The 127788-nt window shown below is 33.4% G+C and overlaps 3 protein-coding genes and 2 long non-coding RNA genes across 6 annotated transcripts; all 5 read right to left on the bottom strand.

The window, feature by feature from the left end:
• Positions 1-20022: 20022 nt before the first annotated feature.
• On the bottom strand, positions 20023-44862 carry LOC143921867 (arylphorin-like). 2 transcript variants are annotated; one of them, XM_077445187.1, is made up of 6 exons: positions 44740-44862; positions 44100-44201; positions 38120-38190; positions 37258-37395; positions 21642-21772; positions 20023-21569 (listed from the first exon to the last, which is right to left on the bottom strand). In XM_077445187.1, the coding sequence occupies exons 4-6, from the start codon at positions 37289-37291 to the stop codon at positions 21048-21050; spliced, it is 687 nt and encodes a 228-aa protein (XP_077301313.1). In that variant the 5' UTR covers positions 37292-37395; positions 38120-38190; positions 44100-44201; positions 44740-44862; the 3' UTR covers positions 20023-21047. The 2 variants fall into 2 exon arrangements, with proteins under 2 accessions (XP_077301313.1, XP_077301312.1); XM_077445186.1 differs by lacking the exon at positions 44100-44201.
• Positions 44863-54389: 9527 nt separating this feature from the next.
• LOC143921865 (basic juvenile hormone-suppressible protein 2-like) lies at positions 54390-56553 on the bottom strand. The gene is made up of 3 exons (XM_077445185.1): positions 56077-56553; positions 55842-55999; positions 54390-55405 (listed from the first exon to the last, which is right to left on the bottom strand). Exons 1-3 carry the CDS (start codon positions 56218-56220, stop codon positions 55237-55239), a joined length of 471 nt encoding a protein of 156 aa, XP_077301311.1. The 5' UTR covers positions 56221-56553; the 3' UTR covers positions 54390-55236.
• A 444-nt stretch (positions 56554-56997) lies between these two features.
• Positions 56998-87191, bottom strand: LOC143921866 (uncharacterized). Its single transcript, XR_013261516.1, has 4 exons — positions 87067-87191; positions 86407-86508; positions 74401-74471; positions 56998-57113 (listed from the first exon to the last, which is right to left on the bottom strand). It is a non-coding gene; the product is annotated as an uncharacterized LOC143921866 (long non-coding RNA).
• A 5886-nt stretch (positions 87192-93077) lies between these two features.
• On the bottom strand, positions 93078-106524 carry LOC143921864 (intraflagellar transport protein 122 homolog). Its single transcript, XM_077445183.1, has 20 exons — positions 106405-106524; positions 105969-106199; positions 105688-105904; positions 104256-104406; positions 102749-102903; positions 102479-102676; positions 100848-101114; positions 100237-100401; positions 99039-99277; positions 98820-98973; positions 97916-98080; positions 97578-97735; positions 97239-97513; positions 96579-96735; positions 96308-96502; positions 96110-96218; positions 94707-94863; positions 94458-94639; positions 94174-94332; positions 93078-94093 (listed from the first exon to the last, which is right to left on the bottom strand). The coding sequence occupies exons 1-20, from the start codon at positions 106464-106466 to the stop codon at positions 93956-93958; spliced, it is 3534 nt and encodes a 1177-aa protein (XP_077301309.1). The 5' UTR covers positions 106467-106524; the 3' UTR covers positions 93078-93955.
• A 14087-nt stretch (positions 106525-120611) lies between these two features.
• Positions 120612-125568, bottom strand: LOC143921863 (uncharacterized). Its single transcript, XR_013261515.1, has 4 exons — positions 125473-125568; positions 121646-123758; positions 120960-121138; positions 120612-120910 (listed from the first exon to the last, which is right to left on the bottom strand). It is a non-coding gene; the product is annotated as an uncharacterized LOC143921863 (long non-coding RNA).
• Between the last annotated feature and the right edge of the window lie 2220 nt (positions 125569-127788).

Genomic DNA, 127788 nt, shown 5'->3' with positions numbered 1-127788 from the left:
ATGCGCTGTCAAGTTGGTCTGTCGATAATAAATTATTTTTTAGCATTCAAAAATGCTGTGTTCTCAATGTGACAAGATCTTCAAATCGCTTGATTTATCCATATCGCCTAAGTGGTTTTGAATTAAAGTTTGTAGATGAATATTGTGATTTGGGGGTCTTGTTCTCGAATAATTTTCAATTTAAACGACACATAGACAATATTTGTTTGCGTGCAACAAAAATGCTGGGATTCTTACTAAGAGTTAGCAAACCTTTCCAGAGTACGTTGGTGCTTAAAATTCTTTATGAATCTTTAGTACGTAGTATTCTAGAATTTTCTTCTATGATATGGAATCCTAACCATATAACTCATTCATTGAAGATTGAGAGAATCCAAAAACGGTTTCTCAGATATCTTTATTTGAAACAGTGTGGTTATTATCCTTGGCTATATCCTAGTGCATTCCTATTAGGGGCGTTAGGTTTCAACTCATTGGAGTCTCGTCGGAATATGTTACTGGGAAGACACTTTTTTAAGCTGTTGAATGGGATAATACACAATCGTCAGGTTCTAAAGGAATTTAGGTTTAATGCACCTTGTAAATTCAGGGACTTGAGAAATCGTGATTTGTTTGTTCCTCCTGTGGCTCGCACAAATATGTTGTCAACGGCTCCTATATCTAGAGCGATATATCTGCTTAACAGGATTTCTGGTGAAATTGACCTCTTCAATATAAAATATACTAATCTGGTTGAGTGGTTGTTGAGGAATGCCAGTGGTTGATTTTGCCTATTATAAATATTAATGATTGTTATTACTTTATCTATGTTTTTTCTTTTTTTTATGATTTTAATGATGTTGTGTTAATATTGTTATTATTATAAGTTATTATTACTGTTATCATGTTATTATTACTGAATGACCGGCCACAGCGACGCGTTGGAGATCTCTGTAATGTCACCGTGGCTAATATGTTAAATAAATAAATAAAAAATAAAAAAAATATCGTCGTAATTCAAACATTGTTGTAATTCAAAACATCAACGATGATCTAATTTTAGCTCAATCTCGCTCGTTAGCTTAGTTTTGATATTTAATTTCAATTTTTTTATTTCATTTTTATTTCGATATTTTGTACGCTACTGGTTTTAAAAGTTGGCCCAAAATCTTCGTTGGTTAAATATTTCCGAAGGGGGAAACACAGTAGTGTATCGTGACGACTTATAAGAAACAATAACAAGGTTTTTTTCGCTCGTAATTATAATATTTCTCTGGTTGTAATGCGTTTTGTCGTAATTCAAAACATTGTTGTAATTCAAAACATCAACGATGATCTGATTTTAGCTCAATCTCGCTCGTTAGCTTAATTTTGATATTTAATTTCAATTTTTTTATTTCATTTTTATTTCGATATTTTGTACGCTACTGGTTTTAAAAGTTGGCCCAAAATCGTCGTTGGTTTGGTGCGTACGGACCATTAAACACACACATCGTCAAAATCAACAAAACCGTCATCTCTTTTAAAGTAATTTTTAATACACCATACATACATACAAATATAGTATATTATACTATGATAGATTTTATCATTTGTGCAGGGGTTAGTATCTACATATACCCGAAGTATATCCATTACAAGTTGGAAAATTGCTCGCTCTATATCCAATTATGGAACGTCGGCTCGCTGCACGGGGAAGCCATGCATTTTCGCGCCCCGGTCAAAAGTATCGCGTTTCATGAAATACGTACATACATATGTACATACATGCGTCCGATTTGTTTTTTCAATTTGCAGTATAATTTCATTACCCCCCCTCTCATCGGCCCTGGTCGCCGTCGGCAACACACTTGTTTCCATGAGCTCAGATGCGCATGTCAACATAGACTTTTCTCCCCTACAGGCAAGTAATCGATTTATTGGGCGGTGTCACCTGAAGGTCACGGTTAGTATAGGTATGTTACTGAGAGTTGTCAAATGCAAATGCGCTTGCGTAGTGTATGTGAATAGGTGTATAGCATGCTGTCACACTGAATCCAAAAATAAAAGTCGAGGAATACCTGTAAAAAACGCAAACAAAGAAAATGCAAACTGCGCAATAAAAAATGGCCGAATCAAATTGAAACCGATGTACAGACATACAATATTATACAGCGCCCGTTATTGTGAATTCGTCATATGATAAGCGGACTCTACACTCGCGCCGCAAAGCAATTAGTGTGGTGACAACTTTTTCACGACAAAAATACACACACTCACATTTAGGCGTGAGCGTAGACACCGCTTTACAATCTTAAAAATAATCGCAAAAACTATGGAAACAAAATGCATAACCAAAATGGCGACAATATATTTTTTTGCAATGGTAAGGATAAATACCTAAGTGTGTTGACCATCACTGGTGAGTTCCATTGTCTCCCAGGAAGCTGGCTGCAGGAGATCTCAGGTGTCAGGAAGCGGTCGGTAGTAAGATGTCACCTCGGCGAAGTGTCGCCCAGAACTGAGCGCACCTGAGCGCTCACTAAGCGCACTGAGCGCAACAGCGTTTCCCAACCTTTTTTGACTCGCGTACCACTTGGTAGTACATAATGCTAAATTGTACCACCATATAAAAATGATTGTATTTCATGAAATTTGTTTTTGCAAGTTTAATTATTATATATATATATATATGTATATATATATATATATATATATATATATATATATATATATATATATATATATATATATATATCATCATCATTTACAGCCATTCGCCATCCACTGCTGGATGAAGGCCTCTCCAACACGCTTCCACTCGTCTCTGTTTTGCGCAACACTCATCCATCTCATTCCGCACATTTTCCTAATTTCGTTCACCCATCTTCCTTGCGGTCTTCCTTTTACTCTTTTGCCTTCTCTCGGGTACCATTCAAGCACTTCTTTTGTCCACCTTTCGTCCATCCTCCTAGCTACGTGACCCGCCCATTGCCATTTCAATCTCTTCACTCTATCCACTATGTCCACTACCCTTGTCATATTTCTCACCCACGTGTTCCGCTTCCTGTCTTTCCTCGTTATGCCAAGCATACAGCGTTCCATACTTCTTTGAGTGCATTGGATTTTATTTTGCATCTTGGCGTTCAGTGTCCAAGTTTCACATCCATACGTCATCACTGGCAAAACGCATTGATCAAAGATCCTTTTCTTCAGGCAGAGTGGCATTTTTGATTTAAAAACAGCATTCATCCGTCCAAATGCACTCCACCCCAATTTCATACGTCTCTTTATCTCTTCATTTTTACTACCAGACATGTCAATTATTTGACCTAAATATAAATAATTATTTACTACTTCTACTGGTTTATCATCTAAGGGGATGCTATCAGGCATGCAATAACTATTGAACATTAGTTTAGTCTTATCTACGTTAATTTTTAATCCTACTTTTCTACTTTCCCTGTCCAGCTGTGTTAGTCTGATAAGTAGGTCAGCTGAATCACGAGCTACTAAAACTATATCGTCTGCGAACCGAAGGTGACTCAAAAAGCGACCATTGATGCTTACTCCGGCTGTATCCCAATCCAATTTCCTGAAAACTCCCTCAAGCACCGCATTGAATAACTTGGGCGAGATTGTATCTCCTTGTCTTACTCCTTTTCCTATGCTAAATCTATCTGTACCTGAAAAAATTTTAACTGAAGCTGTGGCATTCTTATATATTGTAGCTAACAGTCCCACATAGGGTTCCGGCACTCCCTGTGTTTTTAGAGCGTTAAGTACTGCATTATGACTAACTGTATCGAAGGCTTTCTCATAATCGACGAAACCTAGGCACAGTGGCCGTTGATATTCGTTGGCGCGCTCGATTAGTTCGCCAACTACTTGGAGGTGGTCCATTGTGCTGAAATTTGCCCTAAACCCTGCCTGCTCTATAGGTTGGTTCTCGTCGAGGATATTCTTCAGCCTTTCTGTAATAACCTTCGTGAAGAGCTTGTAGACCGCTGAAAGTAGACTAATGGGTCGGTAGTTCTTGATATCGCTTTTGTCGCCTTTTTTGTGTATTAAAATGATAGTTGCGTTATTCCATCCTTCTGGTATAGCTTGGTTCTGGATGCATTTGCTGAAAAGCCTAGCTAAGATATTAATTAGGGGGGGGCCGCCACATTTTAGTAAGTCGATGGGAATATTATCTTCCCCTGGGGTTTTACCATTCTTTGCAGTTTTTAGCGCGGCCTCTACTTCGCTAGGCAATACTGCAGGAACCCTTTGGCCGTGTGTCGATTCCAGAGTGGGGAATTGGCCGTTGTCGTTCTCGTATAGTTTTGCATAGAACGTGTAAACTCTGTCTATGATTTCTTCTCTATTCCTAATTATTACTCCGCTCTCTGATCTGATTGCGATCATTTGGTTTTTGCCTAAGAAAAGATCCTGTTTGCACTTTTTCAGGCTACGGTTATTCTTAATGGTATTTTCTATTAGCTTGCTGTTAAAATCCCTGACATCCCTGACTATTCTCTTCTTAATTTCCTTATTTACTAGATTGTATTCTTGCTTATTATTATCCCTATCTAAATTCCTTTTATGCTTAATTAGGTTTTTTGTTTCCGCTGAAATTTTGCTTAATTTAATCTGTTTCCTGAAACCACCTAATTTCTTACCTGTTGAGGTTAGAACCGAACTAATTACAGTGTTCAATTCCTCGATGTCTGCTTCTGGGTTTAATTTCCCGTATCGATTTCCAAGTTCGAGTTCGAATTCCTTTTTCCTAGACCTTAGTTGAGCGAAATCTGGAGAGTTACTGCATCCTTTTATTAATTTCCTACGTTCGCAATTTATATTAATGGCCATCTTGGCACGGACTAATCTGTGATCGCTGCCTATATCTACTTTACTTAAAACACTAACGTCTTTAACGGAGTGCAGGGCATTTGTTAGGATGAAATCGATCTCGTTTCTGTCTCCTTTAGGACTCTCCCAAGTCCACTTATTGTTGGTGTTTTTCCTGAAAAATGAATTAGTGATGAAGAGCCTGTTGTGTTCTGCGAATTCTATGAGGCGATCGCCTCTGTCGTTTCTTTGGCCGGTACCAAAATTGCCTACTGCTCTTTCTGTGTTTGCCTTTTGTCCTATTTTTGCGTTAAAGTCGCCCATGATTATTTTAAAGTGGTGGCGGCTATTATCGTATGCGCCCTGTAGTTTTTCGTAGAAGTCTTCTATTTCCTCGTCTGGGTGGCTAGATGTGGGGGCGTACACTTGGAAGATTTGACAAGTGTACCTGCTCGAGATTCTTAATACTACATAGCATATACGTTCCGATATGTCGTTTATTTCTATAATATTTCTTTCTATTCTCTTATTGATAAGAAACCCTACTCCTCCTATTCTACCATTTGGTAGCCCTCTCCAGTAGAGACAGTTACCACTTTTTAGGATTATTTGGTTTTCCTGTTTTCGTCTTACTTCGCTAAGTCCTACTAAATCCCATTTGATACTTTCTAGTTCATTCTCTAATGCAAGCACACTTCCTTCACTCGATAACGTTCTTACATTGTACGTGGCTAAATACAGGTTTCTATTAGCTAAGCTATCATCCATCGTCACTCTTACCTTGTTGGAGGTTTGGATATTATTTTTCTCGCATTTATCCAAGATGTGTTGAGAAAAAGGCGGTACTTGAGAGAGATTTCCATTCAAGGAGTGAGTTCTTACCGCCATAAACTCTTCTCTGTGGTCAGCTTTGACATATAGTCATCCTAGGTATCACTTGGATCACTTATGAGTTATTACATGCCATTTAACAGGGTTACTTTGTAAGTGAAAGTAGTTAGTTATGATAATAATAGATTAGCAATTGTTATACTACTTTTTTACAGATCTTTATCGTGAGACGCCTCTTTGGAGACAACGGATTTATATATGTGAGTGCGGTTTGCAATTTAATATTTTAATAATAACTTTAGTAAAGTATATAAAATTACACGAATTACTTTAATATAATTTAAATATGAAAAAGAACTGATAGACAGTTGGGAAACACCGTTTCTGTTTGCTATTAAGTAAAGTTCGTTAAAGATTTTTGGCTGGAAGCAATTATGTGGAAGATTTATTGCTTCTGTGGGACCGACTTGGCTGGCGAAGGACCCTTTTTTTGTATTCAGGTAGGGAGATGTATCTCGTTTGACACCGATTTGACACAAAAATTAGCACAAAATTTTTCGAAATAACTGATATAAAACCGCTTTTTACGACCGATTTGCTGTTTATTTTTACACTTAAATTATACTAGGATGCAATTAGTAAAATAAGTGATTAGATGGTAAAGTTAAATTTCGTGCAATAGCCGGGTTTAAGCGAGTAATAGCGGGAGGAACGCAGAAGCACGTCCTCCTCACATGACACGAAAGACCGAACTCCATATATATATATATATATATATATATATATATATCATCATCATCATTTACAGCCATTCGCCATCAACTGCTGGATGAAGGCCTCTCCAACACGCTTCCACTCGTCTCTATTTTGCGCAACACTCATCCATCTCATTCCGCACATTTTTCTAATTTCGTTCACCCATCTTCCTTGCGGTCTTCCTTTTACTCTTTTGCCTTCTCTCGGGTACCATTCAAGCACTTCTTTTGTCCACCTTTCGTCCATCCTCCTAGCTACGTGACCCACCCATTGCCATTTCAATCTCTTCACTCTATCCACTATGTCCACTACCCTTGTCATGCTTCTCACCCACGTGTTCCACTTTCTGTCTTTCCTCGTTATGCCAAGCATACAGCGTTCCATACTTCTTTGAGTGCATTGGATTTTGTTTAGCATCTTGGCGTTCAGTGTCCAGGTTTCACATCCATACGTCATCACTGGTAAAACGCATTGATCAAAGATCCTTTTCTTCAGGCAGAGTGGCATTTTTGATTTAAAAACAGCATTCATCCGTCCAAATGCACTCCATCCTAATTTCATACGTCTCTTTATCTCTTCATCTTTACTACCAGACATGTCAATTATTTGACCTAAATATAAATAATTATTTACTACTTCTACTGGTTTATCATCTAAGGGGATGCTATCAGGCATGCAATAACTATTGAACATTAGTTTAGTCTTATCTACGTTAATTTTTAATCCTACTTTTCTACTTTCCCTGTCCAGCTGTGTTAGTCTGATAAGTAGGTCAGCTGAATCACGAGCTACTAAAACTATATCGTCTGCGAACCGAAGGTGACACAAGAAGTGACCATTGATGCTTACTCCGGCTGTATCCCAATCCAAGTTCCTGAAAACTCCCTCAAGCACCGCATTGAATAACTTGGGCGAGATTGTATCTCCTTGTCTTACTCCTTTTCCTATGCTAAATCTATCTGTACCTGAAAAAATTTTAACCGAAGCTGTGGCATTCTTATATATTGCAGCTAACAGTCCCACATAGGGTTCCGGCACTCCCTGTGTTTGTAGAGCGTTAAGTACTGCATTATGACTAACTGTATCGAAGGCTTTCTCATAATCGACGAAACCTAGGCACAATGGCCGTTGATATTCGTTGGCACGCTCGATTAGTTCGCCAACTACTTGGAGGTGGTCCATTGTGCTGAAATTTGCCCTAAACCCTGCCTGCTCTATAGGTTGGTTCTCGTCGAGGATATTCTTCAGCCTTTCTGTAATAACCTTCGTGAAGAGCTTGTAGATCGCTGAAAGTAAACTAATGGGTCGGTAGTTCTTGATATCGCTTTTGTCGCCTTTTTTGTGTTATATATATATATATATATATATATATATATATATATATATATATATATATATATATATATATATATATATATATATATATATATATATATATATATATATAACACAAAAAAGGCGACAAAAGCGATATCAAGAACTACCGACCCATTAGTTTACTTTCAGCGATCTACAAGCTCTTCACGAAGGTTATTACAGAAAGGCTGAAGAATATCCTCGACGAGAACCAACCTATAGAGCAGGCAGGGTTTAGGGCAAATTTCAGCACAATGGACCACCTCCAAGTAGTTGGAGGTGGTCCATTGTGGTGGTCCAAGTAGTTGGAGGTGGTCCATATATATTATATATATATATATATATATATATATATATATATATATATATATATATATATATATATATAAATATATATATATATATATATATATATATATATATATATATATATATATATATACATATATATATATATATATATATATATATATATATATATATATATATATATATATATATATATATATATATATATATATATATATATACATATATATATATATATATATATATATATATATATATATATATATATATATATATATATATATATATATGTATATATATATATATGTAGTATTTGCATGGTAAGGATTGTGAAGACAGGATATGTAGCATATGAAGATCTGTTTTGGTAAGAAATTTTGTGGAAAAAAAGTTATTTGCGGATTCACAATTATAATATGCTCAAAGTTTTATATATTTATCTACTATTCTGTCATACTTCTATTATTGATAAATGGTTTTACTAAAAACAGAAAATTACAAAGTACATATAATATGTTTTCTATTCATTAAATCTCCTTACAAAATAAATTTAATGAAATCCTTGTACTTAGTTTTTTTTAATTTGGTTCAACTGATGCCGAACGTACCTTTAAGTCTGGAGCTGGTTTCAATCAATTTCTATATTTGTCTTATTAAAACATATGAAGAGAAAGCTCTCTCAACCAGTTCTATTAAATATTCAATTATTTTTTCACGTATATCCCGAGACATACGACTCTTGTTTTCAGTATATTATGTTAAGTTTCAAATACTTCAGTTTGATCATCTTCGATACATAAATTCCAAAAATCTAATTTTCTAATCATATGTACTTTCAATTTTATCTGCAACATTAAAGATTATTATCGAACTGTTCTCAAGTGTCAAATTCAAGTTATTTATTTATAGAAGCGTGAACGCGGTAAATTTAAAAATGCACTCCAAAATCCATGCTGGATCTCGGGAAAACTTATAAATTGCCAGATTTTCGATCATCCACTGTACATATTAAAGTCGACGTTGACTGATTAAGATAATTTTTATTAATTACTAGTTGTTTTACTCGGCTTCGCTCAATATTTGCAATATAAACAGCTTAAGCATGGCGAATCTAATAGTAAATATTCATTTGATTTTTTATTAAATTTATTTGAATCGAAAAAAATATAATGTTCAACCAATTGAATTGTCGCCATGGAAATTTTATTTTGTTTTCGAAGTTCCCAAACAAAGACACAAACTTACAAAGTCTCTTTCGAAATTATATATTAGATATAAAAAATATTTCTATTTTTATGATTGTAAATCATTCATTCCTGCATGTCCGCCATTACTGATTTTTTTTCGCGTACCACCACCCATCAACCGCGTACCACAGGTTGGGAAACGCTGCCCTGCAATATCGATTGACACGGTTGCTTGCAGCAAGTAACCGCTCACGATAGGGTTGTCACTACTGTTATGTGGTAAATATCTTACAAACCTATGTACTATGTATTTATTATATATTACTCTTTTTTCTCACGTATTATCTAATCTTAATTATTTAAACGCACGTTTAATTGATATTTTTCTCTTAATTTTGATATCTTATTATTTACGAAACTTTCAATGCCTTAATTGTCTCGAGACTGTTATTTGAATTGTCCCACTACATATTTGTAATCTCAAATATTATTATCCCTCTTTATCTGCATATCCATTCAACCATTTCTCGATACCTTCACAGGATACATATGTCAAATATCCAAAACTTAAAATATTGTTTTTGTTACACTGAGCAACAACAAAAAATTACCAGAGCGGAGACTAACCGATCTTAACTAACTTTGACCCACTGAATTCGAATATGATAATAATTTTTGTTGGTTGGTGATCATTTACGATATATGAGCGTTTAAAAAAATGCGCGATTTTTTACAGTTTTTTGGCTTTTGCGGTCTTTAACTCAAAATCTTGTATTGCTGTGCTCAAAGTGAGTATTGCAATCAATAGTCAGATGTTTTTCCTATTGATTGTGATATTTTATTGCCTTAAAATAGTTGTAATTAATTGACTAGTGAATTTTAAAAGTCAAAAATATATTTTTAATAAAAAACAAAAGCCAAAAAACTGTAAAACTCGCGCATTTTTTTAAACGCTCTTATCTCGTAAACAATCACCAGCCAACAAAAATCATTATCATATTCGAATTCAGTGGGTCAAAGTTAGTGAAGATTGGTTCGTCTCCGCTCCGGTAACTCAAAAACGTGATTTTTTGTTGCTCAGTGTTATCACATCATATCATTATTCCTCTTAATCCTTTGAATTCTGACCAACGCCGATTGGCATTTTACCAATGTAAATATTCTTGTTTATTTTTAAGTATGTAAAAAATAAACAAGAATACTGCCCACTAAGCCTTTTTTGGTAGCATCGAAAAAAAATTTATCCATATATGTACATACATACACATGCTGAATTTAAATATGAAAGCTGGAATATAGAATATATATTTTCCCCACATCACAGAACATACGTTTCAGTAAAAAAAATTTAAACAGGCTTGACCTATGACATTGACAGAACGACATGGTTCAATCCGGAATTATTGGCAACCCTATTCCAAATCTACAGCTGGATCATCTGCGCAGATGCGCATTAATACGTACGCAATCCGAACTAAGAAGAGGCTAGTAAAATATAGAAATATTTTTTATATAATTAATAAACATTATCGCAATTAAGTCTTCGACTGTCAAATGTACATACAGTCGATGATTGAAATTCGGGTAATCGATACCGTTTCCTTCTGATCCGGTATGGATTTTTGAGTGAATTTTTAAATTTACCACGTTAGCGCTCCAATAAATATGTACATAACTTGAATTTGACACTCGAGAACAGCTCGATAACGATCTTTAACCCTTTGAGTGCTGACGATCTGTTGAAAGCCAACAAAATTTCCAACTAGAATTACATATTTAGAAATCCAATAGAAAGCAGGTATAAAAATTATAGCTAATCCAAACAAACCATAGATCACCACCAAGTTCTGCTTACGGTTAAATTTTTATTACTTTAAAGCAGAGGTTCCCAAAGTGATCCGTACGCACTCTCGGGGACACGGTCGATTGGGCGCCCAGGACGATTGGGCGATCAGTGTTACTCGCCACTGCGACAATTGGACGACGAGACTGGCGGACACTGCGTCAATTGGGCCCTGCGTCAATTGGGCGCCCATCGCACTGGGCGATCATCGAGTGGCCGACGGCGACCGGGCGACCAGGGCGCGTGGGCGACCACCGACACGGCCCGCTGCTGAAGTGGTCGCCAAGCTTACGTAAACTCTGCGTTTTGCAAGGAACGACCGCGAACGGAGCGTTATAGGAATTTCCGATGCACTGACAAATATTCTACCTACATACATATGCTTTATACCGCTTTATTTTTCGTTTCAGTTTTACCAATTTTTCGTAACAACACGAATCATACTATTAATTTTTTTCGCTATATTATATTACATTTGCTGGAATTTTATATTAAACGTACTTTTATAAATACATGTGTAGCACCTTTTCACAAAAAATAATTGTAAGATGACAAATCATATGTACCTACATATTCTCCAAAATAATATAAAAGAAAAATGATCGATTGAATCTTTCGCGCAGTGCTTTTAGTTTTTTTTCAAATGGACACACTTTTTTTTCTTTTAAATGTTATATTTCAGTTTTATCAATTGGATAAATTCACACTCTATTCTCAATTTTCTCAACACTGTATTAGTTATACATAATAACAAAATATTTTCTAATAGCGATTCTCAAAGTTTTCAAGATTATATTTTTTTTCAATGATGAAATACGTTTACGAAAAAAAAGCGCATACTTAAATTCGTTCGCGGAGCTCGAATAATTTTTTTCGGCTTTTCCCATAATTAAATTATTACATCGTTTACGATTCGCAGAGGCAATTCTCGAAAAAAATAGCTTTTTAAAGTAATTTTAAACATCTCCCGTTCTATGGTTATTGTTGAAAATTACATTGAGCCACAAAAAATCACGTTTTTTAGTTACCAGAGCGGAGACTAACCAATCTTTACTAACTTTGACCCACTGAATTCGAATATGATATTGATTTTTGCTGGTTGGTGATCGTTTACGTGATATGAGCGTTTAAAAAAATGCGCGATTTTTACAGTTTTTTGGCTTTTGCGATCTTTAACTCAAAACCTAGTATTGCTGTGCTCAAAGTGAGTATTGGAATCAATAGTCAGATGTTTTTCCTATTGATTGTGATATTGCATTGCTTTAAAATACTTATAATTAATTGTCTAGCGAATTTTAAAAGTCAAAAAAATATTTTTTTTACGGATTTTTTCTCCGTGCTATTTTGCATTTATTTGGCAATTTTTTTATTTCACCTCGTTTATAAGGATTGGTTTTCTATTTCAATATTTTTTATTTTTATCTAAACGTACTAACTCGAGCGGTAATTGCAATTTAAATGCTTTCGTTTTTGTTGCTCAGTGTTATTATAGTCACATTAAAATCTATATGATAGTTTATAGTAATTAAGGCTCATTTCGTTTATCAATAATTTAATAAGGTTTATTTTTACTAATTAATATCTTTCGCTTTTGTAAATTCGAAACATACATACATATGTATAACGAATTATGTTTACATCTATAACTGTCATCCAGCGCTCATCTGTTCATCTAATGTATAATTTCTTTAATAATATTTTATGCGTATAAAATATTACAAAGACCTTACAAGAAATTATATATTTTCAAATATTTGGACCGAATGAACGAACTCATTCAAAACGTTTTTTTTTACTATGAGTTCGTTTTGATAAAAGAGTTCTCAAAACGACTTTTGACAACTGTTTCTCGAACTACTTTTTTTCTTGATTGTTTTACATGACATGTTATACATACATATGTAAGGTTTTTCAACGGGTTTTTGCGGTATCATAAATTCATGGCCCTCAAATTTGGTTTAAAATAATGCAATGACGTAAATGATTTTATACCCTTTATCCTTTTATTAAATTCAAATTATTCTGAAATGGTTTTCATCGTTTTTTCAAAACCTCTCCGATAAAATAAACGTTTTTTATTCCAAAAAAAATGGCAAAGTTTCAAAGCGATCGGAAAAGTTTTAGGAGGTTTTTCCAAAACTAACATAAACCTTGTAATTTTCAAATGTTATAATTAGCATGGAAATAATTTTTTCAATGTATGTATGTGTTGTATGAATGCATGTACATACATACATATGTACATATGTTATTTTGAAAATTTTCAATTTAATATTTATTTTCATTGTTCATCAATGAAAAGTAAATCAAAAAACTTTATTAATACTATGATTTGATGAATATGCTAAATACTGGCGATTCTAGAATTGATTTAATGTTGAGAGTTACAAATTTTACAAGTTTTTGATTTTCGTAAGATTAAAAATAAGCACCAATCACACGGTTGATCCCATATTTTTAAGATCATCGAAAGCCGATGCAATTCGCGCTATTATATAAGTATTTATATTTTTATTTTTGAACATTTAATTTGTACGAATATTTTTTACGTAAATTTGTACGAATATCGACACAAATTAAAAATCATGCGATATTTCTTCTATTTGAATTTCATCATTGAATATCAAAGAAAAATACTACTTATAGATATATATACAAAACGTGTTATTGTCTAGCATTCAGGAGTTTTTTATAACTTTCTATTGTAGGAGATATTTCGAGTCTTAAATGGTCAGTCTATTGTTCCGAAAACCGAGCGAGAATGAATCTGACCCAGGTACCTACCCTTTTTCATCCTACATCCAAAAATTATTTTAATTTGATTGATATTTCTTCTATTTGTATTTCATCATTGAATGGGAATGACATGAATAATATTATATCCTCTATTTTTGAAAAATCTTTAAATCTATCAAACACATTTCGTAACTTATTAGCATATTGATCATATTCATGTGAGCTTCTATCGTAGATATGGCAGCCATATTTTCGAATTTGCATATTTGAGCTGGGCTCGTAAAAACTGACTTTCGACATTGTATTTTTGGTGATCAATTTAATATTCTCTATTTCTTCACCTTAATTTTTTCATTATAATCATCTGCTTCCTTTTTTTACCATTCATTTGACTAAAAAAATAACTGAACTTAAATAAATTATACAGTTAACATTAAAAAAGGAAAATATATACAAAACGTGTTTAAAGTATTGTCTAACATTCGAGAGTTTTTTTTTATAACTTTCTATTGTAGGGAGATATTTTCGTATCACATTTGAGCATTGAAGTAGATACTTCAATGAATTTGAGTCTTAAATGGTCAGTTTATTGTTCTCAAAAACATACCCAACTAACACCAAACATTCGAGCGAGAATTAACCTACGTAATTATTTTTTTTCCTGTATAACTGTAATCAATTCGGCTGCGATTTGTGTTTTTTAATTATTATTTAGTCGATCAATAGAGCGACTATCATCGGTTTGTTTGTTAAAAAATGTGGATCAACCGTAATAAATGCTTATTCCTAATCTTACGAAATTCCAAAATATGTAAAATTTGTATTCAAAGACATTTATTTATTTACATTAAATTAATTTTAGAATTGCTGGTATGTAGTCAATTCTAGAAACTCATAAATCGACCCGTTTTATTCGACCTTTTTTAATTTATTCCAATATTATTTTTTCAATATCGTATTCAAATTATTATTAATATTATTAATATATCACTGATCAAGTGATTTACTTTTACAATTTCTTGCTGGAAATTTGAAATCTGAACCGCTGTATTAGATAAACAGATGAGTGCTGGATGACCGTTATACATATGTACATATGTAGATGTAAACATGATTCGTTATACACGTACATATGTACATATGTATGTATGTATGTTGCTACTTTACAAAAGCAATAGATATTAAAAACCATGTGAACTGTATAATAGGTAAGTAAATACGAAATGAGCCTTAAATAATTTTGCAATCAATCCGTCGATTTTCATTCAGTATTTTTTTTTCTTCTCGAAGCAGGTTTTACGATTACCTACCAAAACAATGAAATAAATGGTCGGTCCCAAAATTGCAAACATTTTTCAAATGGACACACTTTTTTCTCTTTTAAATGTTATATTTCAGTTTTATCAATTGGATAAATTCACACCCTATTCTCAATTTTGTACTACACTGTAATAGTTATACATAATTACAAAATATTTTCTAACAGTGATTCATTCAACATTAGATGATATTTTGGACCGATCCCTTCAGGTACCGATCCCTTCGACAAAAAAAAGGGGAAGAACATAATATTTGATATTTTTACGATACAATCGTCTTAATGCAATACAATGCCTCTTTGGCCCTTCTGCGAACAAATTCTCTCATTGCCCCGAAAATATAAAAATCGATATTCGTACAAATTTACGTAAAAAATATTCGTACAAATTAAATGTTCAAAAATAAAAATATAAATACTTATATAATAGCGCGAATTGCATCGGCTTTCGATGATCTTAAAAAATATGGGATCAACCGTGTGATTGGTGCTTATTTTTAATCTTACGAAAATCCGAAACGTGTAAAATTTGTAACTCTCAACATTAGATCAATTCTAGAATCGCCAGTATTTAGTATATTCATCAAATCATAGTATTAATAAAGTTTTTTGATTTACTTTTCATTGATGAATAATGAAAATAAATATTAAATTGAAAATTTTCAAAATAACATATGTACATATGTATGTACATTCATACAACACACACATACATACATTGAAAAAATTATTTCCATGCTAATTATAACATTTGAAAATTACAAGGTTTATCTTAGTTTTGGACAAACCTCCTAAAACTTTTCCGATCGCTTTGAAACTTTGCCATTTTTTTTGGAATAAAAAACGTTTATTTTATCGGAGAGGTTTTGAAAAAACGATGAAAACCATTTCAGAATAATTTGAATTTAATAAAAGGATAAAGGGTATAAAATCATTTACGTCATTGCATTATTTGAAACCAAATTTGAGGGCCATGAATTTATGATACCGCAAAAACCCGTTAAAAAACCTTACATATGTATGTATGTATAACATGTCATGTAAAACAATCAAGAAAAAAAGTAGTTCGAGAAACAGTTGTCAAAAGTCGTTTTGAGAACTCTTTTATCAAAATGACTTGCAGAGCATCTCTAGCCTAGCCTATGAGACGCGGTATTATTTATCTTTAGGCAATAAAACTGCCACTCATAGTAAAAAAAAAACGTTTTGAATGAGTTCGTTCATTCGGTCCAAATATTTGAAAATATATAATTTCTTGTAAGGTCTTTGTAATATTTTATACGCATAAAATATTATTAAAGAAATTATACATTAGATGAACAGATGAGCGCTGGATGACAGTTATAGATGTAAACATAATTCGTTATACATATGTATGTATGTTTCGAATTTACAAAAGCGAAAGATATTAATTAGTAAAAATATACCTTATTAAATTATTGATAAACGAAATGAGCCTTAATTACTATAAACTATCATATAGATTTTAATGTGACTATAATAACACTGAGCAACAAAAACGAAAGCATTTAAATTGCAATTACCGCTCGAGTTAGTACGTTTAGATAAAAATAAAAAATATTGAAATAGAAAACCAATCCTTATAAACGAGGTGAAATAAAAAAATTGCCAAATAAATGCAAAATAGCACGGAGAAAAAATCCGTAAAAAAAATATTTTTTTGACTTTTAAAATTCGCTAGACAATTAATTATAAGTATTTTAAAGCAATGCAATATCACAATCAATAGGAAAAACATCTGACTATTGATTCCAATACTCACTTTGAGCACAGCAATACTAGGTTTTGAGTTAAAGACCGCAAAAGCCAAAAAACTGTAAAAATCGCGCATTTTTTTAAACGCTCATATCTCGTAAACAATCACCAACCAGCAAAAATCAATATCATATTCGAATTCAGTGGGTCAAAGTTAGTAAAGATTGGTTAGTCTCCGCTCTGGTAACTAAAAAACGTGATTTTTTGTGGCTCAATGTAATTTTCAACAATAACCATAGAACGGGAGATGTTTAAAATTACTTTAAAAAGCTATTTTTTTCGAGAATTGCCTCTGCGAATCGTAAACGATGTAATAATTTAATTATGGGAAAAGCCGAAAAAAATTATTCGAGCTCCGCGAACGAATTTAAGTATGCGCTTTTTTTTCGTAAACGTATTTCATCATTGAAAAAAAATATAATCTTGAAAACTTTGAGAATCGCTATTAGAAAATATTTTGTTATTATGTATAACTAATACAGTGTTGAGAAAATTGAGAATAGAGTGTGAATTTATCCAATTGATAAAACTGAAATATAACATTTAAAAGAAAAAAAAGTGTGTCCATTTGAAAAAAAACTAAAAGCACTGCGCGAAAGATTCAATCGATCATTTTTCTTTTATATTATTTTGGAGAATATGTAGGTACATATGATTTGTCATCTTACAATTATTTTTTGTGAAAAGGTGCTACACATGTATTTATAAAAGTACGTTTAATATAAAATTCCAGCAAATGTAATATAATATAGCGAAAAAAATTAATAGTATGATTCGTGTTGTTACGAAAAATTGGTAAAACTGAAACGAAAAATAAAGCGGTATAAAGCATATGTATGTAGGTAGAATATTTGTCAGTGCATCGGAAATTCCTATAACGCTCCGTTCGCGGTCGTTCCTTGCAAAACGCAGAGTTTACGTAAGCTTGGCGACCACTTCAGCAGCGGGCCGTGTCGGTGGTCGCCCACGCGCCCTGGTCGCCCGGTCGCCGTCGGCCACTCGATGATCGCCCAGTGCGATGGGCGCCCAATTGACGCAGGGCCCAATTGACGCAGTGTCCGCCAGTCTCGTCGTCCAATTGTCGCAGTGGCGAGTAACACTGATCGCCCAATCGTCCTGGGCGCCCAATCGTCACGTACCGCACTCTCGGGGGTTCGTGAGGACTGCCAGGGGGTCCCTGACAGGAAGAAAAATAAATTACCACTTACACGAAAACCATGTGAAACGTATAAGAGGTTAGTAAAAAATGGGGGTCCCCGAGATGTAAATGGGTATCCACGGACCGGAATCAATGGAATCAAATTTAATAAAAATAATGCGGGTTTTAATACACAGTACAAGAAGAATTGATTGGATTAAGCACAAACAAAGAACTTAAGGTACAGTTTAGAGAGGGTTACCAGCATTTCTGGCTGCAGAAAGATATCCTTGTTGCTTATCCTGTATTGTGGGCTATCGCAATATTTCTCTATATAGCGTTGGTGGCCGCACATGAGAACCACTGATCTAGTCACATATCTGCACTCAGATTGACTGAAATTTGATACAAAAACATTTTTTCGGGTTTCAAAGTATTTTTGCACACTCCACTTCTCCGGAGGTTTTTCCTTAGTCTGCAAATCGTACGACTCGTTGATCAATGCAAAACTCCTTAATGGAAAATCGGTTGATGTAGTATTTTTGTAAATAAACACTCCAGAGATGATTTCACGAGTACCGAAGCAAAGCATCCAAGACAGTCAGGTCAGAACAAAATTATTGGCGATTATATCGCAAACTCCTTCATCTGGAAAACACATTTATAAACTTTGTTAAAAATGTTTTTAATGTATTATGGTTAGGGTTGCCACCTCAGACCCAAGTCTCACCCGGTGATAGTGACAAAAATAATATTTATTTATATTTATGTACATATACCTTATTCGCTCAGTAATACATTTTTGTACACAAGATATCGCCAAACATTTCACACATAGACTTTCGGCCTGTGGGCCGTTCGTTGGCTTGGTGCGTACGCACCATCAGACCCAGTCGATACCAAACTTCCGTTAGCAAAAGATTTCGGCCCCGTCCACTGTCGGTATCGATTGGTCATTGCCAGTGACAAAAAACGTAAAGGAGGTAAGTAAAAAGGGCCGCGTACTCACTTCACTACTACGCACATACTAAATCATTTTGACATTATCCATGAGTATTTTTTTTTTGTTGTTGATTCATTAGGATATCTTTGTGGAATACAATAAATTTAAGATAGATGCTATTACTATTTAACAAATGGTTGAAAAAACAAGAATTTTGACGTTGAGATGTACTCCATATCGGTACGGGAGGGTTAAAAGGGTAAATAAAAAGTTGGAATGTTTTATCTTTTTAATTAATACCAGGAAAATAAATAGGCTTCATATGCAGGTGTAGAAATCGATTTTTCATTATTTCGTCAGCAACAAAGAACATATCCGTATGGTAAAAAAAACCCGATCAATTAAGCTCTCACTTGTGCTTGCCAACTACAGAACTCAAGCTCTCTAAAAGTTAATACAAAGATGTAGATTTATATGTATATGTAATACTTTATATTGCATACAAAAATACGTACACGCGAGAAAAAACAATTTTATAAAAGTTTTTTTGATAAATCAATAAAAAATAATTTAATTAATTAAAAATTTTTATAATACAATAAATGACTATTTATGTATTATCGAGACATCTATAGAGTAAAAATATGTTTATAAGTTTTGGTTAAAACCTTTGCTAAATTGGAGTATTAAATTTCAAAACATTAAAAAAATTAAATGATTAATTTATCTAGTTAAATGTTTTGAAATGTAAAACTCTAATTTAGTAAAGATTTCAACCAAAATATAAAGTAAGTTGGTACATATACAATTTGATAAATATATTTTTCAACTACAGATGTCTCAATAATACATAAATAATTGTTAATTATATTATAAAAACCAGGGAGCTGAACCGAAACCGAACCGAAAACAAAAACCGAAACCGAACCGATATTTTTTGGCGGTTCGTTTTTTCAGTTCGGTAAAATTTATATACACTTTGGGAATGATAGAATTAATGGACAAACATACAGGAATACAAATTTAAAATATGTTTTTGAAACATTTAGAAAAATATAATATCGATATCATACAAATCTACTCTGTCAAAACAGACAATGGACCTGATTTCTTCCATTGAAAACTGTTCTCTCCCTCATCTCATCGGAATAAAATGTGTGGCACATACTTTACAATTAACAATCAAAGATTCTATTAACGATTCCGATTTAAATACAATTATATGTGATGCTCGCGACTTGGTTAAAAAGTTAAGAATCCGTTGTCTTATAATGAAATTCAACGAAAATGCAATAGACTGTATTAATAGATGGAATAATACATTTGATATGTTAAACTCTTTATTGTAATGTAAAGAATTTTATTCAAAAATAGTTTAAATCAATACGGAGTACTATTTCTTAGAATAAATGTAAATAGATCAAAATTAATGTCATCATTGATACATTACGGCCATTAAAAGAATCCACAATAAAATTGCAAACCGAGCAAATGACGTTGAGTGATTTTTACGAGATTTGGATTCCATCAAAATTGAAACTACAAAACTTGAAAATATTTATTACACCCATACTTCTGGAATAAAAAAAACTAGTAGATTATTTCTAAACTGTTGTCGCACTTTTGTTCCTAAAAGCACGGCCCAATGTAAAGTTGGTAAGCCTAGAGAATGTCAAATAAGTTTATACTTATTTGACATTCTCTAGGCTTACCATCACTTATTTGACATTCACCAGATTCTAAATATTCACCAAAGTCACGAATCCTTGGGTAACGGCATCACGGATGCGTCTTTCATAATCTTCGACTTCCTGGACGAGGTACTGGTTGTTATCGGTGTTGACGTAGTAGTTCTCTTGCCTCCTTGGGAAGGGATATCCGTTGGGGTATCTCATGTTGGGGTTGTACTGAGTCTTGACTGGGTACTTCCAGTTGAATGAAGGGATTTCTCCCAATCCGTTGGACAATCTTTCCAAGTAGTAACGACCCAAAAGTTGTTGGTGAGTGAAGTAGTACAGGTCACCGCATCTATCCTTGTTCAATCCGAATCGTTCGCCTCCTAGCTAGAATGGGTAGTCAGCATGGAAGTAGAAGTAGTACGAGTTCAATCCGATGTCGTTGGTGAAGTAAGATACTTTTCGTTCTTGATCATAGAAGTCATAACCTTGGGTGTAGTTGTCGTAGAATGTGTAGGTGTTGTCTTCGAATTGGATACCATAAAACTCGGCGAGTTTAGGATCTTGAACGTATCCTTGTTGTTTGATGTAATTGGCCTTTGCGAGGACATCGCTGCTGACGAAGTAGAAGGGGTAAATTTCATAAGCTGCTGGCAAGACGAATCCGTGGCAATCCTCACGGTGGAGAACGGCTACTGTGAAGGAATAGACAAAGACTCCGTGGTTCATGAATTCGCGGGCCCAGCAAGCGGTCTTGTAGAAGGTTTCGAAATCCTTAGCATAGTAGAAGACATTGAATAGAGCAACAGCTTCATCCCTATGTTTGTCGAAAGTCAGACAGAAGAGCTTGAACTTGGTAACGAATCCACGCTTGTAGAATTTCACGAATTCCTTAACGGCCTTAACGTTCTGAAAGTAAATTATAAAATTAATAAATATTGAAAAGTTAATATATTTGAAATATTAATTCAATTAATGTACGGTGTATTGATCGATGTGGTCTTCGATGGAATACTCCTTGGCGATTTTGACGTATTCATCGCCGAATTCTTGGTTGACATGGTTCAACAGGTCGAAGATTTTTTGTCGCTTCAAAAGAAAATCTTTGTCGGCTGAAAAAATAATAAAATTTTAATATTATAAGTTGTTATTGTTGATTATTTTTTCAATTTCATAATCAGCAGAAATAGCATGATAAGAATCCTAACCGTTGTGTTGGGGTTACTTTCGATAACCTCACTAAAACAACACCTTTTGATATCTTTCAAGTCCGAGTTTGTATGAGTTCATTTATCTCGAGCTAAAGGTTGACATTTGAAAAATTATGTTATGTCATATATGTAAATATGAGCCGTTATATTTGAAAGTTTTCTTCATTTCGAGAAATATCTCACAAAATATTAAATATAATGTTTTGCGTTTAACAATGTGTCCTGTAATACATTTATTCTGTTTTTCCGAGATTCTAGACATATCGAATTACAACTTATATAATTTATTATTACTAGAGACACGTATTTTGGGCATTTTGTTATTAATGCCTAATTGTTGCTAAAATTCGGAATAGATGCTAAAAGATGCTAAATTCGTAAAATATGCGAATAGATGCGAAAATAACAAAACAAAAGTGAAATTTGCATAAGATTTATAAAATTAATAGACAATTTATAAGGGTCTTATGTGAAGAAATTGAGGGGTTAAAACAGAGCTTGGAGTTTACCATAGACGGTGTTTTGCCTGTCAAAACCAAGCAACTGCTTTTGTCTACTACTGTAAACAAAAGAAGACAGTTGGAGCTGTGTATCCAAAAGGCTGCTCAAAACAGCGTCTAAAAACTAGACTCGCACTCAAGACTAAATGAGACAAATCTATTCCTCCAACCTTTGAGAAATAGGCCGGTTCAGAATTTTGAAATGTATGGAGGACCTGGATAAACAAAATCTTATTGGAATCCAATTCAAACAAACTTGAATACATTTTTTAAAACATAAAAGAGGTAAATTTATTTCTTGCATATTTGTATATAGTGTAAACACGGATTTTATACCTAAATTATGCACACATGTTTATGTACATATGTATGTGTTGTTATTATGTACAAATTCGAAAATAAAAAGGTTGGTAGCTATTAAAAAATCATTAAAATTAAAACATTTATTTATTTAATTATTTTTACATACAGGTGTATATGTATATACCGTATCACAAAATCTACGAACGAGTTGTCGTGTAACCGTGTATATGTATGTATATACCGTATCACAACATAAGGTCCAATGATATAAGATCCAACCACAAAGGTACCACGAAAAAAGATCCTCCCGATAGAATGTCCACCAGATAAGTGATCCAGACGATAAAAAACCCAGATGATAAAACGTCCGACCGAAAATCGTCCAACCGGTTAAAGGTCCAGCCACAAAAAGTCCGAAAACAAAATATAAAAAAGTAATAATGGTTGATAAAACGCTCCATATTTATAATAAATCGGATATCGAGTCAATTTGACTCGATATTCGATTGAATACTCGGTGAATACTCGATACTCGATTGAATATTTGGTGAGTGAATCGAATTTGGAATCAGGTGTGGTCAACCGGGTTTAAATTGTTTTTATTATTTTCCGAATATAATAATAATGTTATTCAGTTCCTCAATTGCGTCCAACATCAATTAGACCTATGTAAGTATCATCACCACTTGCGACCTAAAATGGTCCTCTCATATTTATCAAATTGTCAACTAATGTTATTCATATTCTGTATGTTATAAAGCGTGTATTCAATTTTCTGAACGTAACTATTTTATCAAAAATATATAAAACTTTCATCAGACCTGATTGTGAAGGAATTTGAATTAGTTTTTAAAAATCAGGCCAATTTTTTCCTTCGGCCGGATGAAAATTGAGGGATTGGATCAATTTTTTCAATCGAAAGATTGGGGGAAAATTGGATCAATTTTTTCCATGGACCGGTAGGTTGGTGACCACTGCATTAGGGTATTTCTTAAAATCGTTATGTAACTTTAATATAATTTTAAAAGGTTTTTATGCATATTTTTTTCCACCATGAAACAATCTTTACTCTTGAGTTTTGTGGTTTTTAATTAATAAGGAACTTATTTCTCTATTATTTTATTATGAGTATCTATGTAGCTATATATTTGTATACTTGTAGTAGCGAGAATATCTGAAATTCGAATACATATAATAAATCTTTCGATCTCAGAAACAATCGTACGACTCCAATCGAATAATTTTGAGATAACATCTGTAACATTAATTTGTATCAAGTTCAATACTTACCTACATATCTATACATATGTAAAGACTAATATATGTATAGATATGCACTTATAACTATTTATGTACATATGTATGTTAGTGGAATCCGAAGCTGAAGAATGATGCATGGAGCTTAATAATGATAATTGATGTCATCCACGAAATGTAAGTGAGAGTGATCGGCTTCGCCTGGGTTAGTATTTTTTTTTACTTTCAACACCATTTCTTGTGATATACTTACTGTGTTCGCGTAGTTCTTAATATGCTCAACATTCGCCCAAATGGACTTTTTTCTTTCATCTAATATATGTATATTATATACTGCAGGGAATGAAACTCCAACCAGCATATCGATATATGTATGTACATATGTACTATTTGAATGTGCAGTACGTCTAAATACATTACCTAGGTAGATGAAATTGGAAGTGTGTTTGTGTTTTTCTTATGTAGACGCAGGAACAGTTTGTAAAAAGGCGATACAATTACATACATTTAATATTTCATCATTTGTATGAAGGTATATTCAGGCAACGCACAGTGTGGCCGTGTGTAGATCTGCCTGGACATTCACGACTTTTTTTTTCCCGAAAAACTATTAAAATATCATCGTTATATATTGACGAGTATTGTACTTTGATGAACTATTAATAAAATTTTATTTATTCGTGTCAAAATCCGTCACACTTGATCAAACTTGTGACTCGTGTTATGCAACTATATAGATTTGTATTTGTAATAAATATACATATGTATGTACTAAAAGATAGATTTGGACTTTCAGGTTGGAGGTCACTTGGGATATAATTAAAAGCTTTATTGATAAATTTTTGATCAAGTAGTACTCAAAAAAGTAGCTTGTAATATATTTAATCAAAATTTTACCAAAAATATAATTGCTTTTTTGATTGGAATATCCACCCCTGTTTTTATTTTTAATTTTAAACAAAAATGTATTGAAGAAAATAGTAATGTAAACTTAAAGTGGGAAGGTATGAAATCAGCAATGACCCAATCTGGGAAAAAGTTTCTTGAAACAAATCAAATAATTAATAAAAAACAACCTTGGATGACGGATGAAATTATACATTTAATGGAAGAACGTAGAAAACACAAACATAATAATCCAACACAATATAAAAATATTCACCGCCAAATACAAAGGAAAATTAAAGAAATCAAAGAAAAATGGATGGAAAATAAATGTAACGAAATTGAAAAATTACAAGAAAAACACGACGAATTTAACGTACATAAAAAACTAAAAGAAGCAACAGGATCATTCAGAAAAAAAGATTTCATACTCCTTAGGAATAAAGAAAGAAATAAAGAGAAACCGGAGGGCATATTGAAGATCCAGAAACGGGACCATATATATTGAAATCCGAAGTGGAACATGCTATAAAACTAGCAAAGAGTCGGAAAGCTACTGGACCGGATCTGATTCCTGCCGAATTTCTCAAGTTATTGGACGACGATAACATAGAAAATCTAACAAAACTCTATAATAAAATATATTTATCAGGCGAAGTACCTAGCGATTGGTTACAATCCATATTTATCCCGTTGCCCAAAAAGAGTAACGCGAGGACGTGTAGCGACTTCAGAATAATTAGCCTAATGAGTCACACATTGAAGATCCTACTAAAGATAATACAGGGCAGAATTTACTCACGGTGTGAAGAGGCGATTAGCAGAGAGCAGTTTGGGTTCAGACAAGGCTTGGGTACCCGAGTGGCCCTTTTCTGTATGAAAACACTACTCCAAAGATGCAGAGAAGTCCGTAAACCTGTGTACATCTGCTTTATAGACTTTGAAAAGGCCTTTGACCGTGTCCAACACGCTCGCCTGATGGAAACTTTAAAAAATATTGGCCTGGATGACAGAGATGTCAGATTGCTACGAAATATTTATTGGAATCAGACTGCAGTAGTACGTGTCGATGATCAATTCACTGATGAGATTCCTATAGAACGGGGCGTCAGGCAAGGATGCATCCTATCACCTACTCTTTTTAACACCTACACCGAATCCATCTTCCACGATGCTCTCCAAGAGGCGGAGGGCATCAAGGTGGGCGGCGAGACGATCACCAATATAAGATATGCTGATGACACGGCACTAGTCGCTGAAAATTTAGCAGACCTGCAAAGATCTCTAGACCGTGTACATCAAGAAAGCAATCGAAGAGGTCTGCGCATAAATCTAAAGAAAACAAAATTTATGATAGTAGATAGAATGCAAACAGACACCGGGAATCTAACCTTGGATGGAGAGGTGATAGAAAGAGTAAAAAGATTCAAATACCTGGGTACCTGGCTGAATGAAGAGATGGACCCAGATGAAGATCTAAAAATCCGCATCGAGATGGCTAGAACAGCATTTGTAAAAATGAAGGCGGCCCTTACAAACAAGCATCTCAATCTTCATACGCGGTTGAGATTCGCGAAGAGCTACGTCTGGACAGTATTACTACACGGATGTGAGACGTGGACTCTGAAAACCAAGATGATCGGCCGCATTGAAGCTTTTGAGATGTGGGTCTATAGGCGTATGCTGAAGATTCCGTGGACCAAAAAGATATCAAACGAAGCTGTCCTCGGCATGATGGGGAGAGGCAGGGAACTTGTTTCTGTCATCAAGCGGAGAAAGATGGAGTACCTCGGACACATGATACGGGGTCCAAAATACGAATTTCTCCGTTTGATAACCATGGGGAAAATAGAAGGAAAAAAATGGATTGGCAGGAAAAAGTTATCTTGGCTTCGAAACATGCGCATGTGGACCGATATGAGCGCCGAAGAGCTATTCCGAGCCGCTGAAGACCGATGCGGATATATTCAAATAATCGACGAGGTGGTCGCCAACGTCCGGATGCGGACAAGGCATTAACAAGAAGAAGAATCCACCCCTGAGTTTCTACTCGATTTTAATTAGATATTTATCTATAGATCTATGCCCAGTAAATACGAATCTGGTAATAAAAAGTGTTGATTGGCTCGAGATTCGGAGATACAAACATACATATATGTATGTGTTTTTTAAATCGCGCGATTTTTCTTTATCTTGGTGTTGTTCGGTCGATTTCTCAAAATCTGTTAATTTCCTTTTCAAAATGAATATCAGAATTTATAGTCGAGTATTTTATCTTTACTTTTCAGTTTTCAAATCTCTCTAAGTAGTCGTCCATTTTAAATCAAAAGTCAAAATTACGTATTTTCACTTGGGATTTTTTCCCACTTTTAATACTATATTATATTGATAATTTTCTATTGAAACATTTTTATTAGGATAGTGTTCTGGCCAAATTATTTTTTGTTTTCGTTTAAAATGGTTAATTGGATGTGTGCTGAATTTTAAATCTGTAAATTTACGAGCAAAAAATTCGTATTAGTAGAGCACGGATTTGTGCACGGATTAGAGCACGGATTTGTGCACGGATTAGAGCACGGAGTTGTGCAAACGGCCACACATTGCGACACCAGGCTTATAAGGTAAAATAAAATCCATTATATTTTTTTGTAATTAATTTATTACCCACATATCCAAAATCTCACAGTGAAAATTCATACGCATACATGCATAGATACATTAAATATATTAAAATCTTATTATCTATTTTATTTCTACATGTTTACCATATGTGCCATGATAAGTTGCCACAAAGCGATACCTATGGCCAAACCTTATACATACATATGTAAGTACTAAGTAATTCTAAACACATAACAATATATGGGCAAAGTTGTACTTAACAAATTCTACAATACATGTATGTAGGTGAGCATATTTAACAACCAAAAAATTCGATAGCTACGAATTTACAGGAAACAGAGGATATCGATTTTTATCGGATACAAAATATTAAATGAAATGAAAATGGAAAATTGTATGTACATAAGTCTGTAAGTCATATTTCTCAATTCCGGCCGGGAATTGAACCCATGACCTCTCTATTGGTTACCAACACTATGGTTAACTTACAAACATACTCCAGACAATACAATTTATCATCAGCATTTCACATTTGTATTGAACATATAGGAAAAATATTAACAAACTGTATAGCAGTACATTGGTATTCACTGATTAAAATAAATTTACTTATGTAAAGAAGCACGAAGATTAAATTAATAAAATTAATTGGTGACATTATTTTTATGAAAATCAATGTGAGCAAAATACTAAAACAAATGCGTACAATTATATATATGTACCTACGTATGGAAAGTTACATGTATTTATTAAATTTTTGATAAATCGAATAGACAGCGAACCGCGCAAATTTTTTACAACCAAATTTTAGTGTATCTTTAAAAACTAATTCAATTATATAGGACCAAAAGGCTCAACTTCTGATATAACAGATTGGTGATATATCATGCAATATTATTATACATATGTATATGTATATCATGCAATACATGTTGGAAAATGAGAATTCTGCAATCGAGAAATGCATTCATTGATCACATTTGATGTAACCGAAACTGCAACATTCGCAAATATGGCGATATATCTACTTTTCAACTAAAAAGAAGACAGGGAGACGTGTGCACATATACTCGTTACACTTTGCCCATTTTCAAGAGGAGAACAAGACAACGTCGACTTCATAACTCTGGAAAACTCCAGTATCCAGAGCAATTGGTATGTCGTGATATCACCTGCATCGGATGTTTATAAGTCATGAAAACAGATGATGTCGAAACAACTCCCAGTATTGTTTTACACGAATGAGGACGACACGTATCCATTAAACTGAGAAGGAGAGTACGTTTCAAGTATAAAGATTGAAAATTGTCCGTTTTGTGGACGATTTATTCAATTTTGATTCATCTTGTAATGAAAAACTCGAAGAAATGTAAACAGCTAACGTTTCTCTGGCTTGTTTCAATAATGGATCACTTTGAAATATTTGGAATCTATGGAATTTCACAGATCACGATTTGATCAAGCTTGTACGCATATTTCAACAAGCGAGGAGACAGAGACACGAGTGCACGTAAACCCGTTACACTTTGCTCCATTTTTAAGGACATTGCATATCCAATCGTATCAAAAGAGAAAAAGAAAGTGACCTTTAAGGATTGGCTGATTGCCCTTGTAGTAAATATCACAACAATAGGGCTACAGAATCTACTTTTAGCAGAAGAGATTCATTGTTATGTCGATAATTGTCCGATTTGAACGTTCGACGATGACGTTTGTTTTCGTCAGATTATTTTTGTAGTTGCATACGTATAATTCAACTACAACGTTTCGATTACTTGATTGGACTTGTCTATCTATGTATCGATTTGGACTTTTCTATCATCAAAAAGTCGAAATTTAATTACATAAATGGTGTACAAATACTGTCTTAAGTGAGCTTGAAGCCCAGACAGCTTCTTCGTTATGGAGGCTATATAGAGCGAAGCTTCCATCGACTAGATTCAAATATGTATTGAATCTATTGTAAACGTAAATAATATTCATGTGATAACATTATGCATAGCCTCTTTGCATAGCCTCTTTGAAATGGAGGCACTCCTCGTCTTGGATATGTTTTTAGATAAACACACACTCCTAAGGGAATCTTCGCATAGAAAATTATCCACAACAAAACTGTGAAAAGCATTTCATGTGTAAAATCATTTACTCAAAAACCTATACTCGAGAAATATAAAAAATTGCATGCCGGGATAAAAGTACAAAAATGTGAAATTTGTCTAAAATCATCTACTCGAATTATTTTTGTAGTTGCATAAGTATAATTCAACTACAACGCTTCGTTTACTTCATTGGACTTGTCTTTCTATGTATCGATTTGGACTTATCTATCATCGAAAAGTCGAAATTTAATTACAAAAATGGTGTACAAATACTGTCCCAAGTAAGCTTGAATAAAAAATTGCATGTTAAGATAAAAGCATACAAATGTGATCGGCCAGAGGTGCCGATCTTAGTGCTTTCATGTTATGTATTTTATCAAATCACATACATACATGTACACCCCATATTATTCATTTTATTACTAGCATCAAAACGAAAGACGCACTAAATTAATAGTAAATTGCATGTCACATTATAATTAAATGAGAACGACTATAAAGTTTCTAGAGGAGAACAAGACAACGTCGACTTGATAACTCTGGACAACTCCAGTATCCAGAGCAATTGGTATGTCGTGATATCACCTGCATCAGATGTTTATAAGTCATGAAAACAGATGATGTCGAAACAACTAGCAGTATTGTTTACACGAATGAGGACGACACGTATCCATTAAACTGAGAACGAGAGTACGTTTCAAGTTTAAAGATTGAAAATTGTCCGTTTTGTGGACGATTTATTCAATTTTGATTCATCTTGTAATGAAAAACCCGAAGAAATGTAAACAGCTAACGTTTCTCTGGCTTGTTTCAATAATGGATCACTTTGAAATATTTGGAATCTATGGAATTTCACAGATCACGATTTGATCAAGCTTGTACGCATATTTCAACAAGAGAGGAGACAGAGACACGTGTGCACGTAAACCCGTTACACTTTGCTCCATTTTTAAGGACATTGCATATCCAATCGTATCAAAAGAGAAAAAGAAAGTGACCTTTAAGGATTGGCTGATTGCCCTTGTAGTAAATATCACAACAATAGGGCTACAGAATCTACTTTTAGCAGAAGAGATTCATTGTTATGTCGATAATTGTCCGATTTGAACGTTCGACGATGACGTTTGTTTTCGTCAGATTATTTTTGTAGTTGCATACGTATAATTCAACTACAACGTTTCGATTACTTGATTGGACTTGTCTATCTATGTATCGATTTGGACTTTTCTATCATCAAAAAGTCGAAATTTAATTACATAAATGGTGTACAAATACTGTCTTAAGTGAGCTTGAAGCCCAGACAGCTTCTTCGTTATGGAGGCTATATAGAGCGAAGCTTCCATCGACTAGATTCAAATATGTATTGAATCTATTGTAAACGTAAATAATATTCATGTGATAACATTATGCATAGCCTCTTTGCATAGCCTCTTTGAAATGGAGGCACTCCTCGTCTTGGATATGTTTTTAGATAAACACACACTCCTAAGGGAATCTTCGCATAGAAAATTATCCACAACAAAACTGTGAAAAGCATTTCATGTGTAAAATCATTTACTCAAAAACCTATACTCGAGAAATATAAAAAATTGCATGCCGGGATAAAAGCACATAAATGTGAAATTTGTCTAAAATCATCTACTCGAATTATTTTTGTAGTTGCATAAGTATAATTCAACTAAAACGCTTCGTTTACTTGATTGGACTTGTCTTTCTATGTATCGATTTTGACTTATCTATCATCGAAAAGTCGAAATTTAATGAGCCAGCAGCATAGCTCGGACGTTAAGCTTCTGCTCACCGTCAAGAAGGTGCCGGGTTCTATCCCTGATTGAAAATGAATTTTTCAGAGTATGCTGTTGGTCAGACCTGGATTTGTGACTCCAGGTTGATCGTTTCCTATCAGAAATTGCCAATTTTCTCTGATTTCATTGTTAACAAAATATTTAACATTGGTAGCTGGTAACTTTAATGCCAAACATCCGCTATAGAGTTGCGTAAACACTGACCAACAAGGCACAACTCTTTTTAAATACATTCAAATAACAGATACAATCAAACTTCATCCGGATACATACACACACTATCCCAAAAATAACTCACAACAATCCACACTAGATCTTGTCCTCGTCAAGAACTGCCCAAAAATATCGACACCAAATGCCCTTCAAACCCTGTCGTCTGATCATCTCCCGATAATCTTCTCAATCGACGGGAAACCCGAGGAAATCATCAAGCATAGTTGGGATTACGGGAGAGCTAACTGGCGAGAGTTCAAGTCGTACATAAATGACAAAACTATTCTAACTTCTACCACACTCACAAACAAAACAGAAATCGACAGCTCCATAATACACCTGACGGAATCAATAACTCGATCCAAAGACCGTCACATACCTAAGACACAATACATTGAACACAAACTAGAGATAACTGACTTTGTTGCAAATCAAATAAAAAGTAAAAATAAACTCCGTAAAATTTGGCAAACATCAAAAAATCCAGAATTGAAAACATTAATAAATAAGCTCACATATCAAATTAAAATTAGAATCAAAGAAATAAAAAATGAAGCTTGGTCTAAAAAATTAGAAAAATTAAGCTCAGTTGATGGCTCTCTATGGAAATTAGCTAAAGCGATTCGCAGGACAAAAAACTCGATTCCTCCATTAGATGATGCAGGAATCTCAGTGACGCGTGATTGCGACAAAGCAGAACTATTATCAAAATCCTTCCAAAAACATCACACACTCACACAACATTACAATCACATACCGACGCATAATAAAGTCAACCGGTCCATTAAAATCATCACAAAAACTCCCACTAACAGTACTAAAAATATAAAATTGGTGCATCCGTGTGAAATCCAAAATATAATACGTAATTTAAAAAATAAAAAAAGCACCTGGGCGAGATTCAATAGATAATATCATAATCAAACAACTTCCGTTTAAAGCTTTAGTCTCACTATCTCAAATATTCAACGCATGTTTACTCACCGGGTATTTTCCAGAATACTGGAAAACAGCCAACGTAATTCCCATACTTAAGCCCGATAAAAGCTCAAAAAACCCGGCCAATTATCGCCGCATTAGCTTACTTTGCACGCTTTCAAAAATTCTGGAAAAAATAGTATACACTCGTTTACTTAAAGTCGTAAATAAGAAATTAATAAATGAACAACTTGGATTTCGCACTGGACATTCCACGATCCAACAACTAACAAGACTAACTGAACACGTGACGAAGAACTTTAATATGAAGAGAAGTACCGGAATGGTATGTCTCGACATAGAAAAGGCCTTCGACACGGTTTGGCACGATTGACTCATTCATAAGCTCCTTATTAACAAAATACCAAACTACCTAATTCTCATCATCAAATCGTACTTAACTGGTAGAAAGCTAGTGGTTAGCGTAAATAATGATATATCGTCTCCAAAAATAATCACAGCTGGCGTTCCGCAGGGGAGCTTGCATGGCCCACTCTTGTTCTCCATATATATAAATGACATACCTATTCCAAAAAACTGTCACATAGCCCTATATGCAGATGATACAGCTTGCTTCACAAGTAGCAAAAAACCAGACACTATTCTTAAAAATCTTGAATTTGCAATTAAAACAATGACTGAACACTTCACTAAGTGGAAAATTCAAATTAATCAAACCAAAACAGACGCCATATTCTTTAGTGTTAGAAAGCATAAGCCAAGTTCAGATCTGAAAATCCCCTCTGGAGAAAGTCTGAAATGGCAGTCAGTAATAAAATATTTAGGAGTAACGTTTGATAAAAGAATGAGATGGGCACCTCACATTGAGGCAGCGAAATGCAAGGCGATGCGGGGTGTATCCTCAATATATCCAATATTTAATCGCCATAGTTCTTTATCAACAATAAATAAAATAAAATTGTATCGCGCGCTCATATTACCATTATTAGCCTATGCTTCACCTGTATGGAATACCGCCTCGAATACTAACCTTTCCAAGCTCCAAGTAATACAAAATAAATCCCTAAATATAATTTATAATACACCCATATATACTAACCTGAAAAAACTGCATTCCATATATAATATTCCGTTTGTAACAGACATTACTAACAAACTAACCAGTAGATTCTATGAAAGAATCACTAATAACCATACTAACACACTTGTGAAGAGTCTCGGTGATTACAACAAAATGTCTATACCCTTCAGGTATAAACACAGATTACCTAAACACAATTTGCTTTAGATCATCGACTTTAGAGAGTCTTTAACTAATATTATGTATTAGATGTATTATGAACATTTATAAGGATTGCAAATAGGTTTTTGAGCTATTTTTCCTATTATGCTGTAGATTAACATTAGAATAATATAATACTGTGATTAATAAGCAAATTAAATTAAATTGTAAAATAGAAAATGATCAGTAGATCAGTAGCTATTAAAATAGATATAAGATGTATTGTGAAAATAATTTCGTAATAATAAAAAGCATTTAAAAAAAAAAAAAAATGGTGTACAAATACTGTCCAAAGTAAGCTTGAAGCCCAGACAGCTTATATGTTATGGAGGCTATACTATAGACCGAAGCTTCCATCGACTTGATTCAAATATGTTTTGAATCAATTGGAAACATTTATAATATTTATAATAAAAGTGGAAAATATGTATCCACAAATAGACTACAAATGTATTCAGTGGAGACCAATTCTTGGACTTACTGCGCTCAGATGATTCAAAGAAGACAAAGTCATTCGGCGAACATCAATTAATTGGGAAGCAAATTTGCTGTCAAAAATATTCAAAACATTATTCCAACGCGATTCGTTTAGAGATCAATTTTAAAAATTTAATCTGATCGGCCTGAGGTGCCGATCTTAGTGCGTTCATGTTATGTATTTTATCAAATCACATACATACATGTACACCCCATATTATTCATTTTATTACTAGCATCAAAACGAAAGACGCACTAAATTAATAGTAAATTGCATATCACATTATAATTAAATGAGTACGACTAGAAAGTTTCAAGAGGAGAACAAGACAACGTCGACTTCATAACTCTGGACAACTCCAGTATCCAGAGCAATTGGTATGTCGTGATATCACCTGCATCAGATGTTTATAAGTCATGAAAACATATGATGTCGAAAGAACTCGCAGTATTGTTTTACACGAATGAGGACGACACGTATCCATTAAACTGAGAACGAGAGTACGTTTAAAGTTTAAAGATTGAAAATTGTCCGTTTTGTGGACGATTTATTCAATTTTGATTCATCTTGTAATGAAAAACTCGAAGAAATGTAAACAGCTAACGTTTCTCTGGCTTGTTTCAATAATGGATCACTTTGAAATATTAATTATGTATATTCAAGTGACTACGTTGAATACAACGAAATCAATGCAATCGCAAGTTCGGCGATATATCTATGTATGTACGTATATTTCAACAAGAGAGGAGACAGAGACACGAGTGCACGTAAACCCGTTACACTTTGCTCCATTTTTAAGGACATTGCATATCCAATCGTATCAAAAGAGAAAAAGAAAGTGACGTTTGAAACTTTCAAAGTATGTTGAGTGCCTCTGTAGTATCACAGGACACGGATAACAGAATCGTTATGTCGATAATCGCAATTTGATGTTCGATTTTAAAAACTTTAACTTGAACATACATGAATTATGTACTGATTTTAAAGACTTTAATTAATGCCATAGACAAAACTGCTCGTAACTTCATAACTCTGGACTCCCCAGTATTCAGAGTGACAACCCAAAGGACAAAATAGTTGCTGGGGAGCAACGCGACCAAAAGGTCAACTTGGTTTCGTTGAAACATGATTCCGAATCTATGGAATTTCACAGATCACGATTTGATCAAGCTTGTACGCATATTTCAACAAGAGAGGAGACAGAGACACGTGTGCACGTAAACCCGTTACACTTTGCTCCATTTTTAAGGACATTGCATATCTAATCGTATCAAAAGAGAAAAAGAAAGTGACCTTTAAGGATTAGCTGATTGCCCTTGTAGTAAATATCACAACAATAGGGCTACAGAATCTACTTTTAGCAGAAGAGATTCATTGCGATTCATGTCGATAATTGTCCGATTTGAACGTTCGACGATGACGTTTGTTTTCGTCAGATTATTTTTGTAGTTGCATACGTATAATTCAACTAAAACTCTTCGTTTACTCCTAAGAGAATATTCGCACTTAAAATCACCCTAAGGGTGCCGATCTTAGTAAACTCATATTTTATATCGTATTTTAGCACATCGCATACATAAACCCCACATTATTAATATTATTACTAGCATCAAAACGAAAGATGCATTAAATAAATAGTAAATCCCACATCACATTATAATACATTGAGAACGACTAGAATGTTTCGAGAGCAGAATATGACTACGTCAACTTTAAGTCTAGACACCTCCAATATCAAGAGCAATTATGATATCGTGACTTCACCTTAGTATGTATATTCGATGGTGATATCGATAAGTCATGATAACGCCGGATGCCGATATTACTCGCATTATTGTTTTATACGATTAAGAAAAAATACTATATACATTAACCGATTGAGAATTGAGTGTAAACCGGACATTTGATTATACATATTTTGATTAATTTAATACAATGACAGACAGTGTCTTTCAGAATTTGAAAGTTTACTCACAATTAACCACCAATGTTTAAAAATTAACGCAATCTTTTCGATGAACGAAGTGGGTCTAAATCGAGATTGTATTCTGTATCCGAAGCTGCAGCTCCAAAGACAAAGAAGAGTTTGAGAGCAACAAGATCGAATTTGTGATTGAAACTTTTTTCTATATTATACATAATAAGTATGTAGATACATATGTTCATATTTACATAGATTAAAGTAAAATATATTATGCAATTCTTACATACATTCAGGTTTTCTGTGACCTTACTATTTATGTATACACTAAACTATTGTCATTAAACTTTACATAGCATGATTTACTGATGATGAACTCGTTATTGAGAATATATGTATGGGTATAGAATATATGGATGCACAAAGGCATATTTTTCTATCCTTAATATTTTGTAGATTTACATACATACATACAGACAACGAAAATATGTATGTACACATGTAAGACAACTTGGTGACTTTCATAATTTGAAACTACGTAAGTATATACACACATGTTTTAACACATGATACTTCTTGACTGTCATCGAATATTAGTTAAAACTACGTTTTTTTACAATGTTACAGCATACACACATACATATGTACATATATTCATTCATTGTAATAATGAGTAATGGAAAGAGATCATTCGTTGGTTTCTGCAACAGAAACTGTCCATACATGTACGGTCAACACATGGTAATTGGATTATTAGTCACATTGCGGTGGTCACAAAGACAATTTTTGCCATTAAAATCGCGAATACACAATATTTGGCACTCAAGTTCTCGTTAGTATTATAGTTATCGTTAGTATGATGGACTTTTCGGCTGCCAGATGTTGCGTTTTAGATATTTTAGTGACTTTGTGACCAGTAATCACCGAACCGGTAAACACATATGTAGGTAGTGTTATGAGACATTTTAGCTAAATTTCTGGTTGACAAAATTGAATCGACTCGCACACATGTAGAAATCATCCGATAACAATGAGGCATTCGAAAAATCACGATTAAAGAAATGACGAGAAATCTTGACTACCTTTTAAATGCGCTCGTTTTGTATTATGCAACATTTGATCTGCTTTTTTAAAGATGTGAAGAGTCTTAATTCTTCTAAACACGACAAGCTGCTTTCCATATTTAAAAAAATATTTACTGTTATTGATTGACTCGGATACTGTATATAAAAAAAACAAGTATACATGTAATACATATATTTATAGTCAGTCTTAGTTTTTTTAAGGGGGTATTCTAGTTTAGAAATTTGAAAAAATCGATTTTTTTTTCTTTCATATTTTCAGAGCTTAAACCTTTAAGAATATGTTTAAGCGGATTTTTAAAATCCAAATTATTTTCGGAGATATCGCTGCTTCAGTGACGTGGCATTTAACCGGCGCGTAACCTTACCCGAAACTTTAAACGCGTTTTTCTCGAAAGTACTTTTTTCGAGACGGTTGACATGGTATCTCAAGTTTTACTTGAAATTTGGTGTGAGCCTTCTCTATACATTACTCTATCGCACGAACTAGAACCATAACAAATTTTAAATTTTACTATTTTTAAAAAATTAAAAAAAACTGGTAAAAAATGGTCTTTTCATTTCAAACAGCCACTATTTTGCGAAAAAAAATTATTTCGATTGCAGCATTTGTTTGGATTAAGAATTCATTTTGTTTTTATATCAGATAACTATGAACGTTGGAATCGTGTAAACCAGGGCGCGCCATTTTTTTGACGCGCCCTTTTGACGCGCCACTTCATCAGCCTGTAACTTTTAGAATTTAGAATTTTTTTTTATGTACTTTTCAAACATTTATAAATAAAATACCTACAATTCATCCCTCTAGACTAGAATAACCCCTTAAAGTTCATTTTAATTTTATGCTGAATGTAGAACTTACTTTATTCAACTGAGTGCAAGGTCGAGGCTCATTTGCAGGACTCGGTTGCAGCGCTCATCCACTCCAAAGTTCTAAAAAATGCAAGAAAAAAAAACATTGAGATTTGCTTTTGGAAAATATTACAAGATCCGGAAAATATTACTTGTATTGATAGTTAAACAAAGTCATATGAACCAGAGTTAGCTCAAAATCAGACGCAAACAAATTCGGCGATTAATAAATTTAAAATGATCGCTCAATAGTCAACTATTGCAGTGAAATTGGATTGTTTATCATAAGCCCACCGGTGCGCGCTCCTTCGTATTTAAGGCTAAAGCTAGAAATTAATTTTGGTTTCTTCACAGCGAATAAGAATTCAAAGTTGCCACTTTTTCCTGAAACTCCCATTCAAATCGCGACACGCTCGCAACTCATATTTGTAATTTTTGATTATCTGTACTTAAATTATAAAAAAAAGCCGAAAAAATCCGAGAATTTTATGAAATATATAGGCAAGCCAAACTGTCATACATATTATACATATAATATATTGACGAATTGAGACTAGAGCTTCTAATTTCTCGACTTTATTTGATTCTCAAGATTACAGAATATCATTTTTTCGGAATATGTAAATATATAAAAATCTCGAAATTCGAGAAACTCATTTTGTTGGAATATTTGAGTCTCAAGAATTCCCTAAAAAGTTACTTATAATCAGTGGCGGCTCGTCCATACGCACTGCGGTACTGCAGCACCCCCAAGGAAATTGAGAAAAAATTAATATTATTATATACATAAATGTATGTATATTATATGAAAATATCAATAATATTTAAGCGTGTATTAAGCTCGCCCGCACACCGATACATCCAATAATGATCATATATCGCGGTACTAATATCAGAAAGTGTGGCATCGTTTATGATTTTGTGCAGTACGGTTTTCGATGGAATTGCTCAAGTGGGCGAAGGGGGGGCGCGAGGGCAGCTAGAAGCTTGGTCCGTACTGCACTCCCAACAGTGCTATACACATTTCTTGTTGCGTTCGTGTGCGGCGTCGCGCGCTCGACACGCTCCTCACTTTTCGTCATTTCTTCTGCACCTTTTGTCTTTCTTTCTACACCTCTTACACTTTCTATCTTTCTACACTTCCTTCTATACGTCACTCTAAGTATTGTATTTAAGATGGTATAAAAATCAAGAGAAGCTGAGCTAATGTTTTCAATAACTTAAATATTCTTCCGAAAATACTGATAAAACAATAACAGATTCTACCAATTTACTGAATACAATTTTTTATTTTAGTCAGAACTTTTTCACAAGTTAATGCCGCATGTAGAAATTATTTATAACCAAATGCAATCTAGTAATGTCGATGCATTTTCAATTAAAGAAACCTTAAAAAGTTTTACTAATGTCATTATACAAATACGAGAAAAAATAGAAGCCAATAATATGTGATGCATATATTACGCACATATTATAGAAACCTAAAATATGTGCTTTGTTATTATTAAGGATATTAAAGAAAGATATACTTTTTCTAATCAATTAAAAGCTGGGAAATTATTCAATAAAGAAAATTTTCAAAAGTACTGAAAGAAAATGCCAATGAAAGATCTACTACTAACCGTTGAATCATATCCAATGTTAGATAAAGAAAAACTTCAAACTGAATTAGAAGTGTTTTACTCAAGGAAAGAAATGCATAGTATTAAAGATTTATTAATATTTTTAAAACTTATTTTTGCAATCAATTTATGCAAAGTTCGTGTGGAAATAGCAAAACTTATTCAAATTCTGCTTACAACTTTAACTACCTCTGAGCCAGAACGGTGTTTTTCATCAATAAATAGAATAAAGATATACATATGTATACGAGTATAAGAAACACAATGGTTCAGGAAAGATTGACGGCTTTGTCTATACTGTCAATTGAAAAAAAATGATTACGGACAATAAAAAAATTAACGAAAAGGTGATAGATCTTTTTTCAAGGAAAAAATACAGAAGAATCAATTTTATAATGAAATGAAATACATATAATGTTTAATTTTCATAAAATTGATGTTAATAGTAAAATCAACCGCAGCACCCCCAGATATCCTATCCACGAGCCGCCACTGCCTATAATGGACATATATAAAAATCAAAATGACAAAAAAATATATTTTAGATTATTTATTATTATCTTTTTAAATTTAATAAGCATTAAAAAAATTTCTGTAAATTAGTAAAACTTTTTAAAGAACACAAACAATCTATGGATTTGTCTTATAAGGGCTATTTTAATTTCTTTGTAATTTTCCCGTTACTTTATATACGTTTATTTCCTTTGATAATGATTGAGAGTAATCATCAATTATGTATACATATGTACTTGAAATAAATTTGGAGTTACGCTATGGATGATGGATCGTTTCAATTGTTCTTCTAGAATTTAGAAGAACATAATAACACAATGTACCGATGTATATGTAGGTCTAGAATCAAGACCTAAAAATAAAATATCTTCTATAATGCTACTATCATTCATTATCTCTATTACAGAATTTGTCCCTGGTCTCATATTCGGAAAAAGTCATTTAATTATTGCCTTATAGTCGAAACGATCTAGTTTTGAGACTTACGTAAAAGGTATTGTTGCGTGGACGTAAAGGGGGGGTGGGTTTCCAGAATCGGAGAAAGACGCAGGAAGATGGGTAGTAGCGGTTTATTCGTGCTCTCTTGGCGGCGGTCCGGGCTGGAATGAATTCCATGCCGAGAACGCCCCATATTTATACTCGCTGGACACAGTACACATACATACATATCTCAACAATCATTGGTCGATGAGTCAGACGATGCCTTTGGCCGTTGCATAGGGCTGATTCATTCGTGGAGGCCTTTTTGGCGGGAACGAGAGATCAGGTGATCCGCGGTCGTGAACCATCAGTCCACGAGCGCCACTCACCTAATCTCTACGTTACAGTATTATACATATGTACATGGATACATGCTATCGCATTCACCCCCACTCGACTCGCAATGGCCAATTACATTACGTTTCAATGCTAAGGCATTGCATTTTGGTCAAAAATACAACATTGTTCGTGCGTATAGCGGTCGGCAGAATTTGACTTTTATTTTTTATTATTTTTGAGTTCGTGGTTCGTATTTTGAAATATTTGCGTTAATAAAATTTAGGATGAGACTTACATAAATAAAAATAAACCGATCTAAGATGAGACTTCGATCGCAATCACCCCCCACTCGACCCGCGATGGCCAATTACATTTCGTTTCAGTTTCGCTTTACATCGTCAAGAACATAAGTCTCAGCTCTCGTAAGTCTGAGACTTATATATATTATATAAGACTTATATATATATTATATATATATATATATATATATATATATATATATATATATATATATATATATATATATATATATATATATATATATATATATATATATATATATATAAAAAGGTCGCAGTTTAGTACGTAGCAGTTCAAGAGAAAATATCTTTTTTTCCGTTATGCACAAGCAAAACTAACTGTATAATGTGTCTGCAGTCTGCACTCGGAACTATCCTTCCTAGTAACAGTCAAAGAGAAGTTTGATAAAAAAATATATGTAGAAAGCAAGGATAAATACTACCATACAATTTCAACGACGAACGGTCGAATGTATCGTTTTCAAAGGACTATACCACAAACGCGATATTTTTTCTATATGTTTTGAACTATCTAAAAAAAACCCCAAGTCCCACATTCACCGCTGTATGATTTCGCCCTTACTTGAAGAGTGTCAAAAATTTAAACTAGCAACGTAAAAATATCAACTAACACTATTGAATTCAAATTTAGCAGTTAGTGCATTTATACAAATAATCATTTGAAATATCATAAATTGAGGTAATATATAAAAAAATTCGGGTGTGACCAACCCATGACTTTATCTATGTATTTGATGAATATAAGAAGGTTACAAAACAAAATTCGATATTGAACTGATGACTATGATAGCGATACAAATTGAGCGCAAATGTATGGAAACTTGCACAAAACAAAAGATCTACTTCCGGTTATCAGATTTTGTTCAAATTTTTTTTATTACTAAAAATCACTATCAGTATTATACTCATTAAATATCAAGAAAATAAAAATAATTTTAAAGGTCAAAATAAAATAATGAAATATTGTTTTAAAAAAAAATACTACTTCCGGTTTACAAATTCTGACCAAAACCCTTCCAGCTCTAAGTTAGTACATAAAGGATAGAAATATAAATTTTCAGCTTAATACGTTCAGGGGTGCGGACAGAGTAGTGGGCACAACATTTTTGACTTTTCTACGAGGAAAAAAATCCCACTTCCGGTTCATTAAATTAAGTAATTTTTTTTTTATTTTAACTTAAAATCACTATTTTTATTATACACATTAAATATCAAGAAGCTTAAAACAATTTAAAAGGTCAAAATAAAATAATGAAAAAATAATGAAATATTGTTTTTAAAAAAAATACTACTTCCGATTTACGAATTCTGACCAAAACCCTACCAGCTCTAAGTTAGTACATAAAGGAAAGAAATATAAATTTTCAGCTTAATGCGATCAGGGGTGCGGACAGAGTAGTGGGCACAACATTTTTGACCTTTCTACGAGGAAAAAAATCCCACTTCCGGTTCATTAAATTAAGTAATTTTTTTTTTATTTTTACTTAAAATCACTATTTTTATTATACACATTAAATATCAAGAAGCTTCAAACAATTTAAAAGGTCAAAATAAAATAATGAAAAAATAATGAAATATTGTTTTTAAAAAAAATACTACTTCCGGTTTACAAATTCTGACCAAAACCCTATCAGCTCTTAGTTAGTACATAAAGGATAGAAATATAAATTTTCAGCTTAATACGTTCAAGGGTGTGGACAGAGTAGTGGGCACAACATTTTCAACATTTTCACAACATTTTGAAAAAAATCCCACTTCCGGTTTATACAATTTAATAATTTTTTTTCATTTTCATCAAATTGCAACAAGAATTATACTTGAATTTTTTTGTGACGAACACACATGCTTAAGGGGTCGAAAAAAATAGTGGAAGAAAAATCGAACAAGAGTAAACTGCTACTTCCGGTTGACGGATGCTAACTAAATTTTATAATTAACTTGGTATTAAACTTAAACTTCTAGATATGAAGATCTGAAAAAAACATAAAAAACTTCGATTCTCTAGAGTAAAAGTACTGCTTCCGGTTCAGATAGAAATATTTAAAAAATATGAGGTTATAAAAATTATTATTTCTATTATATTTAAAAAAAAATCAGTCCGATTGAGTTAGTGATTTGGGAGATAATTGAATTCAAAAACTTAAAAAAAGAGGACACCTATAAGGCGAGGTACCATTTCCGGTCAACTTAAAAATTTGAAAAAAATTTACGTCGTGTCGATAAGAATTTCAGTAACCGATACTAAGTTTCAGTTCGATAGGACTAACAGTGTTAAAAATATCCCCAAAATACACACCCACACAGACACACACACAGACACACACAGACACACACACACACACATTTTTTCTAGATCATGAAAACGTGATCAGTGATCGATTCTGAGTTCGAATCAGTCAAAATCTCGAGTTCGAATTTTCGCATGATCACAAAACTTCATCTATTGTTACTACGTACATAGATAAAGTAAAAAAGTACAGCTACAACTACATACAATTGCGGTTGCTTGCAATGAACAAAATTGCAAAAGAAACCCAAAATTCCCAATTTAAAACAATACAACTAAAAACATAGATAAAGTAAAAAATAGCAATTTACCAGATAACGCACCCAAAAGCCGAAACAAAATGCCACCGAATATTGTAGAACGCCCGCTATTGTGAATGCGTAATATGATACAGTCAAAAAGAAACGCAGAAATGACGTTAACAAAACGCACAACCAAAATGGCGACAGGAAAAAATATTTTTGATTTCGCAGTTGCAGTCGTAAATACCTGTATGTGTGCGGCCCCATCACTGTTGAGCTCCATTATCTTCCACAAAGATGTTCTCTCGCTGAAGGCTCGTCTGGATCTGACCTGCGCCATGGGGTGGTCCTGAAAATTTACCCAGACACTGTACCGATTAAAGCAACCCCGGCTTCCCCCGCCCCTTGTTGCCATGAGCTCAGAAGCGCATGTCAACATAGACTTTTCTCCCCTACAGGCAAGTAATCGATTTAATGGACGGTGTCACCTGAAGGTCACGGTTAGTATAGGTCTGTTATTGAGAGTTGTCGCGAACAAATGCGCTTGCGTAGTGTATGTGAATAGGTGTATAGCATGCTGTCACACTGAATCCAAAAATAAAAGTCGAGGAATACCTGTAAAAACGCAAACAAAGAAATTGCAAACTGCGCAATAAAAAATGGCCGAATCAAATTGAATATACATACAATATTATACAGCGCCCGTTATTGTGAATTCGTCATATGATAAGCGGCTCTAAGCAATCACACTGTGTGGTGACATCTTTTTCGCGCAGAGTTCCCGACAAAAATGCACACAATCTTAAAGTAATCGCAAAAACGATGGAAACAAAATGCATAACCAAAATGGCGACAATATATTTTTTTGCAATGGTAAGGATAAATACCTAAGTGTGTTGACCATCACTGGTGAGTTCCATCGTCTCCCAGGAAGTCATTTGCAGGACATCTCAGGTGTCAGGAAGCGGTCGGTAGTAACATGTCACCTCGGCGAAGTATCACCTCGAACTGAGCGCATTTACAACCTTTGAACAATACATGGCCCCCTCAGCGTTTCCCAACCTTTTTTGACTCGCGTACCACTTGGTAGTACATAATGCTTAATTGTACCACCATATAAAAATGATTGTTTTTAATGAAATTTGTTTTTGCAAGTCCAATTATTATATATATATATATATATATATATATATATATATATATATATATATATATATATATATATATATATATATATATATATATATATATATATATATATATATATATATATATATATATATATATATATATATATATATATATATATATATATATATATATATATATATATATATATATATATATATATATATATATATATATATATATATATATATGCTCAAATCACATATATATATATGCTCGAGTCACAATTATAATATGCTCAAAGTTTCATATATTTATCTACTTTTCTGTCATACTTCTATTATTGATAAATGGTTTTAATAAAAATACAAAATACGTATGTATTTTGTGTTTTTTTGCTTTGCTTTTGCATTCTCAATTAGATTTTTATTTTATTAACATATGTATGTAGGTTTTTATGTACATATATATATATATATATATATAGGCAGCAGTATTTCTCGGTAGTTGCTTTTATGTTTAGCACCGAAAGGTTACCGGGTTCGATCCCGTGCTAATATTTAATGCTGCTGGTCATACTTGGATATTTGTGACTCCAAGTCGATTGTTTCCTATCAGAGTTTGTCAATTTATTTGAGTTCCTCCATCAGATTGGCAAACATCATCCTACCCGCTGTCACAAATATCTGAATTTGATTAATGTACAATATGAAAAATTTATGTACAAGTCTAAATACATAGATGTAATAAATTAATTGCTCTTCAGCCTCTCGAAATACAGCGATTTATGTAATAAAAAATACTGCAATGTTTTTAATTTCAATGTTTAAAAATTAAAAATATAATAAATAAAAATAAAATATACGAAGTGGCAAATGATTTCGAGATTTTGACTGATTTGTATCTTTTATTGATTCCTGATTGCGTTGTAGTGGTTTTTATTTTTCTTTCTTTGCAGACTTGTGGATGGAATAACGAGTTATAGTCAGCCTGTTTTTTTTAATATTATTTTGGTTGATTTTAATCGAATTCGTACTCCTCAAACAGAATCCTTTACATTCTTTATAATCTAATTCTAAAAACCATTTTCTGGCATTTGAATATATTTTAAATTATGAATAAATTTTTGAATAGAAATATTTCAGGATAAAAATTTTACAGGTTTAATTGTTTTTTTATTTATTTTATATATTTACTTATTTTTTTTTTCAAAATAAATTTGAAATATTTCCACCGAGCAAATGTTTGAAATATAACTGTAAGCTTTTGAAAGTCCGATTAATTAATAAGAACAACAATAAACGATCGAAAACCACAATGATGTTGACTTTGACTGAAATATTGAATAACCACAAACCTCAAATAAGGATAGAAAGCCCAACTGATTTATGCGTAAGCTCCCAGCTTCTCCATTTTGGCGTATTTACACAGATGCAAAAACATACCCAGACAATACATTATTCTAATTTGAAATACACGTTTATTTACCGACACTCAATATTTTAACTACATGTGTATTTTTTTTTTTATTTACATTTTTATGTACATATAACTATTACCTTTAGCGGCATCATTGGACCAACTTGTCCATATATAAATTTATAGATTAAAATTTTTTGAAATCATATTCAAATAGTGGTGACAGTGTGTAGGAATGATTTTGCCAATTTAAATCAGACACGTTGGTAAACTGTGAAAGGAAACGATCGATTCGGAGTCACAAATGTCCAAGTCTGAAATACTTCTGAATAAATTCAATTCAATCGAGGTTAGCCCAGGGCTTGAACCCGGGAACCTCTCGGTGGTTAGCATTAACGCAACCACCGAGCTATACTTCTGGCTATAATATAAATTACTAGCTTTGCTCAAAGCCAGAAAAAAACCCTTCCAAAACCAGTCTACCATACATTTCACAATGAGAAAGTATAGCAAATTTGGTGGTCCTAAGTTAAAAATTATATATTTTTTCATAGCTGGCAAACAAATATTTTTTTTTTTACTAGTCACTAACCTCTTCTTACTTCGCTTTCGATTTTTTCGTGTGACGAAATTTGGGTTCTTATCCGATCGTTTTCAAACTTTGCCATTTTGCTCGGTTTGGTCATCAATATATGTGGAAATCAAATCCACCATTACAATGGTGAAAAATAACATCTGGCAGCCAAAAAGTCCATCATACTAACGATAACTATCATACTATCGAGAACTTGAGTGCCAAGTCTTTGTGACCACCGCAATGTGACTATTAATCCAATTACCATTATCCACATTGCCATATTTATCCACACTCTTCCGATCGTTTTTTCCCTTTTCGCCACCCTCTCGCTATGTCAGATTTTAATTGTTTAAACGCCTATAAATTTTTCTTTTTTCACTCTATATTTTATAATTTATATATGTATGTATATACAGACAGACAGAGATATACATTTGACTCCGAACCGATTAAAAGACACAACCCTCACGTGACTCCGTGTCGAGGCGGATGTGCGTGACCCCAGACCGTGACCCCGACCCGTAATCGCACACCCGTGGTCTATCTGACCCCACACTTCGCCACAATAACACCCGTTATCTTATTTTCGGCGACATGTAATTGTGTACGTGTGTACGCAAACATGTCTCGACTTGCCGCAAAAATTATGCCAAAATATCCCCCGCCCCTCGTTAATTTAACGTTGATTAAAATAACCCTATGTTGCCATCTCCACATCGCGTTGAAGAGTAATTTCTTCACCGTTGAGGGAAAGCCCTCCATGTACCGAATTTATATTAAATATGTATACATACATATATGGAAGTAGTATAAAAAGAATAGAACGAAAGTCGTGCGTTCAATATCTGGTATATTGGAAATAATTTGAAATGAGTCTACCACCTTTCTATCATATAAAATATATCGACTATTTTCAGGATATACGTATGTGTGTATTTGTAGGTGAGATTAGACAATAGCCCGTGAACGTAGCGATCTGTCGGTAAATCTGTCTGTTGTAAAGCTTCTGCTTAGCAATATTGTATTATATTCTTTTTTTTCATTTTCACCATAGCTGCTCCAGATCGACACTTGTTGATCAATTCAAACCTATCAACACGGGTTTGAATTGATGTTGACAGGTTTGGATAGATGCCGCAATTTTTTCTCTTATCCTATCGCACGTACCAATTTGATCGCTTCGTTTGATTCAATTTGATCGATTGTATGACTTGAAATCGTATATGTGTTCTTATGTTGTAATTGTTTTTTTATATACGTATATTGATTTATTTTTTTCATTTTTTATATGTCTATATGTTATTTCGTTTTTGCGTCCATAATGGTTAATATTTTGAATAATATATTTATTGAATTGGTAACTTCTAGTAATCTAAACCTTTTAATAAAAAAACTTGATGATTTCCTTAAAATTAATGGGTTTTTATAGTTATTCATTTTATCAATATATTATTTTCTGTTTTTAATTCTTCATTTATTTTCTCTTATTTTGAATTTATTTCGATTATATTTTTGTCGTTATTATTTTTGCTTTATGTAACTTTATTCCACACCACTGAACGTATGAAGCTGAAAATTAATATTTGTATTCTTCATGTACTAACTTAAAGTTGATAAAGTTTTGATTAAAATTCGTAAACCGGAAGTAGTAATTTTTCTTAAAACAATATTTCATTATTTTATTTTGACATTTTAAACTATTTCTATATTAGTGATAGTTTGTGCTTATAATATTTATAGTAATTTTAAGTAACCAAAATATTTTAAACAAAATTCAACAACCGGAAGTAGAACTGTTGTCCTGTTGTAACTTTTTCATACATTTATATCGAAAATTCTCTCATAGCCGGTATGTGTGAACGTGTATGTACTATGTTTCATTATCGAATTTTTTTTTTATACTTCTTATATTCCTCAAATACATAAATGTATGATAAAGTAATGGGTTAGTCACGTCCGAGTTTTTTTTGTATAGTAGTTTTTGTATAGGTCCATCGTCTATGTTCCTTTCCCAAGTATTCTTAACCACTTCATCACCATAAGCGCACCGGTGCGCGCTCTTTCGTATTTAAGGCTGTGACTCGAAATTAATTTTGGTTTCTTCACAGTGACATCTAAAAACATCCTGTGATACTAATGAAATTGAAATAAAAAGTCAATATTTTTCGTTGGTTTGTGATATATTCAAGAGGTAGTGTCAAGTGTTGGCACTAAACACATATTATGTTTAATAAAATAATCGAATCGGCGATTAAGTGGTTAAATAAATTAATTAATGTTTATTAAGAGTATTCTTTTTTTTTTATTAGCCATACTGACGACTACGAACAAGTCTGAAATGTCACTGGCAATTGTAAATAAAATAATGTATGATTATTACTTCAAATCATGATTACAATGTATGATTAGTTTCAATCGGGGTCTAATTACGGCTCGATCCCGGGACCTCGCTAACTACTGATTTATCCATGTAATTATATATCTTTTGCCAGTGGTTGATACAATATTGTTTTTAAATGTCTAGTATTGCACAATACTATTCAAATTAAACCAAGCATAGTTGAGATCGTACAGACCGGCTTAAGGATATAATTGTTTATAATAACTTCAAACGAGTATATTATTATTGTTTTTGTAAGAAAATATTATATGCATAAGTACATACATGCATATACATAATTACACATAATAAAATTCAAGGTCTTGATTTTAAATCAAAAATGTAAAAAATAGATAACAATGTAATCAGACACTGAAAAATTTCAAATCAAATATTGACTTTTGCCCTACCTTTGTAATATTATATTATATTATATACATACGTTGCGTGCACAAACTAGTTTTGGAAAAACACATTCATTAATAGACTTCTTTTGTTTATTTTATACTAGCTGTATTACCCGGCTTCGCTCAGTGTTTATAATATAAACCGCTTAAACATGACTAAGCTAATAGTAAACATTTAAATAAAATAAAAAAAAAATTTTAAAATTTAAAAAAAAATAAAAAAAAATTTAAAAAAAAATAAATAAATAAATAAAAAAAAAATCAAAAACAAAATCAAAAAAAAAAATTAAAAAAAATCAAATTTTTTTTTTGCCTTCTAGGGCTTCGCCCTCGGCGCCCCCCTGAGCCTTTGCCTTCTAGGGCTTCGCCCCTCCACGCCCCCATGAGCAATTGCCGTTTAGGGCTTCGCCCCCATGATCAGTTGCCTTTTAGGGCTTCGCCCCTCCGCGCCCCCATGATTAAATGCCGTCTAGGGCTTCGCCCCCCTTAGTTAATGCCTTTTAGGGCTTCGCCCCCCACGCCCCCAAGATAAATTGCCGTTTAGGGCTTCGCCCCTCCGCGCCCCCATGATTAAATGCCGTCTAGGGCTTCGCCCCCATGATCAGTTGCCTTTTAGGGCTTCGCCCCCCGCGCCCCCAAGATTAATTGCCGTTAAGGGCTTCGCCCCCCTTAATTAATGCCTTTTAGGGCTTCGCCCCTCTGCAATCCCATGATTAAATGCCGTCTAAGGCTTCGCCCCCATGATCAGTTGCCTTTTAGGGCTTCGCCCCTCCGCGCCCCCATGATTAATTGCCGTCTAGGGCTTCGCCCCCCTTAGTTAATGCCTATTAGGGCTTCGCCCCTCCGCGCCCCCATGATTAATTGCCGTCTAGGGCTTCACCCCCCTTAGTTAATGCCTATTAGGGCTTCGCCCCTCCGCGTCCCCATGATTAAATGCCGTCTAGGGCTTCGCCTCCCTTAGTTAATGCCTTTTAGGGCTTCGCCCCCCCGCGCCCCCATGATTAAATGCCGTCTAAGGCTTCGCCCTCATGATCAGTTGCCTTTTAGGGCTTCGCTCCTCCGCGTCCCCATGATAAATTGCCGTCTAGGGCTTCGCCCCCCTTAGTTAATGCCTTTTAGGGCTTCGCCCCCATGATCAGTTGCCGTTTAGAGCTTCGCCTCATAAGGCTGCGCCCCATGGGGCTTCGCCCCATGAGGCTGCGCCCCCTTTGGGGCCCAATGAGGCTGCGCCCCCTTCGGGGCCCCATTGGGCTGCGCCCCCTTCGGGGCCCCATGCGGCTAAGCTCCATGCGGCTGCGCCCCCCTGCGCCCTCTTTGGGGCCCCATGGGGCTGCGCCCCATGAGGCTGGGGCCCCTTCGGGGCCCCATGCGGCTAAGCTCTATAAGGCGGCGCCCCATAAGGCTGCGCCCCATAAGACAGCGCCCCATAAGGCTGCGCCCCATAAGACTGCGCCCCATAAGGTTGCGCCCCATAAGGCTGCGGCCGATAAGGCTGTGCCCCATAAAGCTGCGCCCCCTTTTGAGCCCCATGGGGCTGCGCCCCATAAGGCTGCGCCCTCCGGGCCCCCTTCGGGGCCCCACTGGGCTGCGCCCCTTGTGGCGCCCCTGGCGAGGCCCCATGAAGCTACTCGCCTTGCGCCCCCGCGGGGGTGAATCTATTGAAACGAAAAAAACAAATCGGCGCCCATGGATCGAAAAAAAAAATCGAATCACGTGTTCGATGACGTCACCGATCTACGGACGACGACGACGACGACGACCAAGGATACATACAAAGTCTCTTTCCAAATTATAGATTAGATTGTTTCAAGATATATTAAAGAGTTTAAACACACATTTACAAAACTCGAAATCCTCAGCGGTAGATATCTAGTGTTTGTTTGAATAAGCTACACTTTTTATACCTGCTTTCTATTGGATTTCTAAATAATTCTAGTTGGAAATGTTGGCGAAATTTTAAGCGTGGCGGGCTTTCAACAGAAAAGTCGTCAGCACTCAAAGGGTTAATCTGTATGACTAATTGTGTGTTTCTATTCAATCATTTCGTGATACCCCCAAAGGACAAATATATCAAATACTAAAACTTACGCATGAATGCCAGTTGTTTTACTAAAATTCTGTCATTGGTTGAAATTAATATCCTTGTTGTATATCTACTCATGTCAGCCATATTGAAACCCACTTGTGATTAAACTGCCGAATTAAACTGGTAACTTGTAACTGGTAATTTTGTGTTTGAGACTTGTATCACGCATCTCAAAACATGTCTGCATAGATCTCGTCTACACAAAATGCTTCTTTTGGAAAATAAAATATAAACATTAATTTTTTTTATAAATTGCATATACCATCTCCTACTCGTCCCCGTAACACTTCATTTCAGTTTATAATTTTGACTTTCCACCTAGTAACTAACTAAGTTTATTCATCGAGATAGTGCAGAAGAGATTTCTTCGGCACTTGCATAACGAGTATGGTATTATCAATATATGTACATACATACACATGCTGAATTTAAATAGGAAAGCTGGAATATAGAATATATATTTTCCCCACATCACAGAACATACGTTTCAGGAAAAAAAAAATTAAACAGGCTTGACCTATGACAGTGACAGTACGACATGGTTCAATCCGGAATTATTGGCAACCCTATTCCAAATCTACAGCTGGATCATCTGCGCCAGTGGTTTCCAAACTGGGAGGCGCGCCTCCCTGGGGAGGCGCGGACTATTGCCAGGGGAGGCGCCAAAACTTTTTAATAAAATAATTTTCATACCATAATATCTACAAATAAATAAAACTTAATATCGTAGCTTAACAGTAAAAATTCAATGCTTGAATGTTTATTTTTATTTTTCTTTCATTTTTATATACAAATTTAATTAGCAACCTTTCTCGAAGAAAACCTCTCAATAATTTAATTGTTAAACTTGCCTATTTGGTTGAGATTTTTGGAAAATTGAGGGGTTTAAATAAGACGTGCGAATTCGCTTTATTGTCACGGATATTCCATTGGATCCGTATTGTTGAAGTGTGTGGAATTAATGGTCACTTTTGGGGTATCACTTTTGATCCTCAATTCACCTTTCACAACCACATCAAGACAGTCGCTGACGTTTCCTTTCGTCGACTTGGATTTGTCTTAAGATATGCTAGATTATTCTCCAACCCCTTGTCTTCTCGCTTGCTTTTCAACTCGCTTGTTAGAAGTAAGCTAGAGTAAAATGCGATTGTGTTGAATCCGCATGAGGTAAACTACTCTCTTATTATCGATAAAGTGCAAAAAGCATTTCTTCGTTTTCTTTATAAGAAAGAGTATGGGTACTACCCATATCTTTATCCTACTCCTTTCCTTTTGGGCATGCTTGGGTATAATTCCCTTGAACTTCGTAGAAATTTCTCGTTAATTCGTTTCGTTCTCCAGCTATTGCGTGGTAATACGTCATGCCCGTTGTTGCTGGAACAGTTGGGACATTATGTCCCTAATAATTATGTGCGTGGTAGACATCATCATTTGATGGTTGTACCTGCTGCTCGCACAGTTCTTTTTCGAATGGCTCCTATTCCAAGAGCTATTCGACTTCTCAATGAAATCGTTGCTGCCGTCCCTGAATGTAATATTTTCCACCTTGGGGAGCGTAGATTATCGGATGTTATTTTAACATGTTTATCTGGTAACCTGCGCTCATCATTACTTTCTTAATTTGAATGTGATGAATGAGTGGAATCTTAATCTACTCTCTTCCATTTGGGCCTCGCTGTGATTTTATTTTTTATTCATATTTTGTTAATTTATTTTACTTTTTCTTTCTCCTTTATACATTTTATGTACTATTTTATTTGTATTATTATTTTCCTTTTGTTACTTTTTATTCTTTTTTTTTATTCTGCTTTCTAATTTTTCTGTTTTTTTTTTTACTTGTATTATCTTTGTTAAATGTAGGCCATTGTGGCGCATTAGGTTCTTCCTGTAATGCCACGATGGTCCAATAAAAAAAAATCAATGCAGGGATCACAGATCCATCCACTTGTTCAAAAAGACAAAGTAAAAGCTTTCATTAAAAAGTTGAAGTTATGGAAATCAAATTTACAAAAGAATCAGTTGGATATGTTTTCACTTTCCAAAGATTTCTGGGCCACAGCCAATATTGAAGCAAGTAAAAATCTTTTTACTGAGCACTTGGATGGTTTAGTGCTGCATTTTTCCAATTATTTCAAAGACCTTGATTTCTCAAAGTTGTTGTGTATACAGAATCCATTTAACTACAATGAAGAAGACGAATTCGAACTGACAACCATCGAAAAAGAAAAATTAATAGAATTATCATGCGATAGCTCACTAAAACAAAAGTTTCAAAATGAAACCATAATTATCGACTGGCATTTCGCTCCCTCAATGTGAGGTGCCCATCTCATTATTTTATCGAACGTTACTCCTAAATATTTTATTACTGACTGCCATTTCAGACTTTCCATCTCCAGAGGGGATTTTCAGTTCTGACTTAACAAATGTATTGTAAATAATGTATGTATGTATGTTATGTATTGTAAAGTATATGTAATGTAAATATTATAATTAATAATTGCAATTCATAAAATATGTAAAAATAAAAATATATTGATCGGTTTCAAAACATACTTTATTTTAAAAATTCATTGTATGTATCCAAGTTGGTAATTTAGTAGAGATTGAATTAAAAGTAAGTAAAAGAAATCAATTGAATTTTTAGTGTTCTTCGGTTTCGAAGCGGTGGGCAACATCGTTCTTCTTGGAGTACGAGTCTGAGTGGTAGACGATCATGTCTCCGAAGTACATGTTGGGTGTGTAGAAGTATGTTTCGTCGATTTCACGGTCGAAGGGGAAACCGAATGGGAGGTCCTCGTAGTATCGAGATCCGCTGCCAACACCAGCGCTGTACTGGTAGGGGAAGGTGGAGCCGAATCGTACCTTAGCCTGCTTGAATGGAGTCACGATCACGTAGAATTGGTAGACCATGCCTCCACGTCTGCCTTTGGGTACCAATAACCTTAGTGGCCATCCACTGTGGGCTTCACTCTGGTCCAGTTTGAACTCTCCCTCGCCAGCGATGCCGGTGAGGACCTTCTTGTAGAGCTCGCGTGCTGGAGAATTCAGTATTCTTGCGAACGAAAGAGTTCTTGCCAGATTTCAGTTTGTACACGAAGTAGTCAACTTCGACGAAGTTGTACTTGTTGTCGTTCAACTTGATGTGACGGCCGAAGCTGTCGTATTTAGGTCCGAAGAATACTCTGAAGGAAGCTTCTGTGTCTTTTTCGGAGCTGATTTCGTAGTTGACATTGAATTTCTGGTGGTTCAAACGTTTTTGGCTGGCTTGGAACACGTATTTCTCCTTATGTTGGCTCAATTCCTGTTTGTCCATGTATACGCCGTTGGTGTTATCGTACGTGAAGTTTTCGAAGTATGTCTTCAAACGGGTGAATTCAACATGTTCTACTTTGATGCCTGGAATGTACGTACAATTCTTCCTTGGTGTAAGAAGGCATGTATTGCTTGAAGCGGAAGAAGTAGCTCATGAAGCGCTTGTACATACAGTTGATAGAAAACGGGATCGCGCATAGCAGTTTGGTATTGTTCTAGGGCAGATGGTACGTAGTCAATCCTATTGAAAAATATCAGTAAGAATATTAGTAAGAAATTTTGGAATTTTAGTAATTATAATAGGTTGTGGCTATTTGCATGTACTATATCTGTGAATTATTGGCTATTTGCAGGTACTATATCTGCGACAGGTGCAAAGCCTTCTGCGCATGCGCGTGAACTTCTTATAATTTGATTATAATTTCTTACATTTAATGTATGCTTTACTTGTTTAAGCAATCGTTCATTATACGTGAGGCAAATAAATTTCTAATTTGGATTATATGTTTTACTCTACGAATTCGAACTAAATTTTAAGAGTTTAAAACAAAATTTTAACAGTAAACACGTTGACAGTGACAGTTCACACGCATGCGCAGAAGGCTTTGCGTCTGTCGCAGATATAGTACCTGCAAATAGCCACAACCATTATAATAACGCGAGACAAAAAAACTTACGTGTCGTAAGGTTTGACAGCACCACCTAACAATAATTTAGCGATGACAGAGAGGTAGTCATAGAATCTGATATCTCCAAAGTCAGGGTTGCTTTGCACGAAGCGTCCGAGGGTTTCAATGTCACTGTAGTCCTTCAAGAACAATTTGGTTCCATCGAACTGAAAATAAATAATAAATAAAATTAAAATTTATCTCAAATGATTTAAAAGTAATTCACCAGATTCTAAATATTCACCAAAGTCACGAATCCTTGGGTAACGGCATCACGGATGCGTCTTTCATAATCTTCGACTTCCTGGACGAGGTACTGGTTGTTATCGGTGTTGACGTAGTAGTTCTCTTGCCTCCTTGGGAAGGGATATCCGTTGGGGTATCTCATGTTGGGGTTGTACTGAGTCTTGACTGGGTACTTCCAGTTGAATTAAGGGATTTCTCCCAATCCGTTGGACAATCTTTCCAAGTAGTAACGACCCAAAAGTTGTTGGTGAGTGAAGTAGTACAGCTCACCGCGTCTATCCTTGTTCAATCCGAATCGTTCGCCTCCTTGCTAGAATGGGTAGTCAGCATGGAAGTAGAAGTAGTACGAGTTCAATCCGATGTCGTTGGTGAAGTAAGATACTTTTCGTTCTTGATCATAGAAGTCATAACCTTGGGTGTAGTTGTCGTAGAATGTGTAGGTGTTGTCTTCGAATTGGATACCATAAAACTCGGCGAGTTTAGGATCTTGAACGTATCCTTGTTGTTTGATGTAATTGGCCTTTGCGAGGACATCGCTGCTGACGAAGTAGAAGGGGTAAATTTCATAAGCTGCTGGCAAGACGAATCCGTGGCAATCCTCACGGTGGAGAACGGCTACTGTGAAGGAATAGACAAAGACTCCGTGGTTCATGAATTCGCGGGCCCAGCAAGCGGTCTTGTAGAAGGTTTCGAAATCCTTAGCATAGTAGAAGACATTGAATAGAGCAACAGCTTCATCCCTATGTTTGTCGAAAGTCAGACAGAAGAGCTTGAACTTGGTAACGAATCCACGCTTGTAGAATTTCACGAATTCCTTAACGGCCTTAACGTTCTGAAAGTAAATTATATAATTAATAAATATTGAAAAGTTAATATATTTGAAATATTAATTCAATTAATGTACGGTGTATTGATCGATGTGGTCTTCGATGGAATACTCCTTGGCGATTTTGACGTATTCATCGTCGAATTCTTGGTTGACATGGTTCAACAGGTCGAAGATTTTTTGTCGCTTCAAAAGAAAATCTTTGTCGGCTGAAAAAATAATAAAATATTAATATTATAAGTTGTTATTGTTGATTATTTTTTCAATTTCATAATCAGCAGAAATAGCATGAATAGAATCCTAACCGTTGTGTTGGGGTTACTTTCGATAACCTCACTAAAACAACACCTTTTGATATCTTTCAAGTCCGAGTTTGTATGAGTTCATTTACCTCAAGCTAAAAGTTGACATTTGAAAAATTATTTTATGTAATATATGTAAATATGAGCCGTTATATTTGAAAGTTTTCTTCCTTTCGAGAAATATCTCACAAAATATTAAATATAATGTTTTGCGTTTAACAATGTGTCCTGTAATACATTTATTCTGCTTTTCCGAGATTCTAGACATATCGAATTACAACTTATATAATTTATTATAACTAGAGACACGTATTTTGGGCATTTTGTTATTAATGCCTAATTGTTGCTAAAATTCGGAATAGATGCTAAAAGATGCTAAATTCGTAAAATATGCGAATAGATGCGAAAATAACAAACAAAAGTGAAATTTGCATAATATTTATAAAATTAATAGACAATTTATAAGGGTCTTATGTGAAGAAATTGAGGGGATAAAACAGAGCTTGGAGTTTACCATAGACGGTGTTTTGCCTGTCAAAACCAAGCAACTGCTTTTGTCTACTACTGTAAACAAAAGAAGACAGTTGGAGCTGTGTATCCAAAAGGCTGCTCAAAAAAGCGTCTTAAAACTAGACTCGCACTCAAGACTAAATGAGACAAATCTATTCCTCCAAACATTGAGTAAACTATTCAATCCATCTGTGGCAGGTACAAAGTGTAATATTAATGTTAAAGAAACATTTTTTGTTTTTTAGAAACCTGCCATTGTTTAATATATTAACAGAGGCTCAATGTTTGGAAGGATATCAGCACTTTTTAGACAATTAATAGAGAATATAAAAAGTTAACCCACGCCGGATATACATACATATATTGCTATTATTGATGGCAACAAAAATTAAATATGAAGAGTTTGGTTGTGCCGCTCTAAAATATATTTGGTGTCCCGTTAAAAGTGTGGATTAATCGGTTCCCTCATCACTGAGGATCGTGACTATAGTGTCCGGTCAACTAGCTGCCTCTATTCAGTTCTAAATTCGGCCAGGCGAAGAATCGCTGCCGTGGAAGCGCCCGTCGCTGCAGATACTTGGTCAGTCCAAGGGGATGTGGGGCATCTGCCTCTGGCTCTTCTGCCTTCGACGCTACTAACCACAACCAACCGCTCCAGGCTCTCCTCACCTCTTCGTACAATGTGGCCGAAGAACAACAATATACGTTTCAGGCATATTGTTGACAATCTATCCTCAATTTTTAATTCTTCAAGAATAGACACATTTGTGCGTTTATCGGTCCAGGGCACGCGTAATAGCCGTCTCCAGGACCACATCTCGAAGGCATCTATTCTCCGTCTATCCGCCTTCTTCACGGTCCACGTCTCGACTACATAAAGGCAGACATAAAAAACGAGACTCTTCACGAGACGGATTTTGACAGCAGTTGTAATGGCTCTATTCTTCCAAATCTTCGTTCGTTGTGACATTGCCGATTTTGCTAATATAATCCGGCGCCGTATTTCCAATTCGCTGCCGCCGTTGTTGGATATGAGTGACCCCAGTTAGACAAAATTACAGTGGCGGCTCGTCCATACGCACTGCGGTACTGCAGCACCCCCAAGGAAATTGAGAAAAATTTAATATTTATTTATTTAATAGTTTTGGACCATTGTGGCATTACAGGAAGAACCTAATGCGCCACAATGGCCTACATTTGAAAAATATATAAAAACATGATATAAAAACAAGTAAACTGTAAATAAAGGAAAAAAGCAAAAGCAGAAAACATGGTAAAATAAAATTACAAAAAAAGTAACAAAAGGAAAATAATACATCATTCAGAGAGAAAAAAAAAAAATAACAAAAGTGTAAAAATTAAAAATAAAATCCATAAATCCCATTCTTTGTTTACACTGATCAAAATTAAAATAGTATATAAAAATGTACAAAAGAGAAAGAAAAAATAAAATAAAATAAAACAAAATATGAATAAAAAATAAAATCACAGCGAGGCCCAAATGGAAGAGAGTAGATTAAGATTCCACTCATTCATCACATTCAAATTAAGAAAGTAATGATGAGCGCAGGTTACCAGATAAATGTGTTAAGATAATATCCGACAATCTACGCTCCCCAAGGTGGAAAATATCACATTCAGGGACAGCAGCAACGATTTCATTGAGAAGTCGAATAGCTCTTGGAATAGGAGCCATTCGAAAAAGAACTGTGCGAGCAGCAGGTACAACCATTAAATGATGATGTCTACCACGCACATAATTATTAGGGACATAAAGTCCCAACTGTTCCAGCAACAACGGGCATGACGTATTACCACGCAATAGCTGGAGAACGAAACGAATTAACGAGAAGTTTCTCCGAAGTTCAAGGGAATTATACCCAAGCATGCCCAAAAGGAAAGGAGTAGGATAGAGATATGGGTAGTACCCATACTCTTTCTTATAAAGAAAACGAAGAAATGCTTTTTGCACTTTTTCTATAATAAGAGAGTAGTTTGCTTCGTGCGGATTCCACACAATTGCATTATACTCTAGCTTACTTCTAACAAGCGAGTTGAAAAGCAAGCGAGAAGATATGTATATAATATTATTATATACATACATAAATGGACATATGTATGTATATTATATGAAAATATAAATATTATTTAAGCGTATATTAAGCTCGCCCGCACACCGATACATCCAATAATGATCATACATCGCGGTACTAATATCAGAAAGTGAGGCATCGTTTATGATTTTGTGCAGTACGGTTCTCGTTGGAATATGCTGAGTGGGCGAAGGAGGGGCGCGGGGAGGGAGCTCGCGCTAGAAGCTTGGTCTCGTACTGCCACTCCCGGCTGTACGAGACGTATTTTGCGTCGATACGCGCGCCCGACACCTCTCACTTTTCCTCATTCCTTCTGCTTTCGTCTTTCCTTCTACACCTCTTACACTTTCTACATTTCTACTCTTCCTTCTAAACCTCACTGTAACAGTTTTATTTCTTCTAATTTATTTGGCAAACTAATTTTTTTAAAAGCGATATTTGCACCTATTTTCGAAACAGAATCATGGCTCTAACTGTTAATTAAGTGTATCGAAATCAAGAGAAGTTGAGGCAATATTTTCAAGACCTTAAATCTTTTTCCGAAAATGCCGATAAAACAATAACAGATTCTACCAATTTACTGAATACATAATTTTTTATTTTGGTTAGAACTTTTTAACAAATTAATACCGCATGTAGAAATTATTTACAACCAAATGCAATCTAGTAATAATTAAAGAAAACTTTTATTCAAAATGCTTTACTAATGCCATTATACAAATACGAGATTATTATAGCGAATTGTCTTCATCTCAGTCTCAAGAAGCCAGAAATATGTGCGATGTTATTATTAAGGACATCAAAGAGAAATGTACTTTTTCTAATCGATTAATAGCTGTGAAATTATTTAATAAAGAAAATTATGAAAAGTACTGAAAGAAAATGCCAATGGAAGATCTACTACTAACCGTTGAATCATATCCAATGCTAGATAAAGAAAAACTTCAAACTGAATTAGTGAAGTGTTTTACTCAAGGAAAGAAATGCATAGTATTAATGATTTATTAATATTTTTAAAACTTAGTTTTGGAATCAATTTATGTAAAGTTCGTGTGGAAATAACAAAACTTATTCAAATTCTGCTTACAACTTCAACTACCTCTGAGCCAGAACGGTGTTTTTCATCAATAAATATAACAAAGACATATGTACATATATAAGAAACACAATGGTTCAGGAAAGATTCACGGCTTTGTCTATGCTGTCAATTGAAAAAAAGTGATTATGAACAGTGAAAAATTTAACGAATAGGTGATAGACCTTTTTTCAAGGGAAAGGAAAAAAGACAGAAGAATCAATTTTTTAATGTAATAAAATACATAATGTTTAATTTTGATAATTTTGATGTTAATAGTAAAATATAATCCAAATAAACATTTATTTTATTTTTAATCAACCGCAGCACCCCCAGATATCTTACCCACGAGCCGCCACTGCAAAATTATCAACCAGCTCTATACCATTTCAAGCCCAGTTGTTGTTTTGCAGCAAATTATGATAATTGAGGGTCAATTATCATAATTTTTGTTTTGGGGCGGTTTATCTGGAGGCCAAGCACATTACTCTCTGTCTCAACACGACGGATCAGTTCGGCCATTACTTCATGATGATTAGCTATGAGCGTTGTCTCATCCGCATACCGAAAATTGGATAGTTTTTTTACCACCGATGGACACTCCACCCTTCCAACCAACCAGTACTCTCCGCATTATATACTCTCCATAAATAGGTCTGGAGATAGTATACATAAAGTGACCATACGTCGCGTTTTGAACGGGACCGTCCCGTTTTTAGGTAGCCTGTACCGTTGTCCCCAAGCACTGCTTCGGGACGTCGAAATGTCCCGTTTTCAAAAAGAGAGCAACACACGGTAGCAATTAAAAAAAAGTGCAAAAAATTGACTAGCTTGATACAAAGTGTATCTGCATACAGTGTGTATCGTTTTGACTTTGTTCTTTGAAGAATTAGAAATATTTGAATGGGTGAATTTAACCAAAATACCTACGTGGGAAAAAATTCAAGGTGTAATGGATATATTGATTCAAAAGGGATTTATTAATTGTAACCAAGATACAGAAGTATTTGATAAAAATTCACTTACTAGTGAATAGCCCGATGAAACATCATCGCATGGGTATAAAATTATTATATGTATACTCGTATAAACCTAAAAAACGTATTCGTAGACTCTCATAGATAGTTTTTCAATTCTATATTTGTAATAATTTTCAATTCTTAAAGTTAACGTTAACAAAATGTTAATTAAAGTTAACAAAATGTAAAATTTTCCGATAATACACAAACGATCATTGACCTCGTAGCGTTGAATATTATTATTACTGGTTTGGTGTCGTGGTTGAGACCGTGAAACTCAATTAGACCTATATGAGGCTTTTTGAGATCGCAGGTTCGACTCGCAGCAAAGTCGTCTCGTCGAAAAATGATTTTTTATCGATTCATTTATTATGTTCGTCGAGCGTCAAAGAAACGCAATTGCAAGTCGCAGTTCTTAAAGTGATGTTGTTAATTAAAATCAATTTTAAGAAATCCTGCCAATAATTTCATTCTTATTAAAAAGCCAACCCAGTAATACTTAAGAAAATTAAAAAAAACAACATAATTTTTTTATATTTATATTATTCATTCCTGTTCTTTTAATTAATAAATAAAAACTATGAAAAAATACGCATGTTCTTGAATACACATACTATTACGTAAAAATTGGTAGATGTCCCGCTTTGAGGATAAAAATAAATGGTCACATTAAGTATACACCCTTGCCTTACTTCACGTTGTACTCGAAAATTTGTCGAGTTTAGCCAGTTGATTCGAACTACTGCATTGTTATATTGTACAAGTTATCATTATACAAGTTATAAATGTATTATTTTGTATCATTATACAAGTTATATAGATAGTCCCAGTTCACAAAGTCAAAAGCTTTTTTATAGTCTATAAAACAAAGAACGGCTGGAGTTTAAAACTCTCAACATTTTTCAATAAGCTGACGTATATTCAGTATTTGTTCCCTCGTCCCTTTGCCTTTTACAAACCCTGCTTGTTCGTTCGGTATTGGTACCCCTGTGTAAACGGAGTATGGCCGAAAGATTGGGTCAATTCAATATTCATTCCCTTACACAAGAAAGGATCTACAAAAAAATGCGAGAATTACAGGACCTTAGCCTTAATATCCCACTCTAGTAAAGTATTGCTGTATATAATTAGGTGTCAGCATCTACTTCCTCTTGTCAAAAGAAGGGAGATAGCTGACATCTCAACAATTTTGAACATCCTTAACAGCTCGATCGACTGTCCTTAATTATTGAGCAGACTATCATTGCGTGTACCAAATAGAATGACTAGATGTAATGAGCTCCTTTACATACCTAATACTTTTTCTAATTATGGAAGAAGCTCATTCATCTGGCGTGCAAGCTCCACCGTCAACACACTAATTTTAACAATTTCTATGTTTGACTTATTTAATATTAATGCTATACAAGCTAGAGTAATTATAGCAAATTTGTTTTTCGATGATTAATTTTATTGAAAATTTACGATTGTGATTATGAATTTTTATTTTGATGTATTTATTTTGTCTTTTTGTTTTTTGTTATATATTATATTTTTTTTATTATTTCATAATTTTTATCATATTATAATTCTTATTATTTTGATATTTTTATTATACTGTTATTTCTATTTTTTTTTCTTTTTTTGTTTTCTTTAACTATCTTACTCTATTATCATTTTTGTTTCTTATTTTAAATGTTTGAGCTTTTCTTTTTTTTACCTATATGTGAAAATTATTAATGGTTTACTTAACATAATTATATTTTTTTTACTATCAATCTATGTAACTCTAATAAACTGTAAATTTTCCAAATAAATAAATAAATAAATAAATAATTAAAGATCGTTTGAGCAGTTACCTTGGATGGCAAATACCGCGGTCTACCTCACGGGCCCGAAAGCGAAACGCCCGAAAACGCAAATATCGGAAGGCAAAGATCGAAAATCGAAAGATCTTAATTCGAAAGATCAAAAAAAAAAAGGGAGCACGATAAATGGTACTACATATATACTAATATAATATATATGAGTGGCATGCGGTGAAATTATCTCGCTTTTTGTCATACAGCCTTGTTTAATGTGCGCGCGCAGTATACGGGAGGAAAAGCCTGTTCCTCTTGTTCCTGTTGTATCCTGCTCGCGCAAATTAAGTGAGTATGTACCGTTTACCATCCACCCTTTTTTTTCTCTTAAGATCTTTCGATTTTCGATCTTTGCCTTCCGATATTTGCGTTTTCGGGCGTTTCACTTTCGGGCCCGTGAGGGAGACCGGTTTACACAGATCTTGTTGCACATATTACATAGCGCCTTTATCGCAGTTTCACCAAGCTCTTTCAGAAGTTCAGCTTGTATACCATCGCAGCCAGGAGACTTTTTACATTTCAGTTTCTTTATGGCATTTACAACTTCAGATGTAAAGATGTCAGGCTCCCTGACATCATCAATTGGGGAAACAATTGAGATCGACGAACTACCACTGTACAATTCCGAACAGTATTCTTTCCATCGGTTGGGTATCACATCAATATCTGTAAGCGTGATTCTAAATTGATCATATGAGTGTGACAACTTTTGAGTGACGATATTTACTTTGTGAAAAAAATCCCTTCCTGATTCTTTAATGCGTGTTTTTCAATCTCCTCACATACATATGTCATTTATATATTTAGCTTTATCCCGCCTACAACTCCTTTGAATATCTGTATGTAATATTGCATACCTTTCAAGATATTCTGTCGATGTTATGCCAGTTAGTTTTTACGTATTTTACGTTATTTTATCTTAACCCAAGTTGAATCAGAGATAAAAGACTTACAATTTTCATTTTGCGGTGTTTGGTGTTTTCTGGCATACCGAATTATGAGATCTTTGATGTATTAATAGAGGCTCAATGTATAGAAGGATATCAGCAATTTTTTAGACAAGTAATAGAGAATATAAAAAGTGAATCCACGCCGGATATATTACTATTATTGATGGTAACAAAAATTAAATATGAAGAGTTTGCTTGTGCCGCTCTAAAATCTATTGGGTGTCCCGTCAATAGTGTGGATTCTGAAAGGTATTTTAGTAAATACAATATAATTTGTTACCGATCGTCGCACGAATCTCAAAAAAGAATTTGTAGAAATATGCTCCATGTTGAGTTTTAATAAACTTTAATTGTTATTATATTTTTATATTCATATTATTTGTCTTTGTATTTTTATATTCATGTTTTTTTCGTTGTAATTTTAATTCCAAAACATTTTTGAATTTTTCTATTCTTTTTTAATTGTTGTATTGTCTTTAAATTGTATATAGATACATACATATGTACATACATATATAAATTTTATTAAAATTAATTGAAATTTTTTATTATTTAATATTAAACTCTTCATAAAAATAGAAGCTAAAATTGAACATTTTTAATGCCCTTAAACGCTAAAATGCAAAATGAAAATGCTAAAATTGACAGAAATAGGAGCCCAAAATACGTGGCTCTAATGATGATGATTATGTATGTATGTACTATCTCAAAATTGTTAAGGTTTGGTTAGGGCTAGGGAAATTTCGACTTCAAGACATTGACCTTTATGTATTAGGGCAGGGGCCTCCAACCTTTGAGAAATAGGCCGGTTCAGAATTTTGAAATGTATGGAGGGCCTGGATAAACAAAATCTTATTGGAATCCAATTCAAACAAACTTGAATACATTTTTTAAAAAATAAAAGAGGTAAATTTATTTCTTGCATATTTTTATAAAGTGTAAACACGGATTTTATACCTAAATTATGCACACATGTTTATGTACATATGTATGTGTTGTTATTATGTACAAATTCGAAAATAAAAAGGTTGGTAGCTATTAAAAAATCATTAAAATTAAAACATTTATTTATTTAATTATTTTTACATACAGGTGTATATGTATATACCGTATCACAAAATCTATGAACGAGTTGTCGTGTAACCGTGTATATGTATGTATATACCGTATCACAACATAAGGTCCAATGATATAAGATCCAACCACAAAGGTACCACGAAAAAAGATCCTCCCGATAGAATGTCCACCAGATAAGTGATCCAGACGATAAAAAACCCAGATGATAAAACGTCCGACCGAAATCGTCTAACCGGTTAAAGGTCCAGCCACAAAAAGTCCGAAAACAAAATATAAAAAAGTAATAATGGTTGATAAAACGCTCCATATTTATAATAAATCGGATATCGAGTCAATTTGACTCGATATTCGATTGAATACTCGGTGAATACTCGATACTCGATTGAATATTTGGTGAGTGAATCGAATTTGGAATCAGGTGTGGTCAACCGGGTTTAAATTGTTTTTATTATTTTCCGAATATAATAATAATGTTATTCAGTTCCTCAATTGCGTCCAACATCAATTAGACCTATGTAAGTATCATCACCACTTGCGACCTAAAATGGTCCTCTCATATTTATCAAATTGTCAACAAATGTTATTCATATTCTGTATGTTATAAAGCGTGTATTCAATTTTCTGAACGTAACTATTTTATCAAAAATATATAAAACTTTCATCAGACCTGATTGTGAAGGAATTTGAATTAGTTTTTAAAAATCAGGCCAATTTTTTCCTTGGGCCGGATGAAAATTGAGGGATTGGATCAATTTTTTCAATCGAAAGATTGGGGGAAAATTGGATCAATTTTTTCCATGGACCGGTAGGTTGGTGACCACTGCATTAGGGTATTTCTTAGGGTATTATTTAAAAGGTTTTTATGCATATTTTTTTCCACCATGAAACAATCTTTACTCTTGAGTTTTGTGGTTTTTAATTAATAAGGAACTTATTTCTCTATTATTTTATTATGAGTATCTATGTAGCTATATATTTGTATACTTGTAGTAGCGAGAATATCTGAAATTCGAATACATATAATAAATCTTTCGATCTCAGAAACAATCGTACGACTCCAATCGAATAATTTTGAGATAACATCTGTAACATTAATTTGTATCAAGTTCAATACTTACCTACATATCTATACATATGTAAAGACTAATATATGTATAGATATGCACTTATAACTATTTATGTACATATGTATGTTAGTGGAATCCGAAGCTGAAGAATGATGCATGGAGCTTAATAATGATAATTGATGTCATCCACGAAATGTAAGTGAGAGTGATCGGCTTCGCCTGGGTTAGTATTTTTTTTTACTTTCAACACCTATGAATAATTAAAAATTTCTTGTGATATACTTACTGTGTTCGTGTAGTTCTTAATATGCTCAACATTCGCCCAAATGTTGTTTGATCAAGTAGTACTCAAAAAAGTAGCTTCTAATATATTTAATCAAAATTTTACCAAAAATATAATTGCTTTTTTGATTGGAATATCCACCCCTGAGTTTCTACTCGATTTTAATTAATTATTTATCTATAAGAATCTGTAAAATATTTGCTACCACAAATTGCCTTAATTTTTTACGTTTAACATTATTTTGATAATTATTACGACACCAATAAACAAATTTTGACCTCTTTTTTATCATCATTGAAACTTATATATTTTTATTTTTTCTATTTAATTTTATGATATATTTCTTCCCACTGAATACACTGTTCGACAAATGACGACTTTTTATTTGGTTCAGAGACGAGATATAACTTTTCTTATAGATCTATGCCCAGTAAATACGAATCTGGTAATAAAAAGTGTTGATTGGCTCGAGATTCGGAGATACATACATACATATATGTATGTGTTTTTTAAATCGCGCGATTTTTCTTTATCTTGGTGCTGTTCGGTCGATTTCTCAAAATCTGTTAATTTCCTTTTCAAAATGAATATCAGAATCTATAGTCGAGTATTTTATCTTTCATTTGTAGTACTTTTCAGTTTTCAAATCTCTCTAAGTAGTCGTCCATTTTAAATCAAAAGTCAAAATTACGTATTTTCACTTGGGATTTTTTCCCACTGTTAATACTATATTATATTGATTATTTTCTATTGAAACATGTTTATTAGGATAGTGTTCTGGCCAAATTATTTTTTGTTTTCGTTTAAAAGGTTAATTGGATGTGTGCTGAATTTTAAATCTGTAAATTTACGAGCAAAAAATTCGTATTAGTAGAGCACGGATTTGTGCACGGATTAGAGCACGGATTTGTGCACGGATTAGAGCACGGAGTTGTGCAAACGGCCACACATTGCGACACCAAGCTTATAAGGTAAAATAAAATCCATAATATATTTTTTTGTAATTAATTTATTACCCACATATCCAAAATCTCACAGTGAAAATGCATACGCATACATCCATAGATACATTAAATATATTAAAATCTTATTATCTATTTTATTTCTACATGTTTACCATATGTGCCATGATAAGTTGCCACAAAGCGACACCTATGGCCAAACCTTATACATACATATGTAAGTACTAAGTAATTCTAAACGCATAACAATATAAGGGCAAAGTTGTACTTAACAAATTCTACAATATATGTATGTAGGTAAGCATATTTAACAACCAAAAAATTCGATAGCTACGAATTTGCAGGAAACAGAGGATATCGATTTTTATCGGACACAAAATATTAAATTAAATGAAAATGGAAAATTGTATGTACATAAGTCTGTAAGTCATATTTCTCAATTCCGGCCGGGAATTGAACCCATGACCTCTCTATTGGTTACCAACACTATGGTTAACTTACAAACATACTCCAGACAATACAATTTATCATCAGCATTTCACATTTGTATTAAACATATAGGAAAAATATTAACAAACTGTATAGCAGTACATTGGTATTCACTGATTAAAATAAATTTACTTATGTAAAGAAGCACGAAGATTAAATTAATAAAATTAATTGGTGACATTATTTTTATGAAAATCAATGTGAGCAAAATACTAAAACAAATGCGTACAATTATATATATGTACCTACGTATGGAAAGTTACATGTTTTTATTAAATTTTTGATAAATCGAATAGACAGCGAACCGCGCAAAATTTTTACAACCAAATTTTAGTGCATCTTTAAAAACTAATTCAATTATATAGGACCAAAAGGCTCAACTTCTGATATAACAGATTGGTGATATATCATGCAATATTATTATACATATGTATATGTATATCATGCAATACATGTTGGAAAATGAGAATTCTGCAATCGAGAAATGCATTAATTGATCACATTTGATGTAACCGAAACGGCAACATTCGCAAATATGGCGATATATCTACTTTTCAACTAAAAAGAAGACAGGGAGACGTGTGCACATATACTCGTTACACTTTGCCCATTTTCAAGAGGAGAACAAGACAACGTCGACTTCATAACTCTGGAAAACTCCAGTATCCAGAGCAATTGGTATGTCGTGATATCACCTGCATCGGATGTTTATTAAGTCATGAAAACAGATGATGTCGAAACAACTCGCAGTATTGTTTTACACGAATGAGGACGACACGTATCCATTAAACTGAGAAGGAGAGTACGTTTCAAGTATAAAGATTGAAAATTGTCCGTTTTGTGGACGATTTATTCAATTTTGATTCATCTTGTAATGAAAAACTCGAAGAAATGTAAACAGCTAACGTTTCTCTGGCTTGTTTCAATAATGGATCACTTTGAAATATTTGGAATCTATGGAATTTCACAGATCACGATTTGATCAAGCGTGTACGCATATTTCAACAAGAGGGGAGACAGAGACACGTGTGCACGTAAACCCGTTACACTTTGCTCCATTTTTAAGGACATTGCATATCCAATCGTATCAAAAGAGAAAAAGAAAGTGACCTTTAAGAATTGGCTGATTGCCCTTGTAGTAAATATCACAACAATAGGGCTACAGAATCTACTTTTAGCAGAAGAGATTCATTGTTATGTCGATAATTGTCCGATTTGAACGTTCGACGATGACGTTTGTTTTCGTCAGATTATTTTTGTAGTTGCATACGTATAATTCAACTACAACGTTTCGATTACTTGATTGGACTTGTCTATCTATGTATCGATTTGGACTTTTCTATCATCAAAAAGTCGAAATTTAATTACATAAATGGTGTACAAATACTGTCTTAAGTGAGCTTGAAGCCCAGACAGCTTCTTCGTTATGGAGGCTATATAGAGCGAAGCTTCCATCGACTAGATTCAAATATGTATTGAATCTATTGTAAACGTAAATAATATTCATGTGATAACATTATGCATAGCCTCTTTGCATAGCCTCTTTGAAATGGAGGCACTCCTCGTCTTGGATATGTTTTTAGATAAACACACACTCCTAAGGGAATCTTCGCATAGAAAATTATCCACAACAAAACTGTGAAAAGCATTTCATGTGTAAAATCATTTACTCAAAAACCTATACTCGAGAAATATAAAAAATTGCATGCCGGGATAAAAGCACATAAATGTGAAATTTGTCTAAAATCATCTACTCGAATTATTTTTGTAGTTGCATAAGTATAATTCAACTAAAACGCTTCGTTTACTTGATTGGACTTGTCTTTCTATGTATCGATTTTGACTTATCTATCATCGAAAAGTCGAAATTTAATTACAAAAATGGTGTACAAATACTGTCCCAAGTAAGCTTGAATAAAAAATTGCATGTTAAGATAAAAGCATACAAATGTGATCGGCCAGAGGTGCCGATCTTAGTGCTTTCATGTTGTGTATTTTATCAAATCACATACATACATGTACACCCCATATTATTCATTTTATTACTAGCATCAAAACGAAAGACGCACTAAATTAATAGTAAATTGCATGTCACATTATAATTAAATGAGAACGACTATAAAGTTTCTAGAGGAGAACAAGACAACGTCGACTTGATAACTCTGGACAACTCCAGTATCCAGAGCAATTGGTATGTCGTGATATCACCTGCATCAGATGTTTATAAGTCATGAAAACAGATGATGTCGAAACAACTCGCAGTATTGTTTACACGAATGAGGACGACACGTATCCATTAAACTGAGAACGAGAGTACGTTTCAAGTTTAAAGATTGAAAATTGTCCGTTTTGTGGACGATTTATTCAATTTTGATTCATCTTGTAATGAAAAACCCGAAGAAATGTAAACAGCTAACGTTTCTCTGGCTTGTTTCAATAATGGATCACTTTGAAATATTTGGAATCTATGGAATTTCACAGATCACGATTTGATCAAGCTTGTACGCATATTTCAACAAGAGAGGAGACAGAGACACGTGTGCACGTAAACCCGTTACACTTTGCTCCATTTTTAAGGACATTGCGTATCCAATCGTAACAAAAGAGAAAAAGAAAGTGACCTTTAAGGATTGGCTGATTGCCCTTGTAGTAAATATCACAACAATAGGGCTACAGAATCTACTTTTAGCAGAAGAGATTCATTGTTATGTCGATAATTGTCCGATTTGAACGTTCGACGATGACGTTTGTTTTCGTCAGATTATTTTTGTAGTTGCATACGTATAATTCAACTACAACGTTTCGATTACTTGATTGGACTTGTCTATCTATGTATCGATTTGGACTTTTCTATCATCAAAAAGTCGAAATTTAATTACATAAATGGTGTACAAATACTGTCTTAAGTGAGCTTGAAGCCCAGACAGCTTCTTCGTTATGGAGGCTATATAGAGCGAAGCTTCCATCGACTAGATTCAAATATGTATTGAATCTATTGTAAACGTAAATAATATTCATGTGATAACATTATGCATAGCCTCTTTGCATAGCCTCTTTGAAATGGAGGCACTCCTCGTCTTGGATATGTTTTTAGATAAACACACACTCCTAAGGGAATCTTCGCATAGAAAATTATCCACAACAAAACTGTGAAAAGCATTTCATGTGTAAAATCATTTACTCAAAAACCTATACTCGAGAAATATAAAAAATTGCATGCCGGGATAAAAGCACATAAATGTGAAATTTGTCTAAAATCATCTACTCGAATTATTTTTGTAGTTGCATAAGTATAATTCAACTAAAACGCTTCGTTTACTTGATTGGACTTGTCTTTCTATGTATCGATTTTGACTTATCTATCATCGAAAAGTCGAAATTTAATTACAAAAATGGTGTACAAATACTGTCCCAAGTAAGCTTGAATAAAAAATTGCATGTTAAGTTAAAAGCATACAAATGTGATCGGCCAGAGGTGCCGATCTTAGTGCTTTCATGTAATGTATTTTATCAAATCACATACATACATGTACACCCCATATTATTAATTTTATTACTAACATCAAAACGAAAGACGCACTAAATAAATAGTAAATCGCACATCACATTATAATACAGTGAGAACGACTAGAATGTTTCGAGAGCAGAATATGACTACGTCAGCTTTAAGTCTAGACACCTCCAATATCGAGAGCAATTATGATATCGTGACATCACCTTAGTATGTACATTCGATGGTGATAACGATAAGTCATGATAACGCCGGATGCCGATATTACTCGCAGTATTGTTTTATACGATTAAGAAAAAATACTATATACATTAACCGATTGAGAATTGAGTGTAAACCGGACATTTGACCATACATATTTTGATTAATTTCATACAATGACAGACAGTGTCTTTCAGAATTTGAAAGTTTACTCACAATTAACCACCAATGTTTAAAAATTAACGCAATCTTTTCGTAGAACGAAGTGATTCTAAATCGAGATTGTATTCTGTATCCGAAGCTGCAGCTCCAAAGACAAAGAAGAGTTTGAGAGCAACAAGATCGAATTTGTGATTGAAACTTTTTTCTATATTATACATAATAAGTATGTAGATACATATGTTTATATTTACATAGATTAAAGTAAAATATATTATGCAATTCTTACATACATTCAGGATTTCTGTGACCTTACTCTTTATGTATACACTAAACTATTGTCATTAAACTTTACATAGCATGTAAACTGATGATGAACTCGTTATTGAGAATATATGTATGGGTATAGAATATATGGATGCACAAAGGCATTTTTTTCTATCCTTAATATTTTGTAGATTTACATACAGACATACAGACAGCGAAAATATGTATTTACACATCTAAGACAACTTGGTGACTTTCATAATTTGAAACTGCATAAGTATATACACACATGTTTTAACACATGATACTTCTTGACTGTCATCGAATATTAGTTAAAACTACGTTTTTTTACAATGTTACAGCATACACACATACATATGTACATATATTCATTCATTGTAATAATGAGTAATGGAAAGAGATCATTCGTTGAAGTTTCTGCAATAGAAACTGTCCGTACATGTACGGTCAACACATGGTAATTGGATTATTAGTCACATTGCGGTGGTCACAAAGACAATTTTTGCCATTAAAATCGCGAATACACAATATTTGGCACTCAAGTTCTCGTTAGTATTATAGTTATCGTTAGTATGATGGACTTTTCGGCTGCCAGATGTTGCGTTTTAGAGATTTTAGTGTCTTTGTGACCAGTAATCACCGAACCGGTAAACACATATGTAGTGTTATGAGACATTTTAGCTAAATTTCTGGTTGACAAAATTGAATCGACTCGCACACATGTAGAAATCATCCGATAACAATGAGGCATTCGAAAAATCACGATTAAAGAAATGACGAGAAATCTTGACTTCCTTTTAAATGCGCTCGTTTTGTATTATGCAACATTTGATCTGCTTTTTGAAGATGCGAAGAGTCTTAATTCTTCTAAACACGACAAGCTGCTTTCCATATTTAAAAAAATATTTACTGTTATTGATTGACTCGGATACTGTATATAAAAAAAAAACAAGTATACATGTAATACATATATTTATAGTCAGTCTTAGTTTTTTTAAGGGGGTATTCTAGTTTAGAAATTTGAAAAAATCGATTTTTTTTTCTTTGATATTTTCAGAGCTTAAACCTTTAAGAATATGTTTAAGCGGATTTTTAAAATCCAAATTATTTTCGGAGATATCGCTGCTTCAGTGACGTGGCATCTAACCGGCGCGTAACCTTACCCGAAACTTTAAACGCGTTTTTCTCGAAAGTACTTTTTTCGAGACGGTTGACATGGTATCTCAAGTTTTACTTGAAATTTGGTGTGAGGCTTCTCTATACATTACTCTATCGCACGAACTAGAACCATAACAAAATTAAAATTTTTACTATTTTTAAAAAATTCAGAAAAGTCAAAAAAACTGGTAAAAAATGGTCTTTTCATTTCAAACAGCCATTATTTTGCGAAAAAAATTATTTCGATTGCAGCATTTGTCTGGATTAAGAATTCATTTTTTTTTTATATCAGATAACTATGAACGTTGGAATCGTGTAAACCAGGGCGCGCCATTTTTTTGACGCGCCCTTTTGACGCGCCACTTCATCAGCCTGTAACTTTTTGAATTTTGAATTTTTTTTTATGTACTCTTCAAACATTTATAAATAAAATACCTACAATTCATGCCTCTAGACTCTTAGAATAACCCCTTAAAGTTCATTTTAATTTTATGCTGAATGTAGAACTTACTTTATTCAACTGAGTGCAAGGTCGAGGCTCATTTGCAGGACTCGGTTGCAGCGCTCATCCACTCCAAAGTTCTAAAAAATGCAAGAAAAAAAAACAGTGAGAGTTGCTTTCGGAAAATATTACAAGAGCCGGAAAATATTACTTGTATTGATAGTTAAACAAAGTCATATGAACCAGAGTTAGCTCAAAATCAGACGCAAACAAATTCGGCGATTAATAAATTTAAAAAGATCGCCCAATAGTCAACTATTGCAGTGAAATTGGATTGTTTATCATAAGCCCACCGGTGCGCGCTCCTTCGTATTTAGGCTATGGCTAGAAATTAATTTTGGTTTCTTCACAGCGAATAAGAATTCAAAGTTGCCACTTTTTCCTGAAACTCCTATTCAAATCGCGACACGCTCGCAACTAATATTTGTAATTTGTGATTATCTGTACTTTAATTATAAAAAATCCGAGAATTTTATGAAATATATAGGCAAGCCAAACTGTCATACATATTATACATATGTATATACATATAATATATTGACGAATTGAGACTAGAGCTTCTAATTTCTCGACTAATTGCTCAAGTGGGCGAAGGGGGGGCGCGAGGGGGGACGCGACAATTGGTGCAAGTCCAAAATGTTCAACGACAAAATGTACCCGAAAATTAGTGCACTGACAAAATGTACCCGCGACAAAATGTACCCGCGACAAAATGTACCCGCGACAAAATGTACCCGCGACAAAATGTACCCGCGACAAAATGTACCCGCGACAAAATGTACCCGCGACAAAATGTAAACGGAAAAAATGTAACGGTGGTATATATATATATACCACCAGCAGCATAAAACGGAACGCTTGTGAATTTTGCGACATACGTGTTTGTTCTAATCATCACTTCGTTATTTGTAAATTTATCTTAGTTATTTCTTCTGTATATTGGTAAAAAAACGTAATTCTCTTTAACTATGTACAAAATACAGTTATCTTGTATGTATGCAAAATAAAACAGACTAAGGTACAAAAAACCCGTAATATACCTGCTAAGGGTTCGCCTTTGTTCATTGTGCGTCAAATGCTTTCAAACATTGAAAAGATCATGCTCAGCTGAGACCTTTTGCTGTATGATTGTTCTAAGGGTAATTATGGGTTTAATAGTTTTTATTTTATAAAATTGATGGATTTAATATTTAATTTTGAATTTTTAAATTAACAATATCGATTCTTCAGAAATTGGTCGCTGCAGGGATATTTCCGCCGAAAAAAAACTTTAATTGCTGCGTATTTGAAAGCGAAGAAGGTGTCCATGCGAAAAATTGCCAGAACAGAGTGTTTCGGTAAACACAGTTTCGATAATAACTCCGGAGTTTAGTTCTTGTACTAACTTCTCGGTTTTGGCTTGGAGACCTTGAAGGGCTTTCAAGAACTTCCACAGGTTTGGAAATTGGGCTCTAATTGTATAGCCAACTTTCATATGGAAGCCTTCCACTTCGTTGTCCGTTTTTCCATAATTATGTAATATTCGGTCTCGAACATTCCATATGTCTATGGAAGCTACACGAGGTTCACGTCTGACATATGGCCAAATGCGCAAGTAACGGGTTGCTTTTTCCATCTGTCCCAAAGTACCTACAGAAAAATCCAGGAATTGGGATTATCTGAATTTTACGATAATCAGGAAAATGCAATTAAATTTAAAATGGTATTGGCATTAGCATTTGTTCCTCCAGAAAATGTAGTCGAAAGCTGGGAGGAACTCCTCCAAATTCTCAACCCATGGCTATTGGCACAAGAACGAGAAATCCAACAGAAGGTCGATGATTTCCTCATGTATTTTGAGGTTAATTACATTGGGAAAATTATTTTACCAACCCTAACTACATAAAAAATGTTAAGATTCCTAGAAAAAGATTTGGTCGAAGCATATGCGCTTCAATACTTCGAAGACAATAGGTTCTTTTGAGCTGAAAAATAAAATTCGATTTACAATCATTTTATTTTAACCATGCATTTTTTTTCTCAACGGGTGAATTTGATTAGCAAAAAGTTGAATTTGATTTACAAAGGAGTGAATACGTAATAAATAATAAATGTAATTATTTAAAAATTCATCATTATCAGTATATAATAAAAATAAGATACTAGACATTTCCATGTTTTAATATTCATATAAATTATTGATATATTAATTATCTATTAACATATGTACAGTCCATCCTAAAATGCCAATGTAACACAAAACCGGACTACGGAATGACCTTAAAAACAAAATTAATTATGGTTGAAAACTATAATACATTGCTTGAAAGATAGTCTTCTTGATAAATATTGTGGTTCTAGCTTATTTGCCATAATTTTAAAGCCTATAAAATAATTTTTCGTAAACTGGTCAAGTGCGGTTTGCATATTGCAAGATAAGGTTTTTTCTATGTATATTCATTGAAGCTCAGGGTGCTGTTAGTGCTAAATTAAAAAGAACCAGGTCGGTGTTTAATTTTTACGACCCCCCCCCTCGGTTTTTTTTTACTAAAAAAAATTCGGGTGTGACCAACCGATGACTTTTTCTTTGTATTTGAGGAATATAAGAAGGTAACAAAACAAAATTCGATATTGAACTGATGACTATGATAGCGATACAAATTGAGCGCAAATGTATGGAAACTTGCACAAAACAAAAAAAGTTCTACTTCCGGTTGTCAGATTTTGTTCAGATTTTGTTTTATTACTAAAAATCACTATCAGTATTATACTCATTAAATATCAAGAAAATAAAAATAATTTTAAGGGTCAAAATAAAATAATGAAATATTGTTTTAAAAAAAAATACTACTTCCGGTTTACAAATTCTGACCAAAGCCCTACCAGCTCTAAGTTAGTACATAAAGGATAGAAATATAAATTTTCAGCTTAATACGTTCAGGGGTGTGGACAGAGTAGTGGGCACAACATTTTCAACCTTTCTAAGAGAAATAAACCCACTTCCGGTTTATAAAATTTAATAATTTTTTTTTCTTTTCATCACATTGCTACAAGAATTATACTTGAATTTTTTGTGACGAAAACACATGTTTAAGGGGTCGAAAAAAATAGTGGAAGAAAAATCGTACAAAAGTAAACTGCCACTTCCGGTTGACAGATACTTACTAAATTTTATATATAACTTGGTATTGTTAACTTGATAACCTTATTAGAACTTTATAATACCAGAGTAATTATAAATTAATTACATACATATATGTATATTTTTCTATAATAAATGTGATCGAGCTTATCAACTGTGAATAGCTAAAAATTATTATTCCATTGCTACAAACCGACGTTGAAGAGGACATTGAAGAGATTTCGAACCCACCATTTGCCTATTGTCCTAGGGTTTTACGCAAAGAAAAAAATGCATTCAATAGCCTCTAACATGAGGGTAGTAAAATTTTATAACCCATTTGTCTTTTTACATATTTTCGTCCATTTGTGTAGACAATTCATCTGTCAATCATAGAACTAATTTCAAAATATATTATTGTTTTGCCATCTCTATTCAACGCGCGTGATTTTTTTTACATTTACATTTTAATTGTCTTTTACATGTCAAAATTAAATTTTGTATGCAACCCTTACGCATAATAGTTAGTTGTAAATGATGCAATATTAATGTGAAACATAAAGGAGGTATGTAAAAATAATTTTAGCTGTAAATTTCTAATGTCTGCCTTTTTTACATACCTCCTTTTTTCTACAATACAATGTCCGATTAAAAAAATTGGTTTTTTGCTAAACACTAAGTAAAATCTCTCCATCGTTAATCCGAATAGTCGTAATTCGAGACTTGACTGTAAAATAATACATTAAATTTATCTAAACTAATATTTGATATTCTTGCCTTATAATTGTATAATGAAATATTAAGTTTAAAAAAAACTTTCATTATACATATAGCTTGCGAATGTACACTAGAAGACTTATTTGCAGAAGAAATAAAATAATTGCATTTTAAACAAAATTTTGGAAAAAATTATGTGAATTTGATTTAGAGACGCCGTAAAGGTCACATTCAATGTTAAAACTCGAAGTACACGTGACCGCTGGCTGGGAACTGTTTTATCAAAATAAAACGTGGCGTTCAACGTTTATTTATTTATATATTATCTTAGCTATAAAGCTAATTTTAAAAATACATCTTAATTACTTAACTCTAAATAACACTAAAATTTATAATTATCTTATATGTACTGTCCCTCACAGAGGTCTTCGCACCTCTGTGAGGGTGTTAAACTAATTCAATGACATACGCTTTAAAAGTAATTTTTTCAATTAAAATAAGTAAACATTGGATACGGTTTAGAACCCCTCACATTTAAACTAATTCATTGACATCTGCTATACGCATAAAAACTTTTTTTTTCAATTTAAATAAGAAAAAATTGGATACGGTTGAGAACCCCTGTCATTCATACTAATTTAATAACGCCCGCGATGTGTACGATAAAAAGTAAATTATTCATTTGAAATAAAGTAAATTTTGGAGTCGGTTGAGAAGCCCTGCCATATAAACTAATGCAATGTAATCTGCAGTTCATACGCTTAGAAAGTTTTTTTTTTTTCAATTTAAATACGTAAATATTGGATACGGTTGAGAACCCCTGTCATTTATACTAATTTAATAACGCCCGCGATGTGTACGATAAAAAGTAAATTATTCATTTGAAATAAAGAAAATTTTGGAGACGGTTGAGAAGCCCTGCCATATGAACTAATGCAATGTAATCTGCAGTTCATACGCTCAGAAAGTTTTTTTTTTCAATTTATATACGTAAATATTGGATACGGTTGAGAACCCCTCTCATTTATACTAATTTAATAACGCCCGCGATGTGTACGATAAAAAGTAAATTATTCATTTGAAATAAAGAAAATTTTGGAGACGGTTGAGAAGCCCTGCCATATAAACTAATGCAATGTAATCTGCAGTTCATACGCTCAGAAAGTTTTTTTTTTCAATTTAAATACGTAAATATTGGATACGGTTGAGAACCCCTGTCATTTATACTAATTTAATAACGCCCGCGATGTGTACGATAAAAAGTAAATTATTCATTTGAAATAAAGTAAATTTTGGAGACGGTTGAGAAGCCCTGCCATATAAACTAATGCAATGTAATCTGGAGTTCATACGCTCGGAAAGTTTTTTTTTTCAATTTAAATACGTAAATATTGGATACGGTTGAGAACCCCTGTCATTTATACTAATTTAATAACGCCCGCGATGTGTACGATAAAAAGTAAATTATTCATTTGAAATAAAGAAAATTTTGGAGACGGTTGAGAAGCCCTGCCATATAAACTAATGCAATGTAATCTGCAGTTCATACGCTCGGAAAGTTTTTTTTTTCAATTTAAATACGTAAATATTGGATACGGTTGGGAACCCCTGTCATTTATACTAATTCAATGACATCTTAAAATGATATTCAATGAGTCACAATGACATTCGCTTAAAATGTAATTGTTCAATTTAAATAAGTATATGTTGGTACGGTTGAGAACACCTTTAATTTATAATAATTTAATAACATCCGCGATCTATACGATAAAAAGTACCATATACATCGATAAATATAATACAATAAAAAGTTACTTTTGCCATTAAAATAGGATAATTTAGGATTTTTGAACATTTTGAACATTTTTGAACATTTTGTCGCGGGTACATTTTGTCGCGGGTACATTTTGTCGCGGGTACATTTTGTCGCGGGTACATTTTGTCAGTGCACTAATTTTCGGGTACATTTTGTCGTTGAACATTTTGGACTTGCACCAATTGTCGTGTAACCGTTGGGAGTGCAGTACGGACCAAGCTTCTATACACATTTCTTGTTGCGTTCGTGTGCGGCGCCGCGCGCTCGACACGCTCCTCACTTTTCGTCATTTCTTCTGCACCTTTTGTCTTTCTTTCTACACCTCTTACACTTTCTATCTTTCTACACTTCCTTCTACACGTCACTCTAAGTATTGTATTTAAGATGGTATAAAAATCAAGAGATGCTGAGCCAATGTTTTCAAGAACTCAAATATTCTTCCGAAAATACTGATAAATACTTTTTATATATACACAAGCAAAACTAACTGTATAATGTGTCTGCAGTCTGCACTCGGAACTATCCTTCCTAGTAACAGTCAAAGAGAAGTTTGATAAAGAAATATATGTAGATTTACACCGTTCTGACGAACGACCCTCGGACCGAATTTTACCGAAAACGGTCCGAAGGGTCGTTTTTTTATAGATCACTATCAAGCAAGGATAAATACTACCATACAATTTCAACGACGAACGGTCGAATGTATCGTTTTCAAAGGACTATACCACAAACGCGATATTTTTTCTATATGTTTTGAACTATCTAAAAAAAAAACCCAAGTCCCACATTCACCGCTGTATGATTTCGCCCTTACTTGAAGAGTGTCAAAAATTTTAACTAGCAACGTAAAAATATCAACAAACACTATTGAATTCAAATTTAGCAGCTATTGCATTTATACAAATAATCATTTGAAATATCATAAATTGAGGTAATATATAAAAGAAATTTCATTCAAGTCACTATTACATAAAAAAAAATTTGAAACCCGTTGTTCCAAAATTGGGGTGACACCACTGCATACAGATAACATATCATCGATGGTTAAACAAAAATAAATTATTAATTGCAAAGTTGTCAACAGAATGTTACGTGTTGGCATGGGACCAATGTTTACCATGCTCAGTGGTAAAATCAAATTGTGCATTCAAAGATTTTTAAACTTTCGTTATATTGATTGTGTCACGTTTATGAAATAAAATCTTCCCGGTCAGTGCAACTGCAGATATGTATACATAAATATGTATGTATATGTTTCTCGAAAACGCAAACGGTTATGTGCATAGTACAAATACAATATTTTCCCCAAGCAAAAATTGCATTGAAGAAAATTTGGTGAATTGAATATAGTTTACATAACAATTTTTATTTGTTTATGGACTCCGAAAGATTCAAGATTTTAAATTTTAAAAAATTGCCACCCCCCCCCCCCCTCCCCCTTTTTCTCCCAGGACAAATTCACAGTTGGTTGAATCTCAAAAAAGACAATCAAATGATGCACCAAATGGCGCGCTCAGCCAACCGATTCAAAATGGCGGTAATACTTAATGCTTAATAATGGCTTTTACCAATATTATACGCTTACCAAATAGTATCTAAATGGAAATGTTCTCTTTTTTTCAATTTAAGAATAATGCCCTCCATCTTTTTATATTTATTATAAGCGGCCATCATTTTGTTCTCTACATCGAAAGAAATCAAAACATAGTGATTGAATCATTTTATGACGCCCAGAAGTACATATATATTATACATATATAATGCAAGGGGACTTTTATTATGTTCGCATGACAAGGCCGTGTGACAAGAACAGAAATTTCCGCCGCGCCCCACTGGTGTCTACACACTTAAATTCGTACCCTTAAATTGTTCATACATGCAATGAATGAAGGGCGAGCGGTCGCTTGGGGTCACCATTTACTTGCCTTCATTAAAAAAAATAATTGAAAAAACGTGGAAAATATGAACGGTTTTTAAAGCAAAGTACTGTTACCTTTTTTCTGATATCGACCCTGAACCATGTTCATTGTGGTGTAATTTTTGTTAAAAATTTAATTTAAACTAATATTTTTAGATTATTTTTGACGATATGAAAAATAAAATTTCATAAAAAAAATGTTCAAAATGTCCCGTTTAAATGGCTTCAGATTTCTGCGGCACACCACTGGTGTAAACGTACATACATATGTATGTATATACCAGTGGCGGACGGTGGGTGTTAATACCGGGTGTGCTGTGTATGCCGTAGGGCGTAGGGTATAAAATTAGCAATTAAAAAAAAATACTCGTTTTGCATTACAAAAATGTTTAATTTATTAGTTATTTATACATAAGTTCAATGCGACGTTTCTGAGACATAAACTTTTCAATCACGTCTGCATAGAATGTGTCTTTCTGTTTTAATTCCACCAATAACTTTTTTTCTATTGAAATTAAGCTAAGGCCACATAATCTATCTTGACCTTGCGTACCTCTATAGCAAGTTTTTATTCTTTTCAGCGCCGAAAAAGAACGTTCTGCTGAAGCTGTACTGCTTGGTATCGTTAATATTAATTCTCCCAGCTTAAACACCTCTTTAAAACCAGATTCGAGGTTATTTTTTGTCATGAATTGTATTAATTCATGAACAGGTTTCTCTGGAAATTCAGAGCTGGAATATAGCACAATGAGTTCGTTTTTCAATCGAATATAATCAAACAGTGATCCATAAAAATCTTTTAATTTATTAATTAAAACATTTGGAAAATTTTCTTTATATTCGTCATATTTATCATTACAAAGAAGGTGGAAATATTCTAATTTGGAAAGTGAAGAATATCTACGTTCGACTTGTGCGATTATGCTATCAACTATTTTGAAATATAATTGACGAAATGAAGTTTTATCTTCTACTTCTGAATAATTTTTTAATCTTTGTGGCCTACGATCATGATCATCATTTTTTTCATTTAAATAATTATTCCATAACCTTTCAAAATTATTATCCCTTTCGTATTTCAGTTGCTGCAAAACATCATTAATTTTTTTACAACAATATAAAACGTCCGAAGATTTAGATTGAAGAATGTTATACAAAACATCAGTTATTCCAAACATTTGAAGAAGTTTAATTTGAAGAAGTTTAATTGTTTGAAAATCCTCTAGAAAGCCTAAAAACCCTCGTGCTTTTATAACAGTATCTGTGTCCCATAATTCACAATTTTCTATAACATGTCGAAAAAAATCTGTAAATTGACTTCTGTATTGTTGTACTGTGCTACTTAAACGAGATGTAAAATTCCACCTTGTGGGTGCTACAGAGGGAAGTCTTTTTGTCACAAATTCCTGTAAAGCGAATACTCTTTTGGAAGATTTTGAAAAGTATGTAGACAATCCATTTAAAGTTTGAAAAAATGATTTACTTTCTTTAATATCAGAAAGACCTTGCTGCAATACTAAATTCAATACATGAGCATAACAGTGTGTAAAAAGAGCAAAAGGATAAGCATTGAGGACTTTGGATTGCAAACCATTTACGTGTCCACTCATTACACTTGCTCCATCATAAGTCTGTCCAACCAATTTGTCTTGAATTTTAAATTCTTCAACTATGTTCACCACGTGACGGAATAGACCATTAGATGTTTTATCAGCACTAACGTCTGTAAAACTAATAAACCGTTCATGTACATTGCCTTTACATACAAAACGTAAAACTGTTGAGAGCTGTGATTTTGTCATTATATCTGAAGTTTCATCGAGAATAATAGCAACAAAACTTGCTGACTCTACTTCATTTTTTATATGAACTTTAATAACATGAGCGATTGCTTCGATTATGTCATTTTGTATACTTGGAGAAGTACCACGAAAGGTAGTAGCAGTATTTAAATGAGTATCTAAAACAGCATCATATTCTCGAAGAGCATTTAGATATTCAATGTAATTGCCTTTGTTTACGGAATTACATGACTCGTCGTGACCTCGCAGGGACAGTTCTTGTTTTCCTAGATAGATTATTGCGTTAATAATTCGTTTTAAAACATCTCTATTTTTAATTACTTGTTCATTATTTTTTTATTTTTTTATTTTATTTTATTTTACGGTCAAGAAAAAATTGACCATTTTACATGTTGGAAATAGAGAAAGAAAAAGAAAAAAAAATTAAAATGAAATATAAAAGAAAAATACACATACATTCATATACTACAAAATAAATTACATTATATTAAAAAAATATTTAAATAAAATAGATTTCATGCTATATTTACTAACAATGAATAAATCGACCATGGATAATTCGTTTCCAACTCTGTGCAGTCTCAACATAGCTGAGTTCAATGAGTAATTAGTGGTAAACCTGGGCATATCAAAAAGATGGTTACATCTAATTGATCTACCCGGCACATGGAAGCACACTAAACTCACCAAGTCAGAGCATTTAATAGTGCCATTAAGAAGACCACACAGAACTGAAATATCGTTAATTTTCCTTCTGTCATATAATTTTAGCAAATTAAGTTTCCTATAAATAATAACGTTACTGACATAGTGATTATGACTTTTAAAAAATTTAAATTTGATGAATCTAGTGAACTTTATTTGCACTGACTCTATTATGTTAATTTGTTTCATTAAATAAGGAGACCAAATGGTAGAATTGTACTCTAATTGGTTTCTAACCAGAGTGGTGTATAAAATTTTAATCGTATTTACATTTTTGAAGTGAGTACTATTTCTTATTAAGAAACCAAGTGTTTTGATGGCATTTTTTGTGATAAAATTTATATGAGAATTAAAAGTTAATTTGTCGTCAAAAATAACTCCTAGATCTATAATTAGCGATGATGATGGTAATGATTCATTATTTATATGATAATTATAAATAATTTTGTTATTTGACCTACTGAACCTGACAACAGAACACTTCTTAATGTTTAAATATAATTTATTAAAAGAACACCAATCGTTTAATGAGTTTAAATTAGTTTGTAAAGTAGCACAATCGTTAGTGTCTTTTATACATTTAAATATTTTTAAATCGTCTGCAAATAAGAGCACTTTAACATCATTAAATATATTTATAATATCATTTATAAAAATATTGAATAGGACTGGTCCCATGTGAGATCCTTGGGGAACGCCATTATGTCGACTTATTTCGGCTTTACGTTGACTGTCAATTAATACGTCGATTCGTTGTTTGCCAAACATTTGTATGGAAAGAAATGATTGAACGTGTGCCTGCGATCCTTCGTGTTTCTTCAGTGCTGCTGTCAAATGGTTGAGATCAGCAAATCCTTCTTTGTTCCACACATTAATATCTTTGGAGAACAATAAACATGGCCAGCAGAAAAGTTTGGATCGAATTTCACAGCCTGTAATCCATTCGAATTTTTTATAATTTGAAACGCAAAAATGTCTAGTGTAAACTTTTGTTTTTTCTTTATGCAAACTGGATAAATTTGGAAGAGACGGACACGGTTTCCCATCTTTAATTATTTTTAATTTTATCTCAAAACTTCTATTTGAAAACGGAATAGTTAAAATGTCTTGAACACTGTTAGCCATTATTAGTTATTAGAGGTATGACTGAGATACGAATGACCATAAAAATACGAATGTGCGAAAAAGTACGAGACCACGTGTCGCATCGTGCGGTGCGGTGCGGTGCGGTGCGGTGCGGTGCGCGGTGCTCTGAAGTCGTAGCACACCGTACGTCTTAATATCGCGAACAAACCTATACAAGCGAATATCCGCCTGCACACTCCAACCAAACCCACCAATTTGCTGCACGGCATAGGTATTCTCTCGTCGCGGCGCACAAACTACATACACACATCACACAACACGCTGCAGACTGCACACCACACCATACACCACACCATACATTTAGCGCACGCGGTAAATACACCATACACATCAATGCCTGTTTATACAACAACACATTATTTTGTATTAAAATACTACTTTATGTGGTCTTTGGTTTTCACGGGTGTGCGCCGCACACCTAGCACACACCCAATATACGCCACTGGTATATACATATGCTTATTCGTACCCTCAAAATAAGGCAGCCAATAACACAAAGGAAAAAAAGTACAGCTACAACTACATACAATTGCGGTTGCTTGCAATGAACAAAATTGCAAAAGAAACCCAAAATATTCCCAATTTAAAACAATACAACTAAAAACATAGATAAAGTAAAAAATAGGAATTTACCACACAACGCACCCAAAAGCCGAAACAAAATGCCACCGAATATTGTAGAACGCCCGCTATTGTGAATGCGTAATATGATACAATCAAAAAGAAACGCAGAAATGACGTTAACAAAACGCACAACCAAAATGGCGACAGGAAAAAATATTTTTGATTTCGCAGTTGCAGTCGTAAATACCTGTATGTGTGCGGCCCCATCACTGTTGAGCTCCATTATCTTCCACAAAGATGTTCTCTCGCTGAAGGCTCGTCTGGATCTGACCTGCGCCATGGGGTGGTCCTGAAAATTTACCCAGACACTGTATCGATTGAAGCAACCCCGGCTTTCCCCCCCCCCTCCCCTCTCACCGCCCCTTGTTGCCATGAGCTCAGATGCGCATGTCAACATAGACTTTTCTCCCCTACAGGCAAGTAATCGATTTAATGACCGGTGTCACCTGGTCACGGTTAGTATAGGTCTGTTACTGAGAGTTGTCGCGAACAAATGCGCTTGCGTAGTGTATGTGAATAGGTGTATAGCATGCTGTCACACTGAATCCAAAAATAAAAGTCGAGGAATACCTGTAAAAAATGCAAACAAAGAAAGTGCAAACTGCGCAATAAAAAATGGCCGAATCAAATTGAAACCGATGTACAGACATACAATATTATACAGCGCCCGTTATTGTGAATTCGTCATATGATAAGCGGACTCTACACTCGCGCCGCAAAGCAATTAGTGTGGTGACATCTTTTTCGCGCAGAGTTCCCGACAAAAATACACACACTCACATTTTGGCGTGAGCGTAGACACCGCTTTACAATCTTAAAAGTAATCGCAAAAACTAAGGATAAATACCTAAGTGTGTTGACCATCACTGGTGAGTTCCATTGTCTTCCAGGAAGCTGGCTGCAGGAGATCCTCAGGTGTCAGAAAGCGGTCGGTAGTAAGATGTCACCTCGGCGAAGTATCGCCTACAACTGAGCGAGCCTGAGCGCTCACTTAGTGCACTGCGCGCAACAGACCGCAACAGACCCATCGTTTCCCAACCTTTTTTGACTCGCGTACCACTTGGTAGTACATAATGCTAAATTATACCACCATATAAAAATGATTGTGTAGTATTTGCATGGTAAGGATTGTGAAGACAGGATATGTAGCATATGATGATCTGTTTTGGTTTGACTTGCATGAAATCTAGACATAATGCAAAATTGCAATGCAGGTAAAAAAAATTTCCAGGTAGCATTGAAAAAAAATGCATTGAATATGGGTCGTGTAATCCGTGTCAATGTTTATAAAGACTGGCTTACACCGGAATTGCTGAATTTATAATTATAGTAGAATTTCTCGTTGGAAATCCCTAGCTGCTGAGTATTTTAGATTGTGGCATGGTATTTAGATTGTGAGCATGACATTTTAAGAACGATGAAGATCGAACTAGTTTTTGAGAAATACATAAAATTAATAGACTAAGAATTTGTTTATTTTATATTGTTGCAAGATATATGTACATATTAGAGAGTCTAAACACACCTTTACAAAACTCGAAATCCTCATTGGTAGTTATCTAGGGTCTCGTACTTTTTTAAATAATGCAATAATAATTATGACTGACGGTTGTATCAAAAAGTTATTTTCTTTGGATTTTTAATAGATTTTTATTTATCATAAAATATACTTACAATAAATTTATTCTACATATATGTATGTATGTATGTATATAATAGTTATTAATCTAACGATTATTATCTATTTACAAGCTTTTTATTATTCGCTTTCGTTTTGATGATAGTAATAAAATTAATAATAAGAGATCATTCTAGTTTGACACGCATATGTACCAGTCGTTCTCATGTTTCATAAAGTAATATTTCACAATTTTATTTGTTATTTTTTGCATTTTATGTAGTTCGATTAAAACAACTTCTGAATTCAAATTTAAAACGTAAAATTATAGTGTCTTCAATCTATATCTGGAACTTGCTATATGCTTGCATTGATATACATATGTATGTACAATATTCTATTATTGTACATAAATTTATTTTTTTGTAGTTGTTTATAATTCGAACTATGTATGTAATACATGTCAAAAATTTATAAATAATTTTACAAATAAAATAGTGAAATATTACTCTATATAGCGTTGGTGGCTGCACATGAGAACCACTGATCTAGTCACATATCTGCACTCAGATTGACTGAAATTTGATACAAAAACATTTTTTCGGGTTTCAAAGTATTATAAAATTACTTCTAACAAAAATTGTAGATTATAAAATTATCTATAAAAAATGTATCAGTACTTTTTTTTCTAAGAGCCACCGTTTCTGAGGTATAACGATTCAAAAAATTGTAAAAGTTGTAATCGTCATAATATGCATAATACTTTGAGATATAATATAAGTATAACTTTGAGAATACCAGGTAAAATGAAACCCAGCCCCCTAATTTATACGCTAGTGTAACCTTGAGACAACATCTGTCTCCCTTTTCAGAGTTAGGTCATATATATTTTTTTTTTGTTCTGATACTGGTCCATTCATCTAGAGCAGGTCTGGGCAAGCTTTTCGGATGAAGGGCCACTTTAGAAATTAAAAATGAGCGGCAGGCCGCAAGTAAAATACTATTTTTAGATATACATTATTTATTATCGTGAAAGAAAATAAAACATAATTTTTTTTTAAATTTCATACAAAACAACAATTTAATTTGACGAATGAAACTGTTTCAGATTTTTAACAGTTTTTTTAATTTCAGGAGAAAGTTTTGTAGTTGAAATTCTTAAAAATGCTTGTAAATTTTCATCTGTGATGCTTGATTGTAAAGAATTTTTAATTGATATGTTTTTTTACATATTTAGGTTGATCAAAAAACCACCAACATTTTTTGATCAAAATCTCTAAGTTTGTCGAATTTTTCCGTATTAAGGGCGTTGTAAAATTTGCAAATTTCTTCATGACGGTGTAATTCCCTTAAATCATCATCGCACTGTAAATATAATATATAATCTTAATTTATAGCTCCGTCTCGCCACTTAAATCGTCGATAATTTCAGCATATTCTTCAAATTTATTTTCTGGTACCTTCAGCAATTTCACGGTTGAAAGGTGGTCTACCCGTTTAATCAAAAAATGGTGAAGAAACAGTCGTAGTTTTAATTTAAATGCTTTCAAACTTTTCACCATATCGTGAACATATAAATTTTCCTCTTGGAACACTGTGATGAAAGTATTTAAATGTGTCACGATGTCCAAAGTAAATGCAAAATCACACAGCCAGTCACATTATCAGTTAATTCGGGGAAGTCGATACTATTTTTCATTTCTAAAAATAGAACGATTTCTTATTTTGTATCCCATAATCGCCGAAGTATTTTTCCTAGGCTAAGCCATCGAATATGATTATGATCAATAATATCTGTGAACTCAGATTCAATAACTTGAAGGATAGCAATGAATTGTCTGTGTTTCAAGCCACTCGATCGTATTAAATTGGCAAGTGTAATAATACAAGATGTCACATGTTCAACTTTTAACACATTTTGGCACAATACTTGTTGATGTATGATATAATGAATTATAATTAAATTTTAATCAGGACAATTTTCGAAAATTTATCCTGGATTTTCTTTATCCAATATTTTTAACCGTCAAACTTGGTGTTCTGTCAGTTGTTATTTTTTCAAAAATATCAGCTCCTGTTGTTTGATTTTTAAGTGATTCCAATGATAAAAGCTCTTCAATAATTTCAAATTTAGAGTTTCATCCGCGTATGAAAATTAATATGTAACTGTGCTGTATCTTTTCGGTCATTACTTTCGTCGAGAGCTATCGAGTACCATGTGATCGATTCTAATATGTATGTATGATAATTGCTTATTAAAGTTTGTATTCTGGTTTGCCGTCTAGTTTGACCCAAATTTGAATTCTATCTTTTGTCAGAAACGATAAACCATTTAACAAATCAACAAAATTTTTTTAGATCAGAAAAATTAAGCTTTTTTTTAATTTTGCTCGCGGGCCGCACCAAATTAGTTTGCCCAGGCCTGATCTATAGTCAAATTAAACCGTTGATTATTTGAGATTTTTTCCAACAATTCGGAAATAATTTCCGATTTTACGACTTCATAATGTTTCTGCACTAATTTCATGACATCACTTTCATTTTTGGGCAATTTATATCCTCGATATGTTATCGACTCCCTGATGAATTCGGATTTACATAGTTATAGCTCATATGGATATTCCATCTACAGCGGCCAATTTTTCAACAATTTCTTCTAGGCTTTTTCGATGGATAAAATCAAAGAGTCAAATCGTTAAGTTAAATTCGTCGATTTTTTAACGGGATTTTCAACCATAGAATTAATTTACGTGTCACTGTCTCGTTTTTCATTTGGATATACATATATGTATTGTTGCGTAGGGGTGGGTGGATGGATCCAAGTAAAAGGCCAACAGTCGTTTCACAGCATTTATTGATGATTCAGGAGATACACGCAGTGTCACTGCTACGTCCAGAATGCCCTGATATCGCCTACGTACCGCCTTATAAAGGGTAGATCTCTCAGGACGCCTAATCTGTTTACCTGTTGTATAGTCACGTATTCGGATATGTATTTCCCCGATATTGGGTCTCCCCGTACCGATTCTGAGAAATAACTAATATCGGTCATTGTTTAGCCTAAATGCACTTAGAGTCCAGATATAATCTTTGGAAGTAAGTGCATGCATTTAGTTAATCCGATAACAGATATCCGTTGGTCTAAGTACAATTCGCTCAATCCACGGCGTACGTAACAGTATTATGTGTTTTAAGATATACTTGAATTAAGAACAGTTTTTTCTGATTTGCACACGTTGCAGTTTGCTTTATGCAGTTTGTTTTTGATTAAGATCCCGCTACTGGCAGCAGTGTGAAATTATCCCAAATTTTCCATGTTTTCTTTTGTGACATGCTTCACTAAAAATACCAAAAAAAATAAAAATAATTTAATCGATCATTATCTAAATATAATAGTATAAGTATGCTCAATCAATTTTCATTTATTTTATATACAGAAACGTTTCATTTGATAGTTTATGTACCTTTAAATGACTGATGACGGTTCGTGTGTTGAAATTAATAGCGAAATATATTAATAGCGATTTTGCAGCTGCCAGTCGCAGCTGCAAAATCAAACAATGTCTACACGGCAGAAAATACTAACAACCAATTCAAGCGTAATGATAATGTATTTTATGTACTTCAAATGCCGACTATTCCCACCAATCACTACTGATTTAGGAACTTATGTATGTTGTAAACAGTTTTATTCACACACGAGTAAAAAAGACCATGGTTTTACCTTCGAAGTGTACAAAATAATTTTCTCATCCATCGATATTGGCATGTGCGGAAGTACACGAGATATTGATCTGTGTGTAATAATGAATGTGGTCTTCGTCCTAAATGGTTTGGAAATATAATACATAACTACTTTAGACGACGCTAACATTTGTTTTGCTTCAATGTGTAAAATAAATATAGTGCCATCTATAATTAATAAAAAAGCTACGATTTTGGATATATTTTTTTTAATTTCGCTATTAATTTAAGCAAATTATTATATTTGCAATTGTTTCAATAGACTTATCAAACAGCTTTTAAAAAAAATACATATTCAAATTGTCAAATTTAAATCTTGATTTATAAATATTTTTGTAAAATTCAAGAGATGTCAGGCATCATAAAATAATACCTATATGATTTTAGAATTTCCGTGTAGATCAGCGGCTTCCAAGCTTTATGCTACTACGCCTCCCTAAAATAATTTTTTTTTTCCGCGCCTCCCTACCTTTTATTTTTTAATATATATAATAATATAGACACGTTTTAAATAATAAACCTTTATTTAAAAAAAAATACTGAACACTACAATAGACAGAATAATAAAAAGGTTTTGCTATAGCATAAATTTATACGAACACGTATATTTATTATTATATTAAATTACTAATTAAACTACATCTATCACATCAAAATTAAATGCGAATGATGTTGTTGTTTTTTGGCACAAAGTTTATCAAATCTTGGGGGCAATATGGAGAGTGCCACTCGTAACTCCTTTTCGGTAGAAACACTTGCATTGCTTTGCAATACAAAGATTCATCCAAAATTTAATTATGGTTTCATTTTGAAACTTTTGTTTTAGTGAGCTATCGCATGATAATTCTATCAATTTTTCTTTTTCGATAGTTGTCAGTTCGAATTCGCCTTCTTCATTGTAGTTAAATGGATTCTGTATACACAAAAACTTTGAGAAATCAAGGTCTTTGAAATAATTGGAAAAATGCAGCACTAAACCATCCAAGTGGTCAGTAAAAAGATTTTTACTTGCTTCAATATTGGCTGTGGCCCAGAAATCTTTGGAAAGTGAAAACATATCCAAATCATTCTTTTGTAAATTTGATTTCCATAACTTCAACTTTTTAATGAAAGCTTTTACTTTGTCTTTTTGAACAAGTGGATGTATTTGTGATCCCTGCATTGATTTATTTAAACACCTCAATTTTCCAAAAATTTCAACCAAATAGGCAAGTTTAACAATTTAATTATCGAGAGGTTTTCTTCGAGAAAGGTTGCTAATTAAATGTGTATATAAAAATGAAAATAAACATTCATGCATTGAATTTTTACTGTCAAGCTACGATATGAAGTTTTATTTATTTGTAGATATTATGGTATGAAAATTATTTTTTTATTAAAAAGTTTTGGCGCCTCCCCTGGCAATAGTCCGCGCCTCCCGTGGGAGGCGCGCCTCCCAGTTTGGAAACCGCTGGTGTAGATGGATATCACAAAAATTTTAAATAAAACAACTTTATGAAAATAAATTTATAATGTAATTCAACACACAATAATTACATGGAATAATTACAAATTTTCCAAAAATGTGCCACTCAATTTTTTATTATATATTTTAATAAATGTAAATATAATACAAATACCACTTAGTCTATTTTTTTTTCTTTTAAAAATATGGAAAAATATAAAAATATGAATGAGATGTTGAAAATCTATTGAAGAAAAAAATTACTGTTAGTGGTGACTTCTTCTTCGATTCAACGGTTCGGAACAGCTCTTCAGCGCTCATATCAGTCCATGACAACTTCTTCCTTCCAATCCATTTTCTACCTTCTATTTTTCCCATGATAATCAAACGGAAAAATTCGTATTTTGAACCCTGTATCATGCGTCCGAGGTACTCCATCTGTCTCCACTTGATGACAGAAACAAGTTTCCTGCCTCTCCGTATCATGCTGAGGACAGCTTCATTTGTGACTTTTTTGGTCCATGGGATCTTCAGCATACGCCTGTTGACCCACATCTCAAAAGCTTCGATACGGCTGATCATTCTGGTCTTCAGAGTCCTCGTTTTGCATCCAGATAGCAGCACTCTTTGCGAATCTCAAACGCGTACGAAGATTGTGATGCTTGTTTATTGTTGATGAACACTGTTCTAGCCATCTCGATGCGGATTCTTAAGTTTTCATCTGGGTCAAGCTCTTAATTTAACCAAGTTCTCAGGTATTTAAATATTTTAACTCTTTCTAACACCTCTAGATACAACGTTTAGATCACCGGTGTCTGTTTGCATTTTGTCAACTACATAGCATAAATTTCGTCTTCTTTATATTTATGTGCAGACCTCTTCGATTGCTTTCTTGATTAACAGTATATCTTTCTTCCATTCCAAAAATTTTCATTCAAGAGAGAATGACGAAGATGAAATAATGGATTTTAACGGTTCAGTGCCATTCCCGTCAATCAGTTGACTACGACAAAATGAGCAGAGTGCTTTAGAAATCAGCTGCGATTCCAAATCATCCACGTAAAATAGCTGAAACAAAAACAAACCGACGTTGTTGTTTTATGGTATACTCGTACATATTTAAGTCCCCATTCAATATTGATATAAACCTTGTAACAATGAGGGCAATACTGTATGTGTAAGTCGGGCATAACGTTGCGAAAAAATAACGTTTCCAATGGTTTTGGACGATTGATGACTATCACAGATAATGGCTGTAATATTTTCAAATCTTCTCGGTTGCACACAACTTTACCATTCTTATCATCCTATAAAAAAACATCGAAAATATGAATTAATTGACCTCACTTATACATATATGTTATAATTATGTACTATATTTACTTTTCATTTGAAATGCTAATCGTTGAGATACTATTAAATATTTACTTACTTCAAACGATTTGTTTGAGAACACGTCTTTGAGATTAGACAAATTCTCTATTCGCAATATCTGAGAATTTTCTTGGTCGTTTGGCCGAGCTTCGAGAGAAGACACATCAGATTCTATCAACTGTAAAGCCTCCTCCACGGTTATGTCGTCCTCTATAGTGAATGCGACCAACGGTAATATTTCTAAAACATTAATAACCACTTCTATACCAAATAAAAAAATGAAAAATTTCACATAACATCAACTAACCGAATGTAAGAAACGAATGGTACAAATTATGTCCGCAGTAGTTGCAAACTGTTGAAAGTGGTGTGAAATGATGTGAACATCTGTAGCACAACGGCGTAACCTCGTTACTATCGTTCAATCCAGCTCGTGAGAGCAATGTCAAAACTTCTACATTTTCCTGCAATCAAATAAATATCACAGATGGTTACTGATTTCTGAAAAGGATGGTATCAAGAAATCAATCTACATATGTAGAGAAATTAGCAACAAAAATAATGAATATTTAGAGGAAGAGTATTTTCAAAAGCTAATTTTGTGATCTTTCGGATCTTCACCAGAGCGGAGACCAATCAATCTTTACTAAGTTTAACCCATTGAATTCGAATATGATGATGATTTTTGTTCCTTTCTTCCCGTTTAAAAGATATGAGCGTTTAAAATATGCGCAATTTTTACAGATTTTTGAGTTTTACCGTCTTTAACTCAAAATCATTGTGGGTCACACTAGTAAAGATTGAATAATCTCCGCTTCGTTAATTTTTTTGTTGCTCAATATTATCTAAGATTTTCTTTTAAAACATTTTAGTTCAAAAGAAATACTAGAGCAACATATGTATGTAGAAGAAAAGCAGCTCATGAAGCAGACAACAAATGATTTTTTGAAAATAACACTTGTCTGATATATAATATTTTTTATGTTGGGTTTGCGAAACACTATTAACCCTTTCAATGCTGACCAACGCTGATCAGCGTTTTGCCGACAAGTCCTTGGGCCTGAAGAATGCCAATGTGCTTTGTACATTTTGCATGCATAAAATAAACAAGAATAATACCTGTTAAGCCTTTCCCGGTAGCATTAAAAATCAGTCGTGTAATCCGTGCAATTGCTTTGTCTACGTTTATAAACACTCATTTACACCGGAATTTCTGAATTTATGACCATAGCAGAATTACCCGATGGAAATCCCTAATTGATGAGTATTTCAGATTTTGCCTTGGTCTCTAGTTGCACATGGGAACAATCAGATTGGACCGAATAGGTGATTATTGGAAGAAGCATCACGTATTTAATATACCGGTATTATCCCAATACACGTCACGCAATCGATTTTTATTCATTTTAAAAGCATTAAATTTTAACAACAATTAAGAAGATCGAACTAGTTTTGGAAAAATACATTCACTAATAAACTTCTTTTGTTTATTATATTTTGTTGCAAGATATATTAGAGAGTCTAAACACACCTTTACAAAACTTGAAATCCCCGGCGGTAGTTATCTAGAGTTTGTTTGGATTAACTTCAATTTTATACCTGATTTCTAAATAATTCTAATTGGAAATGTGGGCGAAGTTTGTAGCGTGGCGGGCTTTCAACAGAAATGACTTCAGCATTCAAAGGGTTAAACCGTTTTAATTTATTCACCTGTATCTTAAATGGTACTTTCAAGTTCTGAATTTTGTCCAGCATCTGACGAGCCAGTTTGTTTGCGCCTAGTAATCTGCCTTGTTTTGCTAAACACAAATATACCGAACTGAAAACCGTCAAGGCGCAATATCTTACATGATTTTCAAAAATGAAATACTGCTAAAAATAAACTCTACATAAGATTGAAAAGGATACAATAAAGAAATGCCTTTCGGCGGATGAACATTGTTTTCGACGAGCGAAAGAACAATTTTAGCCGCGTTGAACAACGTTTCCGGTTGGCAAACTGAAAACACTTCGTGTATAGACTGATGCACAATATGAAAAGTAAAGTAAATTGTTGCATATTTTTCATTTTCATTATACGATTCTATCCAATTCTGTTGTTGACTGTAATTGAATAGAAGAAAAATGTTAATTTCAACTGTCGATAACAATAATTTCAAAGCTTTTCGAATTAACCCACTCAATATCGTCCACAGTTTGGGAGATTTCTAAGGATTGTGATGCAAGCAACCAATGCAAGTAAGCAGCGTCGTTGAAACGTTCTTCGGCGATGGCATTTTGTATAAGAACTCCCAAAACTCTAGCGGCTGATTCCGTCTGACCGCCCATGTGGTATGCTGAAAATATCACATCGATAACACAAAATAAGAAACTATTATAGAATAAATACAACTCAAATGAAGAACATTTAGAAATTCTCGATTATGTTCAATATAACCAGCAGAATAGACTAGTGGTTAGCATATAATGCTTTGAACAGAGTGGTCATGGGTTCAAATCCGAGTTTGCCAATTTATCTGATTTTTATTGAAACGGTTCCAATAAATTGGCAACCTTACCAATTTTCTCGTAAAATCTCGAGTTTTAAGCAATCTCGAATTTCACTGAATTGTATAAAATGCTGCAAATTTACAAATTTGACCATAAATGGATGTTAATTGATATGTATTTACATACTTTGTATAGTACTTGTATCAAGTGTACCTACAATGTGTCTGGCCAGGAAGGCGCATTTGGGGTTACCTGCTAGGCCTTCCTGGTATGAATTAATAAAAAATAAATATCAAGGTACAAATTTAAATGTCTAGTAGTACATAAATTCATGTAACCATGTACGAACCTTTATGAGCTTCGATAAAATGATTGTCCCTAGCCATTTGTTGTGCATATGGTATATAAACCTCTTCCTTGTATTCCGGATTCTGTTTGACCAATTGAAACGCTTGCTCCCAATTTTCCATCTTAACTGCCATCTTGACCATTGCATGCTGATCTCCCAATTTTTGATACAGCTCGGTCGCCGACTCCAAGTGACCGATCGAGATCAAAGCCTGAGCCACCACATATAAATTATCGCTCGCACCCTTATCGAGATTACGACCCGTTTCGACCAACCTAAAACATAAATATGTATTCTCTAAAGGTTCACCGCACACTATTCGTTTAAATAATAACTCACATGTCGACCCAACCGTTCTGTGCCATAATATTCGCCGCACTCTTTATGTCTCCGGCTGCCAAAAACATCTCAGCAGCCACACGAGGCTCGTTTATATGCTGAGCCCATTCAGCTCTCTTTTTTATAAGATCCGACACATCTTCCGAATCCATGTATTCCTACAAATATAAAATAATTCTCTAAAAAAAGGGTCTAAAAGGATGTAGAAAAAAGTGAAAAAAATTAATATATGTATGTATATATAAAATAATTGACAAACTCGTCATCTGTGGATTATTTCTTAATTTTTTTGGTTAATAATTTTAATATACAACTGTACAGATATGAAGAAGACAAACTTGAGCCTTGTGGAACAGTCTAAGATCCGTGTACATTGTGAGGGCTCGGTGTGATTGGCCGTTGGATCGGTATAGCCGTGCAGCGTCGATAAACTTTCCTCGGTATGCATAAACTTCAGCTACCGAGAGAGCTTTGGATGCATTATCGCCTTGATTTAACATTTCCTAGAATAATAATAGTACAAATTAAAACCGAGCTTTTTATTATGCTTTCAATTGTATTCAATTAGGGTTGCCAAGTGTCATGGACAAAAAAAAAGAACATTTAACAAAAAAATGTTTAGTTATAATTGTGCAGGTTATTATTAAAGTGAAATAGTACCAAAAATGCCATTATTTTACAAGGTAATCGTAATATTCCACCAGTACAGGAAAGATTATATCTATAAGGCTAAGAATCATAATGTATATGAAAGAATCATAATTTCACAATAATTTTTAAAACAAATTTACACAAAAGTCCAAATATCTCAAAGGAAATATTATATTACTTCCACTTTCATAATAACCGGAAAATACATACATATGTAGTTAGGAACTTGAAAAGTACGCTTAAAAATGAATTGTTGAATTTAATCATCTTCATTCTCACTCTCAATTTCATCACCTCTGTTGCTATATTTATCCATACACTGCTAATTTGGTGCAAAAGTTTCTTAGTTTCTTATAATATAGTACGGACTGTGTGAAATTATTGTCAAAATTGAAAAAGAGGACATTACGGGTGTAATATAAAAAAATATAGAGAACAAAAGAATTGTGTTACAAAAGACAATTCTTAAAAAAAGACCTGTTGGCAACTCTACATATATTCAATGTCTCTTACTTATTTTTGTAATTGACCTGTTAGGCCTAAATAAAATAAAATAACAATAAGTATATGTAAGTATTACAACAATCAAACCTCTAACACATCGACCAATTCGAGAAATAAAACATTCTCGATCCGTTGAAACGCCTTTTTGGCCACGCTCAACGACAATTCTTCCAAAGCCGCAAAACCCAAACTCTCCCAATCGGAATTCGGAACGCCCAGACAGGCAATGTTGTACGCCTCACTGAAAAAATGAACAAATTTAAAACGCGAACGATTTCGACTGACAACGAAAGACACCGTCCATACTTGAACATGTGATTTTGTATGTACTGATGCATCGCATGAGATAGAGGCACGTTTATCGATTGCATGGCATTGGCCTGCAGACAGAACACGTGGCCTTTCTGAAATCCGACAACTGATCCGATCACCGGCTGCGAAGACTCCGGAAAGGGTACCAGCTTGATCGAAAGCATGCCGCCGCCGGAGTAACACAGCAAATCCTCATACGTCGCATGCCAAGACACCGAGGAAGCATTTTCCGCCTGTTTAACAAACTTTCATTATACAAAACATCACTCACTATTATTGGAAAAAAATTCATACAAATGTGCACAACGCCTCGAATATTAACCTTTCCAAACTCCAAATAATACAAAATAAATCCCTAAAAACAATTTATAATACGCCCATATATACTAACTAAATAATATTCCGTTTGTTACAGACATTAACAACAAACTAACCAGTACAACAAAATGTCTATACCCTTCAGGTATAACACACAGATTACCTAAACACAATCTGCTTTAAGTCATCGACTTTAGAGAGTCTTTAATTAAAATTATGTATTAGATGTATTATGAGCATTTTATTTTTAAATGCTTTTTATTATTACTAAATTGTGTTCACAATACATCTTATATCTATTTTAATATCTACTGATCATTTTCTATTTTACAATTTAAAATTAATTTTGTTAGTAATCATAGTATTATATTATTAATATGTACAGCGTAATAGGAAAAAAAGAGCTCAAAAACCTATTTACAATCCTCCAATTACATATACATATGGCCAGCAGTATGGTCGGTGGTTGCGTTTATGTTTAGCACCGAGAGGTTACCGGGTTCGATCCCGTGCTAATCTTTAATACTGCTGACTGTCAGACTTCGATATTTGTGACTCCAAGTCGATCGTTTCTTATCAGAGTTTGCCAATTTATCTGATTTCATTGTTGAAATGGTTCCTCCATCAAATTGGCAAAAATCATCCTACCAACTATGTAACAAATATCTGAATTTGATTTATGTACAATATTATGATTAATTAATTGTTAATTTCGTGTTCTTCAGCCTCTCGAAATACAGCGATTTATGTAATAAAAATGGTGCAATGTTTGTAATTAATTGTCTAGGAAGGCGCATTGGGGTCTACCTGTTATGCCTTCCTCGTATATATGTATCTATGTAAAATAAATAAATAAATATACAATGAGACTTGCGGTGAAAAGAAGTTGCTGCGTAGCTATCATATAAACATGACAACAACAACTTTCGTCCACGATTGCTATCATCGATTTAGAAGAGCTCAAGTCGAAGCACCTGATCGCTGATTCAATAGTCACCAACACTTCCATGGAAGCTTCATCCAGGTCGACTTTCCATATCTATAAATACAAGATAAATAGTTGAAAACTTTAAAATCAATAAAATATTATAATGGACTTCCATTCAATCAACAATTTGATACAATTAAGTCAACTTGTTAAGTATTAAATAACATTCTCAATAAACGTACAAATGTACAGATATTATGTAGCAAAGACAAAAAATCATCGAATTCAATTTTTGTATGTTAAAAACGATCAAGTTGCGATTCGAGTACTGCAAGCATTTTTTGCTATGTGTTACGAATGAAGAATTTGATACAATGTGCTAAATATGGATATAGAAAATGATCTCAATTGCCGTTACGAGTCATTCCGGTTAATTGAAAACTGCCAAGCGATGCATTTCTTCGGTAAAAATAACGCTGACCCACGTTAGTACAAGTTTATACACATTGCTCTGAAAATACATACGTATATAACAAATAGATATGTAAATTGCGGACCTCTCCATTGGCGAGTCCCAACAATAGTGCTTCTTTATTTTGAACCGTAGTAACTTTCACGTATCTTATCGAAGCGGGCACATTCCACGATGCCAGATTCTTGCCTCCGATCATCACCAGCTTGGCGTCTTGGCACAGCAGAAGAGCACTGCTTGTCGCCACCAGCAACGAACATTCGGCTTTCTGGGGTATCTTCTCCTTGACGCGATACAGCATACCGTCAGTATCGCTCTGCTCATATATGACTATACGCTCGGGCAGTTGTACCTGTATGTATAATAATTTTCTTAAATCACAATGACTCAAATCATATCTTTAGAGCACATGTTTTAAATATTAAAATCAATCGAAAGATTGAAATTTGTAGTTGTCACAAAAAAACGTGACGTCATTTTAAAAAAATACCGTTGTATTGTGTATGTATATGTTACAATTGAGGTGTATCTTCCAGTTGTAATATATTTCGACTACATACAATAATAACATCACAGCTGTCAAAACTCAACTGTTATATTACAACTAGGGATCCCAAATCCAAATATTCGAATACTTTTTATACGAACTTATTTTTTTTTTTAATTTCAATCTACAGCACATTTAGTTCTATTTTATGTTCCAGATGATTCCCTTAAAATTTTATCTTAATAATATCTTGAACTTCTTAAAACTACTACTACTTCGATATTCGAATATTTGGGATCCCTAATTACAACTGGCGCACATTGTTGAAAGTGTATTTGCGCTTGCACATAGAGATATAATTTACTAGTTGAATTGTATTCGTATATGAATGACCTAAAACGCCAGTTGGAATATATTACAACTGAAAATACACTTCCGACTGTAACATATACATATGTATGTACATGTTATATCACATCACCATTGTGCTCTAAGGCAGTGCTATTTGCTCAAACTATTTCAGTTGGCGGACCAGTATATATTTTTCAGTAATTCTCACGGACCAGCATCATATTTTTAAATAAAAAGGTTATATATGTATATGTATATGAGTGAAAATTTGTTCGTATAACAAATAAAAATAGTATGAAATATAAGTAATAAAATTTATTTTATTCACTTCAAAGTACAATATGTATATATCATATACATATGTATGTACTTAGATAAAAATGAAGAAAAAAAAACTAATGAGACATGAGCTTGTTTGTTATTAGACAACTTATCCAGTCGTGGTTTTATCGAAGACAATTCCACACATAATGGATCATGAATATTCACACTATTAAGATGTTTTGTCTTAATTAAACTCATGGTTGAGAAACCAGTCTCGCAAAGGTAAAAGAGTTTTCAGTGCATGGTATTAAAGATCTGGGAAGATTTGTGCTTTCAATTTGATTCAAAAGGACGCAAGTGAAGTTGTGGTTTCAAAACACTTTTTTAATTCGTCAATTATTTTATCTTCTAAATTAACTAATATATCACTCCATGGCAAAAATGGATGAGATGATGCAACGTTATCCATAAGCTATTGTTTTAATTTGTTATTTACTTGTTTGCCGACGGACGGTAATGGGCCGCGGACCATAGTTTGAGTAGCACTGCTCTAAGGACACTATACATATTTAAGTCTCATATTGAAGTTGAGGCTTGCTAAAATAGAAACTCACGGCTAAACGATGTTTATAAATAGCTATCTTCTGCACCTTGTCGTGGCACTTGATTTTGACTTTGGTGCCCGACGTCAGGTGGTGAATTATGACGTCGGTTAAATTCTCCCGGTATGCATACTTCTCGTGGTACAAGCCGTGTACTTTATTGAAGACGATTTGATAGCACCATAGTGTGCCGTCCAAGCATCCCAGAGCCTGTCGGATGACAAATTGTTAAGGGCAACCAACTTTTTGAAATAAATCTGTCAAGTTAGTCTGTGGACTCACTATAGTGTTGGTGTTGTCGCAGTGCTCTATGGACCAGACCCATTGTTGGGAATTTTTCAGTACAGGAACGCCTTCAAGGGTGGTGATGATCCAACCTTTTACGCCACACACTAAAATCAACTCGCCCAGTCTATTCAAACACACCGGCATCAAACCTGAAAATCAAATCAATTCACATTAAAATAAATAGTTAATTATAGCCAGCGTTGCTCGGGCAGGTGAAAGTTGGAAAAAAAGTATACAAATTCAGCTTTATATTAAGTATAAAAATACGATCAATAAATAATTCGCCGAGCAAAAGCTGCTTAATTCGCATTATACATACATACATACATGTCTGTATTTATTTATTTATTGAAAAAAATCAACAGACAACAAATGTAGAAATGCATAAAAATAAAGAATAAATGTAACAAAATAAAATAACATCTGGGCCCAATTATAATTTTTTACAAATTACATAAAATGGTACATAGAGACAAACAAATGAAAAAAAACTAAAACATGACTAAATAGAAAAGTACATAACTAAACATGAAGTGATGTAATATTGGATAAAGATTACATATGTATATAATAGAAATAGAGAATGAATCAACCAATCAAGACTCTCCTAATGGCAGTCCTGATTTGATGCAAGGAAATACCGAATAGATCAACATCATTCAGCTCCCCGTTAAACATACGATAAACACGCTGTAGATAGGAATATTTTAGGGAATTGGTTCTGAAAGTATCAAGTGAAAAGAGTGTCTAGAATACCTAACTGGGATCCTGAAATCAACCTTACTCCGGACATCGGGACAATCAAGGAAACCATTTAGGAGTATAAAAAGGAACGTAGCATCAGAGAGTCGTCGTCTGATAGAAAGACTGTTAAAAGTATGGGCGTAGATAGGAAAACGGTAGCGTAAGGATTTGATAAATTTTAGTTGAACTTTTTCAATACAATTAAAATGGGATATATAAAAAGGTGAACAAGATAATTGAGCCAAATTCAAGGTGAGACCTTACAAGGGAAAAATAAAGTAAATTAAGTACATGAGGATCATCAATGGGTTTAGTTGAGCGGAGTAGGAATCCAAGAGATTTATATGCTTTATTAGTAATGAAGGAAATATGTTCAAAGTAATCGAGTTTATGATTAAAAATAACACCAAGATCCTTAATAGGATGTATTTAGAATTGAATGGTTTAAATGGTAATGATAAGTGACATTAGATTTATTTCTGGTAAAATTTTCAAAATAGAACATTTTTCAGGATTTAGAAAAAGGTCACTATTTAAACAATATATAGCAAATCTATCCAAATCTTTTTGCAGTTTATAACAATCGTCTATAGTGTAAATAGGTTTATAAATTTTTGTGTCATCAGCATAAAGAAGTATGGAAGAGTTTTTAAAGATGTATGTATGTAAATAGTGTCGCTTCAATTACAAGTAATCATACAAAAATTATTCAAACAGTAATGAAACGAGTGCAATTATAACACATAACGCAAATTACCAATAGGACGATCCTTCATAACTTGCTGACCGGACGCGTTGTAAAACGAAAGCGTCTCCGACCAATCTCCGACCAGAAGAGCACTCTCCGTCCAAAGCACCGACCACACGGGACAACCCTCTCGACTAATTTTCAACCTCTCTTCACAATTCTGAAACACACAAACAAACACTTGTTCATATTTAAATTATCTCGGAAACCATTCAACGATCCTATCACTATCAAACTGCAAAGTCTGATCAAAGCAAACTGTCTGTATTTACATAATTGGTGAGTAGCTGAATAACTTAAATTGGTCAACAAGTTATACATATTATTAGCCACCGATTTAACATAGTAATCTATTTAATTGTCAGAAATATTCTAGCCGAAAATAGTAGTTTATTAGCATAGTGCACTCACTAGCAGAGCTATTGCATACCAGTAGAGAGGTCAAGTCGACGGTTATTAAAAAAACACAGAACGACCATCTCCTATTAGAATTTTCCAATTTTTCTATCTTAATTGTTGTGACGAATCCAATAAGTTGTTATCTTCTTCCTCAGTTTCTCGCAAATTCGAATTATATTCGAATCTTACAAATGCTACCTACATACATACATACATACATAATGTTACAGTTTCGATTCCCACTACAGCCCCGCTGCTGGCCAGACCTTGGTGTGTGACTTGAGGTCCATCGTTTCTTATCAGAGTTTGCCAATTTTTCTGATTTTCATTGAAACGGTTCATGTAAAATTAGCATCTCCTTTCCTATCTCTCTTGCTAATCTCAAGTTATTCAGCGTCTTAAAATTCGACAATTTGATTATAAAATGCTGCAAAAATTTCTCCATAGATGTCACTGTGGATGTTTATATGAATTCGCATTGTATAAAATGCTTATATATTGTATTTAAAGTACAATCGTAGCAAACCATATGTGTCACTTTGGGGTAATTCCTGTCATGGCACATATGTATGTAATAAAATAAGTAAAGCATTCGCTGTGTTTTTACTGAATTTCAAATATTATATAACTACTGGCCACTTATGTACATAACTTATAAAATTAAAGCAATATTACCGTAACCTCAAAGCGAAATTGAGATAAGTTCACAGTTTGGTCAAATTTGATCATTAATGCAGTTTTCTTCCTATTTTCATATTCTTTTTAGGCATTATTGGCAACTTTTCAAAATAGCATCACATTTTTTACAATACAACAGACAAAAAGTTTTAGTTTTAATTACAAATTACATATGAATTCAATTCAAAATCACACGTTAAAATTCCAAACAGCTCAAATTGAAATACATACAGTTAATTGTAGTACAATTGTAAAGAATTATCATTTTTACATTCAGTCAATTTTATCAATTTATTTCAATCTTTAAAATGGTGCCCTGATTAACCGTATCTTGTAGACATACATATCTTGTGTACATATATACCTTATCCCTTATTGAAACAAAGCCGTTAGACAAGCCTACGGCCAACAATTGCCCGTCCAACGACCACGAGCAACATGTGATTCTCCCGGACCCGTTGACACGGTGTTTCTGTACAGCCTTAACTTCATTAGACCAAAACGCAATGTCGGAGACGGCACACGAGGTCAACTGGTGAGTTATTGGATTGTAGGCCAAACACTGCAGCGGTTCGTTGTGTCTGAAAAGATAACATATTATGTCATTTGATTCGCACTACTCAAATCATGTACACAAATACGTACGAATATTTAAGCACTCCTTCAAGTTTCGACGTCCAGATTATGACTATCTTGTCGGCGCCCCCCGATGCAAACTTTCGACCGTCCTTAGCATAAGCTACGCAGTACACAGTGTCCTTGTGGCCTCTCAGCAGCCTGATCAAGGAGCCGTCTTGAGGATCGTATACCATGACCCGCTCACTAGCCGCCACTATCATCTGGGTACCATCGGGACTATAGCACAGACTCTGCACGCTGAAAACAATAAATAAAGGTGCATACTATTTATGTATATGCAATCAATACAAGTATTAAAACTAGGCTGTACTTTCGATCGATATGGAGTATGTTGACATTTTTGACATTTTTGACATTTCGTCATACACTCCAAGGCTAGCCTGCCATTTTAAATAATTAGTACAAAGCTTATTAATCAAGATATGAGCATTGTGAGTATTACCAAGAGTATTCAGTCTTTTCCGCCTCGTGAATCTTGTTAATCCACTTGGGAACTGTACGCATTTTTATTATTTTGAGCCTGATGATATTGTACGAAGCGAGCTTGTGTGTTGTCTGAGTTGTCACTGCCGTTGCTATTGGTTACAAACTCGACTCTCTGCTCGGCACCTCTTTTGAGGAGTTTACAATAATAACGCTTTTAGAAACTAACAATTTTGTATATATTGTATATATTTCTTCGAACAAATCGAGTTGAGTTGAACAAATAGTGCTAAAACTCATCTTCTTTGAGTGCTATGTCCTCCAAAAGGTTGGCTACCACATATGTATCATACATTTTTAAGTTAAATCCCAATGCGCCTTCCTGGCCAATTAATTAAAAACATCGGTATACAATTTTTAGAATAATTTCAACAAAGCATCATAGAGATACCTATGATTAATCATTAAAAAATAATTTAATTAATTAAATTTTTTTATAATACAATAAATGACTATTTATGTATTATCGAGACATCTATAGAGTAAAAATATGTTAATAAGTTTTGGTTAAAACCTTTGCTAAATTGGAGTATTAAAAGTTCAAAACATTAAAAAAATTAAATAATTAATATATCTAGTTAAATGTTTTGAAATGTAAAACTCTAATTTAGCAAAGATTTCAACCAAAATATAAAGTACGTTGGTACATATACAATTTGATAAATATATTTTTCAACTACAGATGTCTCAATAATACATAAATAATTGTTAATAATATTATAAAAACCAGGGAGCTGAACCGGAAACAAAACCGAAAACAAAAACCGAAACCGAACCGATATTTTTTTTTTGCGGTTCGTTTTTTCAGTTCAATTTTAATTATATGTGTTAAAAAGTTAAGAATCCGTTGTCTTATAATGAAATTCAACGAAAATGCAATAGACTGTATTACTAGATGGAATAATACATTCGATATGTTAAACTCTTTATTGTAATGTAAAGAATTTTATTCAAAAATAGTTTAAATCAATATGGAGAACTATTTCTTAGAATATATGTAAATAGATCGAAATTATTGTCATCATTGATACATTACGGCCATTAAAAGAATCCACAATGAAATTGCAAACCGAGCAAATGAAGTTGAGTGATTTTTACGAGATTTGGATTCCATCAAAATTGAAACTACAAAACTTAAAAAATATTATAGATACACCCATACTTCTGGAAAAAAAAAACTAGTAGATTATTTCTAAACTGTTGTCACACTTTTGTTCCTAAAAGCACGGCCCACGTAAAGTTGGTAAGCCTAGAGAATGTCAAATAAGTATAAATAAAAGAAAGTATTTTGTCTGCATTTTAGCTGCATCAGAATCCGCCCTCAATTCCGCAGTGCACCAACGGCAAACTGCATATGCTAGAAAATATTCTCCTTTGACATTTTAATTATGTACCTATGTACATACATATATGATCACATTAAGTTACAGTAAAAAGCCGTATAAAGAGAGGTATACACAGTGTGGGTGTATTTACATTAACTTGCTAATATTCAAATACAAGAGAAATTATTTAGGAGTAACGTTCGATAAAATAATGAGATGGGCACCTCACATTGAGGCAGCGAAATGCAAAGAGATGCGGGGTATATCCTCAATATATCCAATATTTAATCGCCATAGTTCTTTATCAACGCTAAATAAAATAAAATTATATCGCGCGCTAATATTACCATTATTAACCTATGTTTCACCTGTATGGAATAACGCCTCGAATACTAACCTTTCCAAGCTCCAAGTAATACAAAATAAATCCCTGAAAATAATTTATAATTCACCCATATATACTAACCTGAAAAAACTGCATGCCATATATAATATTCCGTTTGTTACAGACATTATTAACAAACTAACCAGTAGATTCTATGACAGAATCACTAATAACCATACTAACACACTTGTGAAGAGTCTCGGTGATTACAACAAAATGTCTATACCCTTCAGGTATAAACACTGATTACCTAAACACAATCTGCTTTAGATCATCGACTTTAGAGAGTCTTTAATTAATATTATGTATTAGATGTATTATGAACATTTATAAGGATTGTAAATAGGTTTTTGAGCTATTTTTCCTATTATGGTTTAGATTAACATTAGAATAATATAATACTGTGATTACTAACCAAATTAAATTAAATTGTAAAATAGAAAATGATCAGTAGATCAGTAGCTATTAAAATAGATATAAGATGTATTGTGAACATAATTTCGTAATAATAAAAAGCATTTAAAAATACAAGAGAACCAAAAACCTAAAACATATTTTTTTTACCAAACTGGAACGAAAAAAATAACAGTTCGGGTCTCTGATAAAATCTGTTTTAATATTTTAAAGATATAAGAAAACATTTAAAAATATATATTTATTTAAATATATAATTTTTATAAAATAATAAATGATTATTTTTATATTATAGAGACATCTATATTTTTCTTTAAAACTTATTTTATCAAATTCTTGAAATCTTTGTTATATTATGCTTAACTTTTTAAACATAGATGTCACTAATAATAATAGTATAAAAAAAACTTACCCAACTTATCGATCACTCCATTCAATGAGTAAACCCTATCTTTTTATATAGCCTCCTCGTTCTTTCATCTTCCATTCGATCGAATCGGTGTCTTTCCAGAAAGGCATCGAAGATATGATGTCTCGTAATCTCGAATATACTATAAAATAAAAGAACATTTTAAATATACAAATGAAACGAAAAAAATATCACAAGATTTGATGGAATTTTCTAGAAAATTCTCTCACCGTCAAGTCTTCTCTCGTGGTCTCGATCCGTTGCGGTAAAATTTTTGTGTTTGGTCGCTATCCACGCTCCACATGCCCATCCCCAAGGATTTTTGCAAGGATTAACGCTGGCATTCATGTTTTCTACGATCTTGAATTTATAAAACGAATGAAATTCGACTTATTTACAATGTTCAAATGTTTTTTTTTTATTTAAAATGTAAAAATCTCTTTATTTTTCTTAAATATGTAATTGTTAACAAGATATTTTCTTCAATTTTAACCTAATTAATGTCTACATGTGCATACATATGTACATATAATATGCAGGAAAATTATCACCATTTTTTTTTAAATTAGATTTTTTTTAATCAGTTTTTTATCTTGAAACGAACCGAATGGTTTTTATCCAAACATTATTGCATACTGAAAAGTGATTTTGTACAACACTGTATTTTTAATTGGCGTTATCTTTATTGAGCATGACGACATATTTATTCAAAGCCCATGGATATGTTTTCACAAGTTCGGAATTCCTAAAGTAATTATTGACACGTTTTTCGAATAACGCTCCCCTGTCCATAGCGGAGCTTATCGTATAAAACAGCATTTAAAAAAGTCGGGGGGCATTAATTTTAAGTCGAAAAGGAGGAAATATCTTCCATATGGTAAACCTAATTTTAATAGTATACAAATATTCGTGACGTAAAACAGTAATAGAAAGACTTTCATCCAGAAGTTAATTGTGAAAGAATGACAACAACGAGTGGTGATGTAAAGTAAAATAAATATTTTCAATTTGCATATGTTTATTTCAGATGTTTCAAATCAATATTTTTATAGTTCAATAGCATTCTTTGCAGCGGGCGATAAGTGTAACAACGTCAATATGTTTTTCACATATTTATGACTTTTAGTTTGGACCAGGGCTGCCTACATAAATATAATATATGCTGCAGATTCAATAAATGATGGCATGGAATGGAAATAGTGTCCAGACAGACGCACACGAAAGATTTTCAAAAACGAAATCGAAAGATTTGCCTCCCATTTGCTGAAATCTATCAACAACAAATGTCTTAGCTGGAAACTAGGTCAATGCAGAGTAGTTTAGCCTTGAACTTCAACTTCAGTTTCTTAAAATCATGAATAGTCGATTTGGAGATACATATCTATTTTTGAGTAACACGTGTAATAATATTTAAATACAGACATATTTATATATGTATATATTATATTAATACCTGGTTTTACAGTCTAGATCAGGCCTGGGCAAACTGCGGCCCGCGTGATTATTTCCAAATTACTTATTTTTCCTTCAATTTTTTTAAAATAGTGTTTATTTTTTTTTAATATATCCGTGATGTGATTATAATACAATCCCATGTATTATAATGTATCCGTGAGTATAATTTATTATAATGCAATCACATTTATCGACTTGTGACTTGTCACGGGGTTGGGTTGTGTGCGGATAGTCTTATCTGCAATTCGTGCGATTCGAATTAGCGCGGTATGTCCTACGAAGTGGGCTTTTTTTTACCTAAATTCATGGTAATTCCATTGTGAACCATCCATTCGCCAGATGTTAAATCATAAAAATAGTCCCTAAGCCTTTTTTGACCATTTTGGGAGTAGTCATTTTGTGGCCAGTCATTTTGTGAGTGACTGGCCAATACGGGTAGTGACTTCGTGCTACTTTGCAAAGAAATAACTTCCTTTACCACTCCAAGGTATTTCCAATTTTTTATTAATTATATTGTATATATCCTAGACTCTAGGTATAATTACATATAATAGATATAATTCTCTAGGACCTACAAAATTATAGATAATCTTATTGTTTCCGGAGAAATTGTTAGATAATTATTTAGAAAACCATAATATTTCTGACAATTTTTGTGCCTCTATTAAATATTACTCCAATATAATCAATTAAATAATCTTCAATATCAAATAATCTTTCTAATGATCAATTAGAATCAACTTAACACAACACCACAAAATACTGTAGTCATTTTTACTCTGTAATAATTTTAGTACTTTCTATTAACTATTAGAATGAATAAAAAACGAAGAATTGAAGACGAACGTCGCATGTTTAATAAAGAATGGAATACAAAATATTTTTTCGTTCAACTGAAAAATAAGGCTATTTGTCTTATCTGCCAGTAAAGCGTTTCTGTTTTAAAAGAATACAACATAAAAAGACATTTTACTACTAAACATTGTGAATTTGTTGCATATCTAGCCGAAGATTCGATCCTGATTATAATTTAATTGCACTTCATTGTATTATACATCAGCAATTCTTGTGCAAAAACGTATTAAAAGTTGATCACGTAACATCACGTGTTATTAAGCTTGTCAATTTAATCCGATCAAGTGGACTAAAACACAGACAATTTATCAGCTTTCTTGAAGATCTTGATGCAGAGTACACAGATATTCCTTTTCACAGCCATATTCGATGGTTAAGTTTAGGGAAAGTACTTCAAAGAGTGTGTTATTTATATTGTAGTTATTTAACGCACACACACTCTCTCACACACATACATATATATATATATATATATATATATATATATATATATATATATATATATATATATATATATATATATATATATATATATATACTAAGCATAAAAGGAATTTAGAAAGGAATTTAGGAATTTAGATAGGGATAATAATAAGCAAGAATACAATCTAGTAAATAAGGAAATTAAAAAGAGAATAGTCAGGGATGTCAGGGATTTTAACAGCAAGCTAATAGAAAATACCATTAAGAATAACCGTAGCTTGAAAAAGTGCAAACAGGATCTTTTCTTAGGCAAAAACCAAATGATCGCAATCAGATCAGAGAGCGGAGTAATAATTAGGAATAGAGAATAAATCATAGACAGAGTTTACACGTTCTATGCAAAACTATACGAGAACAACAACGGTCAATCCCCCGCTCTGGAATCGACAAACGGCCAAAGGGTTCCTGCAGTATTGCCTAGCGAAGTAGAGGCCGCGCTAAAAACTGCAAAGAACGGTAAAACTCCAGGGGAAGATAATATTCCCATTGACTTACTAAAATGTGGCGTCTCCCCCCTAAATAATATCTTAGCTAGGCTTTTCAGCAAATGCATCCAAAACCAAGCTATACCAGAAGGATGGAATAACGCAACTATCATCTTAATACACAAAAAAGGTGATAAAAGCGATATCAAGAACTACCGACCCATTAGTTTACTTTCAGCGGTCTACAAGCTTTTCACGAAGGTTATTACAGAAAGGCTTAAGAATATCCTCGACGAGAACCAACCTATAGAACAGGCAGGATTTAATGCCACAGCTTCGGTTAAAACTTTTTCAGGTACAGATAGATTTAGCATAGGAAAAGGAGTAAGACAAGGAGATACAATCTCGCCCAAGTTATTCAATGCGGTGCTTGAGGGAGTTTTCAGGAACTTGGAGTGGGACACAGCCGGAGTAAGCATCAACGGTCGTTTCATGAGTCACCTTCGGTTCGCAGACGATATAGTTTTAATAGCTCGTGATGCAGCTGAACTACTTAACAGACTAACACAGCTGGACAGGGAAAGTAGAAAAGTAGGATTAAAAATTAACGTAGATAAGACCAAACTAATGTTCAATAGTTATTGCATGCCTGATAGCATCCCATTAGATGATAAACCAGTAGAAGTAGTAAATAATTATTTATATTTAGGTCAAATAATTGACATGTCTGGTAGTAAAGATGAAGAGATAAAGAGACGTATGAAATTAGGATGGAGTGCATTTGGACGGATGAATGCTGTTTTTAAATCAAAAATGCCACTCTGCCTGAAGTAAAAGATCTTTGATCAATGCGTTTTGCCAGTGATGACGTATGGATGTGAAACTTAGACACTGAACACCAAGATGCTACATAAAATCCAATGCACTCAAAGAAGTATGGAGCGCTGTATGCTTGGCATAACGAGGAAAGACAGAAAGCGGAACACGTGGGTGAGAAGTATGACAAGAGTAGTGGACATAGTGGATAGAGTGAAGAGATTGAAATGGCAATGGGCGGGTCACGTAGCTAGGAGGATGGACGAAAGGTGGACAAAAGAAGTGCTTGAATGGTACCCGAGAAAATGCAAAAAGGTAAAAGGAAGACCGCAAGGAAGATGGGTGAACGAAATTAGGAAAATGTGCGGGGTGAGATGGATGAGTGTTGCGCATAACAGAGACGGGTGGAAGCGTGTTGGAGAGGCCTTCATCCAGCAGTGTATGGCGAGTGGCTGTAAATGATGATGATGATATATAAATATATATATATATATATATATATATATATATATATATAATATATATATATATATATATATATATATATATATATATATATATATATGTATATATATGTGTATATGCGGCCCGCCGACTCATATAAAATATCGAATTTGGCCCTTCAGCAAAAAAGCTTGCCCAGGCCTGGTCTAGATGTGTTCCTGTAGTCAACACTCACTAATGGTGCCTACGCATCAAGCCAACGAACGGCCCACAGGCCAACTTTTAAAACCAGTAGCGTACAAAATATCGAAATAAAAATTAAATTTAAAAATTGAAATTAAATATCAAAATTAAAACAATTATTATTATATTAAAATTAAATTCAAGTATCAAAATAAAATTATAATCATTATATTAAAATTAAAATTAAATATTGAAAGTTAAAACAGAACATGCACAATTTAAATAAATTTTCGAGATTGACCTAAAATTAGATCATCAACAATCACATACAGCTTATCCTCGACTTTTGTTTGTCGAAGATGTTTTGACTTACGAAGATACGCACTAAGATCGAAAAAAAATCAAAGAATTATTATTTTTACTTCCCCGTAATGCGCAGTTACTGAGAATATATCATGTATTAGTATGGGTGATCCAACGATTTTTGCTAACCCGGGGTGTTGTCGGTCACATCAAACGGATTTTTTTACTCTTCAATTGTTTCTCTCGTCGAAATAAATCAAGTAATTAAATCATTTCAGAGGTAAAATTTATCGGATAATGTGTGATTATTAATTTTATTTCGACGAAAGAAAAAAAACCCTTCGACAAATCACCGACATCCGACACCGCGTTGTTTTATGAATTGTTTTTTTTTTATCGATCATCCAAGTGGAAATACAGTAACATCTCGTGACGACTTTAACAATATTTTTTTTCGCTCGTAAGCAGAGAAATTATAATATTTCTCTGGTTTTAAATGCGAATCGTCGTAATTCAAAACATTGTTGTAATTCAAAACATCGACGATGATCTAATTTTAGCTCAATCTCGATCTTTAGCTTGATTTTGATATTTAATTTCAATTTTAAAATTTAATTTTTATTTCGATATTTTGTACGCTACTGCTGGTTAAAAAGTTGGCCCGAAATCGTCGTTGGTTTAGTCCGTAAGCACCATTTTACAAACCCTGCTTGTTCGTTCGGTATTGGTAACCCTGTGTAAACGGAGTATGGCCGAAAGATTGGATCAATTCAATATTCATTCCCTTGCACAAGAAAGGATCAACAAAAAAATGCGAGAATTACAGGACCTTATCCTTAATATCCCACTCTAGTAAAGTATTGCTGTATATAATTAAAGATCGTTTGAGCAGTTACCTTGGATGGCAAATACCGGGGTCTACCTCCCGGGCCCGAAAGTGAAACACCCGAAAACGCAAAGATCGAAAATCGAAAGATCTTAAGTCGAAAGATCAAAAAAAAAAGGATGCATGACAAACGGTACTATGTACTAATATAATATACTAGTGTAGGGCCCGTTGATTTCAACGGGTGGTTTCGAAAAGAAATTGAAACTCGAATAAAAATGAAGTAAAAGATATGGAATCGACTGGTTTCGGAAAGACAAAGGCACAAAAAAATGAAAATTATGAAAAATATGAAAATAATGAAAAATATTAAAAATATGAAAAAAATGAAAACAAAATGAAAAAGCTGAAAATAATGAAAAAAAATGAAAAAACTGAAAATAATGAAAAATATGAAAAAAATGAAAAAAAAAAGTTTGTTCCCCATACTGGTCGAAAGTCGATTGTCGACGAAAGCCGAAGATACGCGAATGATTGGTTCCCCATACTTGTAAAGGGTAATCGAATATAATGTACGTAATTTAGAGTATTTTTTGTATGGAGACCGTAGTCTAATGGTTAGCGTGAATGTTTTGAGCCCAAGGACCCCAGCCCGACCCCGCGATCTGGAATTAATTTTATTTTTCAAATATCGCTAAAATATAAATTAATTTCAATAATTTCAATTAAAAATATATATTTAATTGTTTTATATGAAAAGAAAAAAAATGGTTCAAAACCTCCCTAAATAAAATTATTATAATAACGTATTTTTATATGGCGAGAAGGAATATTTCAATTAATGTTTAAAAAAAAAGGCGAAATGCAAAATTGGATTTGGCGTGATGCACGTGACCATTAGCTCAAGCTATTTGGGGTGATCGGTTCGAGTCGCGACAAAGTCGTCTCGTTGAAAAATTAATTTATCGATTTTTATCGATTCGTTCATTATGTTCGGCGAGCGTTAGGACACATACACACACACACACACACACACACACACACAGAGATTACCGTCTTTATATATATGATAAATATGAGTGGCATGCGGTGAAATTATCTCGCTTTTTGTCATACAGCCTTGTTTAATGTGCGCGCGCAGAAAACGGGAGGAAAAGCCTGTTCCTCTTGTTCCTGTTGTATCCTGCTCGCGCAAATTAAGTGAGTATGTACCGTTTACCATCCACCTTTTTTTTTTTCTTCCTCTTAAGATCTTTCGATTTTCGATCTTTGCCTTCCGATAATTGCGTTTTCGGGCGTTTCACTTTCGGGCCCGTGAGGGAGACCGGTTTACACAGATCTTGTTGCACATATTATGTACATAGCGCCTTTATCGCAGTTTCACCAAGCTCTTTCAGAAGTTCAGCTTGTATACCATCGCTGCCAGGAGACTTTTTACATTTCAGTTTCTTTATGGCATTTACAACTTCAGATGTAAAGATGTCAAGCTCCCTGACATCATCAATTGGGGAAACAATTGAGATCGATGAACTACCACTGTACATACAATTCCGAACAGTATTCTTTCCATCGGTTGGGTATCACATCAATATCTGTAAGCGTGTTTCTAAATTGATCATCCGAGTGTGACAATTTTTGAGTGACGATTTTTACTTTGTGAAAAAAATCCCTTGCCTGATTCTTTAATGCGTGTTTTTCTATCTCCTCAAATACATATGTCATTTATATATTTAGCTTTATCCCGCCTACAACTAACTCCTTTGAATATCTTTATGTAATATTGCATACCTTTCAAGATATTCTGTCGATGTTATGCCAGTTTGTTTAAGTCTTTTACGTTATTTTATCTTAGCCCAAGTTGAATCAGACATAAAAGACTTACGATGTTCATTTTGCGGTGTTTGGTGTTTTCTGGCATACCGAATTATGAGATCTTTAATGTATTAACAGAGGCTCAATGTATAGAAGGATATCAGCAATTTTTTAGACAAGTAATAGAGAATATAAAAAGTGAATCCACGCCGGATATATTGCTATTATTGATGGTAACAAAAATTAAATATGAAGAGTTTGGTTGTGCAGCTCTAAAATCTATTGGGTGTCCCGTCAATAGTGTGAATTCTAAAAGGTATTTTAGTAAATACAATATAATTTGTTACCGATCGTCGCACGAATCTCAAAAAAGAATTTGTAGAAATATGCTCCATGTTGAGTTTTAATAAACTTTAATTGTTATTATATTTTTATATTCATATTTTTTGTCTTTGTATTTTTATATTCATGTTTTTTTCGTTGTAATTTTAATTTCAAAACATTTTTGAATTTTTCTATTATTTTTGAATTGTTGTGTTGTCTTTAAATTGTATATACATACATACATACATATTATTTTATTTTATTTTATTTTACATATACACCAGGAAGGCCTTACAGGTAACTCCCAATGCGCCTTCCTGGCCAATTACAAATACAAATACAGCATTTTTATTATAAGTCGTTGAATTGCGAGACACTGAAAAAACTCGCAAATTAACGAGACATCTATGAATTGTACATAAATTTTTATTGTACATCAATCAAAAATTTTTCAAATAGTGGTGACATAGTAGGTAGGAAGGATTTTTAGCCAATTTTTTTTTCCGGGAACCGTTTCAACAATGAAATCAGAGAAAATTGGCAAACTCTGATAGGAAACGATCAACCTGGAGCACAAATCCAGGTCTGACCAACAGCATACTCTGAAAAATTCATTTTCATTCAGGGATAGAACCCGGCACCTTCTTGACGGTAAGCAGAAGCTTAACGTCCGTGCTATGCTGCTGGCTATGTACATATATAATTATATATATATATATATATATATATATATATATATATATATATATATATATATATATATATATATATATATATATATATATATAGTATATAAATTATATATGTACATAATATATTTATATATGTACATATGTACATATATAAATTTTATTAAAATTCATTGAAATTTTTTAGTATTTAAAATTAAACTCATCATATTTAATTTTACTCTCCTTTAAGTTTCACATGGCTTTCGTGTCAGTGATCATTTTTATCTCTTATCATATTTTTATGTCATATTGCTCATTTTGGTCATCAATACCCGTTAATGTATCGTCTGCCATTACGTTGGAGATAAAATATCGTATACAACGCGTTTTAAAAACGGGGAAAGTAAATCTTCTTGACGTTTAACAAGCGTTGTTTAACAAGGCGTAAACTGTTCTCCATGACACGGCATTATCAGATTTTAATTGTTTAAAATGTTTATATATATAAAATATGTATATAAATATTTATAGTTTTAACTCTCATATGTATATATAAATTTCAAATTTGGCGTGAAGGGTAATACACGATATATATTGATTTTTGGCCAAATATGTCAGATTTGACATTTCACGGCTAAAAGTATATCTCTTCACTGGGTTTTATCTGCGAGATAAGTATTCAATAATAAGTTATGTTGTATCTAATTGTTAATATGATTTACAATAAGCTTACATACATTTAGTTTTTTACAATAAGCTTATATACATACATACATCACATACAATTATTTTTAGTTATCAGCTGATTTAATTTATCTGATGATTGAAAAGTTCATTTCTGTAAATACATAAACTATGGAAAATCATACATTGATAAACTATTCTTAAAGCAATCTTAGTATTAATAATGGGCCGCTTTAAGATCATCACATACATACCAAGGCGGCCCATACCTCTTAGTAATATATTTAATTACATTAGTTTCAGCCGGGATCATAATTTTGATTGAAACCCCAATCATTGAAATCTTTTTGATTGAAACCCCAATCATTGAAATCTTTTTGATTGAAACCCCAATCATTGAAATCATTTTGATTGAAATTTTAATCCCACACATTTGTACATTTGTTGTTGAAATATTGTTTAAATTGCCTTTTTATCTTAATAAATTAATTGTATATAATTTATTATATATTTATTTAATTATTTATTATATTTTAGTACATTATTTGTTTATATACATTTATTTTACTTGAGTTTTTTTTAATGTAGCTTTTTTACTAAAGTTTTTTATATACATTTATTTTTTTACTTGAGTTTTTAATTAATAAGGAACTTATTTCTTCAAAGCTTATTTCTCTATTATTTTATTATGAGTATCTATGTAGCTATATATTTGTATACTTGTAGTAGCGAGAATATCTGAAATTCGAATACATACATATAATAAATCTTTCGATCTCAAAAACAATCGTACGACTTCAATCGAATAATTTTGAGATAACATCTGTAACATTAATTTGTATCAAGTTTAATACTTACCTACATATCTATACATATGTAAAGTCTAATATATGTATAGATATGCACTTATAAATTATAACTATTTAAGTACATATGTATGTTAGTGGAATCCGAAGCTGAAGAATGATGCATGGAGCTTAATAATGATAATTGATATCATCCACGAAATGTACATAAGTGAGAGTGATCGGCTTCGCCTGGGTTAGTATTTTTTTTACTTTCAACACCTATGAATAATTAAAAATTTCTTGCGATATACTTACTGTGTTCGTGTAGTTCTTAATATGCTCAACATTCGCCCAAATGGACTTTTTTCTTTCATTTAATATATGTATATTATATACTGCAGGGAATGAAACTCCAACCAGCATATCGATATATGTATGTACATATGTACTATTTGAATGTGCAGTACGTCTAAATACATTACCTAGATGAAATTGGAAGTGTGTTTGTGTTTTTCTTATGTAGGCGCAGGAACAGGAACAGGAACAGGGACTCGTATAATAAGAAGAAATTTGTAAAAAGGCGATACAATTACATACATTTAATATTTCATCATTTGTATGAAGGTATATTCAGGCAACGCACAGTGTGGCCGTGTGTAGATCTGCCTGGACATTCACGACTTTAATATTTTCCGAAAAACTATTAAAATATCATCGTTATATATTGACGAGTATTGTACTTTGATGAACTATTAATAAAATTTTATTTATTCGTGTCAAAATCCGTCACACTTGATCAAACTTGTGACTCGTGTTATGCAACTATATAGATTTGTATTTGTAATAAATATACATATGTATGTACTAAAAAATAGATTTGGACTTTCAGGTTGGAGGTCACTTGGGATATAATTAAAAGCTTTATTGATAAATTTTTGATCAAGTAGTACTCAAAAAAGTAGCTTGTAATATATTTAATCAAAATTTTACCAAAAATATAATTGCTTTTTTGATTGGAATATCCACCCCTGAGTTTCTACAAGATTTTAATTAATTATTTATCTATAAGAATCTGTAGAATATTTGCTACCACAAATTACCTTAATTTTTTACGTTAAACTTTATTTTGATAATTATTACGACACCAATAAACAAATTTTGACCTCTTTTTAATCACCATTGAAACTTATATATTTTTATTTTTTCTATTTATTTTTATGATATATTTCTTCCCCCTGATTATTAATTAAATTGAAAATATAATATAAAAATATATATCAATCACATAGTTTTTCTAATCAAAATGCTATGCAAACTCAATTCTGTGCGGAAGTAATCTACCATTTCCGGTCATGAACCGGATTTGTATTAGAATCTCAAAATATCTGAACCTTTATATTAATGCATTGAAAATAAATTTTCAGCTAGTAAATCATGTGCTACAGTTTTTGAATATAGCGTTTTTAAAAGAAAGTGAGCGCGTGTCCAGATGGATCTGCAAACGGCCGGCCACACAGTGCGACACCAAACTTATAAGGTAAAATAAAATCCATTATATTTTTTTGTAATTAATTTATTACCCACATATCCAAAATCTCACAGTGAAAATGCATACGCATTTGTAATGTAATATAATATATTTGTTAATGTAATATAAAATGCAATATTATTATACATACATATCATGCAATACATGTTGGAAAATGAGAATTCTGCAATCGAGAAATGCATTTATTGATCACATTTGATGTAACCGAAACTGCAACTTTTGCAACTACGGCGATATATCTACTTTTCAACTTAAGAGAAGACAGGGAGACGTGTGCACATAAACTCGTTACACTTTGCCCATTTATCCCAACACTTAATATTGAATCGTATCAAAAAATAAAAAGAAAGTGAAGTTTAAGACCTTTAAGGATTGGCTGATTGCCCTTGTAGTAAATGTCACAACAAAAGGGCTACAGAATCTACTTTTAGCAGAAGAGATTCATTGTTATGTCGATAATTGTCCGATTTGAACGTTCGACGATGACGTTTGTTTTCGTCAGATTATTTTTGTAGTTGCATACGTATAATTCAACTACAACGCTTCGATTACTTGATTGGACTTGTCTATCTATGTATCGATTTGGACTTTTCTATCATCAAAAAGTCGAAATTTAATTACATAAATGGTGTACAAATACTGTCTTAAGTGAGCTTGAAGCCCAGACAGCTTCTTCGTTATGGAGGCTATATAGAGCGAAGCTTCCATCGACTAGATTCAAATATGTATTGAATCTATTGTAAACGTAAATAATATTCATGTGATAACATTATGCATAGCCTCTTTGCATAGCCTCTTTGAAATGGAGGCACTCCTCGTCTTGGATATGTTTTTAGATAAACACACACTCCTAAGGGAATCTTCGCATAGAAAATTATCCACAACAAAACTGTGAAAAGCATTTCATGTGTAAAATCATTTACTCAAAAACCTATACTCGAGAAATATAAAAAATTGCATGCCGGGATAAAAGCACATAAATGTGAAATTTGTCTAAAATCATCTACTCGAATTATTTTTGTAGTTGCATAAGTATAATACATTAAAACGCTTCGTTTACTTGATTGGACTTGTCTATCTATGTATCGATTTGGACTTTTCTATCATCAAAAAGTCGTAATTGCTTTAAGAGTAATAATAAAATAAAATTAAATTTGAACACGAATCACGGACCGTTGGACACTAAGTGCTGTGTATATAAAAGAAATATAGAATTAATGAGAAATAGAATTTAGTATAATAATATATAGCAACCACCAAAAGGTATCGGTATAAATGTACAAAGTTTTTTTGCTCACAAGGATGAGGTTTGGAGTTTAACTGTCAGTCAAAAACCATTATTTATAGGTTTAAGTGAAACGCATGTAACTAGTGATTTTGAAGATTTTGAGCTGAATATAGATGGATATTGTGTTTTGAGGTGTGACTCTAATTCTAGACATACGGGTGGGGTACTATTGTATTTAAGGGATGATTTAAGTTACGGTAATGTAATAGTTAATAAGGTTGATGGTGAGTTTTGGACAATTGGTGTGGATGTGCTTGTGAATGGAGTTACTGTGTTTTTGCTAGTAATTTACCGCTCTCCGAAGGGTAGAAGTGGAAGATTTCTTAAATTTTTAGAAGAATTGAGTGAAAGAAGTATAGATGTGAGTAAAAATATAATTATGTTTGGGGACTGGAATTTTAATTGGTTACAGACAGAAGAATTTTATGTAAAAAAGTTGAGAAATTGGGTAAATGAATTGGGTTTTAAACAAAAAGTGACGGAAGCAACGAGAGTGAATAATTTATCGACGATGACGTTTGTTTTCGTCAGATTATTTTTGTAGTTGCATACGTATAATTCAACTACAACGCTTCGTTTACTTGATTGGACTTGTCTATCTATGTATCGATTTGGACTTTTCTATCATCAAAAAGTCGAAATTTAATTACATAAATGGTGTACAAATACTGTCTTAAGTGAGCTTGAAGCCCAGACAGCTTCTTCGTTATGGAGGCTATATAGAGCGAAGCTTCCATCGACTAGATTCAAATATGTATTGAATCTATTGGAAACGTAAATAATATTCATGTGATAACATTATGCATAGCCTTTTTGCATAGCCTCTTTGAAATGGAGGCACTCCTCGTCTTGGATATGTTTTTAGATAAACACACACTCCTAAGGGAATCTTCGCACAGAAAATTATCCACAACAAAACTATTTTTAATTACCGGGAGGGGTCGTCCCAGTCCCGGGCAACAGCCGCAGATCAAACCTGCTGTGAAAAAGCGACTTGCCGAACGTTACTCGTTAAACTCGTTACACTTTGCCCATTTATCCCAAAACTTAATATTGAATCGTATCAAAAAATAAAAAGAAAGTGAAGTTTAAGACCTTTAAGGATTGGCTGATTGCCCTTGTAGTAAATGTCACAACAAAAGGGCTACAGAATCTACTTTTAGCAGAAGAGATTCATTGTTATGTTGATAATTGTCCGATTTGAACGTTCGACGATAACGTTTGTTTTCGTCAGATTATTTTTGTAGTTGCATACGTATAATTCAACTACAACGCTTCGTTTACTTGATTGGACTTGTCTATCTATGTATCGATTTGGACTTTTCTATCATCAAAAAGTCGAAATTTAATTACATAAATGGTGTACAAATACTGTCCCAAGTGAGCTTGAAGCCCAGACAGCTTCTTCGTTATGGAGGCAATATAGAGCGAAGCTTCCATCGACTAGATTCAAATATGTATTGAATCAATCGGAAACGTAAATAATACTAAAGTGATAACGATGAACACAGTGAATTGGGTTACTTGCTACTAAAGAGTTTGCACCCAGCTGCACTAATATTCCACTTTAGTGAAACTTACAGATATACATATGTATGTACATATTTATTTATAATTTTTTGGCTCATTATATTTGAAGGCGATCATGTTATGTCTCTGAATGTCCGAAGATATCGTTTGAAAACCCAAAGGACAATGGAGTTGCGGGGGAGCAACGCGACCGAAATGACAACTTGTGTGAAATGAAACAAGTGTGCGGCCCCATCACTGTTGAGCTCCATATCTTCCACATCGCTGGCTGCAGGATGATGTTCTCAGCAAGATGTTCTCTCGCTGAAGGCTCGTCTGGTTCTGACCTGCGCCATGGGGTGGTCCTGGAAATTCACCCAGACACTTTATTGATCGAATCAAAGGTCGTACGTGAATTCTATTTATGACTGCACATCCCCACCACTAAAAAGGTGCGTGCAGATACAACGATCAATAGGATGACCTATACACATAGGATGCGTGCGAAATGGCGATAATAGGCAAATAGCAAAATGAAGATTTTTAGTTTGAGATAGGATCCGGAATATTTTTTTCCCATGGCCCGGGATTCCTCTCGGCGACCCTGCGTATTTCCATATTTGAAGAAATGTAGGAGAAACTTATTGAAATAATAATATCGTACGAAATAACAATGAACTGGGAACGCCCTTCCTTGTCTGGAAGTCGCGAAGGCTAATTCTTTTAATACACCTAACAAGGAATATTCGATATACCCTTCCTTTTGTGGTCCTAATGTAACAGATAAAACAAAGTCGAACAAATTACATTCCTTAAAAAAATACGAAATAAGACATCGTAGTTTTTAAAATGCATTGGTTGGCCATCGAAAGAACAATGTCCCAGTTGTGGGATTTGGGGTAAAAACATTACATATTCATGTCTCTCTTGTCGTCCGGGACGCGGAACGCAGCTTCCCCCCCCCCCCTCCCTCGTTGGCCCTGGTCGTGGTTGGCAACACATTTGTTGCCATGGGATCAGATGCGCATGTCAACAGAGAATCTTCGGCCCTACAGGCAAGTAATCGATTTATTGCGCGGTGCACTTGAAAGTCACCGTTAGTATAGGTCCTGTTCAGAACTATAAGCTTAAGTTTTCTGCCTGTTTTTCTGGTTCATTTTTACCGAGAAAATTTACCCAGACAGAATATAGATCGAAGCAAAAGTTAAACGGGCAATTCTATTTATGACAGCTCAACCCCACCCCTAAAAAGGTGCGCACAAACAACGATCAGTGCGTGTTGCGCACATACATATAAACGTCTTTTCGGTGATATTCTATCCTTGTATTAACAAAGATTTGAGAGTGTTCAATAACAGTGATTCCCATATTTGAAGAAATGTACGAGGATTTTGTCGAAATATTAAAATCGTGCGAAATGACAATGAACTGGGAACGCCCTTCGCCCTTCCTTGGCTGGAAGTCGCGTAGGCGCAAAAGAACACGTGCCGCGGTTATCTCAGTGTGTTTTCGCCCTAATGATTTAAATACACCCAAAAAGGAATGGTCGATATACCCGTCCATTTGTGGTCTAAGTGTAATAGATGGCACAAAGAACAAAAATAATAGCAATTTCAGATTATCGGGGTCTAATTTATCGCCTTCTACAAATAATCATAGAAGGGAAAATAGAAGGCAAACGGTGGATTGGGAGAAAGAAGCTCTCTTGGCTCCGGAACATCAGGTCATGGATGGGACTCGGTCTCGAAAAGTTATTTCGGCTTGCCCATGATAGGGAAGAATTCGCACGGGCCATAAACGATGTCTGCCCATGGTAGTCTCCTACGTCCGAATACGGATTCGGCATTAGAAGAAAAAAATGTATTCCCTTATTAGTAATAAACGCAAAATGCCCAAATTAAAACAATACAATAAAAATTCAAACTAGGAATGCACCAAATAACGCATCCAATAACCGCTATTGCGAATTCCTAATGTGATACAATCAAAAAGGAACGCAGAAATGAAGGAAACAAAAGGCATAACCAAAATGGCGACAGGAAAATATATTTTTGATTTCGCATTTGCAATCGTAAATACCTGGATGTTGGCGGCCCCATCAATGCTGAGCTCCATTATCTTACATAAAGCTGGCAGGAAATCTCAGCAAGATGTTCTCTCACTGAAGGCTCGTCTGGATCTGACCTGCGCCATGGGGTGGTCCTGGAAATTCACCCAGACACTGTATCGATTGAAGCAAAGGTCATACGGACATTTCTACCCCACCCCTAAAAAAGTTGCGCAGACACAACAATCTGTACGCGCAGATTTTTCATGACCTCTACAAAAAGGACGCGGGCAAAATGTCAATAGATATAGAGATTTTTGCCTTGAAAAAATGGATGATTGTGATTGATTTAATAGGCAGCGCCATTTGAAGGATTAGCTTCGAATCTGTTGCCATAAGATAGAATGCGCATGTCGAACGGTACAGTTAAATTGTTCATGTTCAAGGACGCAGTCAATGGTACAAAGGACGCAAACAAAATTGCGATAATAGGTACACAATCAAACAATTAATTTCATCACCTTCGATGACAAAATAAAGAACTTAATATTATTTCATTTTTTTTCATTATTTTCAGTTTTTTCATTATTTTCATATTTTTCATTTTTTTCATAATTTTCATTTTTTTGTGCCTTTGTCTTTCCGAAACCAGTCGATTCCATATCTTTAACTTTATTTTTATTCGAGTTTCAATTTCTTTTCGAAACCACCCGTTGAAATCAACGGGCCCTACACTAGTATAATATAAACATAGTAAAAATACTATATATAAAAGAAAATTAGCGAGATAATAAATTTATAAAATCATGTTCAAATAGTGTTGACATATTGGGTAGGATTGTTTTTGCTAATTTGAGGGAAGAACCGCTTCAATAATGAAATCAGACAAATTGGCATAATCTAATAGGAAACGATCTACTTGGAGTTACAAATAAGTGTGTCCAGCAGCATTTAAGGTTATACTCGGAATAATTTGTTTTCAATCGCGGTCAGCTTACGGAATCAAACCACCGAGTCACGCTGTTGGCAATTTATTTTTATTTTTTATTTTTTATTTATATATATATACATATATATGTATATATATATATATATATATATATATATATATATATATATATATATATATATATATATATATATATATATATATTATACATATATAAATATTTTTGTCTTTATTTATAACTTGAATAGAGCTTGAAAACTTCACCATTATACTATCGATTTTTTTTATACATATGTATATTGGAATATATGTAGTATGTCTCCGTTTTATGCTGCGTACGGACCAAACCAACGACGATTTTGGTCCAACGATTTAACCATCAGGATAAAACCAGTAGCGTACAAAATATCTAAATAAAAATTAAATTTAAAAATTGAAATTAAATATCAAAATTAAAAATATTATTATTATATTAAAATTAAATTTAAATATCAAAATAAAATTATCATCATTATATTAAAATTAAATATCGAAAGTTAAAACAGAACATGCACAATTTAAATAAATTTTCGAGATTGACCTAAAATTAGATCATCAACAATCACATACAGATAATCCTCGACTTTTGTTTGTCGAAGATGTTTTGACTTACGTAGATACGCACGAAGATCGAAAAAAAAATCAAAGAATTATTATTTTTACTTCCCCGTAATGCGCAGCTACTGAGCATATATTATGTGTTAGTATGGGTGACCGAGCGATTTCTTCAACCCGAGACGTTGTCGGTTTAATCAAAGGAAATTTTTTTGTCTTCAATTGTTTCTCTCGTCGAAATAAATCAATTAATTAAATCATTTCAGAGGTAAATTTTATCGGATAATGTCTTCAATTGTTTCTCTCGTCGAAATAAATCAAATAATTAAATCCATCTCAGAGGTAAAATTTATCGGATAATGTGTGATTATTAATTTTATTTCGACGAAAGAAAAAAAAACCCTTTGACAAATCACCGATATTTTTTTTGTTAAATATTTCATCGACGGCGAAACACATTGGTGTATCGTGACGACTTATAAGAAACAATAACAAGGTTTTTTTCGCTCGTAATTATAATATTTCTCTGGTTGTAATGCATAATTAAAGCATTTTCTATCAAAATGTACGAGGTCTTAAATCTAAACTGGATGAATTAGGTTCTAACTCGGCTATTCAATGTGCTGACATCCTGGTACTAACGGAAACCTGGCTTGACGACTCTGTGCATGATTCTTTTTAATTTACATTAATGACATCTCAAAAATAATTAAGTATTCAGACTATCTTTTATTCGCCGATGACCTTAAGCTTTTTAAGACAGTTAAGTCTCATAGTGACGCAGCCCTTCTCCAATTGGACTTAG

The sequence above is a fragment of the Arctopsyche grandis genome, unplaced genomic scaffold (genome assembly GCF_051622035.1).
Source record: "Arctopsyche grandis isolate Sample6627 unplaced genomic scaffold, ASM5162203v2 HiC_scaffold_15, whole genome shotgun sequence".
Classification (NCBI taxonomy): Eukaryota; Metazoa; Arthropoda; class Insecta; order Trichoptera; family Hydropsychidae; genus Arctopsyche; species Arctopsyche grandis.
Note: the sequence above shows the minus strand (reverse complement) of the source record. Positions and strands in the feature narration are given on the sequence as shown.

Excerpts from the sequence above, each read along its gene's own strand:
- LOC143921867 (XM_077445187.1), bottom strand. The coding sequence starts at position 37,291 with ATGTTGCATAATACAAAACGAGCGCATTTAAAAG. Across the intron at positions 21,773-37,257 it reads AAAACGAGCGCATTTAAAAG|CCGACAAAGATTTTCTTTTG; the intron begins GTAGTCAAGATT and ends TTATTTTTTCAG. Across the intron at positions 21,570-21,641 it reads ACCACATCGATCAATACACC|AACGTTAAGGCCGTTAAGGA; the intron begins GTACATTAATTG and ends ATTTACTTTCAG.
- LOC143921865 (XM_077445185.1), bottom strand. The coding sequence starts at position 56,220 with ATGAGATACCCCAACGGATATCCCTTCCCAAGGAGGCAAGAGAACTAC. Across the intron at positions 56,000-56,076 it reads CCCAAGGATTCGTGACTTTG|TTCGATGGAACCAAATTGTT; the intron begins GTGAATATTTAG and ends ATTTATTTTCAG. Across the intron at positions 55,406-55,841 it reads GCTGTCAAACCTTACGACAC|GATTGACTACGTACCATCTG; the intron begins GTAAGTTTTTTT and ends ATTTTTCAATAG.
- LOC143921864 (XM_077445183.1), bottom strand. The coding sequence starts at position 106,466 with ATGCGTACAGTTCCCAAGTGGATTAACAAGATTCACGAGGCGGAAAAG. Across the intron at positions 99,278-100,236 it reads CGCAGCAACTTCTTTTCACC|GCGGAAAATGCTTCCTCGGT; the intron begins GCAAGTCTCATT and ends TTTGTTAAACAG. Across the intron at positions 97,514-97,577 it reads CAGAACGGTTGGGTCGACAT|GTTGGTCGAAACGGGTCGTA; the intron begins GTGAGTTATTAT and ends TTTATGTTTTAG.